Source organism: Heteronotia binoei, chromosome 21 (genome assembly GCF_032191835.1).
Source record: "Heteronotia binoei isolate CCM8104 ecotype False Entrance Well chromosome 21, APGP_CSIRO_Hbin_v1, whole genome shotgun sequence".
NCBI lineage: Eukaryota > Metazoa > Chordata > Lepidosauria > Squamata > Gekkonidae > Heteronotia > Heteronotia binoei.
This window is the reverse complement of record NC_083243.1, coordinates 195030892-195175070: the sequence shown is the minus strand read 5'-3', so window position 1 is coordinate 195175070 and position 144179 is coordinate 195030892.

The following is a 144179-nucleotide window of genomic DNA, read 5'->3' as shown; positions in this document are numbered from 1 at the left end:
AGCAGCAGGAAGCCAAGAAGAAGAAGCCATTGGGAAACTCCAATGACCTGTTGTGAAACGCACACCTCAACAGGTCCTGGACATCGCAGCACCACTTCAGGTAAGAATCACAGGAACTCTGTTTTTCCTCCCCGTTATGTTAGTTAACCCAGACAAAGTGCTTCATGCACATGCACGCCCTTATAGATTCTAGGTGCATCAGAGACTTACCCCAGATGTGGTGGAAGTGTTAGGCTTGGGAAAGAGGGAGCTCCTTGAGCTGCTCCAATTCGAGCAAATGGATGGAACCCATGAGACTAAGTTATGCACTGTGGGGGTGCATTGGGAGGAATGAGCTGACCATGAGCTTTACATCAAGTGTAGTGGCCATGCAATCTTCTTTAATGTTGAGTTTTGTAAATCCCATGTGACACTCGAAATGGGGCCCGGAACTCCCTCCTACCTTTGAGAGACTATGCTTCATGAGGGAAGAAATAGAAGCAATTCCCAGGAGACTTAAGACAGGTGTTCAAACAAAGGGAAGTGACTGAATTACCCCCTCATGGGCCAACCAACTGTGCTATCAAGCTCCAACCGGGGGAACTGCTACTCCAAGCCAAATTGCATTTGATGCGTAGGCAAGAGAGGGTGGAGCGCCAAAAGTTTATAGACCTCAACCTGAAGTGTGGGTTCATTCACCCTGCCAACTCCCCACATGCTGCCCCAGTTTTGTTCTGGAAAAAGAAAGATGGGGGACTGAGACTATGCACGGACTTTAGGGGCATTAACGTGGTCTCGATGTCGAATGCCTACCCAATCCTGCTTATAAAGGACCTCCTGGGAGTTGTGTCACAAGGCAATTTTTTCCCTAAGATGGACCTATGAGATGCTTATTTCCGTGTACGGATTCAGGAGGGGGATGAATGGAAAACAGCCTTTCATACACACCTTGGCTAATTTGAATATTTGGTCATGCAGTTTGGGCTTCAGGGAGCGCCCAGGGTGTTCATGAATTTCATTAATGAAATATTGAGGAAATTCTTGTACAAAGGGGTCATTGTTTACCTTGATGACATGTTAATTTATTCTGATGACATTGACTCGCATGTAAAACTAATGAGAGAAGTGTTTAAGGCACTGCACAAACACAAGCTCTTTGCTAAGCTCTCAAAATGTGAGTTCCACAAAACAGAACTAGACTTTCTGGGCTGCTGAGTGTTGGGGAAGGGTCTGGGGATGGACCCAGCAAAAGATGTATTAGATTGGGAACCACCCTGCATGAGACTGCAGCTCCAATCCTTCATCGGTTTTGCAGATTTCTACAGAATTTTTTTCAAAGACTTTGCCAGGTGGCCCTTCCCCTCCATGACTTGTTAAAAATGGAAGGGAAGGGTTCAGAGTACAGAAAGCCCTGTGCCAAACTCCATTGGATGGGACAGTGCCAACAGGCTTTTGACTGCCTTAAGTCATTCCAATGAAACAAAAAATATTGTGGTCCAATGTGACGCCAGCAATGTAGCCCGGGGCTGCTTCTTCAAGAGAGGGAGGATGGGCAACTTCACCCCTGTGCTTACCTTTCTTAGAAATTTGATGCAACCAAAAGGAACTGGTCAGTTTGGGACAAAGAGGCATCTGCCATTAAATTTGCTTTAACTACTTGATGCCACCTTCTAGAGGCAGCGCGAGTCCTATTTGAAATTTGGACTGATGACAAAAACTTGAAGGTGCTAAAAACCCTGCACAAACTGAGCACCAAACAAGAAAGGTGGGCAGGGTTCTTCTCTAAGTTACAATTCACTCTCAAGCATCTCCCTGAGGAAAAAACTTCTTAGCTGATGCGTCTTAGACCCATGCCAGTCCGGCTTTCGCCCGGGCCATGGGACGGAAACAGTCCTGGTCGCCCTCATGGATGACCTCCGACAACAACTGGATCGAGGCGGTTCGGCAGTACTGCTGCTGCTAGACCTATTGGCTGCGTTCGATATGGTCGACCATCGGCTGCTGACCCGCCGCCTCGCCGACGCAGGAATTCGGGGGCTAGCCTTGCAGTGGCTCTCCTCCTTTCTTGAAGGTCGGGGACAAAGGGTGGCAATTGGGGGGGGCTGTCTCAGAGGCACCCACTTCATTGTGGCGTGCCCCAGGGAGCAGTTCTCTCCCCGATGTTGTTTAACATCTTTATGCCCCCCCTTGCCCAGATCGTACGGAGGTATGGGTTGGGTTGTCATCAATATGCAGATGACACCCAACTCTATCTATTGATGGATGGCCGGGCTGGTGATGTCCCTATAAATCTGGACCGGGCATTACAAGCCGTGGCTGACTGGCTCAGGCTGAGCGGGCTGAAGTTGAATCCGGCGAAGACTGAGGTCCTTTGCGTGGGCCACGGTGGACCGGAAGGGGAGATTACCTTACCGGCTTTTGACGGTGCGCCACTGATACCAGTGCGCAAAGTCAAGAGCCTGGGAGTGCTACTGGAATCCTCTTTATCAATGGAGGCCCAGATAGCTGCCACTGCTAGAACCGCCTTCTTCCATCTTAAGAGGGCGAGGCAGTTGGCTCCCTTCTTGGAGCGCAGCGACCTAGCAACTGTGATCCACGCAACGGTCACTTCGAGACTAGACTACTGCAATGCCCTCTACATGGGGCTGCCCTTATATCGAACGCGGAAACTCCAGGTAGTCCAGAACGCGGCGGCCAGGCTGCTAGAGGGACTACCACGGTGGGAACACGTGCGGCCTGGGCTGCAGGATCTGCATTGGCTGCCGGTTGTGTACCGTGTTCGCTATAAAGTGCTGGTTATCACCTTTAAAGCCCTATATGGCCGAGGACCTGCCTACCTAAGGGACCGCCTCTCCCCATATGTTCCCCAGAGAGCACTGAGATCTAGCTCTCAGAACCTTCTAAGAGTCCCTGGGCCAAGAGAAGCTAGGTTGAAGGCTACTAGGGAGCAAGCCTTCTCTATAATGGCCCCGCGTTGGTGGAACCACCTTCCAGAGATGATACGAGCCCTGCGGGACCTGAATCAATACCGCAGGGCTTGCAAAACATTTCTTTTCCAGCTTGCCTTTGAAACAGAACCTGATTAACTTGACATGTGGCCACCTAGCCATCTTGTGGATATTACGACTTCAGTATTTTAGCACCTATTTTATATATTTTATCTATTTTATATAATTTATTTGTCATTGATTGTACTGAGATTGTTTGTATTGTTTTACTGAATCATGGGATTCCATGTCTGTGAGCCGCCCTGAGCCCGCCTTTGGCGGGGGAGGGCGGGGTATAAGAATAAAATTATTATTATTATTATTATTATTATTATTATTATTATTATTATTATTATTATTATTATTTGTCCTGCCTCTTGCAGCATGTGAGTAAGAGGGAGGAGATTATTGACACTATGTCCACGCCTGCCCAGTTGGGGGGAATATTTACCACTGGCAGCCAATCAGTGCAACCACCCAACACTCTGCCACCCCCTCCTTCCTCCTCTCTGGACTTCCTCCAAAGCATATGGGAAGAACTTGCAAAAGGGGAAGGTGGGGAATGGGGAACAGAGGAAGAATTAGAAAAATGAGAAGATAGATGTTTCTACAAAGCCAGCAAACTCTACATTCCCCCTGCCCTACATAAAGAAGTACTAATGTGTTCGCATGACAGCAAGCTGAGGGGGGGGGGGGGCACTTTGAATTTGTTAAAACTCTCAATTTCATAAAAAGACAGTTTTGGTGGCTGGGACTGCTTAAAGATGTTACCCAGTATATTTTGAGGTACCCTTAGAAATGGCACAAAGACCTTGGGAATGCTATGGACTTTATCACAGACCTCCCTCCCTCTAAAGGGAAAATGATAGTGTGGGTTATCATGGACACCTTTTCAAGGCAAGCTCATTTCATCCCATTTGCCCAACTTCCATCAGCCAAAAAATTACCTGAACTATTCCTTCCACATGTGGTCAGATTGCAGTCATTTTGGAGCAAGATAATTTCTGACAGAGACCATTGCCAAATTCTGGGGGGCACTCTGCAAACTTACAAACATTGAACAGGGGCTTAGCTTGGGTTATCACCCCCAAACCAATGACCAGAGAGAGAGGATTAATCAGGTGCTTGAGCAATTCCTGAGATGCTTCATGAACTTTCAACAGGACAATTGGGTCCACCTCCTCCCTTTTGTGGAGTATGCCTATAATAACAGTGTGCATGTCTCCAAACAAGCCAGTCCCTTTATGATTTTAAATGGTTACCAGAGGAAACCATTCCCCGAATTGCTGGGGGTGGGGGAGAACGTAGACTGTAAGGACTTTAATTCTTGGTGGATCCAATTCAGCTCTCGATGGGACTTAATCCAAATGCAACTGGAAAAAGCAAAAAGGACTTATAAGGAGCAATTTGACAAAAAGCACAGCAAATTGTGGGACTTTAAACAAGGAGACCAAGGAGACATATCCACCAAGCACCTACCAACTTCCCAATAATCTAGAAAATTGGGTTGGAAGTATTTGAGAACATTTAAAGTAAAATGTGTAATAAATAAAGTGACTGTTGAAGTAGTTTTGCCCAAATCTCTAAGACGCTGTCATAACGTTTTCTATTGCAGTTTGTTGAAAAGGGACCCCTGGAGACCTCCGGTAATGACTCCCCCACCTATTCTGATCAAGGGTCAGATTCACCATGAGATGGAGGACATCCTTGACTCCAAAAGTGGTCAGCTGTATTACCTGGTTAAAAGGGCTCATTTTCCTCTGAGAGAAAGTGAATGGGTGACATGACTGTGTCATGAATGCCAAAAGACTCATTAACCAATTTAACAAAAGGTATCTTTTAAATCCTGTGGGGGGCAGATGATGTGTTTTCAGGGGGGAGCAGCAGAATGTCAAGAGTGCCTCTTGCCATGATTTAAGTTACAGTATAATGAATGACTTCATGTAACCGCTCAGGGTCCTGCTTAGCTCCTTATCTATATGCTTTAGCCTGCTCCATCTGTTGTGCCTGTACCTTACGAAGTAACCATTTCACCCTTGGGAAAAGAGAACGCCATGGCACCAAGGCCAACTCATGTTATCTGACTCCCAGAGAATGTATACTTTCATTTCTCTCATATTGAGGGGATTAGAATGCTGGTTGGGGATGGAGGTGAATGTAATTGGTAGATTTTGGCGTTTTGCATTTGAATGTATAATGGATGGACTCAAAACCTATATCTAAAGGAACTGAGGCCTGAAGCCTCAATTTCATCAAGAAGTATCATGCATGCTGTACCTGTCTAATAACTTAATAAACTACCTTTCTACATCAATGAAAGAGTACTTATTGATGAAGACTGTGCAGAAGTTGACGCAGCTCACATCTTTAATGTAAATTAAATTAGGCTTTTATTGGAAATGGTAGACATAATCACAGCAAAGATGGACTTTGCCAAAACTGGTTACTACTGGTCAAGTCCCACCTTTACACTTGGATAAACAGTCATTAATTAAAAAGATGCACAGACTTGGGAGGTGATAATTTAAAGCCAGACACCTACTCATTCTTCCCTCCCCACAGTACATAAAGTCTTTAAAGCGAAAGTTTTCTTCAGGCAGTAAATAACAGGTGGTTATCGGCTCTCCCAGAAATATGCAGCTGAGGCAGAGCAGTTATTTCTGAAGTGTTACAAAGGACAGATAAGAAATTAGGAAAGCACCTACAAGCATTTAGCATGGGAACGAGGGTAGATGAAGAGGCCTTCATTAACATAGCAAATAACATGGCAAGACAGTTCTTGACACATGCAGTTGGACCTGACAGGACAGCACAGGATAGCCTGATCTCATCAACTCTTGGAATTTAAGCAGGGTCAACCCTAGCTAGTATTTGGATGGGAGACCTGCAAGCAATACGAGGGTCCTGACGAGGAGGCATGCAATGGCAAACCATCTCTGAATGTCTCTTGCCTTGAAAACCCTATGGGGTCACTATATGTCAGCTGTGACTTCATACGCTTCCCCTCAGAAATCTCCATGCAGTTGAGATCTGGTCCTCTGCTGTCATTCCTTCCCCAACACTTTTTTTTTATATTTGTCGTTGACTTTGAGTTAAAAAAAGGTCACGTCCCTTCAAGGATGACGGCACTTCTCCTACAATTAAACAGTTAAAACTTGATGACTTCTTTGAGCCGGTTGTGACGCAGAATAGATTTGCCTGTCTTAAAGTTGACCCAGATGCTTTTGATCATGGGGAAGTTGCAAGTATGAAATTAGTCCAATTAGCAGCTGGACCGTCACCTCCCAAAGACAAGAGTCAAGAGTTAATTACTATAAACCTAGAGGAAGATTTGCTAAAGGGGAAATCCCAACTACTCCATGAAAGTAAAGTAGAGCCAATAACATTGGGTCAGCAAACACTGTTAGTAGCACGAACTGTTCAAAATATATTTGGGTTACTAGAGACGATTCTAAAAACGTTTAATGCCCTACAAACAAAGATTGATAAGTTGTTGCCGACAATACCCATCACTGTAGGGAAAGAAAGGCCCCCCCCTGTAAAAAGAGAACTATCGATGAGCTGAAGTCAAGCTGTTGAGATACCAGAAACAAATGTCCAAAACCTGGTGCTTGATCCTAAAGGTGTGGTGATTTCTGCCAGTCTATATAGAGGCAAGCATATAGATTGGTCCATCAAATAGAAAGCAAAAAATCATCTTGCTTATCTTTTAAATTTACATTTTTCATCAATAGATATTTCTAAGGTTTGAAGATTGCCCAGTTCAATCCGTAGTGAATGGTTCCTCCTCTCTTTCTACTCCAAAAGAATCCCATCAGTATTATTCTCTTCTGCTGCATCTCTTACCAAATATGGCATTAGGTTGTAAAGGCATTTCAAGAATACAGCGGTACAAGAATTAACTCAGCTACCTCTAAAAGGCAAAACCCTTAGAACGGGTAGTACTTCAGCATCTCAGACCAAGGAGACAAGACTAATTTCCAAGCAACCACTAGAACAACAGTTTCCAACCAGGTTATTGGAGGCGTTTGCTGGATCTGTTGAAATTGTTGGAAACTGTTGTTCTAGTGGTTGCTTGGAAATTAGTCTTGTCTCCCAGATCAAGAGCAAAATTCAATAATACTTAGACTAGAACAAATGGTTTGCATTCTTAAAAACATGCAACAACCTCCTGTGAGTTCTTCATGCACCCATATGCCAGTGGATGATCTAATGGACTTTTCCAACAACTTAACTGAAAATAAAATTCCCATGGAGCTTACAGTTATTATAAAGAAAGAAGTGTGAAATCAAATCTTGTTATCTCCTCAGAGGATCCAATATTTAATGTAATACAAGATGACATACCATCCACAGCACCTGACAGCAGTGTGGGCGAAAATCGGCAGGACATGTCAACAAAATGATGACCAGCATACCACTGTACAAGTGCTCCCCAAAAAGATCTGAAAATTATTTCCTGGAACTTGGCTGGTTGGAATCGGAATATTACCCAAGATCCTACACTTTTCCACTATCACTATGATATTTTATTCCTCCAGGAAACTTGGACTGATAAAAAAACTTGAGATGGATGGATATGAAGCCTTTTGTCTTCTTGAAGCCTGTATTCTTGAAATAGTACCATCGACTACTTCTTGGTTAATACAGCTACCCTTCCACTAGTGAGAAACCTACAGATCCTTCCTACTTTTGCAAGTGACAACCATCCTTTATGTCTACATCTCACTTTTCCACTCCATGAGACTTATCTTAAAACCCTGCACATCCTACCAACCACACAAGTAGGTTGCCGTGTCAAGTTCCACAGCTGGAACAAAGATTGAGGAACTGTCTAGAAGGAGAGAATAGCTTGGAAACTTGGACTGATAAAAAAACTTGGGATGGATGGATATGTGGTGGACTTGTGAAAAGGCAAGACAAATTTGGCAAATGATTCAGAAAGAAATGGCAATAATTTTAGGCTATGACGTTCAGAGGTCTCCAGATATTTTTTTGTTGGGATTACAAATGGAAAATTTTCTGAAACATGACAGAACAATTGTGTGGTACCTGCTTTCAGCTGCAAGGACATTATATGCGCAGTTATGGAAGCAAAATAAAATACCAGAAAAATGGGATTGGATTTTGAAAGTTTTGTCTTGGAGTGAAATGGACAAACTTACAAGAATCTTAAAAGATTATGATTTGGAGAAATTTTAAAGTGAACGGAAGAAATATCAAAAATATGTGGAAAAATACTGGAAGGTAAAGCAACATTTAGTGATTTTTGACAGCGGTCGAAATCCTGTGGACTAATGGACTAAAAATACAAAGGAATAATTTTCTTTGGGTTTTTTCTTTTTCTTGTGTGATTTGTATTTTTTTTAATCTTCTTTGATAAGGGTTAAAAGATAAGAGTAAGGATGGACTATATGAATATATAGGGTTTGGTTTTTTCTTTAGTTTCTATTTTTTTATCTTGGTAATAAGGTTTTCAATATGAAGATGCTAGGATTAGAATTACCTTGTTTTTTTAGAAAATTTAGTAAACACCAGCGGGGGTCTTGAAAAGATGGGAGGGAAGGGGAAAAAATGTAAAGTATTGCTGTTAATTTCATATTAATTTTTAAGAGCATTATAATAATATATTGCAAAATAAAAATTGTTTTACACCAAAAAAGACTTCCTAACCCTAATAATAAAAGCAACAATTATTTAACCAATAATGAAGATGCTAGGATTAGAATTACCTTGTTTTTTTAGAAAATTTAGTAAACACCAGCGGGGGTCTTGAAAAGATGGGAGGGAAGGGGAAAAAATGTAAAGTATTGCTGTTAATTTCATATTAATTTTTAAGAGCATTATAATAATATATTGCAAAATAAAAATTGTTTTACACCAAAAAAGACTTCCTAACCCTAATAATAAAAGCAACAATTATTTAACCAATAATAACAACAACGATAATAACTCATATATTTCTTCATTGCAAATTAGCCAATCTCCTTAAGTAATTAAGTTTATCTTCCACCTGCTCATATTGCTGCACAGAAGTGGCAACCAGGTCATGTAGTGCCTCATAGATGGTGTCTTTGTTTAATTCAAGCATAAGATCTCTATCACCTAAAACCAGAATTCTTCTCAGGAATGTCAAAAATTATGGTTTTAAATTACTGCCTGTTCTGTGATAGTGAAGACTTCTTGCAAGGGATGATTGTCTGGGCATATGGGCCAAAATATCATTATTTAACTCTGACAACACATTTCCCATCACATTGCAGGGAGTAGCAGCTAGTGCTCCCGTGTCTTGCCTCCTTTTGCTTCTGGCAATGTTAGCTGCTGTTTTTTTGAGGACAAGAGTCATGACAATGTTCTGTTAGTTCCTGAACTATGTTGCCATCTTTTGTTTTTATAATTAAATGGCACTTTATAGAGTGATTTTGTCACATCTCCAAGTCACCACTCTAATGTGAAAAGAGAGATATTCAAACCCCAAATAAGTAATAACTTTATTGTTCTACTAGCTTCTTTAAAATTTCATTGTTTGCACTATGAGGAAAAAATTAAGCTATAAGGTAACCCGGGAACTGGAAATAAGGAAAAGTTCAAAGTTTAGGGCCTCTTTTCTTTAAAGCCCATCTTCCACTCACATACCTTGGCTTAAGTCAAGTAACTGTTCATTACAACTGGGAGAATATAATTTGGCACACGGGGATGTATTCTCATAAATGGAGATGAATGGTTATCCACAATTATAAATATCTATGGTGCTTTACATGGTATTTTCCCATGGGGGCTTTTTTCCATGTGGGCTTCTTTCTGTGTGGGCTTTTTCCCGTGTGGGCATTTTCCCATGTAGGACTTTTTCCTGTGAGCATTTATGACCGTGGGTTTTTTTAAGAAAAAAAATCCTGTGGACATTGCCAGAGCTCATAACTTCTTGACAATAATTATGTGTGAGACATAAATAAATAAGGTGCCATATTTTGTCTTCTTGCTACTCTCATTTCATATTGATGATAATGATGATGACAACAACAACAAATATCAAAAACTGTGGGAGGGGGGAGGACTGACTTTTCCTGAAAATTTTAAAACAAATTCATATGGTTGGAGATTAATTTTAAAGGGGAGACAGGCATTGGAGAGGAAAGTAATTTAACTCCCCCCCGCCCCCCCCCCCCCCACAATGCCTTTTCTTGTGAAAATTACCATTCCCAAGCTGGGGGGAAATGTATGTGCAGCTGTATCTTTATCCAGAGAGGGTAAAAGCAGCTTGGGGTGATGATTTTTGGTGGAATAAAGAGAAAGAGTTAAATAGCCATTTTGCACCAGTCTCCCTTTTAAATCTCAATCCTTATGGGTACATTCTGTTTAAAAAATGTTCAGGTATAATAATGGATTGACATAGAATGTGTAGTTTTGCCCTTATGAAGGTGCCTTCTGAGGATGAATATAGCATGAAATTTGGCCAGATGGAATCCTATATATAGAAAAGCCTAGCTGTATTGGCGATGACTCACCTACACTCCTTTTGGTTGAACTGAGTGTCACTCAAAGAGCAACCCCTCCCTCCAGCCCTAGGATAGACAAGGATTGGGCCACTGGGGAAGCTGATAGGCAGTGGCTGTTGCTAGACAACCAAGCTTGGCTCTGTCACTAAAAGGCAGCAGCAGGAGGCCCTTTTCAGGCCTATTTTGGCCTTTGAGGGAGAACTCATTGGGGCCAGTCCTGACTCTGGTTGTCAGCTCCACATTGGTGGAAAATTACTGGAGATTTTGTGGTGGAGTCTATGGAAGTAAAAGTTTGGGGAGGAGAGTTGGATATAATGCCATAAAGTCCACCTTCCAAAGCAGTAATTTTTGTCCAGGGGGAGAGAGATCTGTTGTCTGGAGTTCGGTTGTGATACCAGAAGATCTTCAGGCTCCACATGGAGGTGGACTACCATAGGCCTGGCAACACCATCTGGGTGACTTTATGCCACCTGACTGGCATGACTTAAATAGGCCTGACTGCTTGCTCCTGTTCAGCAACAGCCCCCATGACAGCCAGTTAGCACTTCACAGCGGGGTCTGCCAGACCTTGGTTTTTGCTGTGGAAGATGACAGGATGATTTTGAACCAGCCATAGACTTTCAGCCTAATGTACCTCACAGGTTGTTGTGCAGATCAAAAGAAAGAGAGGAGAATGATGTAAGACTGCTTTGGTCACCACTTCAGATAAAGACTGCACTTTTCCTAGGTAGAAGCTGCAGGGAGGGGGAGGAGATGGAAGGCTGATGGTTGGCTTAGAAGAAGACAGGGTTGCCAACTCCAGGTTGGGAAATTCCTGGAGATTTTTTGAGGATCAACCAGGTATTAACCAAGTAGACTCTTATAAAAACATAAGTAGAGTTTACTGTTTCAATACAGAAGTCAACCCTCTAGCCAGAGGGTTGCCAAGAATGAAGTCAGTGAGTACTAATAGCAATAATATAGTCAAACTACATGGGCAAACCCCTCCCATCTTTTCACACCAAGTTGTATATCAACTGGAGACAACACAGTCCATTCAGTTTGCACCTTCCAAGGCCGTTCACATAGCCCGAACCAAGGGAGAAACCGTCATTCCAGGTGCCAGGTCCTTGTTACTTTGACAACTAGATAAGCTATGAATTTCGTCACCAGATCTAAACCTTAAAATGCAAGAGCTCCTAAACCACAAAGCAAAGAGCATCATTCCGCCCCCCCCCCCCACACACACACACACTTTTCCCCAGGCATCAAAATCAGGCAGTTGGGATACATGAAAACATGCAGGAAAGAGAACAACCCATGACAGGACACAGTTTCCAGTCTCCAGATGAGGGCTGGAGATCACTCAGAATCACAACTGCTTTCCAGATGGTAGAGATCAGCTTCCCTAGAGAAAATGGCTGCTTTGCCAGGTGGCCTCTGTGTCATTATGCCCTGCTGAGGTTTCTTCCCTGCTGCTTTGGTCCCCAATGTGGAGAAAGACTTTAATTTCCCTAGGTTGAGGCTGCAGGGAGGAGATAGAAAGCCATGAGGTGCATACTCTGTGGTATACCATAGCACAACGAGGCCAGGCCAAAACAAAAAACAAAACAAAACCAGATCACACCACAAGCTCACACTGATGCTAAATGCTACAAGGCTGAATATGACAGGAAAAGGTGGCCACAATGCACTGCAAGCAAATGGAATGTGAGCTTCTGTGTCTGTGTGATCATCATCATGCCCCCCACCCACTCCCCATAATTATTCTTCCAATTATCTCCATTCTGGGCCTTTTTCAGGGCTTTGAGTCATCACAGACATGGAGACACATATTCACTCATGCCGGGGGTGGGGAGGGGTAGCCAGCATCTGTTTCAGCTGTGGGGTGGGTGGGAAGACAGCAAGGTTGGGGGGTGAGTGAATGTCATGGGTGGGGGGAGTGTTAATGGTGTGGGGTAGTTGAGAGGAAGAGGTGGTTGGGGAGACACCAAGGGTGGGAGGAAGTGAATGCCTTCACTTGGGGGGGGGAGACAATAAAGGTGGGGGGGCACTCACCCAGATCCTCTTTCTAGAGCCCATTGCATTTTTCTTCACAATGGCCTTATTCCTAGTCAAAAATATATGTGAAGTAGGGCTTCCGGTTTGAGCTAAAGACAGAGCTGCAGCCCTCTGAATAAGGGGGATTTTTTCCCCTTTGTTTTGAGCAGAAAAGACCCTCCTGGGGGTCCCTGCCCATTAATCTCAGAGATTAAGCAAAGATGACATCAAAATACCTTTAGTCATAGATTTCAGCTGAAATCAGGCAACTGAAGTTGCCTTTTTGAAGCCTTGAGATCCGACGCCTGAGAGGGAGCGTCTTCTATCATCTACAAAGGATAAAAAGCCATTAAATTGGCTTAAGCCTGTTGGAACTCAGACACTTTAAGGACTAATTTGTAACTGCAAGATAACAGAGAAGCCGAAGTGCAAGAGCATAACTGATAAGGTACCTTGATTTATATTTCTGCTCCGGAACTCTTTTAAACTAATCTGAATAACCTTGCAAATTGAAAACAGACTGAACTGAAGCGAAATAGAAGGAAGATAATAGCCTGCCAAATTTGAACTTTCTAAAACTAAAGACTTTAATAGAATTTGTAAAAGAAGGAAGTTGTTTTGAATACCTGTGGCTTATAACGTAGACTCCTTTGTTCATCGCCCCACATCTCCACATGCAAGCTTCAAAAACTGTGATACTTGACGGATGAGAACTGAGCAATTTGAACCAGGAAGTAAAAGCTACTGGCCAATGAAGTAAAGTCTACAAGGACGACATTTGAAACAGGAAGGAATTAAGACCAAGACCAAGAAGGACCTCTTTAGGAACTGTGTTTAACCATAGAGAAAGAACGATTGCCATTTTAAAAGGGAGGAAAACAGCCAAATTTGTTAAAAATCAATATCTCAGCCCAGGAAGCTAGGAGAAAAAAGAAATTAGTCTTATTTTAAACAGCATGTTCTAAACTATTGGACTTGGTGTTGAATCTTGCTTTGGAGACCTTTTAAGTTTTGGTGAGCTTTCTATGTCAGAAGGGAGAGTAACCCGTGCAAGGGCCCATTCTTTTGACATGCAAAGCCAATTTGATGCCTTAGAAGCCAAGATGATGAAAGGGGTGGATAAAATGTTAATAGCCCTCAAAAAAGAGATGAAAAAAGATATTGGAGATCTTAGAAAAGATATTGAGGGCTTTAAAGATGAACTGGGAATGGTCAAAAATAGAGTTAAAGGAGTTGAAGAGAAGGTGGATATACATGCTTCTACTCTGTTAAAACTCCAAGAGAGGGTCACAATCCATGATTGCAGATTGATGGAAACACAAGTGCGTCTGAGAGGATTACCCGAAAGAGAGGAAACTGATCTAATGGATTATATGGTGAAAATCATTGCTGAATACTTAGAGGAAGATCCTGAAAAATTTAGAAGTATGTTGGATAATGTCTACAGAGTCAACTCAGCATATGCAAAAGATAAAGGCCTACCAAGAGACATTGTTATAAAATTAAGGTCTAAAGACATAGCGGGAAAAATTTTAAATAAAGGCTTTCAAAAAGCTTGGACAATAGAAGGGAGCAAAGTTAAAATAATGAAAGAGTTACCAAGACAAGTGATTAATGACAGGAAAAAATATAAGAGGCTAAGAGAGAAGCTGCGGGCACAGGGCACAAGATACAGATGGATACTACCTGAAGGTCTTGGCTTTGAACAACATGGAAGAAGGATTACAATAAAGAATGAACAAGAGATGTACAGCTTTTTTAATGAGAATAAAGAATCTGCATCATAATGGAGTACAAGCTATTATCTTAGAATATAAATGGACTAAATTCACCACAAAAAAGAAAAGCAACATTTCATTGGATTAAAAAACAAAAATGTAATATAATTTGTCTACAGGAAGTTCATATACAACAAAAAGACTGTAAATTTTTGTGGAACAGAAATTTGGGACTGGAATTTTTTTCATTGGCAGAACAAAAGAAAAGAGGGGTAGTCTTTTATATTAAAGAACAATTAGAACCTAAATTGATATTTAAAGATAAAGAAGGAAGATATATTGCAGTAGAAGTGACGATAGAGGCAAAAAACCCATTGTTACTAGGATTATATGCGCCCAATGGAGCGAAAGACAAGTTTTTTAAAGACATTAATCGGCAGTTGGACGAAATGTCGTATGACCAGATTTTGATGATGGGCGATTTCAATGGGACGATACAAAATAATATTGACAGATCAAGCCAAAAGAAGAAAGACAAGGAAGGAAAATTACCAAATTCTTTTTTTGAATTGGTTAAACAAGTATATTTGGAGGATATTTGGAGAAAATTTAATCCTGAAGTAAGAGACTATACCTTCTTTTTAGCGAGACATAATTCTTTTTCCAGAATAGATATGTTATGGGGCTCCAAAAGTTTGGGCCTCATGACTAAAAAAGTAGAGATTCTACCAAAGGTTTGTGCAGATCATAATCCAATATGTTGGACTACAAAATTGCAAAGGAAAAAAAAAAGATGGAGAATTAATGAGGACCTATTGCAAGATAAAGACATTGTGACATTTTTAGAAAAGGAAACTGCAGCGTTCTTCCAAACAAATGAAACAGATGATGTGGAATTTCAAACAGTTTGAGATACTTACAAAGCAGTAATGAGAGGATTATTAATCACATTGAACAATAAAGACAAGAGGGCCAAAGAAAAACAGTTGCTAGCTTTACAAAATGAAATAAAGAAAAAAGAAGGGGTATTGGGAAAAAGTCCAGGAAAGAAGAAGTTAATAAAAGAAATCACAATATTACAAACCCAAGTAAGACATTTGCTGAATAAAGAATTAGAATGGAATTTAAAAAGTTTGAAACAGAAATTGTTTGAAGGTGCGAATAAACCTGGGAAGTATTTGGCCTGGCAATTGAAGAAAAAGAAAGAAAATAAAACCATTAATAAAATTATGGCAAATGGAAAAGAAATAGTAGATCAAGATGGAATTAAAAGAGAATTTTTTAAATATTATGCAAATTTATTTAAAGGTGTGAAAATTAGAAAAGAAAAAATGGAAGAGTATCTACAAAATATTCAAATAGCACCATTGACTGAATATATGAAAAAGATTTTAAATGACCCTATAGAAAAAGTTGAAATCGAAGCAGCAATAAAAGCAACGAAGGAAGGTAAGGCTCTTGGGCCAGATGGATTTACATCTAAATTTTATAAAATCCTTAAAGACGAGATAATACCCAAACTGCAGAAACTGTTGAACACGATAAGAGAAAAAGGGAAAATTCCAAATACTTGGAAAGAAGCTGTAATTTCATTGATTCCTAAAGAAGATAAAGATGTCACAAACGTAAAGAACTATAGACCAATTTCATTATTAAATAACGACTATAAGATTTATACAAGAATTCTGGCAGAAAGATTGAAACAATATCTGATAAATTTTATAAAAAAAGATCAAGCTGGATTTCTTCCCAAAAGGCAAATAAGAGACAATGTAAGAGCTGTTATGAGTGTTGTGGAATATTATGAGAAGCATCCAGAAAAAGAAGCGGCCTTATTTTTTGTAGATGCAGAAAAAGCCTTTGATAATTTGAATTGGGACTTTATGTTTGCAGTAATGGAAAAAATTAACTTAGGGGAACATTTTGTAAGAATGACAAAAGCAATATACACAGAACAACAAGCAAAATTGTGTGGAAATGCAGATCTCACAAAAGAATTGAAGGTAAGCAAAGGTACAAGACAAGGATGCCTGCTTTCACCATTGTTGTTTATAATGACTCTTGAAATTTTATTACAAGTACAAAACGACAAAGAAATAGAAGGATTAAAAATTAGAGGATTCTCTTATAAATATAAAGCATTTGCAGATGATATTGTGTTCATAATAGAGAATCTGATTCAAGTAACACCGTTGCTATTTGCCAAGATAAAAGAATATGGAGAGATAGCAGGACTATATATAAACAAAGAGAAGTCAAAAATTTTGTGTAAAAATATGCAATCAAATAGACAGAAAGAACTTCAGACCTTGACGAGATGTGAAGTTACTTCTAAAGTTAAGTATCTCGGCTTAGAAATAACTATGAAGAATATTGATCTGTTTAAAAATAATTATGAAAAGCTATGGTGTAAAAGGACAAAGATTTGATGAAATGGAACAGACTTAATTTGTCGTTGTTGGGCAGGATTGCTGCAATTAAGATGAATATTTTGCCAAGAATAATGTATTTGTTCCAAACTATCCCGATTGTGAAAGATAGCAAACAATTCAGTAAATGGCAAAGGAAGATCTCTGATTTTGTATGGGCCGGAAAGAAACCAAGGATCAAAATGAAGATTTTAACAGATGCTAAAGAGAGAGGAGGCTTTCAGCTCCCGGACTTAAGACTGTATCATGATGCAGTTTGCTTGACGTGGATTAAAGATTGGATAATGCTGTTAGATAAAAAAAACCTTTACGGTTAGAAGCTCATGGGAATAAATTCGGCTGGCACGTGTATTTGTATTATGGGGAAAATAAAATGAATGGTCTTTTTTCTCACCACTATATTAGAAACAGTTTACTAAATACTTGGATAAAATATAAGAAATATGGTGATGAGAGGAAGCCGCTCTGGATAGTGCCAGCAGAAGTAATAAAAATAACAGCTGAATCTGAGGAAGAAAGAGAGATGTCATATAATCAATTGCTAAAGATTCAAGGTGAGAAAGTTGAATTAAAGTCTGCAGAAGAGCTAAGTAATAAATATGACTGGTTTCAAATGCAACAAATAAAAAGTCTGATGGAAAAAGATATTAAGTCTGATGGAATTGGATGTGAGCAAACAGAACTGGAAAGGGTTCTGCTTGGAGACAATGAAAAATTAGTATCAAAAGTATATAAATTATTATTGAAATGGTCTACAGAAGAGGAAGTAGTAAAATCTCAAATGGTAAAATGGGCAATCAATGTGAATAGAGAAATTCAAATGGACACTTGGGAGTACCTTTGGAAGAACTCGATGAAGATATCAACATGTCAGAATATTAAGGAGAACTGTTTTAAAATGATGTATAGGTGGTATATGACTCCAAAGAAATTGGCAAAGATGAGTAAAAAGATGTCGGATAGATGTTGGAAATGTAAACATCATGAGGGTTCTTTTTTTCATATGTGGTGGACTTGTGAAAAAGCGAAAAAGTTTTGGTGGATGATACAACAAGAAATCTCTAAAATTTTGGGCTATGACTTTAAGAAAGTTACAGAGACTTTTCTGCTAGGATTACAAATAGAAAAATTTCCAAAAGAAGACAGGACTTTAATTTGGTATTTGCTCTCAGCTGCTAGGACATTGTATGCGCAGTTGTGGAAGCAAGAAAAAATAACAGAGAAATGGGACTGGATTGTGAAAGTTTTATCGTGGAGTGAGATGGATAAATTAACAAGAACTTTAAGAGACTGTGATTTAGATGTGTTTAAAAAGGAGTGGAAGAAATTTAAAAGATATATAGAGCAAGAGTGGAACATAAATAAACATTGGACAATTTTTTAACATGAATGAGAAGAAAAAGATAATGAACTTTGATTGGTTAGGGGTACCTTTACAATTGAATTTAAATATATAACTTCGGGGGAAGTCTAGTAACGGAGGGAGGGGGGATAGAAAATATCATATGGGTTAGAGATAGTAAGGATATAATTAAACATTGTATCCATATGTTATCAATAAATTGTTAAAACACAAAAATATATGTGAAGTAAACAGGGGTAGTTTTGTAGAAAACAAGTGGTGGAGCTCATCTAGGGATTGTTATGCAGCTGCATCTACTATTCAATGGACAAGGTGGGGAGGAGGAGGGGGAACCATCAGAAAGGTTCAGGAGTTTGTGCTCCTGTGAGTTCCTGCTGAATTCAAGGCCTGGAAGTAGCTAACAAAACATGGGATTATTCATCTCACATTGCAGCCTTTCACTGTAAAGCATCTGTGAATGGCTGAGTCATGATTATCCCTGGTAATTAACTAGGGCATTATCAGTCACTTATCACAGAACCCAGGACGGATAATTTAGAACCAGAATCAGAAGCCATATAAGGAGTGCAGTCAAGACAGAGGGAGGTTCCAGGTTGGAGGAGGGGTCTAAAACATAAGAACATAAGAGAAGTCCTGTTGGATCAGGCCAATGGCCCACCCAGTCTAGAAGATTAGCAGTGCAGTCTTAAACATGCATACTCAATGGCAATTACACCTTAATATGGATTGCACCTTAAGGCTGTAATACATAGACATATCCAAGCAGGTTAGAGCAGATAGATAGGCATCTAATACAGTTCACAGATTGCTCAGTGTTTTATAGACAGGAGAGGATCCTAAGAAAACCAAATTTAGAAGGGAGATGCCCTCACAGAATAATGGTGTCCTTCCGCAGGCCATTATCAGCTCTCCCAAGCTTGACATTTCCAAAAGACTCTGCAAAACAAAGGAGCAATGGGTAGAATCACACAGACTGCTACCAGATTGCTAGGGAGGAAAGCAGACTCAATTTCATTAGAAATTCAAGCTTTACAAAACTTTCCAAGTTATTCCAGGAGTAATCACCCTTTTCTATGCAACAATGCATGACTTCATTGCACATCTACATTAATTTAAATACAAATCTATTGTTTTCTTCCTGATCAGGTTCTTTTCACTGAAACATTTGGCTCGTGTGTGTGTGTGTGTGTGTGTTTGGTTCAGTTTGTGAATCTATTGCTTGCAGAATTATAGTGAGCCTAGAGACAGCATTAGATAAATAGTGCAGAAAAGTGGCACACCAATTCCCCAAGTAATTCTGACAGAAAGCCTTAATCCTGAGTATTATTATTCTTCTCCATGCATTGCTCTAAGAGGACACAAGATAAATAATTCCAAACTGGGCTACACTGGAAACTTCTGCCATGTGCATAAATTCACAGCTTAATATATCACAGTCAGTTTTGCACAGGATAATGCTTTGTGGTAAAACCAACAATATTTCATAATTATTTCATTTGTTCTGAAATTTAGATGCTATTTGATATCAATCCCATATTGTGGTTCATGGTGTAGTGTAGAGATGGGCACAAACTGGGAAATTTGTGGTTCGGTTTGGTTCATGGTAGACTCACAAACTGAACCACGAACAGTCATGAACTGAAAAGGCTTCATATGAACTGAACCAGTTTGTGAAGTTCATGTGTGGTAGAATGGCTCCCGAACATGCAAGAGATACAAAACTCACAGAGAATTTCTGGATGACTCTTCTCTACCTGCCCTCAAAGTTTAGTGACAATTGGATTTACTGAGTCCAAGTTAAGGCCCCCCAAAGAAGGTGCCCCCAGAAAAGTCCTTTTTGTGGAAATGACAGGTGCAGGTTCAAGAGAGTATAGAATGGATCCAGTGCAAATTAGACATCAAACTCACAGTGGGCCTATGGGTGATGATCTTCTACATGCCCTCCATATTATCTGCAGTTTGGATTTAAGGGGTCTGAGTTATGCCCTCCCCCCCCCCCAAAAGGTGCCCTATCCTCCATTTCCAATGGAGATAAAACCCAGCAAACATCCCTGAAACTCAAGGCCTGGGAGGGTATACAAATGTGAACCTTAATCCAAGGCACCCTCCAGCTAAGCCCCTATACTCAGCTGGAGCAGAGCGACTGGGTGCCTCAGAGCCCTGAGACCATCTCTGACCCAAGGCCTGGGAGGTTATATAAATGTGGGGCTTTGTCCAAGGCACCCTCCAGCTAAGCCCCTATGCTTGGTATGAGCAAAGAGAATGGGCAAATCAGAGCGCTGAGTCCACCTACCCAAACCCAGCAGCAGGGAGTAGAACACAAGCAAATCTACTCTGGTGTTAACAAGCTCCATGCCTCTTTCTCACCAGCCAACACAGGGAATGGTGGAAGGGGAGTTAACTGAATATATAGCATTCAGAATGGAACAGAATGGAACTCTGTGAATGGTGACTAGCAGTGCTCCTATTGGTGTTTCCAAGGCTGGATAATTCTGCCTCCCTTGTTGCCTTTGAGTCTTGTAAACCATTTAATTGATTGACACCAGTCTGTCTCCATTCATGAACCACCATGAACCACTACAAACACCACTAAATGTTTCAACCCACCAAAGTTCATCATAAACTTCAGTTTGTGAGCCAGGTTGTGCCCATCCCTAGTGTGGTGAATGGGATTCTTGGGCCTGAGAAACAAGAAGAATTTTCTTTGGATATCTTGTCAAGTAAACCTTGTCTACAATTTACTGTCTGATTTTCCCAGGATACATATTGAATCAACTCTCCAAAGCGATCCAAGAGAATAACTGAAAATGACAAGCGCCCAGGAGGATGTATTTATGTGGTCTTACCTTGTAATGCTGGGCCATTTCAGAAAACATTTGCACCTCTATGAAAGCCACTCCACTGGTTTGTTTCTGCTGAAGCCTCTAAATATGAATAACACCCAAACTATCATTTCTGCAGATTTATTGATTTATTAAGTTGTATTTATTGATCTCACATTATATATTCCCTAGATCACATTCAACATTTGTGTCAGTGAGCGAAAGAGAAAATCGAAGACTTTCTATGTTGGTCTTTTCCCCACAGGTAAGTAAGTAAACTCTGAGATCTCATTATATGTTTTTAAAACAGTGAAAACATTTTGAATTTGTTTTAAAAAAATGTGGTGATGGTGGCAGGCTGCTACGCTGCTGAACAGCAATTAAATTTTATCAGGAAGTTTCAAATGCGGCAGACAGCACACTTCAATGTAGTATGTGTGACCCTCTGACTAGCAGCTGAAAACAAACATATGTGCCAGCAGCTAAAAGGGGGGGGGGGGGCGGGGAGAATAGGAGACCAAAATAATATCATGTTCCTAAGTTTCAAATAGGTCCTTAGTGTCACTTCCAGAAAAATCCTGGGGATATAAATTGGGGACAACACAAGAGTGGTCCTATAAATCCCCCTTTTAATGGCAAGGTCATCAAATGGTAAATCGATAGAGTTTTTGCAGGACCACTTATCCAACCAGCAGCCCTCTGCTTATTTAGGTCAGACTGCAGTGTGTTATATAAAGAAAGTTTCCGGTGTACAGATATGCACAAAAATTGAAAAAACTCACCAAAATGCACAATACTTTTGTGTGATAACACAGTATCTTTTTAAGCATGAAAAAGCAGCATCATATATTTGTTTCTTTAAACCTAAAAGCTTCAATGTTCGTTCCACACATATAGCTTCTAAATATGTTCAAGCTCACCCTGCTAGTTGGTCACAGTACAGCTCCAAAACAGCAGGAAAGAAACAGTAAGTCCACAGGAAAGTAAAATGACAACTTTAAGAGAGAAGGAAAGTGCTCACCAAATCTAGAACTTGATGGTGGTTTAGAAGCTATATGCATGGAACGAACATTGAAGCTTTTAGGTTTAAAGAGACAGTACACCACAGAATTATGGAAGCCATTACACACGGACTTGTATAACTGCGTTAATTAATATTGTACTTAATAGCAGTGGCAGAAAGGAGGCAAGGTAGTAGTATGTTCATGGGGGAAATTGGGAGTTATGATGGGAAAGAACTTTCCTATGGGAAAGCCACAAAACCTATTTAGATTCAGTCTGTATACTGATATCAAGCACAAACTGGAATTTGTTAGAGATGAGTCTAGTTTATTGTCAAGCTCACATGATTGTCATTCTTCTCTTGGAGGAAAATCTTGCTTTTGACTTTTCCCTTCGCCCTGTGCTCTGCAGGGGCCACACACTGGCTCTTGGGAGAATGGTTATCCTGGCTGCCATGGCAACTCACCACCTCTATATTTTCATATATGTACTACAGAATGTTACAGCACTACAGCAGTTCTGTTATAATTTGAAATGAAAATTCATCAGTGGAAAGAGAAAGTAGAAATAGTTCTTTATACTGTCATCAGCAATACTGATTTGTTTTAAACAAAAAACCCCACTCTCTACGCTCTCTGGGGGCACAGCAGGGAAAAAATCCTGGGGGTAGCACTGGTGTAGGGCTGATAGTGGGAAATGGCTGCTGGTGTGGACTGGTACCTTTGCAGAGCAGGAAAATGTGCACCATTCTTTCAAGATGGTGAACTAATGTGCTTGGATAACTTTCTTTCCAGAAAGAGTGGAGTAAAGCAGGTGTCAAGCCCAACTATTTCGGTGTAAGATGGCTGAACAAATATCAAACCCAGGCTCTGGTTTTCCTCCATTATTTACAACCCATCTTCCACTCCTCCCTACCATCTGGCTAAGAATGCTTATGTAACTGTGAATGTCCTGCTGTATCTAAAGCTATACTCCCCAACATTCACAGGCTTGTTATCAGCTCACGGGTTAGTGATAGAATGCTTTTGTAGAATAAAGGAAAATTACGGCTGTACCCTTTGAACCTTAGATTTGAACAGAGTGCTTTTTTGAATGGTTTATGATACCCTGTATAGCATCTTGTAACCTCTGGTATCTCAGTCTTTCCAAGGACCATGTTCCTTGGGCACCTTTGAGTTCTTAAATAAACCAGTCTATTTGAAACAAAACAAAGGACTTCATTATTGAGAATATCAGGGCTTGACATTAGGATTTAGAAAGAGTGTACTGAAAACAGGGAAATACTGGTAACAGGGTGATCAAAGCATGATGTTGTGTTGCTGTCCCCCCCTCCAACAAACATAAAATAAACCCCATTCCCAAAAGGACAAACCAAGGCAAAGACAAAACTTTGTATAGACACAGCCCAAGACTGGCTTAGGAAGTCTTCAATTTAACTTTAAGTTGTTGTGATGTCTGTGTCAAGTCGACGGATTCAAGAATGAGTCAAAGTTGATACTAAGTTCCCATTTATTGATAACCGGTACTCTGGCGCAAGCCTTTAGCTTGCTAAGAATGAAACCAATACAGTGATACATGGGTTTTAAAGTACACTTCAAAACATTCCTACAGGGGGGGGGGTTTACAGGAGGAAACATTCACACACAACTACTAGATACTTCCTCAGACGATAGCTAGCAAATGCTCTTGAATTGTTATGCAAGGCTTCCTCCCACCTCAGGCCCTGAGAAGGCGCCGACTAGTTCCTTCACACCACTTATAAATCACAATAAGAAAAGGGGGGGAAGGGGAGCAACTAAGGTAGAACATTAGTAGCAGTGGATCCATTAAGATTTTAACAGGGCCTATTGCTTAGGCCATGATCCCCCAGTCTTAAAACTGTGGAGCTAGAACTGCCTAAAATGTTTAGTAAGATCCATCCTGTTTTTCATTGCAGTCTTCTTCGGAAGGACCCTGGGCCCACATTTTGGCACCCCCGCCCTCCAGAGCCACGTCCTATTCAAGTGGAGGGCCAGAGCCACCATGAGGTGCAAGAAATCCTGGACTCCAGGGTCCAGCGGGGGATCCTGTACTATCTGGTTCGCTGGAAGTATTTTCCCCCCAGCTGCGATGAGTGGGTAAAATCGGGACACCTACAAGCCCCTCAACTGTTGAAAAAGTTTTACCTACTGCACCCAGACAAACCCCGAGCGAGAGCTTAGGGGGGGCAGTATGTCAGATGTGTAACTTGCTGAAATTGAAATGTAGAATAGAATGCTTGACATGACTAACGCCATGATGTACCCTAGTATGAACTCTGCTTTACTAACCCTGAGAGTTGTAGCAAATGCCTTTCCTCCCCCCTCCAAGCACATTGTAACCGCAAGAGTGAAATCTCACCCCTATACAAAAAGCCAGCTGCAGCTTTGAAGTCCACATCCTCAAGGACTCTTCCTCTGGGAAAGAGATAACACCCTGAGAAAAGCTGGCTGTCTCTGGGGGTGTGAAAAAGACTGTATTGTTTCCTGCCTGTAGAAACCTAGAAAAGACTGGCCCCAACCTTGGGCCAGTATCAAACTCCATCTGCCTCCATACTGTATGTGTGTTCTCAATAAATGGATTAATTGTTAAAGCAACATGGTCCGACCTTGCTTGAAGTTCCACGTCTTGACAGTTATTAGTCGATCTTGACAGTCTGAATGTGGGCCCCTCAATAAACTAGCATTCATTTATTTCCCGGTAATATGGACTCTTTTGTAGTTACTGGAAAAGACACAAACTCCAGTTTGTTGAAGCACCCCCAAGTGGATATTGCAACAAATTGGATTTAAATCACAGGTTTTCCAAAGCAAGTTTCAGTCATGCTTTTCAAAAGCAGAGAGAATGGAAGGGGGATATAAGAGCCTAACATTTGTAACACTTAACCTGGCTTTTCCCATCATGGAGAAAAAACATCACTGATTTGTTAGTGACAATTGAATGCAGCTTTTAGTTCTTTAAGAGGGTCCTGTGGCGCAGAGTGGTAAAGCTGCAGTACTGCAGTCGGAGCCCTCTGCTCACGACCTGAGTTCGATCCCAGTGGAAGCTGGTTCAGATAGCCGGCTCCAGGTTGACTCAGCCTTCCACCCTTCTGAGGTCGGTAAAATGAGTATCCAGCTTGCTGGGGGGAAGTGTAGATGACTAGGGAAGGCAATGGCAAACCGCCCCGTTAAAAGTCTGCCATGAAAACATGAAATCAACGTCACCCCAGAGTCGAAAATGACTGGTGCTTGCACAGGGGACAACCTTTACCTTTTTTTTTAGTTCTTTAACATGTACCCTGTCAAACTTTTTCACGTGTCTGTGAGAACTTGGATAGTTTTTAAACATGAAAAACAGAATTGACAAGCATCTCAGTGATCCATAAGAGGGAAGTCTAATTTCAGGTTTCTTGGTATGACTGGGGCTGTGTAACCCCTACCTCCTTTCCTGGTATATAATAAATTCCAGAAAGAAAGTCTGAGCATTCTGTTTATAAAATTAGGGATTTTCTCCTTGTAGATTTTAGATTTTTGTGGTGCAGAATTCCCATGGCACTGGATGCTCCACCTTAGACATAATCATTATTTCTCATCACCTCTCCCATGGGTCATGTTGATTTGCACTTTATCCATGTCAAAAGCACTTCCTATAAATATTAATCAGAGCTCTTCCTCTCCTGTGCTGTTGGTGTCTCTTCAGTATTAAGGCAGAGTTTTGTAGTGTATCATGAATGCTGATGAAGGGGGGAAACATGCTTTGTACCTGCTATAGGGTTGTTGTTTTTTTGGACTCTGTAAGATGCCTGTCACTTCTATTGACGTGCTGAACATTCAGGATGTTGCAGCTGCTAAAAATTTCACATGATATGTTCAGGTTCAGCAAGATAGAAGTAGGAGTAAGTTAGGTGGTATGATTAAGTGAAATTCAGCAATATGAGATAGGTCTTGATTGATGTTTCGACCTCTTAATCTTAAAGGGTTGTGGATTTTTTTTTTGTGTGTGTGTGTGTGTATAGCAACTTAGGAACCTATAGTCAAGGTTGCTGCAAGATCAGTATACTTTTATAAACAGTTGCCTCTCTGACTAGAAGGAGATTCTTTTATCACATTCAGCTTCTTGCTACTCTGTGTTTGTTTTCCACTCTTTGCTTTCCCTTGTTGCTTTAGAGATATTAACCCTATTCATGTGCCTTTCCAAAATGGCCTCTCCACAATATATACACACTTGCAACTCAATTTTTGTGTAAGACTCAAAGTGCTGGGATTTAGAGGAGAACAGTGTAATGGCTTAAGGGTGTAAATATCAGATGAGATTAGACGTCTTCAATTCAGATCTCATCTACACCTTGAACCCATTGTGTCTTGCTTAGACAAACCATTATAATAGTGCCCTGTTTCCAAGGTGGCTATAAGCATCACTGAAATGATATCTGTAAATAAACTCCAAAAAAGTGTATAAATCATAGAATCATAGAGCTGGAAGGAACCTCCAGGGTCATCTAGTCCAACACCTTGCACAATACAGGAAATTCACAAATGCCACCCCCCCCCCTTTCCTGCTCTCCTTCCCGTGATCTGCCTAGTCAGCATTGCTGTCAGATGGCCATCTAGCCACTGTTTAAAAACCTCCAAAGAAATCTTAGTATCTGAGCAGTTTTGCTTCCATCATGATGGCACATCTTCTGTGAGGAGATCACATTTTCTCAGCTGTATTGTGCCACTGGCAAAACAGGATTCTTTTACAAAGTATGCACCAATTGTTTTTGAAAGTGCTGGGACAAATGTGTTCAAAGAAGTATTGTGGACAAATTTTGAAAAATATAAGAGTGAAAGACATTAGTTGGTTGTCTAAACCATAAACACCAGTGCTCATCATACCACTAGTAACAAACTATATAAGTTTTCCTTTCCTAATCACCAGATCATTTTGTAAATATGTGCATTCATTTCCCAACACCTTGTGCCTCCAAAGACAATAGTATAATGGATAACAAATAGTACCGTTTGTTAACAAACAAAGTAATGGAAGCTGTAAAATGTAAGAAGGATTCTTTTAAGCGGTGGAAAGTTAGTCCAAGTGAGGTTAATAAAAGGGAACAAAGGCTGTGGCAAATAAATGCAAATCTGTGACCAGGCAGGCAAAAAGGGACTATGAGGAGCATATTGCAAAAAACATAAGACCAACAATAAAAATTTCTTCAAATATAATAGAAGCAGGAAACCAGCCAGGGAGGCAGTGGGGCCCTTGGATGACCAAGGGGTAAAAGGATTACTGAAGAAGGATAGGGAAATGGCTGAGAAGCTGAATGCATTTTTTGCCTCCATCTTCACTGTGGAAGATGAGAAGTGTTTGCCCACTCCAGAACCACTGATTTCAGGAGGGATGTTGAAAGACCTGAGTCCAATTAAAGTGACAAGAGCAAAGATCCTACAACTGATAGACAATTTAAAAACTGATAAGTCACCAGGCCCGGATGGCATACATCCAAGAGTTCTGAAAGAACTCAAAGAGGAACTTGTGGATCTCCAGACAAAAATATGTAATCTTTCATTAAAATCTACCTCCATTCCTGAGGACTGGAATGTAGCTAATATAACTGGGTCTGATGCTTTTTAATATGTTCATTAATGATTTGGAGTTGGGAGTAAGCAGTAAAGTGGCTAAGTTTGTGGATGACACTAAATTGTTTAAGGTGGTGAGAACCAGAGAGGATTGTGAGGCACTCCAAAGGGATCTGTTGAGGCTGGGTATGTGGGTATGGCAAATAAGGTTCAACATGGCCAAGTGTCAAATAATGCACATTGGGGACAAAAATCCTAACTATAAATACAAGTTGATGGGGTGTGAAGTGGTGGAGACTGACCAAGAGAGAGATCTTGGGGTTGTGGTAGATAACTCAGTGAAAATGTTGAGACAGTGTGCAATAAAAAAGACCACTGCCATGCTGGAAATTATTAGGAAGGGAATTGAAAACAAATCAGCCAGTATCCTAATACACCTGTATATATCAATGGTGTGGCTTCATTTGGAACACTGTGTACAATTCTGGTCACCACACCTTAAAAAAGATATTATAGTATTGGGAAAAGTGCAGAAAAGGGCAACTTGAATGATTAATGGGTTGAAACACTTTCCCTATGAAGAAAGGTTAAAATGCTTGGGGCTCTTTAGCATGGAGAAATGTCAACTGAGGGGATGACATGATTGAGGTTTACAAGATTATGCATGGGATAGAGAAAGTAGAGAATTTTTTCTTTAAAAAGGTAGAGAAATAAGTACTTTTCTCCCTTTCTAACAAAACAAGAACTTGTGGACATTCAATGAAATTGCTGAGCAGTTGGGTTAGAACGGATAAAAGGACGTACTTATTCACCCCAAGTGTGATTAACACATGGAATTCACGGCCACAGAAGGTGGTGGCAGTTGCAAGCATAGACAGCTTCAAGAGGGGATTGGATAAACATATGGAGCAGAGGTCCATCAGTGTCTATTAGCCACAGTGCATTGTTGGGACTGTCTTGTCTGGGGCAGTGATGCTTTGTATTCTTGGTGCTTGAGGAGGGCAACAGTGGGAGGGCTTCTAGTGTCCTGGCCCCACTGATGGACCTCTGATGGCACCTGGTTTTTTTTGGCCACTGTGTGACACAGAGTGTTGGACTGGATGGGCCATTGGCCTGATCCAACATGGCTTCTTTTATGTTCTTATGATATTATTTTGTTCATATCTGTCTGTCCATCCAATGTACATATCTCAGCCTGGTACTATGATGTTTGAGTCCTCACTGGGGAGAGAAGCATGGTATAAATGGAATCTATCAATCAATCAAATAGTCCCTAGTAGAAGTGTGAAATGTATTTTTAAGGGTTTTTTTAAATGTGATACTTTTAAAGTAAGTTTGTTTATTCATGGCAAAAACAAGTATATTAATACAAATAACCAAGTTAAATTTGTTGGAATCCATAAAAAAAAGTGGGACTAGGTTGGGGGCAGGGGGGAGAGAGCAGAACAACAAGGCACAAATCCCACCCAAAACTAATTCTATGTAATAAATGACAATACACACAATGATGCTATATACTACACATATATTAATAAAGGACATGCAAAGAAATACTAACAATATATAATAAGCTAAAATTAAAAAATACAACTATATACATATTACCACAGCTGACAGGCAAGAAGTATATCCACTTCCAATCAATTCAATCCTTCATACAAGTTGCATAACATTGAAAAATATTACAATGAAACTTGAAGACAAGATGGTCTCAACAGAGTTTGATTATTAAAATAACCTGTTTTAGTATTATAAATCTTTTTCAAGAATGATATTGCTGGAAAATAGAAAGAAAAAAAGAACATACAGTAGCATTCAAGACACTCAGCATAAAAAGTCTGTATCTATACATTCAAAGTAAAATACTTACGGAGTAGAACAATTCACAATTTTGCAAATCCACAGTGAGCACAATGAAGAAAGGGAGTTCTCGAAGTATCGATAATAATACACAACATAATAGTAAGCAATCCAAAGGGCCAAGCAAAGTCAAGGAAATTATAGAACAGAGACAGCCACAAATGTAACATATTGCTGAAAAATGCTAAGTTCTTAGAGAGGCAGGTCACTTTTATAGGAAACAGGAGAGACCATTATTCTGGTTCAATTCCACTGGTTCCAGAGAATTAAAAAGGTAAATGAATCTAGCCTCTTCTTTTAAAAGAATGTTCTTGATATCCAAATAATTATAACAATGTGCTTTCACTTCATATAGGACTGCAAAGCTCAGATCTTATACAGAATAATGCATAGCTCGGTAACAGCCCTCACTTTGCGGAATGCCTTCCCCAAAAACATCAGGGCCCTGGGAGACCTGCCACAGGTCTGCAGGGCCTGTAAGACCAAACTTCTCAAACTCACCTTTAATGGTTAGGGGGAGGTGGCTATTACCTTCAGCATCGACAAGCTCACTGAATTAATATAACGGAAAACAGAAGCTTGCCATCTTGGATTTTTAATATATATGGAAATGTTTTTATAGATCTAATTTTAATATGTTTGCTAATGTTTTTAAACTGTTGTTAGTCGCCCTGAGCCTGTCAGGGGAGGGCGGGATATAAATCTGATAAATAAATAAAATAGCTCCAAAATGTAGAAAGTGGCAGATTGCTATGCTCTTAAAGGGGCAGGTTGCTTTTATAGGAACAGGAGAGATCATTATTCTGGTTCATTCCCACTGGTTCCAGAGAATTAAAAAGATGGATGAATCTAGCCTCTTTCTGAAAAAGAATTTTCTTGATATCTAAATAATTATAGCAATGTGCTTTCACTTAATATAGGACTGAAAACCTCAGATCTTCTACAGAATGATGCATAGCTCCAAAATGGTTAGAAAGTATAATCAATAACACTCATCCTAGACCCTGACCAATAGGTGAATTCTGCAGGGTGGTGACTAGGGAACAACCCATTTAAAATCTTAAGGTTTATTCTAGCCCAACTGATGGGCCTCTTGATGGCACCTGGTTTTTTTGGCCACTGTGTGTTGGGCTGGATGGGCCACTGGCCTGATCCAATATGGCTTCTTTTTGTTCTCTTACGTTCTTTGTTGTTAACTGTTTCAAAAGAAGCCCTGCATAGTTGGCATTTGTGTCTTTCTAAGACACCAGATTGATGGATCAATACTAATCTTATCGAGAAAGCAAAGGTCATCCAGGCCTCTATGAGCATTAAGGTCGCCCCCTATAACAACGTCAGCTGCTGGCAGAGCAGAAATCAAATGACCGGGGTATGAGTCCTGCTCCTTTGTGTCACCAAAAGGTAAATACATGTTTACAATTATACAATAAAAATTATACATCTCAAGCAAAAGGGCCATATTGTAGTAATCATATTGAGAAAGTCTTACATCCGATACCTGGAGCAAAGAAAAAATTAAAATGCAGAGCCCACTTTGGACTCTGCCATGCTCACCCGCCTCTGCTGGGAGGGCAAATACCTCCTTGAGGGACCATATTTTCTGTCAAATAATTATATCCAATTGGCAAAGGAAATAGATTGCACTAACGTCTCTTTGTCTGCAGTGCCATCCTCTTAATTTCCAGGATACCATTAACTATCATGGGCCTTATTAAAAGGCCCAAAATCTGATATCCTATCTTGTCATGGCATAGGGGAAATAAGGTCCAAAGCACCCTCTGGATCAGAAAAGATGCGACTGTATGGGGAGTCCCTTAGTCAATTTTATTTATCTTTATTAGTGGATGCCATTCTCTGGAGCCATTCTCTGACACTTTTTAAAATTTTATTTGTTGTTATCTATTTTATACATTAATATATCTATTTTTCAATATGGCCAAATCAATGGAGTCAAACCATGAAAAGACAAGCTGCCTTGAACCAAGAAAAAAGTCAAGAATATAAATGTTCTAATAAAAAAAATAATAATAAAAGATCATTTAAAAAACTGAAAAAATGTGCAAGGTTTGAATAAAGATCTGTTTCTTTAAAAAGTATTTATTTCTTTTTAAAAATCCAGAAAAAAAATGAGGGGAAAAATTCAAGATCCAGCGACTGAACAGATTTTTTAAAGGGGGGGGAGGTATATATGAAGTAGAGACAACAATATTGGATTTATATCCCGCCCTCCACTCCGAAGAGTCTCAGAGCAGCTCACAATCTCCTTTACCTTCCTCCCCCACAACAGACACCCTGTGAGGTGGGTGGGGCTGGAGAGGGCTCTCCCAGCTGCTGCCCTTTCAAGGACAACCTCTGCCAGAGCTATGGCTGACCCAAGGCCATGGTAGCAGGTGCAAGTGGAGGAGTGGGGAATCACACCCAGTTCTCCCAGATAAGAGTCCGCACACTTAACCACTACACCAAACTAGCTCTCTATAACAACAATGGTGGCAGAACTATACACAGATTTCTATAAAAGTTTTCCAAATGTCTAAAAATAAGCCCATATGCAATTGCTGTCTTTATGCTGTCACGTTCTGTACAGTGATCACCAATAAGCACTCCTTCTTCATTGAGTAAGGATGTTTATTAAGCAATTAAGTAGCTACAGCATATGCGATTACCTTTTGCTAAAACTGAGGCTGCAGGCCTCAGTTCCTTCAGTTATAGGTTCGGTTCCATCTGTTATGCATTCAAAATACAAAGCACCAAAAGTTACCAATGACATTCCCCTCCATCCCCCTACCAACATTCCAAGCCCCTTTCAAGAGAAACCAAGCATACATTCTCTGGGAGTCAGATAATGAGTTGGCCTTGGTTCCATCACACTTTCTTCTTCCCAAGGTCCTCAGTCAATTGATTTACTGGAGGTGGGCATTTATCTTTCCAGTGCTTTAATACATTTAACTGTAGTAATGGCATGGATGGTCCATTTTAGTTGATCATAGGCTATCTATCAAGAGACAGTTTAAACTATGCCAGGCCCAGCAGCAATGACTTGCTATCACCCAATGACTTACTATCACCCAGCTTGCATGACTCACTCAGGTCTGGCTGCTTGCTACTGTTCAGCAGCAACAGAAAATGAAAAAAGGGGGAAATAAACATAACCCAAACCAAATTGATTTAAGAAACATAAATGTTTAGACCCAATAATACTGTTAGTCAAATTAAAAATTAATAAATATACAAAAATACATTTATTTATTTTACAGTAGATAAAAAACAGATATTGGTCCACACAATAGTCTCAGCTATCATTGGTGATGCACAATGACATCCAAAGTGATAACAATTGACGCTGTGTGTTTTGGCCCAATAGGCCTTTCTCAGTGGTCAAACTAATAATATGGCTCTTGACATAACATCCATATGTCATATTTATTATTTATTAATAAATTAATATTTATACTATTTTAATTAATTTTATTTATTATTTATCATTTATTTATTAATTTAAAATATTTATAATATTTATTAATTAATATTTATTAATTTATTATTTATTTATACTGACCAAGATAAAGTTATTCTGATAATTATTACTTGTGACCAGAGGCCATCCTATTTATCAGAAACAGAATTCACAGCCATGACCAGTTATTCTTATTCCTAAAGCAATGATTCAGTGGTGTACCTTTGTTGTTTGAGCAGAAAAATTCAGTAAAACCAGGTGCCAATAGTGGTGTCACTATTGATAAAAGATAAAAGGTTGGTTTGTTAGTGGGTGGAAAAGACATAAAAAAGGAGGGAAGTGTGAAGATATGGGAGAGGGGGGGGGGGATAGAGGAAATAGTGGGAGGAAGGGTATACCGGGGAAATAAGGTGCCCCCAGCAAATTGTTGTGTGTTCCCCACTGCTAAGCTGGGCCTCACTGTTGGCACAGAACTAAGCCATTGTTTTCCCAGCTACAAGGAACCAGGAGTAAGGCAAGATGGAAAACTGAAAACAGGTGAGCAGATAAAGGGAGGCTTGTTGATACAGCCCAAAGTTGCATTTACCTTTTTAGTTACCATATCACACTGCTGACTCATGCTCAGTGTATGGTCCATCAAAACCCCTGGATCCTTTTCGCACACACTACTGCCAAGTCTCCCCCATCCTATAATTATGCATTAAATTATTCCTACCTAAATGCAGAACTTTACATTTATCTCCGTGGAAATTCATTTTATTGGTTTTAGCCTAGTTTTCTAGCCTGTCAAGATCATCCTGTATCCTGACTCTGTCTTCCATATTTAACAACCTTGAGGTCCCTTCAGCTCTATAATTCTATGATTCTTCCTTTTTTTTCCTATTCTGAAAGCCGTTATAGCCTTACCCCTTTTCCTGCTCTCTTTCCCACCCATCTTTTATCCAAATCATTTATAAAGATATTTAACAAAACATGTCCCAGGACTGATCCTTGAGGCAATCCAAACCACATTTTACCAACTTGTCAGGAAGAATATTATGTGGAACCTCATCAAAAACCTTACAGAAATAGAGATAAGCTATATCTACAGTATTCCCCTGATCCAGTATGGTAGTAATTTTCTCAAAAAAAGAGATAATGATAGTCTGACATGACTTGTTCTTGAGAAAGCTATATTGGTTCTTAGTAATCACAGCTGCCCTTTCTAAATGCTGAAGAAGTAACTGATTATTTGTTCTAAAACTTTTCCAGGTATAGACAGGCCCAGCGCTGAGGTTTCCAGCACCCCAGGCCAAAATTTGCCCCCCGCCCCCTCCTTCCCCCACATAAACTTTCCTTACCCCCTCCCTCTCTCCCGGCACTGCAGTGGTGGGGGAGGTGAGGCAAGCGGGCCCAGCACTGGCTCCCAGGACCAAGGAGGGAGGGAGGGCGGCGGTGGGGGTGTGTGGTGGGTTGGAGGCGAGGCAAGCAGAGCACTGTGAAGGGAGGGAGGGAGGAGGGCAGTGGAGGGTGGAAGGCGAGGCAAGTGGAGCATGGTCCAGGGTGCTGGCTCCCACTGGGGCACCTCCCCCCCGCCGCCCTCCTCCCTCTCTCCAGCACCACAGAGAGAGGGAGGAGGGCGGCAGGGGGGAGGCACCCCAGTGGGAGCCAGCACCCTGGGCCATCGCCTAGTTTGCCAACTTCCACACGCCGGCCCTGGATATAGAGATCAAGTTGACAGGCTAGTAGTTACCTGGATCTTCCTTTTCCCCCTTCTTGAAGATGGGGACAATGTTTGCCTGACACCTTATCTGTTCTCCAAGAATATTCTCAAAAATAATGGCCAGAGTACAGATATAATGGCCAGATGGGAGTACAGAAGGAGTTATAACTCAGTCATCTTTGGTTAGATGTTCAAGGGTGTCAATGGTATCATGGAACATGCACCCATTACTCAAGCTGCTCGATATGTTTTTAATTAATTGGCTTGTATTTGTCCACACGATCTCTCCCTTGCTGCTCAGAAGAGGATTCTCTGCAGTTTTTGAGGGCATATGAATTTCAGCTTCTATCAATGTCTCCGTATTTCCCTTAAGTTCAGGTTGGACTTCTGTGATGGAGGTTAAGTCAATCAGTGAAGAGAAAGAATTATGGCAGGACATATCTGGGCTGTTTCCACAAAAGCTTCTTTTTGTAACATCTAGTTTATCTACAGTCATCACTTGTTCAGATCTGGGAGGGTTGGTGAGAGAGTTCAGAACCGCTTGATTCAGAGATCTGATATCCATGGGGATTTCGTTATTTGGAGAGGATATCTTCAGGGGTGAGCTCTTGTTCTGTTGAGCTTTGTGCACTATACCTTTGGGCGCCAAGGGTTCAACTACTGAGTTAACAAATACCTGGGTAGGGAAAATCCCTTGGTCTTCTAGAATTTTTTTTTTTTTTACTCAACAGTAGTTTTGGGATTTTTGGACTATTGAATGTAAGTAGAACTTTTTGGGATCGCTGATGGTTGTCCAGATGTTCTACTGCCTTTAAATCCACCATGTCAATGCGATGGCCAAATAGCTCTCTCAGATGCCTTTCGGCCAAAATAATCTTGTCCCAGGAATAATAAACCCCTTTATGTCTGCAAACAGTCACACAAACTTGGTGTGCTTGCCAAGTTGGTTGCTATGAGTCTCTTAACTTGGTTTTGTATTGATGATCTGGCAGACTACAGGGACTTGAAGATGTCAAATCCTAGCATATATTGGGAAACAGTTGGCATTGGGCTGTAGCTGTCAGCTTGTATGCCTTGAAGTTTGCTTTATTATTTGAAATGTTTATTTACTTCTAACCTATGATTCCTTGCGTGACTAACACCAGTGCCATAAGAGAATGTGGAAGGTGGACGGGGGGGCAACTGAAGTGCTAAAGGTCTTTGAAGTGCAAAACATCTATCTGGTTCCCAGGCGCCTGCTAGAGCCAGGCAAGGCCACAGCAGGGGAGGAGAGACAGGCTGTGCATGGGGGAGATAACAACCATGTGAACCGGTTACTTTTAGTGGAAGGGCCCCAGCTTTATTATGAGAAAGTGATTTAAAACCACTATGCTTTGATGTGCATCCATAAATGCCTATGCTTGTACCCATTTCGTTATTAGTATCAATGAACCTGTGTAGAGAATAGCATTGCTGTAATCAATAAATGGAAACTTTGTTTTTGAAACAAAGCTAAGCCTATTCCTTCTTGAAACTTCAATGCACCTTCGCTGACAGTAGCAACAAGTTTGTTGTTTGAGATTGATTTTAGCACATCACAGCCACTGGGGTTTCCCCTATTGTTGCATAGATTAGTCAGCAGTCTGATATTGTCCTCTATTTTGAGATGTAAGGATTGAAGACTCTTGCATATAAAATTCATTGAGTCCACAACTAGGAGAAGTAAATCCCCTGTGATGTCAGCAGACATATTAGTAGCGTTCTTGGATTGAACCGGAGTTGTAACCTCTGTTGGATTGTTTGAGTCTGTTGCTGTATCCTCCAGAGGAGTGCCAGGAGACAGGTCAGCTGACATATCAGAGATATTTGCCAGTAATTGGAAACTATTCGAAGTAGGAATTTGAGAAGTGGATTGTGACTCCAGATGGATTGATGAAAAAAAGTCCCCAATCCTTAATTGTTTTGACACAGGGGGTAAAACCTCCTCTGTGTCTCTCCCTCGTTTAAAGGACCTCATATTCACTGTTGCTGAAGGGAGAGCTTGAAAAACAGCTGAGGAAAAACAGTGATAGCCTATTTCAGTTCGTTTAGTTTCTAAACAGATAAGGCTACCCTATGGCAATAGTCCAACCTCCAGGTCTAAGAAAGCTGAAGACACCAGCCAATTATCCAGTTAGGCAGGAAGAGGCTTGTTTGGCAGTAAGACAAATTCCTTAGGTACTCAGCTCTCAGTTAGGAAAGTTGCAAAAAAACTTTGAAATTGGGCACATAGTTGTATAAGGTATTGTCACATCCAGAGGTCGTTTTGTAGAAAAATAGGTGGTGAAGCTCATCCAAGGATTGTTATGCAGCTGCACATACTAGTCAATGGACAAGAAGGTGGAACTCTCAGAAGGAGGAGGTGGAACTCTCAGAAAGCTCTCCTGTGAGCTCCCACTGAATCCTGTGAGCTCCCACTGGTCACATCAGCCTAGAAATCCTCTTCCCCTCCAACTCAGCAGGCACAGTATGATAAAATCTGGGACCAATTTGTCATGCAGAAGATCTCAACTGTAGCAGATCCAAAGCTGAGTGCCAAAATATTTCTTTTAAGCACAGAAGAGCAATAAGTGATTGTTCTCTCACCAACCAATTCACAGGTGAGTTTGCAGGACACAGATGATGTTGACAAGAATAGAGGCATGATAATAAGATTTCAAGAGGGGTAAATCAAGTCCACCAAAGGGTGTGGGTCTGTGCATCATCCAGCAATTCAAGTGAGGTTTCTTGAAGGCCCATATGAATGAAGATAAAGTGCTTTCCCATTTGTTGATGGTGACTTCTAAAATGAAGATACAAAGTGCTCAAGCCATGAACAATAACCTAGGAAAGATTTTTTAAAAGAAAAAATATTAGATGAATGTGATCATGAAGAGACAGCTGAAGTGAGTTCCATACCTTAAGTTTTGCCTTAGTATCAGAATGTATCATATCAAAGTTGCATTTTTTTTAGGTCTTTAGTGTTGAAAAGAATAGCAAGGCAGCCCAGTCATCTTGCTGGTAGCTGGTGTAACAACACAGGTATTGTTCCAGCGTGGCATTGGTGTGTTCGGTCTGCCCATCTGTTTGGGGATGGTACGCTGAGGACAAATGCACCTGAGTGCCTAAGCTGGAGTGCAGAGCTTGCCAGAATCGGGAGGTGAACTGGGGGCCTCAGTCTGAGATCAAGTGTGCCGGGAGCCTGTGCAGGCAAAAGACATGCTGGAGGAAGAGCTGGACTGTTTCAGGAGCCGTGGGCAGCTTGGGACATGGAACAAAGTGAGCCATCTTGGTGAAGAGGTCCATCATCACCAGGATGTAAGTGTGCTCCTTGGACCTGGGGAGCTCAGTGATAAAGTCCAGGAAGATAGTGTCCAAGGGTCCTGCAGGTGTGGGTAGGGGATGCAAAAGCCCTGGGCCGGTACATCCTTGGCCCACCAGCAGACCTCACAGGAACCAACATAACAGGCCACGTCAGCACGGACGCAAGGCCACCAGAACTCCCGCGTCAGTAGGTGCAGGGTCTTGTGTTGGCCAAAGTGCCCTGCAGGAGAGGAATTGTGGGTCAGGCGGAGCACGTCGACCCGGAAGGGCCCTGGAGGCACGTATAGGCACCCATGGTGCAGGAGGAGAGCTTGGCGGGTAGAGAGGTCCCTGGCTGGTCCATCTTGCACTTCCAGGAGGCATTCCTGAGCCCAGGGGTCTTGGGCCTGGCTTGCCTGGATGTCTGCAGCCAAGGTCGAGCAAGTTGTGGTGGCAGCGAAGACCAAAGGTGCAAGGATGAGCTCAGTTGGAGTCTCCTCTGTTAGAGGCACAGTGTATTCCAGTTTTCAGGAGAGGGTGTCCACTTTATGGTTCTGGTTCTGCGGGATGTAGATGATCCGGAAGTCAAACCAGGAAAAGAAGAGGGACCACCGGATCTGACACTGGGTGAGGCGTCGAGCAGTCTGTAGATGCTCCAGGTTCCGGTGGTCAGTCAGGACCTGGACAGGGTGGCGGGCCCCTTCAAGGTGATGCCTCCAAACCTTGAAGGTGGTCCTGATGGCCAGGAGCTCCCGCTCCCAGATGGTGTAGTTGCGCTCTGCAGGCATCAGCTGCCGCGAGTAGTATGCACAGGGTTGTAGCGGCTGGGAGGGGTCCTTCCGCTGTGATAGCACTGCGCCGAGGGCCATGCTGGAGGCATCGGTCTCTACTGTGAAGGGCAGCTACAGGTATGGGTAATGCAGGAGTGGCTTGGTGGTGAAGCAGGTTTTCAGGGTGGTGAAGGCATGGTCTGCCTCTGGAGTCCAGTGAAATGGCTCTTTGGGCCGGATTAGCCGGGTCAGAGGTGTGGTTACATTGGCATAGGCAGGGATGAACTGGTGGTAATAATTGGAAAAGCCAAGGAATCGCTGTACGTCTTTCCAGTTCCACGGCGACTGCCAGGTCAGGAGGACCGCCTTTACTTTGTTCAGGTCCATCTGAGTCCCATGGGGTGAGACGATGTGGCCAAGGAACTCGACTGCTGTTAAATCGAAGGCACACTTCTCTAACTTGAGCCACCTTGGTGGGAAGGGTGGGATACAAATCATAAATAAACTAAAACTAAACTAAACTAACTTGGCATAGAGACCATTATCACACAGGAGTTGCAGGACCTGGTGGACATGCCCTGTGTGCTGGGCGAGGATTTGGGAATAAATTAAAATGTCATCTAAATAAATGATCACAAAGTGGTCGAGCAGGTCGCAGAAGATGTTGTTCATCAGCCTTTGGAAGTCAGCGGGGGCATTAGTCAGGCCGAAGGGCATCACAAGATACTTGTACTGGCCATAGCGGGTTCTGAAAGCCATCTTCCATTCATTTCCTGCACAGATCTGCACCAAGTTGTATGCGTCCCGAAGGTCCAGCTTGGTATAGACCTGGGCCCTCTTAAGGCGATCCAGTAGTTCCGGGATCAGTGGCAAAGGGTAGCGGTCCCAGACAGTGATTTTGTTCAGGGTCCAGTAGTTATTGCAGGGCCAGAACTCGCTGCCTTTCTTCTTGACAAAGAGAACAGGGGCGCAAGGCAGAGACATGGATGGCCGGATGAAACCCCATTCCAGGTTTTTGGCAAGGAAGTCCCACAGTACTGCTAGCTTTGGTTCGGACATGGGGTAGAGCTGCCCCATAGGCAGGGGTGCCCCTGTTACCAAATTGACAGTGCAGTCATAAAGCCGATACAGGGGGAGCTGGTCGGCCCCCTTTTCCTCAAAGACATCGGCAAAGTCTGTGTAGGCCGGGGGAAGTAGAGGTCCAGCAGCCGGGGTGGTGGCAGCCAGGGTGGCCGACTGGGCCTGGTGAGGACAAGGGTCCTTGAAGCTCAGCTTTCCTTGTGCCCAGTCCACAAGGAGGTTGTGCTTTACGAGCCAGGAGAGTCCCAGATGAGGGGAAAGCGGGGCATGCGAGCAACATCGAATTGTACTTGCTCGTGATGGTGTTGGATCTGGAGAGTGACCAGGTGGGTCTCCTGGATCACTGGACAAGAGCGGAGGAGGCACCCGTCGATGGCTGTGACCAGGGTCAGGGTGTCTTTGTCCTGCACCAGGATCTGGTGTTGCTTCACAAAGGCCACGTTGACGAAGTAGCGGGCAGCCCCGGAGTTGACCATGACGTAGACAAACAGCCAGCGCACATCCAATAAGCCGAGTATGACCGGTACGAGGAACGAGCCCTGGCCGGTAACGTAGGATTCAGGGGACCCGGCTAGGTGCCCCAGGTCAGGGGGTCCACTCAGACTTGGGGCTGGTCTTTTACCGGTGGCGGTGGCACTGTACTGGGCGGGGCAGCCGGAGGAGAAGTGCCCCGCCCCTCCACAGTACAGGCGCCATGCTTTTTCCTCGGGGTGAGCCGCGGCCGTGCAGCCCCAAATTGCATGGGCTCAGGGTCGTCAGTCTCGGGACTGGTGTGCTTTGGAGTTGTCACCGTCACTAGGTGGTGGGGCAGCTGAGAGGGAGCACTGCATTGCGCTTGGCGGCGGCTTTCCAGGCAGCCATCAATGTGGAGACACAGGCCTTGCAGTGTGGCCAGTTGGTCTACTAGTGCCAGCTCATCAAGGACTTTGTCAGCCAGCCCCTCGGTATACTGGTCCATGAGGGCAACCTCATTCCAGGCCAGGACATGGGCCAGAAGCTTGAACTCGGTGGAGTACTGGGAAACCGAGTCCCTACCCTGCTTCAGGGTCTGGATCTTCTGATTGGCAGTGGCTGCTTGCTGGGGGTTAGCAAAGGCTAGCGCCATATGATCCAGAAAGCCCTGGTAGTCAGTCAGCAAGGACGATGGGGCTAGATGCAAGGGGGTAGTCCATTTATCTGCCTGCCCCTTTAAGAGGCTGACAATGAAGCATATGTTGGTCTTGTCATTGGGGAAGTCTCTGGCACGTAATTCAATATACAGTTTGTGCCAGGAATGCAGGAAACTCCTCCACCTTCCCAGCGAACTTCTCTGGGGAAAGCACCGGCCACTTGGGTGAGACAGCAACAGTGGCTTGCTGCTGCTGTTGCAGGTGAGTCACCATTTGAGTGAGGTGCTGTACCTGAGTGAGCAAGGCTGCTAGCTGCCCAGAGCCTCTGCTTGCCTCCTCATCCATCTTGTGGAGTGAGTGTGTGGGTGAAAGCAATCTGTCACGTTCTCAGAGTGCAGGCAGGCAGGCAGGAGTCCAAAGCCAGTCCAAGGTCAAAGTCCAGGAAGTCAAACAGGAGCCAAGTCACCAATGCAGAATTACAAACCAGAATCAGAAGTCAATGTCTAAAAGCCAAAAGGTCAGGGTGCCAAGGAAATCAAGCAGGTCAGGATAAGGAATCAGGAAGGAGCGTGGATGTAAGCTCGTTGGGGTGGCTCAGGACCGGCTCACTTGTGAACAGCCACTTCAATTTATCAAACGCCGACTGGCAGTTTGATGTCCAAATTAACCAGGCTCCCAGTCGCTTGGCTTCCGGGCCCTTTCCCTTCGTCTTTAACAACTCAGTTAAGGGGAGCATGATTTGTGTGAACCCCGGTATGAACGTCCTATAGAAATTTGCAAACCCGAGGAACGATTGGAGTTGTCTACGTGTCCTCGGGGGAGCCCAATCTAATACGGCTTGCACTTTTGCCGGGTCCATTGCCAGTCCCCTAGCGGACACTCGGAAACCCAAGTAATCCAGCTCTATTTTGTGAAATTCGCATTTGGACAGCTTAGCATACAATTTATGACTCAACAGGGTGCTTAACACTTCCCGCACCAATTTCACGTGAGATCGTTGTCTTGCGAGTAAATAATGCTGTCATCCAGGTACACCACCACTCCCTTAAACAAAAACTTTCTTAACACATTGTTTATAAAACTCATGAACACCCCGGGGGCCCCTTGCAGTCCAAAGGGTATCACCAGGTATTCAAACTGCCCCAGTGGTGAGTTGAACGCTGTTTTCCACTCATCCCCCTACTTGATGCGCACCCAGAAATACGCATCTCTCAGATCCAACTTTGTAAAAATTTTCCCCTCTGACACAGTACTCAATAAGTCTTTAATGAGGGGAATGGGGTAGGCATTGGAGGTTGAAATCGCATTTATCCCGTGAAAATCCATGCAAAGTCTAAGCGAGCCGTCCTTCTTTTTCCGGAACAGGACCGGAGCTGCGTGGCGGGGGCGTGGCTGGCCTAATAAACCCCTGTTTTAAGTTCTTGTCCAGAAATTTGCGCAGCTCCGCCTTCTCCGCCTATCCCATCGGGTACAGTTTGGCTTTTGGGAGCGATTCCCCCAGTATGAACTCGATAGCTCAGTCCGTGTCCCTATGGGTCGGCAGCTCATTGGCGCCCTGCTCGCTGAACACCCCCATCAAGTCCCGGTATGCCCGGGGGATTTCCGGGACTTCTTCCAATGTCAGGCACACCCTCTCAGTGGAGGGCGGAGGGCAAGGCCCCCACTCCAAGTTCCATAGGTGATCCTTGCACAGCGGGTCTCTGAACCTTATGGTCTGCCTCCCCCACCAAACGTCCGGTTCGTGCTGGGCCAGCCACCCCACCCCCAACACTACTGGGTAAGAGCAGGAGGGGGCAATTACAAAAGATTCCTGCTCCCAATGTTCCTCGATCCCCATTGGCAGAAATTGAGTCTCTGAAGCACAGGGCTCCCCCCGCATCAATGACCCGTCCATCTGCTCTAACTGTATGGGGCAGGGGAGGGGGGTGGTAGTCTACTATCTTAGGCATTATTAATTCCCTGTTGCACCCCGAGTCAATTAACGCCCTCACTTGCAAGAACCTCTTGAGTTTGGGGTTCAACAGTCTCACTGGTACAAAGCATAGTGATCCAGTCACTCTCACCCTCACTGGTGCCGGCTCCTCTGTGACCTGCTGGTGGGCACCCTTCAGAGCAGGTTGTTCTCGTTTCCCAACGGCTCCTCCATCCAGACCAGCTCGCCCAGCTCGTCACTCAGGAACGGTTCCTCTTCCGTCTCTTCGATGGCCACCACTTTGCCTTTCGCCGCTTCCTTAGGGCGGCCGGGAGCCTTCTTCTAAACGGGAGTGCTCTGCTTCGGGGCACTTGGTGGTGCTCGCGGCGGGTTCGTGCAGCTGCTTGCCAGGTGCCCTGGGTCTCCACACCGAAAGCACTTGCGGGTCCCGCTTGGTTTACCCCCACTGGCCGGCTTCTTCACCTCTGCTTTCGGGGTTGCTTTCGGGTCCCGTCCCCCTTTTCCACTCTGTTGCTGGCATTGCAGGGTGACACGTTTCATATTGGTCTCAACCTCACCCGCTAGCTGGATCCAACCGACCAACATGGTAGGTCGGGCTTGGGTGAGGACCCAATCCAATATGCCCACATTCAGTCCCCAGGTGAAATGCTTGATCTTCATCAGCTCACTCCACCCTCGCACCTTGGCTGCATTGGCTCGGAAGTCCGCAGCATACTCCCGGATCGACTTCTGTCCCTGTTGCCTGTCGCGTAGGGCCGCCAGGGCCCGGGTCTCCTGGAGGGGGTCTTTGTACTGGGCCAACAGAGCTTGGAGGAACGTTCCTCCATAGTCCAGTTCCAGGATCATGGCTTCGTACAGGCTTACGTACCACCTTTTGGCCACCCCTTTCAGTTTCGACCCCAGGTAATCCACTCGGCTGAACTCATCCAGGAAGTTATTCCCCCAATAATGCATATAGCTGTTTGCCTGGATTGTAATGTATTCAACCTCGTCCGGGTCCCCATCGAAGGTAGCGTCGAGCTCCCTTCCTCTCCCTTTGTTGCGAGGAGCAGGAGAGGGGCCCACCGTCCGGGGTGCTGCGGGTGGCGCTGGGGCTACGGCTGGTGCTGCTGGCATGGGAATCGCTGGTGCTGGAGGCTGCCGGATGGGGGGGGGTTGAATAATCCTTCTGGCAGCCCTAGAGAGCGAGAGATCTCTCGGGTGATCTCTCCGGCCACGCGGTTGGTCATGGCCTGCATCTCCGTCTTCAGGCCCTTGACCACGCTCTCCACTTCCTTGCGGACCATGGTTCGAAACTCCCTGGCTGTTTCGTCCTCCTCGTCCTTTGGGGCCGTTGCCCCCAGTTCTCTCTCGTCTGGTTGTGGGCACTCCGCCATGATAGTGTCGATCTCCCCTGGTTCCATGGGCCCCGAATTGGGCCCTTCTGCATTCGCCATTCACACCCTTCACATGTGTTGGGTTAGGATGGCTTCGCATCTAGCCGGGGCCTCATCCATGGTGCTGGTGGAGGTCTGGGGCTGCCTCTGCCTCAGGGTGATGAGCAGCTGCTGGAACTGTGGAGGAGATGCCGCTATTCTCCGGGCTTCCAGGACGTGCCAGGGAATGGACAGCCCTTCTTCGGCATTAGGAAGCTCACCGCCTTCTGGTATCTTTTCAGCCATTTCGCTGCAGAGCGGCCAGGGTGGTTAAGCTTCAAAGTTGATTCTTAGCAAAATGTCGTCAACGGATTCAATAATGAGTCAAAGTTGATACTAAGTCTTCATTTATTGATAACCGATACTCTGGCGCAAACCTCTAGCTTGCTAAGAATGAAACCAGTACATTGATACATGGGTTTTAAGATACACTTCAAAAACATTCCTAGGGGGGGGGCGGTTTACAGGAGGAAACATTCACACACAACTACTAGATACATTCTGAGGCGATAGGTAGCAAATGCCCTTGAATAGTTATGCAAGGCTTCCTCCCACCTCAGGCCCTGAGAAGGCGCCGACTAGTTCCTTCACACCACTTATAAATCACAATAAGAAAAAGGGAGGAAGGGAAGCAACTAAGGTGGAACATTAGCAGCAGTGGATCCATTGTGATTTTACCAGGGCCTATTACTTAGGCCATGACCCCCAGTCTTAAGTCGTTATTAGTCGATCTTGACAACAGGTTACTACTACTGCAATACATCCTGTTAACCTCTTATGTAGTATACTTTTATCAAATCTAATACATCTTATATACATAGACTTATTTATTATTATCTCCCCAATTATAAAGATTGTAGAAAATTTATTTCATACCTAATTTTTCATGTACTACTTAACCAATCATATAGTGGTTGCCAGGTCTTTTTGTTTTCTTGTATATTGCCATCTTTTAGCTTAAAAGTATGTAAATTTCTGCAGTTTCTAGGAGTTTTTGAATAAATTCTTCTTGCTTAGGCACTTGTGATTTCCACCATATTGCATACACTATCCTTGCTGCTGCTACTGCGTGAATCAAAAACTTGAATGTTGGTTTCGGTAACAAGTTCTGACAAATATTTGAAAGATACATTTCTGGTTTATGCTGTAGATTGATCTTTAAGATCTTTTCAAGACAATTATGTATCTGTTTCCATACACTTTTGCTAAGTCACAATACCACTACATATGGCAAAACGATCCTTTCATTTTCTGACATTTCCAACATTTATTAGACACATTTGAGTAGATCTTCGTAAGTCTGTCTGGTGTAATATAAAAACATCTTATATAAATTTTCTTTGAAAGTGACTGATCTCGTAATCTTTAATGATTTTTCCATGGTTTTTCCCAAGTATCTAGTTCAATATTGTATCAAATATTTTGCGTCCATTTGACCATATTCTCTTTCACTACTCCATCTTGCACCTTCATTGTCAATAGAAAATTGTATATTTTTAATTTTCATCTGTTCCTGTTATACTTTTATCAGATTTCATTGTCTTGTTTTGGAAAGCCAATCCCTTTATCCTTCATGTATCTAGATTTTATTTGTAGCTTTGTCCACCAATCTAATTTTGTTTCTTCATCTATTTTTAAATTATCTACATCTTCCAGTAGTTTTTCATACGTAAGCATTTCTTCAAAAATTAACAATTTCGGTTGTGTTATTGCTTCTAATGAAGCTAACCATCTTGGGATCTTTCTATATATTTGAGGCTTTATCCAATTCCATGTTCTGTAAATAGATTTTCTAATTTCATGTATATTAAATACCTTCTTCATGGCTGCATTTTGGTACCACAAATATGAATGCCACCCACTTAGTAAGTTCAACACTTCTAAAATTAATAGTCTCTTATTCTTCAGAATAATCCATTCTTTTGCCCAAAACAATAAGCATGATTTATAATAAGTCTGCCAATTCAGCAACGCAAATACTCCCTTTTGTTTAAAATCTTGTAATGCTTTCAATTTGATTCTCGGTTTCTTATTCTGCCAAATAAATACTGAGATCAATTTATTTAGCTGTTGAAAGAAAAAATTTGGTAAGGCCACTGGAGTAATTTGAAATAAAAACAATATTCTCAGTAAAATATTCATTTTGATTGTTGCAATTCTTCCCATTAATGATAATCTGTAATTTTGCCATTTATCAAGGTCTAACTTCTGTCATAATTATCTATCTTCAATGTTTTGGCTCTCGCTGTTATGTAGATTCCCAAATATTTAAGCTTTTTCTCATATCCATATCTTGATTTTTCTTCCAACTCCTTAATCTGATTTTGTGTAATATTCTTTGCTAAAACCCTAGTTTTCTTACAGTTCACTTTCAAACCCACCACTCTCCAAATTCCTTTAGTCTTCCATTAAGTTTTTCAATTGATGTTAGTAGTTCGTCCAATATAAATACCAAATCATCGGCAAACACTTGTAGTTTATAGGCGTCTCCTCTGATTTTTATTCCTTTTATTTTTTGTCTGTACTGACTCATTTAAATATTCTAACAACAAAATAAAAAGGAGTGGCGAAAGTGGACAGCCTTGTCTTGTTCCTTTTTCAATCTTAATTTGTTCTGTCAATGCCCCATTAACATTTATTCTAGCTTTTTGTTTTGTATAGATAGCACTCACCCATTTTTCAAATTGTTTTCCTCAATCAATGTTTTCCAGGCATTTCAACATAAATTTCCAGTTCGCATTGTCAAAAGCCTTTTCTGCATCTAAAAATATAAATAATAATAAATACAACTGGAACCGGTGTGAAGATAAACAATATAAGATAACCACTGGAAGCAATGAAACTTTCATACAAAGCGTGTAAATATGCATATTTAGTGAGATTAAACAAAAACAGAACTAAGGAACACTGAACATTCTTGAAATCTTCCGCACAAAGTCTCTCAACAATCACAAAGAATGAAAGCCTCTTCAAATAGGACTTAGTGAAGACGTGGGTGAAGTCTTTAATTTCTTAGTGTTCCACTTGTGATGGTGTGGAGAGAATAAGGAACCACTTTTAAAAGGACTCCTCACGGTTTCAATACTTAGTTTTTCCTCAGCCTCTTTCTCCCAACGTTACATGAAGCACAGCTCTACTCTTTACAACATGGATCCATGCATGCTCCAATGCATTTATTATAATACTCCAATGCATTTATTATCATTCTCACGTTATTTCTCATCTGTCTTTTCAGTAAAAATCCGATTGATTCTCATTTATTATGTTTAATAAAACTTTCTTAAGTCTCATAGACAAAAAGGCGGCAAATATTTTATAGTCCACATTTGAAAATGATATGGGTCTGCAATTCCTAACTTCCGTTGGATCTGTTCCTTCCTTATGTATTAAAGATGTTGCTTCCTTCCATGATGATGGTATTTCCAATGTGCACTCTATACCTTCTAATAGTTGTTTGTATGGAAGCAACAATACATCTTCAAAGCTTTTATAAAATTCTGTTGGTATTCCATCTGGACCCGGTGTCTTGCCATTTTTCTGTAATTTTATTGTATCTATAATCTCCTGAACAGTTATTGGATTATTCAGCATTATTTATTGTTCCTTTGAAAATCTCTTACTTTTGACTTGATTAATATATTCTTCTTGTAATGTCTCTAACTTCTCGTTTTTATATAGATTTTCATAAAAACTTATAATTTCCTCCATTTGTCTACTATTGTGTTGTTCTATGTTATTCTCATCCTTAAGTCTTGTTATCAATTTCTTTTTCTCTTTCTTTAGTTTATATGCCAACCATCTACTCACTTTATTTGCATTCTCAAAAAAAGATTGGTTTGCCCATTTCAGCTTCCTCTCCAATTCCTCCATAAGCAGCACATTAATCTGATGTTGTATTGCTTGTATTTTTCTTAGTCTCTACCTCTAAGTTTTCCTTTATTTTATTTTCTTGTATATTTAATTTTTCTATCAGCATTTTATGTTTTAGTTCTTTTTTTTTTATGAGTAATGAATTGCAATTCTCCTAAAGAATGCCTTAAAAGTATTCCAAATTACTTGAATTGGTGTGTTTTCTTTCAAATTAAGTTCAAAAAATTATTTGATTTCCTTCTTAGCTTCTATCAAAAACGCCTCTTCTTTTAGTATTTGTAAGTTCAGAGACCATCTGAATGTTTTATTGTAGCTTCTTAAATTCACTTGAAGTAGGTTATGATCAGCAAATTTTCTTGGTAAGATCTCTGCTCCTTCCATTTCTTTGGCCAATGAAGTAGAAAGCCAGCACATATCAATCCTAGACCAGGAACTTCTGAGTAGTAAGGGGGAAAAAATTGTCTTTATATTCCTCATACTCCAGCTGTCTACTAAATTTAGTTCCTCCACCAGTTTTAGAAAGGTTTTTGGAAGTTGGTTATTTCCCTTCAGTTTTTTCTTTGTTTTTTCTGATTTTCTGTCCATGTCCCTGTCTAATAGAGCATTAAAGTCCCCAATGATACAATGTTCTTGATGTTCAAATTCTATTATTTTATCATGCAAGATTTTATAAAACTTCTCTTGTTCATTTGGTGCATAAATATTTACTAGCAAAATTTTCTTTTCATTATGTTTGACTTCTATTATTCTTCTTCTTCCATCATCTGAACCAAAGAGGATATCCGATTCTATTCGCTCTGTAACATACATTGCTACACCTCTTTTTTTTCTTTTCATCAGCAGCCATATATAATTTTCCCAATTTTTTATTTTGTAAGTATATGGTATCTTTCCTGGTAATATGTCTTTCTTGCAGGTAAATTATATCTGCTTTTAATTTCTTGAGTTGCAGGGCAAATTTCTTTCTTTTCTTGGGGGCATTTAGTCCATTTACATTAACAGAAATCAGTTTTGGTTCATTCTTCCCCATTATTTCTCTTGTACTTTACTACCTTGTATTTCCAGTCACTCTTTTTGTGTTTGTTGTCTTGTTTTTACTTTGTCATCTCTGCCTGGTTTTGGGTCCTTTTTTCTTTCTCCATGCTTCTCTTTATATTCCTCTTCCTCCTCCTCAGACTCTCTTGTCTGTTGTTCTTTTCCAGCATATCTGTCTAGGAAATCTTGTGCTTTAAATACTGAAGTAATGTTAAATCTCTTATCGTGATACACAAAAAATACACCTTCTAGCATCAGCCATCAGAATTAAATTTCATTTTTTCTTAGCCAAGCTGTCAAGTTTTTATATTCATTTCTTCTCTGTCTCATACTCCATGGGACTTCTTTTAAAGTTTTTATTTTTTATTTCCAAATTAGTTCTTTCCCACTTGTGCTCCTTAACACTATATCTCGAATAGTAGCTTCTGTAAACTTTACATGTATCTCTCTACATAACGTGTTTCCTGGTATAAAAGGAGGCTAGTCTCCGAGCCCAATCTATATCTCATTCAATCTCTTCAGCTGGGGCCTCCATTACTTGTGCCAGAAATTCACTTACTTCCTCAGTTAATACTTCTCCCCTTTCTTCTGGCATGTTCTGGAATCTTAAAATATATGTTGCCTTTTCCATCTCTAATTTTAAAGTCATTTCATCTACTTCTCTGTGTTTACTTCCCCACTCTTGAACCTTAGTAGTCATGGTTACCATTTTCCCTCCATTTCTGCTACCTTGGTGTCCACCCTATGTATCTGTTGGCTATGTGCCAGCAGTTGTTTTTGGAACTCATCCATTTTCTCATTAGTTTTTAAAACGTCTTTCTTGAGTTCTTTTTTTAATCTCTTCCATTGAGTCTCGATTTCATTTAAAGCCTGCCATCATCCTATTTTGTAATTTCTCGAAGGCATCTTGATTGATGGTTGCAGATATTGATTTACCTACACTCCAGGCGATACCCCTTGCCCTGGCTTTTTACTTTTTGTATGCATTTTAAATTAAGCTTTTCTTTTTTGCTTACTCAGTTCAAATTTACTTATCTTTACCTCTATAACATATCTGACCAGAACACTTATTTTAAAATATTTCCACAAAGATCCTTACATTTACAGATTTATCACTTTATAAACTTGCCACTTCAAATCTTTATGCCACCTTCAACAGAGAAAGCAATACACTGTGCCACCTTAAATAAACCTACATGTCCCAGCCACCGAGTTTCACTTCCTCCCCCTCCGCAGCCATTCACCCTCAAAGCAATTAAATCACTATTTATTTTTCCTTGTTTTTCTTCCTTTGATAAGGCCTTTCTTACTCTTTCTCTTTAACCTCCTCACCCATAAATTTCAAATATCTTCTTCTAGTTAATCAGTCCACCTAAATCTGTAAATTAGAGTCTTAACACAAAGTTCTCTTACATCACGGCTCCTCTTCTGGCTTCTTGTTCTCCACTCCTTTAAATCGCCATTTTAAAAAAACAGTTACGCAGCAAGTAATAATCCACAGTTCAAGTGTCTATTTAACCCTTTTTTTTCAGGACGGGAGATACCACTCTTCTGCTCAGAATCCCTCCTGACCCCTTTCATCAGCTTCACTTTAATAGCTTTTTATAACCCAGATTTTACAAGGAAGGAACAGCCACAGATTTCTGCTAAGAACCTTCCCTCCTCCTTTTCTCATAAATCAGCTCCTGCTTCATCTTCAGCTGAGCTGCCTGCTATAAAACTGTCAAGGTTTATGGAGTCTTTAGTTTATGGCTCCCAATTTATAGCCTCTCAGTATTGTTATCTCTCTCAGCTGCTTCTCAGACTCAGCTCATCTTCTCTCAGCAATACAAATACAAGTCAGATACGTACTCTCCCTCCTGCAGATAACTCAATAATGTGCTTTTTTGTTTTCCATTTAAATCTCTTTTCATAAGTCATGAATGTATAAGAGATGCTTACAGATTTCAGTCTGTTGCTCTCCACTCCGCCAGGGATGCCAAGGACATAGCTGTCCCAACAATAACTCTGCCCCAACAATAACTCTGCCAACTCTCTTAGCTGCAGAGTGTCTTCCTGACACTCTTTTAGGGGTGTTCAGCAATGTGAACCCCCTCTTGGGCTTACAATCAGATTGTTAACCAAGAGCCCTCAGCTAATCACTCTGTCTTACTGTGCCATCTTTTCCAGTCTCCTAGAGATAATGACTATTAAGAATTCTTTCCAGGAAGTGGGTAGTATACAATTTTGTAAAACATTGTAGGTGACTAATAAAGTTCCACTAAAACTGTACGAAACATTTATAGAATTCTGCCGGCAGACCATCCAAACCTAGAGATTTGTTCGTCTTTAAGTTTTTAATAAAGACATAGATTTTGAAGACCAAAGATGTTTACCCCACCCTTCTCTCTGAAACAGAGTCTCAGAGTGGCTCACAATCTCCTTTATCCTCTTTCCCCATAATAGACACCCTGTGAAGTGTGTGGGGCTGAGAGAGAGCTCTCTCAGAAACTGCCCTTTTAAAAACACCTCTTCAAGAGCTAAGGCTGATCCAAGGCCATTCCAGCAGCTGCAAGTGGAGGAGTGGGAAATCAAACTCAGTTCTCCCAGATATGAGACCGTGCACTTAACCACTATGCCAAATTGATACGTTGAAGCTCTTTCAGTGTGATAGGAGTGTCCAAAAATTCTCTGTGTGCTGATGAAATGCTCTTAACAAAGTCATTAGCGGACAGATATGTCTTGATGTCAATCAAGTCTGGATTGGTAGAATGATAAATGATCATAAAATTTTGCAAATAAGGAGCTAATGTCTTTAGAGGAGAATTCTAAAACTCCATCAGAATGATTGATGGAATGGAAAAGGAAAGGAAAGGTCCCCTGTGCAAGCACCAGTCGTTTCCGACTCTGGGGTGACGTTTCTTTCACGTTTTCACAGCAGACTTTTTACAGGGTGGTTTGCCATTGCCTTCACCAGTCTTTTACGATGGAATGAACTGTGTCCAAATGCTTCTTGTCCTTAACCTGAAAAGCAAATAGTTCAATGTTTTTTCCCAGATCTTTGCCAATGATGCTATTTTAAGAATAGAAAGTCTTTCTGGATCTGAGAAGTTTCCAGAGTATCCAAGATTTTTCATTCAGCCAATAGTTTGAAGCAGATCCTTTTACTCCCTGTAAATGTATGAGTTTTCTCAAAGGCTGCAAGATGAGATAGTGTTTCTGCTCTCACTTTATCTTTTTCCTTCCATAGGTGTGAAGTCAACAAAATTATTGTGCCTTGAAACACCATCTTCATTGTATCCCAAATTACCGGAAGGGCAACATTGGGAGAGTAATTTTCTTTGATGAAGTTAACCAAGTCTCAGTTGTCATTTTGGTTCTTACTGCCTCATTTAATAAAATCAGAGTCCATGCACCATTTTGTTTGTTTGTTGGGCACTGAGGAGAAATTCAGACAGCAATCAAGCTACGTATGATCTGTAACATGATGAGGACCAGTGTTAGCCGAGAGTAGTCTACAGAGCATAGAATCTGACACTAAAATATAGCCAATCCTTGTAAAAGTGTTATGTCTACTGGAGAAGTTCATGTAGTATCGGTCAGAGGTGAAGCTCATGTAGATGATATTTAGTGAAAAGTTTAGATAGTTTAGTTCGTTTAGGAGCAGACTGAGTAAGTTAAGGATTCTGAAATGATCTGTCTATTTTCCCATTAGCAACAAAGTTAAAAGCACCTCCAATTATAAGTTCACCAGTTTGAAAACATTGTAGCTGTGCAAAAACTTCATCTAAAAAGGTATTTGGTTCTTATTTGGTGTGTAAATTGAAGCAAACGTGAATTGCTTACCTTCAATAGTCCCTTTAAGAAATAAGTAATGACCTTGTGGATGTCCCTTTAAAAAATAAGTAATGACCTTCCAGTTAATTTCCACAAACAGAATAACCACACCTCTTGCCTGAGAGGAGCCTGGTGCCTGGAATTGTAGTGGATACATTAAGAATTTTAAAACTGGGCAGTTGGAAGAACAGAGGTGGGATTCCTTCATCAACAGAATGTGTGGATGAATACATTTTACATATTGTAATACTCTCCCCCCTCTTAATCAAGTTGTTTAGGCCCCTGATATTAACAAAACATATTGACATAGAGCCAGACATGGCTAGAAAGTAATTATATATAATGAAGAATGTGGTAATGAATAAGAGGAAGTGAGAGAATGATAAAGAGAAGGCCAAAGAAGACCCACTACTGAGTGCAAGATAAAATAAGTAAAATGACTAAATTATTGGAAAATAAAGGATAATGAAAAATTAATAATAAATATTAAAATAATAACAAAATAAATAAGGGATAAATAGAATTAATGTTATTATCAGTATATGCCCAAACTGATTTCCAGCTTACCAAATAGCCAATGGGACAAGTAAATATAACACCTGAGCACCTGATTACCTCAATGTCTAGTCTCTGGGATAGGCAAAAATTGAAAAAAATAATTATATAATTGGGTGCAATAAATATTGACCATAGGAAGAAGGTGCTACAAGTGAACCAGTAATTAATTATTGAGATAAAATGCAGTACTAATCAATCAGAATATGCAATCAGCACAATGAGTCAATAGTGGAAAAAGTAAACAATAAATATTAATCTGTTCCCAATCAACTTCAATGAATTAATGTAGACTAATAATAAAACTCTTTGTAATTACAAATTAATTAAATAATATTTTACCCACCCACTATCACACTCCAAAATTTAATTATAACCAGTACAGATTATAATCTATAATTATATTATATACTTAGAATCAGTAAACCTTGCCTAAAACTTTTAAAAGGACTGAGAACCTCCTATCCTCCCCCCCCCCACCACACACACACAATAATAGCATTAACCAAACTAGTAACATTATATAAAAATACAATGAGTACATGGGCATGTGAATTGTAGGTCTATAACTGCAGTTACAATAATATTTATATGTATATATGAAATTCTTGGTCTGGAATGATGAGAGGTGGTATTTGTTTCAATTGGGGAATCAGCCAAACAGGAAGAGAGTTTGGAAAGCTTTTCTGTTGAAGTCGGAGACAAAAGTCTGCGTTTCACAGAACAGTTATTGTGATCTTGTATGTCAGAGATACACAGGGCTTGCAATAAATCATAACCAGTGTTCTCATCAGAAGCAAGTAAAGCAGTACCCTGATGAATGACTTGAAGTTTTCCTGAGGGGAACCATTTATACTGTACATTTGCGGCTTGCAAGTAGGAAGTTTATGAATATCAGTGACTTCCTTCTTTTGAGTGCTTCTTGGGGGAGATCTGGGAATACCTATATAGGATGATCTTGAAATAAAAGGTGTCCTTCAACCATGGCTTTCTCCAGTAATCTCTTTCTTGTCCTCCAGTCAGTAAACTCTACTAGTAGACCCCTAGGACATTTCCAATTTCTGTTAATCCTAGGGCCAATACAACAGGCACATGAAATAACCACCAGCATACTTGGTTCCAGATTTAATAAAGTGGCTAACCACTTTGCCAAAAAGCATATTAAATCCTTATATTCCTCTGCCCCTCCAGCAGGCCCCGAAATCTGAGGTTCATTTGTTTGGCATGTGATCAATATTAAGATTCTTTGATTGGGAGTCAGAAATCCATAAATCTTTAATCTCTTCTCTCAGGTTTAAACCCATAGAGAGGGCAGACTCTGCTGTTTGGGAGGTGTTAAAAAGGTAGTGCTGAATAGCCTCTAACTGATCTCTTACCAGTTCTAGTATTTTCGACATTTGTGCCAGAAAACGTTCCTCGATTCTTTCAAATAGAGCTGTAATTTCTTGTGAGAGACAGGTACTGTGTCCGTCATTTTCTTGCTGTCAGCAATAATAGATTTAGATTGAGCCTGAGGATCACACAGGGAAAAAAGAGATTTGGACCCAACTTTTGCAAAGTGTTTGAAGCACAATTGTTTTTGCCCACAGTTATTAATAAAATCAAGTATTTTGGTGATGACTAAAAGCAAAATTGTGTTAGAGGGAGAAGGAGCAGAAGATTCAGACAACCACCATATTTCTTGGTGTAGCCATGCCCCCCCCCCCCTTCTCCTTAGGTTTTTCAGGCTATTGGATCCTATCCAGCATAACTTTAAGTTTGTCAAAATTTGTTTTGTTGAAGTCCAGCTGATATATCAGACTATATACAGCTTTCCCCTTCCACAAGACTGTAAATTCCAGAATCACATAGTCACTACTACCCAGAATGCCCATTACTTTCACCTCATAAACCAGTTCTTCCCTGTTGGTGAGAATCAAGTCTAAGATAGCAGATTCCCTTGTTTCCCCCTCCACTTTCTGGAAAATGAAGTTGTCAGCATGACAAGTCAGGAATTTATTTGACCTTTCATTTTTAGCAGAGTTGAACTTCCAACAGATATCCAGGTAACCGAAGTCTCCTATGGCCACTATGTTCTGTCTCTCTGAGAATTTTGTAAGCTGTCCTAGGAGTGTCTCATCCTCTGCGCGGCATGTTGGTTCATAGCAGACCACCAGCATAATATCACTATTATTTCTCACTCCTTTTATTTTTACCCAGAGACTCTCAACTGAACTTCCACATTCAGATTCACATATTACAAGGAGAGCTTTTTTTGTAGCAGGAACCCCTTTGCATATTAGGCCACACACCCCTGATGTAGCCAATCCTCCAAGAACTTGCAAGGTTCTTAGTGCAGGGCCTACTGTAAACTCCAAGAGGATTGGCTACATCAGGGGGTGTATGGCCTAATATGCAAAGGAGTTCCTGATACAAAAAAAAAAGCCTGCTCACAAGTACATACCTCCTTTACATATAATGTGACTCCTTCACCCTTCCTTATTTGTCTGTCCCTTTTAAATATCTTGTACCCATCAATCCTAATATTCCAACTGTGAGTGTCATCCCAGCAAGTTTCACTAATGCTTATTAGGTCATAGTTCCCTTCCTATATTAGGACTTCCAGTTCCTCCTGGTAATTTTCCATATTCTGCATAAGTGTAGAGACATTGGAATCCATGTTTTATGTGCACTGAGTTTTTCATTTCTGTACTTACTTGCATTTTAATGTTACTTAGCATACATCCCACTCCCTGCAAAACTTTAGCATTCTTTCCAGTTTTCAGCATCATACTAGGCTTTGAATTTTTGTCTGACTCCCCCCATAGGATTTAATTTAAAGCCTTCTTTATTAGGTTTGCAGTAGTCTTACCAAACACATTTTTCCTACCCTCATGAGGTGCAAACCATCTCTTGATAGAAGAGCCTCATCTGTAAAGAATAAGCCAATTTAAAGAAGTTGGTCTAAACATTTTGTATCTGTTTTTGTTTGCAATGCTGGAAGAGGCAGGTTGCAATTACTGAGAGGCTGGGAATTGTTGTCATCACTAACACCAGGTCTTCTTTATCATTATGTTCTGCGAGGACTGAAGAAATTTGATCTGTTCTATTTTGTGATTCCGGTAGAATACATGGACTAACATGATTTTCATTGGGGTTTAAATGTTTTTTGGATTAATTTCTGTGGACTGTTTTTGTGAAGAGGTTTTCCTTTTTTCACATTGTTTCTATGTAATGTTTGTGACTTTTCTAATGGTAGATGAATTATAAAATAGTTATTTAGCACACAATAAGTTTAGTTGTATTAAGCTTTATTATAAAGATTTCAGACCAAGTGGTTTCACATAGTTTAAAACATCTAAGCTGAATATTCTGTCTTCTGCTTCAGGAACCTCCTGGTCAGACTTCCCACTAGTGTCAGGCTATGTTTCATTGAAGTTACCTTTGCTTTCTAAACTTATTAATTACTGACTACTAACATGAATGCTTAATAAATTCCTATGCTACTAACCCAGGTGCCCTGCATAGCAGAGGGGGGTGGTGAGAATGGATGTTACCAAAGTTCCAAAGGCTAGCGAGGCCTTTGAAGTGCAGAGTGCTCAGCTAACCTTCTTGGCACCTCCTGTGCAGAGCAAGGACATCACCAGGAGGGGGATGTAACCATCAACTGTAAAAGATAAGCGGGCATGTGAAAGTGTTACTTGCAGGGACGAACTGTAGTTTTATTATGGGAAATAGTTTAAAGCCCAAATCCTTTGAAGTGTACTCATAAATGCCAATGGTTCAAGCTATCTGTTATCAGTTCCAATGAATCCATGCTAAGAGTAACATTGCAGTTATCAATAAATGCAACTTAGTTTTTTAACAAAGACAAGTCTGATCACTTTGGAACTTCAATGAACCCTTTGCTGACATTTTGGAACTGAACCCCATGAGGGCTTATCAGCGCGAGTTACTTTGTAGCGGATGGCTGCAAAAGCACCCGACGACCAAGAGCCTTCAGAGCCTATTGATATACTCGAACCCCGGAAACCGCAACGAGTGAGGCAAGAGCCGGGAAGGAGGGTGAAAACCCACAAACTGGATGCCACCTTCGACGGGAGATTGGAGAGGGTAGAGTACTTCATCATCCAGGCCAACAGCTACATGCACTACTGGGGGAACTCCTTCCCCGATGAACGCAGCCGGTTGGACTCTCTGGGGTCGAAGATGCACGGGGAAGCCCAGCGGTGGTACGTGAGCCTGCACAAGAACCGAGGGCCTGAAGTGGCTACCATGGCGGGCTTCCTGCAAGCCCTGCTCTCCCAATTCGAAGACCCGCTGCAGGAGACCCGGGCCATTGCCGCCCCGCAAAACCTCCGACAGGGGGGCAAGTCGATTCGAGAGTACATGACTGAATTCTGGACCCACTGCGCCAAAATACGGGGGTGGAACGAGGCGATGAAGATCCTAGCATATCGGCAGGGGCTAAACGCCGGGCTACTGGATCGGGCCCTGGGGCAGGCTCGGCCGGCAACTCTGGTTGGGTGGATCCAGCTGGCGGGGGAAGTCGAAACCAACATGAAGACAGTGGCCCTCCAGCGCCAGCAACACCAGGGGGGTGAAACGAGCCACAAGTTGAAGGCCACCCCGAAGGCAGAGGCGAGAAAAGCCCCGGGGGGGCGCTGTCAGAACCTTCCCCCCCACCCGTAAGTGCTACCAATGTGGCGACCCAAACCACCTAGCAGCCAACTGCCCCGAGAGAACACAAACTGCCACACCCGCCCAAAAGGGGGTGCCATCGGGTCCCAAAAAGCCGACCAAGCCGAAGGAATCGGGTCGGAGCAGCACCGCCCTATCGATGGTGCTTGACGAGGATTCTATAATGCTGGAAGAGCTGGGGGAAGACCCGTGAGAGACCGAACCAGCGGGAAACGGGGACAACCTGCACTAACGGGTGCCCGGCGGCAGGTTGTGGAGAAAGCGGCACCACTGAGGGTGAGAATATCGGGGGAATTGATGTTTGTCCCATTGACTTTGTTAAATGTGAAACTGAAGAGATTTGTGCATGCAAGGGCCCTCATAGACTCGGGGTGCACCAGGGAAATTATCACCCCTAGGCTAGTGGAAATGCTAGAGATAAGTAAGGAGCCACTGCCCCGACCCATCCAATTTGAACAGATGGATGGTACGAGAATGAAGGGGGAACTGTGCGTAGAGCAAACTCAGGAGGTCCCCATGGGCGTAGAGGATCACTGGGACTGGAAGTGTTTGTGATCGCCCCCTCCTCCTCATTTGATATAGTCTTGGGTGTGGGGTGGCTAGCTAGGCACCAGCCAGACATCCAGTGGGGGGAGCACACGATTGACTTCCTCGATAGACGGTGCACCTCCCACCTCTGGAGGGAACTGTGGGGGCCCAAACTGCCACCCAAGAACAAGAAGCTGTGCGTTATGATAGAGGAAATTAAGACCATTCCCCCGGAGTACCGGGACCTGAAGGGGGCGTTCAGTGAAACCGAAGCCAATGCACTACCCCCTCACTGGAACACAGACTGCGCCATAGAGCTCATCCCAGGCCAGTCCCTACGCAAAGCTAAGCTCTACTCGATGGGGTGGGCAGAGAAAGCAGAGCTGTGGAAATTCTTAGATAAGAACTTGCGCCGAGGCTTTATTCACCCAGCCATGGCCCTGCATGCAGCCCGGTACTGTTCCACAAGAAGAAGGACGGAAGCCTTAGACGTTGCACTGACTTTCGCGGGATTGATGGGATCTCCATGTTGAATGCCTACTCCATCCCCTTGATCAAAGACTTGCTAAGCGCAGTGTTGGAGGGGTCCATATTCACCAAACTTGATCTGCGCGATGCATACTTCCGAGTGAGAATCAAGAAAGGGGACGAGTGGAAAACGGCGTTTAATACGCTGATGGGGCAGTTCGAGTACCTGGTGATGCCGTTCGGGCTGCAGGGGGCCCCTGGGGTCTTCATAAACTTTATCAATGATGTGCTTAGAAAATAGCTGTACCGGGGGATGGTGGTGTACCTGGATGACATCATTATTTACTCCAAGGACCTCCCCTCCCATGTAAAACTAGTGAGAGAAGTCCTGACTACTCTGTACCAAAACAAACTCTATGCTAAGTTGTCCAAGTGCGAGTTCCACAAGGAGGAACTGGACTACCTGGGGTTCAGGGTGTTGGGCAAGGGGCTGGCCATGGACCCAGCAAAGATCCAGGCGGTGCTGGATTGGGAACCCCCGAGAACACGTAGACAACTCCAATCCTTTCTCGGGTTCACAAATTTCTATAGGTCGTTCATACAGGGGTTCGCCAAAGTGGCCCTACCCCTAACCGACCTCCTACAGACCAAGGGGAAGGGACCCGAAGCAAAAAAACCGGGGGCCAAACTGAAATGGACTAAAGCGTGCCAAGAGGCATTTGACACACTTAAACGTTTGTTCACCAGTGAACCGGTGCTGGTGCATCCCAATGAGCTCAAGCCCTTCGTGGTCCAGTGTGACGCCTCCGACACGGCGGTGGGGGCAATATTGATGCAAAGGGACGAGGGGGGCCAACTGAGACCATGCGCCTATATCTCCCGAAAATTCTCAAACGAGCAAAGATATTGGTCAGTGTGGGACAAGGAAGCATACGCAGTGACTTTTGCCCTTAAAACATGGAGGTTTTGGTTAGAGGGAGCCAGGGTACCATTTGAAATCTGGACAGATCACAAAAACTTAGAGGCACTCACTGGGTGCTGCAAATTGACCGGGAAGCAAATCCGGTGGGCGGGATTCTTTGCCAAATTCAATTTCACACTGCGTCACATCCCTGGCTCCAAAAACTTTTTGGCAGACGCCCTCTCTCGACTGCTGCAGCACGAGAGTGAACGGGAGGAGGTCATAGACTCCCTAATACCCCACGAAGCTGTGGCCAGGGTGGTGCAAACCCGGTCCAAGACTGCCTCCCAAAAGAACGACCCCTGGGGGAGAAATAAACTGATAGTGGAAGGAGAGAAAGAGGGGAAGGACCGGCCAGAGGGCTTGATAAAAGGGGAAGGAGGGTTTTGGTACCATGAGGGGAAACTCTACGTCCCAAAGTCCCTAAGGGTGGAGGTGCTGCAGCACTGCCACACTAACAAGCTGGCCGGGCTTTATTGTTAGCTTTATTGTCCACCAAAAATTCATTCATGCCTTGGGTGTCCACTATTGTTTTTCTCAGTCTATTATACTCAAAGCTGAGACCTTCAGGTAAAATCCATCTATAACTTATGCCCTTCTCTCTTAGTTTGTCAGTCAGTTTCTTGAATTGCTTTCTGTCACTGATGACCTTTCTTGGCAATTTCATCATGATTCTCACTCTGCTTTCCTCCACAGCCATTGGGCTACTAAACTGCTTAGTTAAGATCCTTCCCACTACATCCCTTGTAGTAAATTTCACTACCACGTCCCTGGGTAGCTTGCGCTTTCTGGCAAATTCTGAGTTGACCCTATATATATAGTCACACATACGTTCCACCTCAACTAGGTCTTCTTCCAGAAATTCAGCCAAAATTGTAGCCATATACATCTTCAAATCCTCTTGGTCAGCCTCTGGCACTCCCCTTAGACGAATCATATTCTCCATCAACTTACAGTCTTGCAATATTGCTTTATCCTGCAATTTCTTGATAGTAGGATCTTGGTATTTTATTTTAACTTCAATCTCTTCAGGTTTTTGTGCTGTTGCTTGAGACTCTTTTGTAAGTTCCGCAATAGCCTTCTTAAATTCTTTCTTTACTTCTTCAGCACTAGAGTTGATTTCCTTGGTTATTTCTTTAGTTGATTTCTTTTCACTGCCCGTTATTAATCCCTTCATTACCTTTAATAATCTTGTTTTCATAGCGTCCAATTGTTCTTGGACTTGTTTAGACATTTTCCCTTCTCCCACTGAGGCTGCTCTTAAATGTGTAACTCTAGATCCCAGCTTCTGATCAGACATATGGACATATGAAGCTGCCTTCTACTGAATCAGACCCTTGGTCCATCAAAGTCAGTATTGTCTTCTCAGACTGGCAGCGGCTCTCCAGGGTCTCAAGCCGAGGTTTTCACACCTATTTGCCTGGACCTTTCTTTGGAGATGCCAGGGATTGAACCTGGGACCTTCTGCTTCCCAAGCAGATGCTCTACCACTGAGCCACCGTCCCTCCCCTTTACTGTCTGCCCATTGCTTATAATGGGATCTTAGTTGGTCTCACCAATTCACAATCCAATGGTTGCATTCAATAGATTGGATCCTGCCCTTTCCAGCAAGGCCAAAATCGCCATCCTAGCTCCAGATATTATTTTTTAAATAGCGCTAATAGTTTTAGCGCTATTTTTTAGTTTTAAATTGATAAGTAAATTATGGTTTTATATGTTTTATTGAATTGATTGTTTTTAGGATGTTGTGAGCCGCCCTGAGTCCGCTTGCGGAGAGGGCGGGATATAAATGTAAAGTAATAAAATAAATAAATAAAGTTCTTAAATTCCCCAAAATGGTGGCCGCGATGTTTTCAAGCCTCTGTTTTAAAAAGTTTTCCTTTTTCTCCTAGGGCTTAGTCTTTATTTCCACATATATTCCTTCATAGTTTTCCTTTAAAGTAGTTTGCTTTTCTTGTAGGTGCATTTCTGTGCTTTTATTTAAATCATAAGGTGTTCCTATCACCTTACAAAATCTTCCTTGCTGCGCTAACAAATAGTCTAGGGCCATCCGATGTTGTAGCTGGGTCTGACTTAATTCTTCTATCTCAGTTTGCAATTCTCTGATGACCTTCCCTGTTGCATTAACATAATGCAAAACTTGCAGAAGAAATTTCTTTATTTCTTTGTAAGAACTTGATTAATCTGTTTGTATTTCTTTGCTGAATTACTATTTGCAATAATTTCTTTGTTTCCCCATGTCCTTTTCCCTTTCCCTAAAACTTGAGTAAAACTTGTTAAATGAAAAAAACCTAATTAAGATATCTGCATCGTGCGGACTACACATGCTTGTTTATTTGAGAACTGTGTAAGCTTCAACAGACAGACAAATGGAGAAGTAGCACTGAAATAGCTGCAGTCCAGTTAGCCGGGCTGCCATGGACTACCTATAGGGGGACTGAGGTGAAGTTTAAATGCACCTATGGATCTACAGTGGGACGGAGTCTCACTGTATATAACCAGGTCTGGGTCTGTGGGTTTCTCATGCTTGTACATAGTTGAAATCACTTTAGTAAATGATGTTGATCACTACTTTGGGAGTCCTTGTTCTTTCCACTGAACCCAGTATTTAACAAGTTGCATTGAGTCATCAGGCAAAGTGAGTCCTTTTGGGGGGTTGTCCGTCCGTCCGTCCTTCCCTCCCCTTCCCTCCCCTTCCCTCCCCTCCCTCCCTCCCTTCCTGGCTTAAGGGATCTTTTTTTTGAGTGGTGAGTGTATCTCCTCTCCCCACTTTTCTCTGACTCACAGAATCCAAAATAACACCAGCTGAGCTCCCTCCCTCTCTTCTTTTTTCTTCTCCTGGTTTTTTTAAATGACTCTACTCCTAATCATCCCCCCATGTAATGGTCACTGCATTATTCTCCATTCAAGCAAAGGTAGTGCCTCACTTGTAAGAGGCTTTTGGCAGGAGTAGGAGAAGGGTCATGTAAAATTGTTGCTGCTGCTCTGGCCAACAGACTTGGAAAGAAAAAGGCACCCAGTGGGTGGACAGGCCAGCCAAAAGCATAATCAATATCTGATTGATGGAGACCCATGGTGACTCAGGAGCACATCCAGAAGGAAGCAAAGTTTGCAGCCAGGAGAAAGGGGGAGTGTGGAAGTAGGGGAGTGTGGAGAAAAGGTGGAGGATGGATTTGAGGGAGGACAGGCATTGGGAATGGAGGAGGGGAGAAAAGAAAGTGATGGGTGAGGGGAAAGGAGCAGCAGCCACATGTGAGGGCACCCAGGACACTAGGGCAGGAAGGAGGGAAGGGGAAGGCAGGCTGGGAGTTGGTGAGAAGATGCATGGAAGGTAGTAACTCCATGCTAGGCTCTCCTCTCCTCTCCCCCCAAAACAAATGCACATAGCCCTGCCCCCTTCCCTTCTCCAAAGGGTAAGCAAGCTTCTATTACTTTGTTTGTTAACCATGCAGGCCTTTTCTAATACCTGTTTGTACCTTCCCTAACTTGTGGTATATATTTTATCTGAGCTTCTAGGATTCTAGTTTTAAATAGCCTCCAAGCTTCCCCAAGGGTTTTGACTGTATTTACCTTTCCTTTCAGTTTCCTCTTCACATGCCTCCTCATCTCAGAGAATTTACCCCTTAAACGTGGTTGTGCCGGTCTTTTGGGGCAACTCTCTATTTATACAAATGGTGAAATCAATAACGTTACGGTCACTGCTCCCAAGCGGTACAATCACTTTTACATCTCTCACCAAGTCTTGGGCATTACTTAGGACCAAATCCACAATCGCCCCACCCTGGTAGGTTCTGTTACCATCTGTTACTATCTGCTCCATAGCACAGTCATTGAGAGCATCTAGAAACTCAATCTCTTTCTCTCGACCTGAACACATATTGGCCCAATCAATCTGCGGGTAGTTAAAATTACCTATTACGACACAGTTTTTACGCTTTGATGCTATCTTTAATCCTTCCATCATATTATAATCATCCCCTATCTTTTGATTTGGTGGGCAATAACAAACTCCCATAGTTAAATTTCCTTTTGGACCCTCTATTTCAACCCAAAGCATTTCTAGAAGAGAATCTAATTGTTTGACCTCAGTCTTACTGGACTGTATACCCTCTCTGACATACAGAGCCACCTCACCTCCAACCCTTCCCTCCATATCCTTCCGATATAACTTATATCCAGGTATCACCGTGTCCCACTGATTCTCCTTATTCCACCAAGTTTCTGAAATTCCCACAATGTCTATGTTTTCCCTCAACACTAAACATTTCAACTCACCAATTTTACTTTGAACACATCTAGCATTTGTATACAAACATTTATAATTTCCCAGACAAGTTAGGCCCGTAGCCTTCCTCCTGCCGCCTTGAGACTTTGGCAGATACTCCATACTGTTTGTCACCATCTCAGTGGACAACTCTGATCCATTACCCAGTAGAAAAGTAACAGCTAACCCTTCATCTCTTTGAGATGAGTTCTCCCGAACCAGAGACATTTCATCTCCTGTCGACTTTCCCCCAAGATTTAGTTTAAAAACTTCTCTGCCACCTTTTTGATTTTAAGTGCCAGCAGCCTGGTTCCATCTGGGGACAAGTGGAGACCGTCTCTTTTGTACAGCTCCTGCTTGTTCCAGAAAGCATCCCAGTGCCTAATGAACTTAAACCCTTCCTCCCTACACCATTGTCTCATCCACACATTGAGATTTTTAATTTGTGCTTGTCTTTCCAGCCTGCGGAACAGGTAGCACTTCTGAGAAGGCTACCTTGGAGGTCCTGGCCTTAAGTCTCCCGCCTAGCAGCCTAAATTTTCCCTCTAGGACCTCAAGACTGCATTTCCCCACATCATTGGTGCAAACATGCACCACGACCACTGGCTCCTCCCCAACACTGTCTATCAACCTATCTACTACACGCATAATGTCCGCTACCTTCGCACCAGGCAGGCAAGTCACCATACAGTCAGTACGCGGTTTTGCCACCCACCTATCTACTTGCCTAAGGATCGAATCACCAACCACCAAGACCCCCTTCTCTCCCTGACCAGGGATGGTTCCTTGGTGTGAAAGGATTCCCGCTCACCAACTGAAGAAGAGGTCCCTTCTGAGGGTGCATTCCCCTTATCCTCAGCACGGTGCCATGTTCCCTCTCGACCCTCATGCTCCCTGGCAGCAACGGGGCTGCCACATTCAGAGTGGGGCTCATCTAATACATCCCCAAGAATCTTCCTCGAGTGCCTAACTGACTGTCTCTGCTTCTCCAGGTCAGCCACCTTGGCCTCAAGGGTACAAACTCATTCCCTGAGGACCAGGAGCTCCTTGCATTGAGAACACACCCAAGACTTCTGTCCTGTGGGCAGATAGTCATACATCTCTCATGGCAAGAAAAAATAGACCTTATAAGATCTTTTACCCTTCCCAAATGCATCTTCCTCTTTAGGTCTTTACCACTCGAGATCCCAAGGCAAACACTCCTTCAATGTCAAAAAATGCTTTTACAATTTTGGGGGGACACTAAACTTCCTAGAATAATCCAAGTGGGCAGCCGTGTTGGTCTGAAGTAGTTGAACAAAGCAGGAGTCAAGTTGCACCTTTAAGGCCAACCAAGTTTTATTTAGAATGTAAGCTTTCGTGTGCTCTCTAAGCACACTTCATCAGACGAGGGGATCCCCTCATCTGATGAAGTGTGCTTGAGAGCACATGAAAGCTTATGTTCTAAATAAAACTTGGTTGGTCTTAAAGGTGCAACTTGAATCTTAGAATAAGCTATCCTACATTACATAAACTTTCTCAAGACGGTGGTTATGGCTTCCCCGATTTAGTACTCTACCATGATGCCACACATTTGGCTTCTCTAGTTAATCTACTGATCCATAACTCACCCCCTGACTGGTCAACAATAGAAGGGACTTACCAAACTACCTCTTAGAAACATTATATGGAACCCTCCCAAGCTTAGATCAGATTCCACCTCATCTAATACATTTCTACTTAATGTTTTGAAAATCTGGGACAGACACAGGAAAAAATCGTACTTGACATATCTCCTCTAGACTCATTTATTGACCAGCACTCATTTATGCCAGCACACAATAATCCAAACTTCAACATATGGCAGAATCATAATTTGTTTCACCTTACAGATATCTCAAAGAATGGTAGACTTCATGAAAAAACAACTTTGGAACACAAAGGCAAATTCAAAATTCAGTGTTTCCAATATCTCCAGCTAAATCATCTGTTCTCATCCCCTAGCCTTAGAAATAGATTATCTCAAAACTCTTTTTAAAAAATCTAACCTAATAAGCAGAAACTTAATCTCGATTCTGTACAAAGTTATTTTACAAGCATCTGACACTACTATGCCAAGTTATACAAAACTTTGTGTCAAGAATGAGATTTCAAAATAACCAGTCCTTGGTTTTTGAAACAAAGTTAGGTTTATTGATAATCCATGTGGCTCGTTCGAGCTGAAGATTGGAACTGGTACTTTGTAACCCTAGAGTACATGCTTTAAAATGGCACATCAAAGGTTCTATAAACAATTCTACATTCATGTGTAAAATTCACACTCTGGGTTCCTTATCTATATTGCGGCTAGCGCATCCTGGGTTCAGGCATGGCTGGGCCTGGGAACAAGTCCCAGGAGGTCTTATCTTCAAAGAGGACATTCCTGCATTTGTTAGTAAAAGCAAAAGAAGAAAGGTGGGGGCTGCTACTTTGATGTGCTCACATTTTTAACTTTGGGATAGTAACAACTCTACAATCTGAATTCTATAATATAAAGGTAACAATTCTAAGATCTGGCTTCTTTAATATATGTTGAATACACAATGTTTGACAGACTGCCCCCCTTAAGCTCTTGCTCGGGGTTTGTCTGGGTGCAGTAGGTGAAATCTTTTGAGGAGGAGTGGGGCTCGGAGGTTAGATGCTTTCACCCATTCATCACAACTAGGAGGGAAATACTTCCAGCGCACTAAGAAGTATAACACCCCTCTTTTCTCTCTTGCATCCAATATCTCTTGCACCTCATGAAGATTCTGACCCTTCACTTGAATAGGTTTGGGCTCCGGCGGGCGGGGATGCCAACTCGTTGCCCCCGGATCTCGCCAAAGAAGGCTGCAATGGAAAACAGGGTGAATTTTACTAAACAGTTTTGGTAATTCTAGTTCCACTGTCACTTTGTTTATCACCCTCTTTATTTTAAAGGGCCCCAGATATTTGTAAGCAAGTTTCCTGGAGGTTTGTGGCAATGGCAAATTCTTTGTAGATAGAAACACAGTCTCTCCTACTTTAAAGTCCCATTCTGGGGTGTGCTTTTTGTCATAATGTGCTTTATAGTCCCATTTGGTTGCATCCAGGTTTTCTTGAATCACAGTCCACCCCTTTCCCAGCGTCTCCCACCATTGCTGACAAGAGGAGGGGTTTTTGGTCCCATTGTCCTCAGGCAACAGGGGGAATGGTTTCCCCTCGTAGCCATTCACAATTTAAAACGGTGAAGCTTTGGTTGAGCTATGGAGGCTATTATTGTATCCATATTCTGCAAACGGCAGCAGCTCCACCCAATTGCACCGTAAATACTGTTCTAGAAGCACGTTCATGCATTCCGTCTGCCCGTCCATCTGTGGGTGATAGGCGGAGCTCAACCCCTGTTCCATGCCCATTAGTTTGCAGAACTCCCACCAGAAGTTGGCAACAAACTGCGGGCCGCGGTCACTAATGACCTTATCAGGGAAGGAGTGGACTCTAACAATGTGTTGGAAAAATAGGTACGCCAGCTTCTTTGCAGTGGGCAGGCTTTTGCACGGAATGAAATGTGCTTGCTTAGAAAAAGTGTCCACTATTACTAGTATTACAGTCCTGCCCTGAGAAGCCGGTAACTCCACTATAAACTCCATAGACACTACAGACCATGGCCGCTCTGCAGTCTGAGTGGGTTGAAGGAGCCCAGGGGGTTTCCCACCTCGCTTTTTTGCCATTATACACACGGGGCAAGTAGTTACAAATTCTGAAATATCTTTCTTCATTTGAGGCCACCAGAATTGCCTATTGACCAGATGCATCGTCTTTATGTAACCAAAGTGGCCAGACAGTTTATTGCAATGACAGTGTTATAATGTCTCCTGCCTCAGTGCTTTTGGAACATATAATTTCCCATCGTGATACCAAAAGCCTCCAGTCCCTTTAGTTAATCCTTCTGGCCTCCCCTCGCCTTCTCGTTCTGCTTCTTCTATTAGTCTATTACCACCCCCCCACCCCCCCACGGCTCTGGCGCTCCCCTTTTATTTCCTGACTGGGTAGTCACAGTGCCAGCCACCGCACTAGGGGGAATGATGGAGTCCACCATTTCTTCCCTCTGACTCTTCTGCTGGGGCAGCCTGAATAGCACATCGGCTAATAAATTTTTTGCCCCAGGAATGTGTTTTAGGGTGAAGTCAAACTTTGCAAAGAATCCTGCCCACCGGATCTGCTTTTCGGTTAGTTTCCGCTGACCAGTCAGAGCTTCTAAGTTCTTATGATCGGTCCAGATCTCAAATGGCACCCTCGCCCCCTCTAGCCAGGACCGCCATGTTTTCAATGCAAAAGTTACTGCAAACGCCTCCTTGTCCCACACCGACCAGTTGCGCTGCTCTGGTGAAAATTTTTTAGAGATGTAAGTGCATGGCCACAGCCTCCCTTCCGAGTCTCTTTGCATTAGTATGGCTCCTACGGCCACTTCTGAGGCGTCGCATTGGACCACGAAAGGCTTAAGTTCATCGGGATGACTTAATACTGGTTTGCTTGTAAACAATCGTTTAAGTTTCTTGAAGGCTTTTTGGCAGACGAGAGTCCATGCTAGCTTTGCTTCCGGCTTCTTTGCCTTCGGCCTCTTCCCTTTAGTTTTAAGCAAGTCCGTTAGGGGCAACATCACCTGTGCGAACCCCTGAATGAAGGTTCTGTAAAAATTTGAGAACCTGAGAAAGGATTGTAGCTGTCTACATGTCCTCGGGGGGGACCAATGTAATACCGCCTGTATTTTATTTTTATTTATTTTATTTTTTTTGAAAATTAAACATTTATTGAGGTTCAAGCAAAAACAATACAAACAAAAAACCAAAAAACCAAAGACACCACCAAAAAGTAACATTACAAGAAAGGAAAAAAGAAAGACATATATCCCCTACCCACCCATCTTCCACCACCACCTGTGAAAGGAGCTTTAGGAGCATGTAGGGAAATTAAGTCTACTGTCTCATATCATATCCCATACCTTTCGCCCATATATACACTGGTTCCCAAGTTTTTATACATTCTTGCCAGTTTCCATCTCTCAACCTTATGGTTAAAACATCCATTTCGGCAGACTCCAGTAATTTAAACAAAAATTCTTCCTTACACGGGATTTGGGGGGATTTCCAATATTTTGCAAAGAGAATTCTGGCTGTTGTAATCATATATATTACCAGTTTTTTCTCACCCTGTGTTAAGTTTTCTCTACATACACTCAACAAATACAGTTCGGGTGAGTGTTTCAACCTTTTCTTTAATACCTTTTGGATCCATATACTTATTTGTATCCAAAATTTTCTTGCAATCTCACAGTTCCACCAAATGTGGTAGAGTGTCCCTCTAGCTTTTTTACATTTCCAACATTTATCGTTATAGGTTGGGTTCATTCTGGCTAATCTCGCTGGAGTCAGGTACCACCTATACATAATTTTATATAGGTTTTCTTTGAAGACTACCGATTTAGTCAATTTGATATTGTATTTCCAAATCTTTTCCCATTCTTCCAATTCAATCGAATAGCCAAAGTCCTGTAACCACTTTATCCAGCTCTCTTTAACCGTTTCCGACTGCATTTCCATCTCCAATAACCAACTATAGATTTTTGAAATAAGATTTTTGGGTTCATGTATCATTGTGTCAAATTCATTTACTTTGGCATCTTTAGGAAAGCCCACGCTTTTGTCAGATTGGTATATTGACTTAATTTGGCATCTGACCCACCAGTCCGGGATTATATTTGCTTCCAGATTTAGATTATTTTTAGTATCTAACAGGGTTGAATAGTTTTGAGGATTTTCCCAATCATATAAGTTAGGGTGGGTAGTTGCTTCCACTGGTGAGACCCACAATGGAGTATATGTATAAATTTTCTTTTTAATCTCAAACCAAATCTTATAAATTGCTTTTCGAACTTCATGTGCCTGGAAATTGGTGTTTTTTGGGGAGGTCTGATACCAAATGTATGTATGCCAGCCTTTAGTCAGTCCTGCCCCCTCTAAAACTAGTAATCTTTTGTTTTCTAACAGACACCAATCTCTGGCCCAGGTTAAGCAAGAGGCTTTATAATATAAATACCAGTTTGGTAAGGCCATACCCCCTCTTAGTTTGCTCTCTTGGAGAATTTTTAACTTAATCCTTGGCTTCTTGTTTTGCCATATAAAAGTCAAGATCATTTTATTAAGTTTTTGAAAAAACGAGTTGGGTAGTTGGACTGGGATCATCTGGAATAGGAATAGGATTCTGGGCAGAATGTTCATCTTTATTGTGGCTACTCTTCCCAAAAGGGAAATTTGCAAGTCCCGCCATTTCTCCAAATCTGTTTCAATTTCCTTTAAAATCTTCTCGTAGTTGTCACGATAGAGAGATTTCACATCATTTGTTAAATAAATTCCCAGATATCTAATTTTCTTCTCTTTTTTAAAGCCCGATTTATCTTCTAATTGTTTAATTTGTTCTTTAGTCATATTTTTAGTTAGAAATTTGGTTTTCTGTATATTAACTTTGAATCCAGAAACTTCTCCAAACTGTTGCAAATTCATTTTCAGTTTATCAATCGAAGAGATAGGATCCTCCAGAAAAAACAGCAGGTCGTCTGCAAATGCTTGAATCTTAAATTCTTCGTTCTTTACCTTCAGGCCTCTAATTTCAGTATCCTCTCTTATTTTTTGAATCAAAAATTCTATTGTTGTTACAAAAAGGAGAGGGGAGAGAGGACACCCTTGTCTGGTCCCCTGTTCTATTTCCACAAATCCAGAATTGTTTCCATTTATATTAATTCTTGCATTTTGCTTAGTGTATATAGCCTCAATCAGCTTCTTAAAATTCTTGCCACAACCAACAGCTTCCAATACTTTGCTCATGAAATTCCAGTTCACATTATCGAACGCTTTTCCAGCATCCAATGAAATTCCTGCAAATTGTTTGTCCGGATGATCTTTATAGTATTCTAAGATGTTCAAAAAATATCTTAAGTTCTGCCGCATCATTCTTCCCGGTATGAAACCCGTTTGATCTTCTTGCACTATATTGGTTACTACTTTCTTGAATCTATTTGTCAGTATCGTTGCGAAAATTTTGTAGTCTGCATTTAGGAGAGAAATTGGTCTATAATTCTTGATTTCCTTAGACTCTGTTCCTTCTTTATGAATTAATGTAATCAACGCCTCTCTCCAGGATGTTGGAATTATTGCTGACTCCTGAATTTTCTCCAGCAATTTTTTATAGGGAATTAAAAGTATATCTTCAAAAGTTTTATATACTTCCACCGGAAGACCGTCCAGACCGGGCGTTTTGTTGGATTTCTGCTGCTTAATTGCTTCAATTATCTCATGGATTGTGATAGAACTATCCAATGAATCCTGTTGTTCTTTCGTAATTTGTTTCACATTAATGCTTTGAATATATTCATCTTGCCGTTGTTCTTCAATTTCCTGTTTTTTGTATAGATTTTGATAAAAACTTTTGACTATTTGTTCCATTTGGTCTTCTTTTGTAGTCTCTTCACCTTCTTGATTTATGAGTGATCTTATGATTTTTTTTCCCTTTCCTTTTTGAGTTTGTATGCTAACCATCTGCTTGTTTTATTTGCATTTTCAAAAAGGTTTTGCTTGGTCCATTTCATTTTCCTTTCCAGTTCTTCTGTTAGCCATAGATTAATTCTGTGTTGCGTAGCTTGTATTTTTGCTTTTATCTCTTTCGTATTTTTAAGTTTCTGTTGTCTCTCTTGCTCTTTTAGATCTTTCACTAGTTCATTAAATAATTTCATCCGTTCCCGATTTCTTTTTGCCGTAAAGCTAATAGCCATACCCCTAAAAAAGGCCTTGAAAGTATCCCAAATATTCTGGATGCTGGTATCTTCTTCCACATTACGCTGAAAAAATTCTTTTATTTCTTTTTTCGCCCCTTCCAAAAATGCTGTCTCTTTTAAAATTTGGGTATTCAAAGTCCAGCGACTATTCCTTGATGGGCAATGTATCATCACTTGCAATGGATTATGGTCGGCAAATGTTTTCGGGAGAATGTTGGCTTGATTAACTTGCGGAATCAGGCCTATCATCATCCAACACATGTCGATTCTGGACCAGCACCTGTGAGCTTGTGAAAAGTGTGTAAAATCTTCTGTTTGTGGGTTCTTAACCCTCCAGATATCAATAAGACTTAACTCCTCTACCATCTTGAGAAAAGCCTTTGGCAAGACACTACGTGATGGATTTTTCTTTAACTTTTCAAATTTTTTATCTTTTTGAGCATCAAATACCGCATTAAAATCTCCTATAATGCAACAAGCTTCCGTTTGTAGTTCCACTAATTTCTCATGTACATTTTTATAGAAATTTTCTTGCTTGTCGTTCGGTGCATATATGTTTACAAGCAATATCTTTTTTTTGTTAATTGTTGTTTCTATTATCAGGATCCTTCCCATTTCATCTTTATAAATCAGTTTGGAGTCTATATTATGATGAACATATATGGCTACTCCTCTCCTCTTCCCTTCATCACACGAACAATATAACTGTCCCAATCTTTTATTTTGTAGAAACTTCCTATCACTTTCCTTTATATGCGTTTCCTGAAGGCAAATTATTTGGGCTTTAGTTTTCTGAAGTAGTAAAAAGGTTTTCCTTCTCTTCTTTGGTTCATTTAAACCGTTCACATTTACCGATACAATCTGTAGTCACATCTTTTTATTCATCCTAATATCGTTTTACTTCCTTCTGTTGCTCTTTGGTCTCTTTTAGTAAATTGTCTTGTTCTGACTCCTTCTCTTCTGAACTTGCAGGTATCCTCTACTTCCTTTCCACACAGGTCTGTTTCTTCCTCTTGATCTTCCCCTATATCAGAACTCTGGTTACTTGAAGCTACAAAACTGCCCCAGAAGTCTTCCATTTTCCCCAGGGTAGTAATGTTATACCTCTTGGCCTGGTACGTAAAAAAGATTCCTTCTGGCACCAGCCATCTAAATTGAATTGACTGCTTCAATAGCCAGCTGGTCAACTTCTTATATCCTTGTCTTCTTTGGCGAATTGTCCAGGGAACATCTTTCAAGACTTTGATATTAATATTTTGCCAGGATAAGCCTTCATCTCTTGCCTTTTTTTGAATCTTTTCACAGATCGCTATTCGAACAAACCTTACTAAAACTTCCCTTGGCAGGTTATGTCTTCTGGAATAGGAGGAAGATATTCTCCTTACCCAGTCAATCTCACTCTTTCCTCCCTCCAATAATTTCTCTTCCTCTGTATTTAGTATCTCCAGAATTTTATCCTCTAAGTTCTCTCCCCTAGCTTCTGGGATATTCTGGAACCTTAATACATATACCGCCTTTTCCATTTCTAATTTCGCTACTTTGTCTTCCAACTCCACTAATTCATTTTGATTCTCTCGCACCGTCACTGTGGTGGCTTTATTTTGATCTTCCAGTCTTTCCACTTTAGCAACCAAACTATGCACTTGCTGTGTGTTTGCTAATAGTTGTTTTTGAAAATCATCCATTTTGTCATTTGTTTTTTTAATCTCCCCCATCAGATCCATTTTCATCGCTTCCAGGGCTTCTTGGCTTTGCTTAAAGCTTGCCACCATTATCGCTTGCAATTTCTCTATAGCTTCCTGATTATCTGTTGGTGGTAAAGTTCTTTGACCTCCTGGTGAGGTGCCCTGGCCCACTTTTTTGATTTTGGCCTCCATCTGTCTTTCTTTTTTCTCTTTATCTCCCATGCCCTTAATCTTTCTGGTCACTAAAACAACGTAAAGTAACTTTCTCCTGGCTTTAAATTGCTTCTATTTCAATTATTACTCACAGCACAAAGCAATTACTTCAGCATATTAGTATATATTGGCCATTCAGAAATTATGAGCCACTTTAACTGCTACTAATAATTACTTAAGTCAAACCCCCACCATTTCATTTTGTTGTGTCTCCCCCAAAATCAATAAATCAATTTCATTGGTAAATCAATTCCACATTTCATCAATACCTAAACAAATAATAAATTGTAAATCAGTATCTCTTCCCCCAACCTTTCTTCACATTAACAATTCATTATTTGGCATTAATATAATATTCAAAATTCATCAAACACAACTCACAATTCAGTATGATCATTACAGCTAAGATCCACTGTTAATTTAAGGTTCAGTCTTGTTAGTTTTACTTTATTTTCTTTCTTCTTTCTTCTTATTGGCTTCTTATCTTCTTCTTCCTTTCTTCTGTCTTCTTTCTCCCCTTTTATTCAACCGCTTACAGTCTGTCCCAGAAGAATTTCTATATATAGTCTTAGTCTCTGTCTCTGTTTCTCTGGTTCTTATATCCTTTTATTTCTCACCCTTTCTTCAAGGGAGGGACAGCCGCAGAGTTCCCTGCTAAAAACTGCCTCTCCCTCTCTTGATTAAGCCTTGGTTCTATCTCTCCTTCTCTTTCTCTCCTTCTCTCCTTCTCTTTCTCTTTCGGTCTTATTGGCCGTTCTTCACTTTCCAGACACCTTCTAAATTCCCGTCACTAGTCTTTTACTCTTAGCCCGCTCTCAGCCACCGCTCTCTCTTTCACTCACCACTCTGCGCCATCTTCCGCCATGCTGCCTCGCTCCAGACCATACACCAGGCTATTACTCCCCGACTCTCCGTTCACCACATCTGTTCAATAAACCCGTTGCCGTTTCTCCGCTTCACCGCTTCGCCGCCCGCTTTCGTTTCGCCTCCCCGTCAACTCACCCCGACGCCCCGGCACCTTTTCCAAACTCTGCTGTGGCCGTCTCCGCTTGACTCAGGGCCGCCGATGCCTCGGATTCCAGTGGTTGTCTAATCTGCTCAGCCGATGCTATTCAGCCGCCACTGCCGCTCTCGCCCGGTCAAACTTCTTGTACGGCACCTTCCGCCTCTCCGTTGCCGCGCCGCGCCGCCAGCCACTTCTGATCCGTCTTTCGCTTCCCCGCTTCTCCGCCGGACGGTACTTTTTATATTCTTCAATAGCCTCTCTTCTTGATATTTCGTTTATGTTAACAATTAGCAATTTTCAAATTTAGTCTTAGCTTAGGGCAGTTCGTCTGAGTTCGGTTGCCCCCTCCGCTCCTATTCCGGAGGCCTGGTTATTGCGCTACGCGTTGGAGAGCTCCAGGCGAGGGACAGGCTGGGGTAGAAGGGACGCCTCCGCGTTCCTCCTAAACCCCCAACCAGCTCCCCCAAGCTTCGATGCGTCTTTCAGACGCTTCTTAAGAGACCCCCTGCGAAGAGGGACCTCTCTGGAGTGCTCCAAATCACAGTGCACGCCGGAGCTCAGCGATGCCCTGTGTCTCACCACGCCATCTTTCTGGAAGTCAATACCGCCTGTATTTTAGCAGGGTCCATGGCGAGCCCCTTCCCGGAAACTCTAAACCCTAGATAGTCAAGTTTGGTTTGATGGAACTCACACTTGGATAGCTTTGCAAACAACTTGTGCTCATACAAGGTGGATAGCACCCTCCTCACTAGCAGTACGTGGGAAGCCAGGTCCTTGGAATAAATAATGATGTCATTCAGATACACCACTACCCTCTTATACAAGTATTCTCTCAGAACCTCATTGATAAAGTTCATAAACACTCCTGGGGCCCCCTGTAATCCAAAAGGCATCACCAGATACTTGAACTGCCCCATTGGAATGTTGAAGGCTGTCTTCCACTCGTCCCTCTCTTTGATCCGCACTCTAAAGTACGCATCCCTTAGGTCTAGTTTTGTGAAAATGGATCCCTCGGACACCGTACTCAGTAGATCTTTAATCAAGGGGATGGGATATGCATTGGACATCGAGATCCCATTTATCCCACGAAAATCAGTGCAAAGCCTAAGGCTCCCATCCTTCTTTTTCCGGAAAAGCACCGGTGTGACATGCGGGGCAGTGGCCGGTCAGATAAAGCCTCTTTTGAGGTTTTTGTCTATGAACTTCCATAGTTCTGCCTTCTCAGCCCACCCCATGTAGTATAGTTTGGCTTTAAGCAATTCCTGCCCAGGGATTAGTTTGATTGCGCAATCGGTGCTTCGATGTGGGGGAAGCTCATTCGCCTCCTCCTCACTGAATACTCTGCACAAGTCTCTGTATTCTCTGGGGATGGAATGAATCTCTTCCACTGACACACACATCTTTTCGTTCCTGGGGGGGGTATTAGGCCCCCAGGCCCCCAACCAGTGATGGTGTCTGCACCTTCTTTTGGTGAAATCTATCGTTTGATCCCCCCATTGTATGTCCGGTTGGTGCTTAGCTAGCCACCCAACCCCTAACACCACGTCACAGGAGGAGGAGGGGGCGATCACGAACATTTCTATGTCCCAGTGGTCCTCTATCCCTACTGGTACTCCCTGAGCCTCTTCTACAAAAGGCTCCCCCCTCATTACGGACCCGTCCATATGCTCGAATTGGATCGGGTGGGGCAGGGGCTTCCGCACCAGTCCTAAAGCATCCACTAATTTTGGGGTGATAATCTCCCTCGTTCATCCAGAGTCGATTAGGGCTCGGGCATGGATAAAGTGTTTAAGCTTTTGGTTCAACAATGTCAATGGTACAAAAAAATAAGGATCCAGTCACTCTCACCCACAATGGTGCCGTTAGATCCACGACCTGCCTCCCGGCACCTCTCAGTGCAGGTCGCTCTCGTCCAAGGACCTAAGAAAGACAGCTTCCCCTCAGCATTGGCAAAGTCTTTGGAACTCAAAAAAATTTACATCTTTTAATATAACACTAAGAACGCAGTTTTTTAAAACTGTCGCAAGGTGGTATTTAATACCCCAAAAGTCTTTCCATATGCATATTTTCCCCTCCCCCATGCTGGAAAGGATGTAATATGCCAGGAACCTACCTCCACTGCTGGTGGGCCTGTCCCCAGGTCTATAAATTTTGGTCCCTCATTCAAACTTTTATAGATTGAATGATACTGTTTATCCAAATCCCTCTCCAGCCAAAATCCTTTCTTTTAAATATGTGGGCAATGCTTCCACACAAAACTTCCAAAACAAAACTCCTAGAATACATCGGTGCAGCTGCCAGACTCCTTATAGATTCTTCTTGGAAAACATTCAAACCTTTAACAATATCAAATTGGCTCCTCATACTGCAAGAATTCTGCACCCTTGACAAACTATCTGACTCTATTACCTCCAACTCTGCTAACCCCAATTCTTGCTTTGTGACTACCTGGTTTTCCTTTCTAGAATGCTTGGCACAACATGACAAATATTTAACTTTTATTGAGACTGTTCATATGATTTATTGAATGCTCGGTACTAGTAATTTTTTTCAGTCAGAATGAATATCTCCAGGCCTCAGATACAGTGGGAGCTCACAGGAGCACAGCTCCTGAACCTTTCTGAGAGTTCTACCTCCTCCTTCTGAGAGTTACACCTCCTTGTCCATTGAATAGTATGTGCAGTTGCAGAACAAGCCCTGGATGAGCTCCACCACCTATTGTTCTACAAAATGACCACTGAATATCTCCAACTATAATCCAATTTTAACAATATTGTGCTTTCTTTTCTTCTTTTGTGCAAATGCCAATTTGTTTAAATGTTTATTTTGACAGAACTCTGTATCACAAAAGCTTTAATAAAGCCTTGGCATTAAAAATACAGTCAGTTTATCAAAAATCAAAATATAGCGTGCGAGTAAATGGATTTGATTCTGGAAGCATTCCTCTGTCAAAAGGAACTGAACTGCTTTTCCCCCTGTCATTAGCAATTGCCATAAAGACTAATAATGTTAATTGAGGTTTATTAATAAATGGACAAATACATGCCGTCAATATGTTTGCTGATGATGTTGCAATATTAACTGTAAACCCTAAAGAAGCTTTACCAGAATTAATGAGATAAATCCATAAATATGGAAAAATAGCAGGACTGTTATTAACCATAAGAAATCTGGAGTGGTATATTTTATTTATTTATTTGTTTGTTTGTTTGTTTGTTTCGATTTATATCCCGCCCTACCCCACCGGGCGGCTATATATATATAAATATTAAACCAAAAACACAATATGAAATTCAATAAGGTATTCCAATATTTCATAAATCATTTAAATATATGGGTGAAATTATTTTAAAGAATTTAAATAAATTTCAACCGTTAAATTTTAATCCAATAATCCAACAAATAAGAAAAGATGTTAAAACATGGTCCCATATGCCTTTGACAGAATCAGTGCTATAAAAATGGCGGCATTACTGAAATTAAATTATTTCTTTCAAGCACTTCCCTTCATAATTGAATCAAACGATTTGGCAAAATATACTCATGAACTTTATCGAGGTAAAAGACCACAACTTACAAAGACTTTGAGACAAAAGAGATTGGATAAAGGGAGATGGGGAGAACCCAGTATAAGTAAATACTATGAGGCAGACCATTTGAGAGCATTGGTTTAATACTTGCAGGGAATCTCCAATAAGCCATGTGTTGGTATGAAAGCAAATGAGAAACATTTAGAATTAATTGGAAAAAATTGTTTTTGGAGGGGAAAAAGCAAGAGACTTAAAATGGGTTGAGAACCCTTCTTCATAGAATCATAGAGTTGGAAGGGACCTCCAGGGTCATCTAGTCCGACCCCCTGCACATTGCAGGAAACTCACAAATCACGTAGGAACATGTTGAGTTTAATTTGCCAGTGGCTACTTTTATAAATGTTTTTAGTACAATGAAGTTCCATAGATTATAATGTAATTATTTCATTATGAAGTGGTACAAATATAAAAATTTCTACCTTTAGTGTTTCAAATGGAATAGCATATAATTAATTTTAAAAGAACAGTAAACAATTTTGGCTCCTAGTTGCTGGGGCATTTAAGGACCCTCCATTTGTTCTATATCAGCTCAGACTTGGACAGATCATTTTTTAAAGATCTTCTTTCATTCTTCCATCACTGTTTCTGAGTACCAAGAAAACCCTGTCAGAGCTACTTGAATTACCTCCAGTTAGTCTATGTGAAATTAAAGCTTTAATAAATAAACTAAAAACTGGGAAGGCCCCGGACCCAGATGGACTCCCTCCAGAATTATTTAAAGACTATCCATACTGGTGCCCCCGAATGGCCACCCTTTTCACTATAATAGACAACACAGGGATTTTGCCTGATTCATGGATGAATGCTGTCTGTCCCAGTTTTCAAAAAAGATGATCCCAGTTGCCCAGGAAATTATTGCCCAATTAGTTTATTCTCAGCAGTTGGTAAGCTCTATGCTAGACATCTGTTATCCAAACTTACAGCCTGGATGTCAGATCAAATTTTTTGGGAGCTGAACTGAAATCAACATTAAACCATTGTATAACCCTTGCCCACTTGGCAGGGAAATACAGTGGTGTTGGGGGGGGGGGGGCATTTACTGCCTTTTTAGACTTAAAAGGGTCTTTTGACGATTCCTAAGGAACCTTTTGTGGGATAAGAATAGATGGAATAAGAATGATGGGAATAGAAAAATGGCTACTATTTCTTATATGAAAATTATGTTCTTCCACCAGTTGCCAAATTAGACACGGAAACCAGATCTGTTAACATCTAAGATCCTCATAAATCACAGATTTAAGCAAGGTTGAATCTTTGCTTCCTATTTAGTCAATCTATTTTTGAATGACCTAGACACTATTTTCGCACAGTTGATGGCAACTTTCCTAAACAGGGCTCTCAAACGGTCCCCTTATTATTGGATGCAGATGATGCAATTGTACTATCCCACACTCAAAAAGGTCATAAGCACCTCTATTCACTTTTACATCTTATTGCGAGATCAACCTACTATCTGAAAAATAAACATTTCTGGTGTTTTCAAGGTCTTGGAGGTGCCTAAATTGGTACTTTAATGGAAACTCAAAAGAACAAGTTAAAATTTTTAAATACTTGGGCATCCTCTTCCAGTATTATAACAACTGGACAGCTCATAGGAATCAAGCATTAAAATTGGCAAAAGTAGTTTGTCCATAATTTTTTGTGTGAAACGTAACCAATTTGGGAGGGATGGTGGCTCAGTGGTAGAGCATCTGCTTGGGAAGCAGAAGGTCCCAGGTTCAATCCCCGGCATCTCCAACTAAAAAAGGGTCCAGGCAAATAGGTGTGAAAAGCCTCAGCTTGAGACCCTGGAGAGCCACTGTCAGTCTGAGAAGACAAGACTGACTTTGATGGACCAAAGGTCTGATTCAGTAGAAGGCAGCTTCATATGTTCATAGTGTCCCCAAGCTGTGAAAGTTATGCTAAAGTTGTGTCCCAATTACTTTATAGTACCCTATTGGATCAGTTTGTTTAATTCACACATTGAGCAGAGCTAGACCATATTTTTGCAATGTATCCTTGGGGTCCCAAACTGTGTACATTACAGGGCCATGGGCCTGGAGACAGGACAGGGTGTTCTGTTGGCTAGAGCTGAAATTTTGTTTCCGCTTCCATTACAGGGCAGGGCCTAGTAATTACATCTCCCTGATGCTGTCAGATTCATTTTCATCTAACTGGTTCAATTTAATCTTGAGGATAACATAGTCAATTGTTAGAGCTTGCACTGGAGCTGACATCCATACTCTCTATCTTTTTTTAACATCTTGGAGCAGAATAGTTGCCACACCCTGATTGTTTACCTCATCAGTGCCTGTCAGATGGTTAGCCAGAGAAGCATAACTATTAGAAGTGTGTATGGAGAAAGCAGGGGGGATCCATATGAAGAGAAATAATCATCAATTTTTGTCTGCTTCCTTGCTGGTAAGGATGAGGAATCCTCTCCACCCCTAGTCCTTTTAGGGCCACCCATAAGAGGTTCGGAATAAGTCTTTCTCCTGTTTTCCTAACTTTATTCCCTTAGGAATATACTTAGTTCTCTGAACCACCAGTTCACAGCTGCAGTTCTCAAGAGAGGTAGAGATTAAAAAAATCTTTTGCACCAAGAAAGAGTTGCTGTCTTAATTAGCTAGCTATTGAAGACAATGCAGGAGAGGGTCAGAGGTGCCGGGTTAAATAAAGTGAAAATAAATAAGGACTCCTGAAGGAAAACAAAACAGTTCGGTCTAAAAAACCAGTCTCAAGTGGGACTGCTTTCTAAAAGTTAAAAGTCATTCGTAGGATTAAAAAAAACCCTTAAAACCGCGGAGCTCCAAAACAGTTTCTGGCGACAGCAGCCTCCCGGAAGTCCCCTCCATAGTCAATTGGTAAACATCTGGACTCTCTTTTTATGGTAGATGAAATTCAAGTATTTTAAATCCCTGAAACAGAGACTCCTTGACACTGAGAAATCCTCTAGTCTCTTGCAGGTAAAACTTGTTCCCCTCTGCAGTTTACTATGACATCAAGACAGGGGCTTTCAGCTGCCTATTTCACACAGCTTACAGCCCCACAACTATGTCACGCTTTTGTGCTCATGTGATTTAATGTCTGCCCATTAGTGGTTCTCTATGGGAGATTTATGAATTTGCCTTGCCACAAAAGAAACTGCCCATGAGATAGTTGTTGTTCAGTTGCATAGTTGAGTCCGACTCTTTGCAACTCCATGGACCACATCGCACCAGGCCCTTCTATCTTCCACTGTCCTCCTAGGTTCACTCAGATTCATGTTAGTTGCATCAATAACACTGTCTAACCATCCCATCCTTTGCCATCCCTTTCTTCCTTTACCTTCAATCTTTCCCAGCATCAAGGTCTTTCAATTTAATTTAATTTTTCAGTTCATACTCCACCCTATCCCGCTAGCGGGCTCAGGGTGACTTACAACATTAAAACAACAGCTAAAACAACATTAAAATGAATCACTTCAAAACATCATCACCACAAAAATGTCAATCAGATTTGAGAGCAGTAGTCAGTACAACAAACCACTCAACATTGTGTAGGCTGGAAGCTTTCAACTCAGCTTGTGCACCTTGATGGTAGGGTCAGTGGTGTAGGGAGGGGGGGCGGGTCGCCCCAGGTCTGGAGGGTCTGGGGGGCCCCTTGGCAATGCCAAGGGGCCCCTCAGAAGCCGGCTGCCTGGTGTCCCCGCCGCCGCCACTCACGTTGCTACCGAGATGATCTGTGACTCCTCTCTCCCTGTGAACCAATCGAAACATTAGTCCCCTGCACACACACACACACACAAACCGTATGCTCGTATTCTCCCTTTCCCTCTCCCAACCCGGTAGTGAAGGAAACCTCCCGGAGGTGTGACTTTAAACCAAACAGATCGCGCTTCTAGCCCTCCTTCCCCCCCCCTCTCGCCCGCTTCATTAGAAGCCTATTACATGGCTGAGCTTTAGCAGGGGCAACCGAGTGGGGGGCAGGGCACGCCGCCCAGTAGGAAGGGTCAGGCTACCCTTCCCACCAGCTCTTTGAATCTCTTTGATTCATGCCTACCCGGCAGTGACAGGGTCAATTCCCCCTTCACCCCGGATGGGAAAAATGGGGGAAGAGGAAGCCAAAGAGAGGCTGGAATGGAGTTAGAGGGAAGGGAGGGTCAGCTTTCCCTAGCCACATCAAATGTTCTGGACGGAAGGAAGTCCTGGCCATTGCAAAAAAGGAAGATTGTTTCCCTTTCAAAAAGAACCCAGTACTAGGTCCATTTTTCCCACCAAAGCCAAAGAGTTTTCCCTACTAGAAAAGACTGCACCATTTTGGTCTTTTCAGTTTAGATGTGTGAGTGAGAGAGTGAGTGATAGAGAGAGTGAGAGAGACAGATAGATAGATAATGGGACATTGTGTAATGCACTGGAGCGCCACGTTCATGCTGGCGATCATAGGCAAGGAGAGGAGCTGGGCGCCGCCGCCGCCTAGCGCCGGAGGCAGCCGGGGCCGAGGCGGGCGGCTGCCGGGGCCATGCTGCGCCGGTCCAACAGGGGGGCTCTCTCCGCCCACCTGTGAGCCCAAGGGCCTCCCTGCCCTTCCCTGCGCGCCACGAGGAGGCACCGCCAGTTGCTAGGGCGAGCTGGTCCTTGCCTCCGGCGAGGCAGCCCGGGGAGCGCGCTGCTGCGCTCCACGCGGCACGCAAGGGGCCTGCGCTGCTGCCGGCCGCCAAGGTCATAGAGCGGGAGCCGGGGCGGGGGTGGCCGTGGCGCCGGTGCCTCCCGACCGGCACAGCCAGCCGGTAGATCTGCCATTGCGCAAGTCTGCCGGGATTTTGGTCTGGAACCTTCATCATTGCAGGTTTTTAAAACATATATATGATATGTTGGCTCTTTTGCACACATTGCGTGGCTCTTAAAGCCCCCCCCCCATCGGCCAGCTCGGAGAACACATTTAAAGTTGAAGTTGCTTTCTTTCCACCTCCACCTCCATCACTTCCTGTTTCCAGCAGGGCTCCCTCGCAAGTGGTGGCCATCCTGCGGAAGTGACATCACCGGAAGTGACATCATATCCTGTTTCTGGCGGCATGCACACACATAGGGGGGCCCACATAAATCTTGGGCCCCAGGCCCCCAAAGCCCTAGCTACGCCCCTGGGTAGGGTGCTGGATGCTGGGGGAGTGATGGCTTCATAGGACGCCCGTGGATCAAGTAAAAGTCTGGGGGAAGAGCTCCATCTTACAGGCCCTGCAGAACTTGGATAGGTCCCACAGGGCCCAGATCTTCAGCAGGAGCTCATTCCACCAGGTATGAGCCCGGACCAAAAAGGCCCTGGCCCTTGTCGAAGCCAGATGGACGTCCTTAAGCCCAGGGATCACAAGAAGATGTGTAGCTTACCACATTGCCTGGGGGAGCTCATATGGAGAGAGGCGGTCCTGAAGATATGCAGGCCCCAGGCCATAAAGGACCCCAAAGGTAAGAACCCACACCTTGAAATGAATCCGGTACTTGATGGGTAGCCAGTGCAGTTCACGCAGCACCAGACGCATCCACACCAGGATAGGTCTTGGTGCCAACAACCAGGCTGCTGTGTTCTGTAGCCGCTGGAGTTTCCGGAGCAAGACCAAGGGTAGCCCCACATAGAGAGAGTTACAATAATACAATCTGGAGGTGACTGTTGCATGAATCACTGTGGCTAGATCATGGGAGGTGAGGTAGGGGACCAGCTGCCGGGCCCACCTCAGATGGAAAAGGCAGCCCTTGCAGTGGTGGCACCCTGGGCCTCCATAGATAAAGAGGCATCCAGGAGTACCCCCAAGCTCTTCACCTCTGTCAATGGGACTAATTGAGTTCCATCGAAGGGCGGGAGCCTGATCCCACTTCCTGCCCCCCTGACCCAGACACAGGATTTCCATCTTTGATGGATTTAACTTCAGTTGTCTCTGATAAAACCAACCAGCTATGGATTGTAAAGCCTCACCCAGTTCATCAGGGGCAGAGTCCAGGCGGCCATCCATAAGCAGATAGAGCTGGGTGTCATCAGCATATTGCTGACAACCCAGCCCATATCTCTGGACCATCTGGGTGAGGGGGCGCATATAGATATTAAATAATAATAAATTTATTCTTATATCCCGCCCTCCCCTGCCAAAGGCAGGCTCAGGACGGCTCACAGGACATGGTGTTTACCATGATTACAATAAAATACAATCATTCCTATAAAAACAATTTAAAATATAAAATATAGTTGAATTACAGTCATAAATTAAGTTAAAAGTTAAATAAAACAATTAAACATTGTAAGTTATTATTTAAGGTGCTACAATTCAGGATATGTATAGGATGGCTAGATGTCAATTAACCGGGTTCCATCTTAAAAGCGAGCTGAAAGAGGGCGGTTTTGCAAGCCCTGCGGAACTGATTCACCTCCTCTGGTAGTTGATTCTACCATTGGGGAGCCATTGTTGAGAAGGCTTACTCCCTCGTTGTTTTCAATCTAGCCTCCCTTGGCCCAGGGATTTTTAGAAGATTTTGGGAACTAGACCTCAGTGCTTTCTGGAGGACATATGGAGAGATGCGGTCCCTAAGGTAGGCAGGTCCTCGGCCATATAGGGCTTTAAAGGTAATAACCAGCACCTTATAACGAACTCAGTACACAATTGGCAGGCAGTGCAGCTCCCGTAGCCTAGGCCGCACGTGTTCCCACTGAGGTAATCCCACTAACAGCCTGGCTGCCGTGTTCTGCACTAACTGCAGTTTCCGTGTTCGGTATAAGGGCAGCCCCATGTAGAGGGCGTTACAGTAGTCCAGCCTCAAGGTGACCGTTGCATGGATCGCAGTTGCCAGGTCGCTACGTTTCAGGAAGGGGGCCAACTGCCTCGCCCTCCTAAGGTGGAAAAAAGCGGATTTAGCAGCGGCAGCTATCTGGGCCTCCATTGTCAAGGAAGGCTCCAGTAGCACTCCCAAACTCTTGACTCTGCGCACTGGTATCAATGACGCACCATCAAAGGTTGGTAGGGAGATCTCCCCTCCTAGCCCGCCGTGACCCACGCAAAGGACCTCAGTCTTCGCTGGATTCAGCTTTAGCCCACTCAGCCTGAGCCAACCCACCATGGCTTGCAGCGCCTGGTCCAGATTTATAGGGACATTGTCAGTCCGGCCATCCATCAATAGATAGAGCTGGGTGTCATCAGCGTACTGGTGGCAACCCAGCCCATACTCCCGGGCAATCTGGGCAAGGGGGTGCATATAGATGTTAAAAAACATCAGGGAGAGAACTGCCCCCTGAGGCACCCCATAATTAAGTTGGTGTCTCTGGGACAGCTCTCCTCCAATTGCCACCCTTTGTCCCCGACCTTCAAGGAAGGAGGAGAGCCACTGTAAGGCTAGCCCCCGAATTCCTGCGTCGGCAAGGCGGCAGGTCAGCAGCCGATGGTCGACCATATCGAATGCAGCTGATAGGTCTAACAGCAGCAATACCGCCGAGCCGCCTTGATCCAGATGTCGCCGGAGGTCATCCATGAGGGCGACCAAGACTGTCTCCGTCCCATGTCCTAAGCGGAAGCCGGACTGGCACGGATCTAAGGTGGAAGCGTCATCCAGAAAATCCTGTAACTGCAACGCCACAGCCCTCTCAATAATTTTGCCCAAAAAGGGCAAGTTTGAGACCGGCCGGTAATGAGCCAATTTGGCCGGGTCTGATGTAGCCTTTTTCAGGAGAGGGTGGACCACTGCCTCCTTCAGGGGTGTTGGAAAAGAGCCCTCTGAAAGAGATCTATTTATGATGTCCCGTATAGGACATCTTAGCTCCTCATGGCAAGCCTTAATTAGCCAGGAGGGGCATGGGTCCAGATCACAAGTTGTTGGGCGTGCAGTGACAAGGATTCTGTCGACTTCCTCCAAGCTGAGTGGGTCAAAGCAGTCCAAGATCAAACCAGAAGACACGCATTGGGCCTCGAGTTCACTTACTGTATCTAAGTTGTCAGGGCAGTGGAGTGACTGGATCTTGTCTGCAAAAAATTTCGCGAAAGCCTCGCAGCCTATCTCCAATTCCTTAATGTTTGGATTGCTCTGTGGCAATGTAGTAAAATTCTGCATTATCCTAAACAATTGTGCCGGGCGCGAATTTGCAGACGCAATCTTAGCCACAAAGTATTTTTTTTGCGGTCTTGACTGCCATCTCATAGGACTTCATAAACTTCCTAGATGTTCTAGTCGCTTTGTCACGGGTACGCCGCTATTGCCTCTCTAGCCATCTGAGACCTTGTTTCAGCTGGCGTAACTCTGGGGTATACCACGGGGCCAGCCTAATCCGAGGTTGTAGAGGGCATCGAGGTGCAATCTCATCAATGGCCCTAGAGAGCTGGCTATTCCAGGTCTCAACCAGGCCATTGAGAGAGTCGCCAGAGGGCCAGGAATCCTACAGAGCCATTTGGAACCATTCCGGGTCCATCTGGCTCCGTGGGCGAGCCATAATAGGCTCGTCACCTAAACAGGTTTGGGGTGGCATATCTACACGAGCCTTGAGGGCGAGGTGGTCCGACCATGGCACCACTTTAGCGGTTATATCGTCCACCGTGACCACAGCTGCAAAGATCAGGTCTAACATGTGCCCGGCCTGGTGAGTGGGGGTTGTAACAAATTGAGAGAGTCCTAGAGTCGCCATGGAAGACACTAGGTCCGTCGCCTGACTGGAGGTCGGGTCGTCAGCATGGACGTTGAAGTCACCCAGGATTACCAACCTTGGGTGTTCCAGTGCCCAGCCTGTTGCCGCCTCAAGCAGGGACGGTAAGGCGCTAGCCGGTGCGTTAGGTGTACGGTACACCAGCCAGATTGCCAACCCCTCTCCAGCCTCCCACGCCAGACCGGCACATTCAATACCCTCGATCCTTGGGGCTGGGAGCGCCCTAAAGGAGTAAGCCTCTTGTATAAATAATGCCACTCCTCCCCCCCCACCCGCTAGTCCGCGATTGGTGGAAGACTGAATAGCCCGGGGGAGCTGTTTGTGAGAGGGCTACTGTATCTCCCTCTCGAATCCAGGTTTCAGTCATGCAAGCCAGGTCCATGTCCTGTTCAAGTAGAAATTCTCGAAGGACTGAGGTCTTATTATTAATGGACCTGGCGTTGCATAACACCAATGACGGAGGTGAGTTATTCAACCTGACCCTACTACCTGTCACCCTTGGGATGGAACACAGATTGGAGGAAGATCGAGCACTATCTTGTCTCAGTCTTCCTCCCTTATAACATCTGTTCCCACCGCCGTACCTCCCCCTCCCCAGGAGCACTGAAATCCCTGGGCCAGCCATTCCCTGTTGGTAGCAACCACTATATTAGCCACCATCAAGCACTACTATCAAAATTACCCCCTTAACCACTCCGCCCTACTAGGTCCCAGTATTCAAATTAACCCAATAAAACCCAACCCTTAATTTCCCTTGTATATTAATTGGCAAAAATTTAAATCAAATAGCAATAATTAACTATAATCCCACCCTATTAATCATCCTTAAATTAATTAGCTAAAGAATTTTTTTAAATGATCCAAATCCAATATATACAGTAGACTAATCAAAATGAGTTAATTAGTAGAATTTTTTTTAAACTAGTAGTTCACGAGTAGGTGGAGGTAGGATGTTGTTTGAGTGCAATATAAGTTCTTCTAATTAAGGCAAGTACAGGTACCAGTAGGGTAGGGTACTGGGAGTGGCGTATTGCAGGCAGAATATTAAAGGTAGTAAAGTGCAAGGTGCAAAGTCAAACTAAGACACCAGCATCGGGGGGGGGGGGGGGATGCCGTACCAAATGTGCCAGATGTAACACTGAGAGCAGTAGTCCCCAGGTGCAGGATCCAGCAACTAGGGTCCTGTCCGATATCTTCCACATAGCCTGGCGAGCCCATGGAGGGCAAAGACCCCCCTCGTGCTCCCCCGCCATGAAGAAAAACTCCACTGCTCTATTTGTGGAGACGGTTGGTTAATTCAGGGCCCCTGCTCCGCCCGTGCACCCGGCTGCTATGGTCGTCTGCATAGGCTCCTCTCCTCAGTATCGGCTTCCCAACATTGTCTGCCATCGCTGCCAGACTCCCCCCGACAGCACGCCCCTCCTGGTGCTCCTCTTGCCCTACTCGCCGCGCCCGCCGAGTAAACGTCTCCGCCCCCACTCAGGGAGCGACGTCGGCTCCGCTCCTCGTCCGGCCGTTTGCACTGCCGCCTCGGCTGCCTCATACTCTACACCCCCGTCTCGGCCACTTCCGCAGCAGGCCCCGCTCACAATTTGGCGATGGGCACTAATGCCTAACTATTGCTTGGTTGCTTCTGGCAAACACACAGAGACACCTGTGGCTCTCAGGATAGTTTTCACTCAGGAGTCAGACACAAGATACCATTTCAGTGCTGGAGAGGCAGGCAAGAATGTAGGTCTGATTCTCTACTCCAGTTGGATACATGTGTCCTTCTGCTCCTGGGGAAAGGATCGCCCCCTGTGGGACTCCACATTCAAGTGGGTGCTGCTGGGACAATTCCCCCCCGAGAGCCACCCTCTGTCCCCGACCATGAAGAAAGGAGGTTAGCCACTGTAAAGCTAATCCCCGGATCCCTGTGTTGGCAAAGCGGTGGGCCAATGCTTCATGGTCGACCATATCAAATGCTGCTGACAGATCTAAGAGTATCAGCAGCACTGATCCACCCCGATCCAAATTCCTCCAGAGATCATCCGCTTCTCATTTGGTGGACAAAGTATTTGAGCTTCAGTTTCAGTATCTGATCTTCCAGATAACAGTCAGGTTGATTTCCTTTAGGATTGACTCATTTGATCTCCTTGCCATCCACGGGACTCTCAAGAGTCTTCTCCAGCACCACAGTTTGAAAGCATCTATTCTTCGGTGCTTGGCCTTTCTTATGGTCCAACTCTCACAGTCATACATTACTACTGGGAATACCATTGCTTTGACTATACGGACTTTTGTTGGCAGTGTGATGTCTGTACTTTTTATTATGCTGTCTAGGTTTGTCATAGCTTTCCTCCCAAGGAGTGGACGTCTTTCAATTTCATGGCAGCAGTCACTGTCTACAGTGATCTTTGATCCCAAGAATGTGAAGTCTGTCACTACATCCATGTCTTCCACTTCTCTTTACTAAGGAGTCATGGGGTGGGATGCCATGATCTTAGTTTTTTTGATGTTGAGTTTCAAACCAACTTTTTGCTCTCCTCTTTCACCCTCAGCAAGAGAATTTTTAAGTTCTTTTCACTTTCTGCCATTAGAGTGGTATCATCTCCTCATATCTATTTATTGGAGGATGCTGATGTCCTGAATCCCTTCCAGTCCGGCTTCTGCCCTGCCCATGGGATGGAGACTGTGTTGGTCACCTTGGTGGATGATCTCTGGAGGCACCTGGATTGAGGCGGTTCAGCGCTGCTGATCCTTCTTGATCTGTCAGCAGAGTTTGATATGGTCAACCATGAAATGTCGGCCCACTGTCTCGCCGATGCAGGAATACGGGGGCTGGCCCCACAATGGCTGTTCTCCAAGGTCAGGAACAGAGAGTGGCACTTGGGGGTGAACTATCTCAGCGGCATCCATTACAATGTGTGCCACAGGGAGCAATTCTTTCCCTGATGTTATTCAACATCTATATGCACCCCCTTGCCCAGAGGTATGGGCTGGGGTGTCATCAATATGCAGATGACACCCAGCTCTATCTGCTGATGGGTGGCCGCCCAAATTCGACCCCAGAGGAACTGGACAGGGCATTGCAAGCTGTGACTGGTTGGTTGCAACAGAGCCGGCTGAAATTGAATCCATCAAAGATGGAGGTCCTGTGCCTAGATTACAGGGGGCTAGGATCAGAGATCAGGCTCCCATCCTTTGATGGGGCTCAATTGAAGCCCACATCGAGGGTGAAGAGCTTGGGGTTATTCCTGTATGCGTCTCTGACTACGGAGGCCCAGGTTACCACTACTGCCAGATCGGCCTTTTTCCATCTGAGTGTCAGGCGGGGGTTCATTGAAGCTCACAAGTAAGCAGACTTGGTGTTTTGAAACAAAGTTGCGTTTATTGGATACTTTAGAGTTACTCCAGCTTGGTAGGCATTGGAACGGATGGAAATCAGTTCAAATCATTGGTATTTAACATTCTACATCAAAGCAATTGCTTCTACCCCTCATTTCCCAAAACAAAAGGCTGCTTTTGCATGTCAGAGTTTTCCCAACGTTCCCCCTTATCTTTTCAGTTGGTGGTTACATTTCCCGGAGGCAATGTCCTTGCTGCCTCTGAGGAGGAGGTGAGAATCTGGCACATACTTTCTACTTCAAAGAGACCTTGGCAACCTTTGATATTCCTGGGAAGCTACTCTCTACTTTTCCCCCCTCCCTCTTTACTACCCCGGCCCCTGTGTTAGTGAGCGTTTCTAGGCATTGATCACTATGGTTAGTAAACAGCATTTAGCAATATTGTAAATGAACAGAGCCTGACACTGAGGTGAGTCAGACAGTTGGTCCCATATCTCACCCCCCACAACTTGGCCACAGTGACCCATGCGATGGTCACTTCCAGGCTAGATTATTGTAACTCTCTCTACATGGAGCTGCCCTTGACCCTCCTCTGGAAACTCCAGCTGGTGCAGAATGCTGCTACATGGATGCTGACCTCGTCGCCTATATGGGCATGGATCCATTCTGTGCTACATGAACTGCACTGGCTACCCAGTTCAAGGTGTTGGTACTTACATTTGAAGCCTTATATGGCCAGGGGCCAGCATACCTATGGGACTGCCTCTCCCTGTATGACCCCCACCCATGACAAATGCCTAGTTTGCCTGCCTGCCTCTCTCCCCTCCACCACCTTCCCTCGCCTCCCTTTCTGCCCGACCCCCCTCGATCGTCACCACTGCTGCACTTTTCCTTCCCTTCCTGTCTGACCCCCATCACCGCCGCCACTGCACTTTTCCTTCCCTCCCTTTCTGCCTGACCACACACACCCCATCGCCATTGCACTTTTCCTTCCTTTCTCTTCCTTTCTTCTCAAACCCCCCCCCCCCAATCGCCACTGCTCCGGCACCTTCCCTTCTCTCTCTTTCTGCCAACCCCCCCATCGCTGCTGCCGCCCCTTTCCTTCCCTCCCTTTCTTCCTGACCCCCTCATTGCCCTGGCACCTTCCCTTCCCTCTCTTTCTGTCCAACCACCCCCCACCACCACCACCTTTGGCCATGCCGCAGCTTTCCATCCCTCAGGGCCAGCCCTAACCCATCTGGCGTATCCCCACAGCTGCTGCCTACTTGTGAGTAGCCCCACACCTACTTGCAAGGAGGCGGCAGTGGCAGGGCTACTCGTGAGCAGGTGGCAAGCTCAGTGACTCAGGGCGGGGGCGGAGCTCTGCTGCCTAGGGCGCCAGAAGGGCTAGGGCCAGCCCTGCATCTAAAGAAGAAAAGTACATTTTGTACCCTGCTTTTCTCTGTGTTAAGGAATCTCAAGGTGACTTATAATCACATTCCCTTCCCCTCCCACACAATCACCCTGTGAGACAGATGGGGCTGAGAGAGTTCTGAGAGAACTGTGACTGATCCAAGATCATCCAGCAGGCTATTAGAAGAACAGACTGGTGATGTTTCTGGCTCAGTCCTCCAAGACTACAAACACCACAGAGCAAGCTAGATAGCTAGGACGATATCAGTCTCCTTCCTGTCTGCTCTGCTTCCACTAACCCTCTCTAACCAGTAGAATGTAATCTCAGGGAACTTCCTTCTTCCTTGTTCTCCTCCTCTTCCTTCTTCCCTGCGTGCATCAGGAGGAACAGCATGGTGTTTCTTCTCCTGATCTGAACTAAGCAGATGGCCTACTATCAATCCAAAGCCATCCATAGTTAGTTAGAATCGGTAGCCGCTCTTTCTCTCCACTGCACTTATATGTTATGTTTCTCTAAATAAATCCACCAGTATTGGTTTCTTAACTTTAAAGCAAAGGCTCTCGGTGTAATTTGTGAGATAGTGTGGTAACCATTAGACTTGGCCATGTTGCTATCCTGAAGCTCAGAAGGAGCACTCTGTTAAGTGGAAGTAAGGATGGCTGCCTGACCAGTCCAGCCATCCTAAACCAGACCCAACACAGCCTTCGTGTGGAGGGAGGGATGCCAGCCTTCCAGCGGAACCTGGGCATCCCCCAGAATTACAACTCATCTCCAGAATACAGAGATCAGTTCCCCTGGAGAAAACGACTGCTCCCTAGGCTCCACCCCCAAATCTCCAGGTATTTCCCAACCTGGCTCTGGTAACCCTACACTCCCATCCCCTGTTGGTGGCCGGGGGGGGGGGGCTAGCAACTCTATGTGGAGAAGTGGGGAATCAAACCCAGTTTTCCAAATCAGAGTCCATCACTCTTAACCACTTTACCTGCTGGCTCTCCTGTGCAGGAAATTCAAATCACAGCTACTTCCCCCCTCCCCCCACTGACTTCTGCTCTATGTCCAGATGAAGGCAAAACACCATCAGGATCCCTAGGTCCATTGGGCCAGAATGAAAATTCCTTCCTGACTCCCCCCCCCCCCAAAAAAAGGCAATTGGCATTACCCTGGACCAGGATAGCCAAGCAGTGGCTCATCCCTTCCTGTCCTCCCTCTCACAATCTCCCTAAATACAGTGAGTCATAGAATAATCAGATGGCAATCTGTTCTTTCCTTAACTCCGAAGAAGGTGAGCTCGCCACCTCCCAAGGAAGCCTATTCAATTGAGGAACCACCCTGTCAGGAAGTTCTTCCTAACGTTTAGTTGAAAACTCTTCCGATTTAATTTCAACCTGTTGGTTCTTCATAATACTTTTTTCCACCTTGGGGAAGCATTGCCTCAGGCACCAACATTTGTGGATCCTTCAAAGCAATCTGTTCCCTGTCCCTGTGAAATATAGAAATCTCTTCTCCTACCAGCCCAGCATTCTTCCCTTACATGCCTCATTCTTTTCAAAGGTCCATGAGTGAAAGCAGCATTTAGTGGATTCCAGACCATTGTTTGGATGTTTTACAAGAAGACATTGCCCTTGCAGTACTTCCTGGAAACTGGGGTGATGAATGACAATAAGAGCGGAGAAGAGACAACTATAATAATGGGAGAAAAATACAGCACCATCTGAAACAGACACATTGCATTAATGACATTTTGCAAATGGATTTCAAGGCTGTCTGAAAAGCAACATTCCCATCCTATATTAAAAAAGAAATGGACAGAAATGGATACAAATTGGGCAAAGGTCACAGTGTGAAAAGGACCCTAGACATGGATTGGAAATTTAAGTCCACAGCCCTAGTCCAAAGAGTGCTATTTCCTGAGTCATGCTGACATAACACTTATGTTATTGATGTAGTTCCCCGTCCGCCCCCTCTTTGTAATGTTCTCTGGCCTAATCACTTTCTTAAATTCCACAAACACAATCTTCATGCTGCAATCAATTATTTAACAGAAAATGATGCATCGAGGTAGAAACTAAATACCATTTAATATGCTTCAAGAATTCTAATTAAGAGCGATCACTTCCCTGCTAATGAAAACTTTAACTTTCCTCTGGTTTGCAAGGCTTATTTGAATGCAGATCAGCCAAGATCCGTTGACTTGACTGGGCATGATTTTGTCATTTTAATAGGATCCTTCTTCCTATTTTGTAGGCAGGTTTGTCCTTGTCCTGTATTTGTTTTTTATTTTCCCTCTGCTTTAGCAAATTACTCCCTTTCCTAGGTTGTTTGTTCAGTGTCAGGAAGGTTATTAAACAAACTGAGCACAATCCCTAAACTCATCAACTAGAAGTGACAGTTGAGATCAGGAACAATTCAATATTTAAGAAGTTACTTTTCAAACTGATCTGACAATTTAGCAGGTCCGGGTGCCTGCATGTGTGGTTGCCTAATAAACTGAAACACTCCAAGCTGGTCCAAATGTCACAAAGAATAAGAGGAGAGGGTGTCTGAGTCACTGATGCATCTTCTTTCCTCGCTTCTGTTACAGCATTTGAATAATATCATTCAGGAAACATGGATCTCACGGTAATGTGTAATCAGACTACCTTTGCTCAGCACAAGCGAACAGAAATACAAGTCACTCAACTTGATTTTGTTTCTTCTGAGCTAACTCTTCCAGCTGCTTCACACAGGTTGCATTTTTATATGCACCCCAGACATTCTATGTTTGCTTCTAAAGACATGTGGCCTTCAGGTTGCCACCTGCTGCCTAGTTACCAATATGGAATCAACCAGAAGACATGCCTTTTTCATTATGGCTCCCACTCTGTGGAAAAGGCTCCCTGAGAGCATCTTTGTTGGAGATCTTCAAGAGGCAGTGAAAGCCTTGCTTCTTCACCAGGGCTCTTGATGGGGGTATGAACAGTACATTTGGTGTCCATGTCTTTTATTCTACATTTGGTTTTAATATGTAATATTTTAACTTTTTTTTTTACAAGCCACATGGAGCCAAGAGGTGAGGTGGGGTGTAAATATTTTAATAAATAAGTAAATGAACAAATGAAATGCAATAAACATGTTTGTAAACATGTTGATCATAAAAGTGTTCTGATCAGGAAGCCATCATCAAACATCATTAAAAAGAATATGAAGTGATCTGGGAGGTCCCCAGTTCAAATCTAATTTCTAGGTGGCCTTAAGTGCACCTCAGACTCATTTGACCTCAGACCCAATCCCCAGGTCCAGAGGGGGATCCCCTGGTTTTACAGGCTTCCCCCCTCCCCCAGCCAGCTGGCCAGCAGGGGAAGCTCCACCCCCACAGCCATTATGCACCTCCAGGAACGATTCCCATAGGGAATGATGGGGAATTGATCTGCAAGTATCGGGGGCTCTGGGGAGGCTGTTTTATGAGGTAGAGGTGCCAAATTTTCAGTATAGCATCTAGTGCCTCTCCCCAAAATACCTCCCAAGTTTCAAAAGGATTGGACCAGGGAGTCCAATTCTATGAGCCCCAAAATAAGGTGCCCCTATCCTTCATTATTTTCTATGGAAGGAAGGCATTTTAAAGGGTGTGTGGTCCCTTTAAATGTGATGTCCAGAACTCCCTTTGGAGTTCAATTATGCTTGTCACACCCTTGCTCCTGGCTCCGCCCCCAATGTCTCCTGGCTCCACCTCCAAAGTCTCCTGGCTCCACCCCCAAAGTCCCCAGATATTTCTTGAATTGGACTTGGCAACCCTAGACTCATTCCATTCCCACAACCATAATATGGAAATAATAATACTCACCTACTTCGTATGGTTGCAAAGATTGCAACAATGTAATGTATGAGAAGCATTTTGAGCAGTGAAAGGGCTCTATTATGTTAAGTATCACTGTTGCTATGGATAGCAAATAATAAGCAAACTGGCCTTGAAGACTGATGTTTGCCTCTTTCCCTGCACTCATGCAACCAAAAGATAGCGAGGGAGCTGTGAAAGAGCAGCTGCCCCAAGCAGTACTTCTGCCACTGTCTTTAATTTCTCCTGTGCCCCACCATCCAGTCGTACTTGTGCACAGTTAGATAAACGCTACAAAGGGGCGGGGGGGGGGGGGGGAGAATCAAAGTGAAAATGACTCTGCCTGTCAGCTGTGCTCCTCAGTTTTCTTCCCATTGAGGAATTCATTTGCAGTTCAACAGACCTTTTTTTTTTTAAGTATTTTTAATTGGGAGATAGACTTAATTGGGACAATAGGCCAACCACTAACATGCTATGATTAAAAGGATTTTCCCAGCCTGGTTAAACAAATAGCAATCTAAAGATGAAAGGGAGGTGGGTTTGAGGAAAATTGTTGAAGGGCAATGGAAATAAGCATCATTTAAGGAGAACAGAAATTACTTTCCAAAATGGACTCTGAGGGATAGTCCACATATTATATATATAATATTATATATATAATATATAATATTATATTATATATATATATATATATATATATATATATATATATATATATATATATATATATATATATATATATATATATATATATATTTTTTTTTTAAAGGATAAAAACAGTGTGCTTTCAAAGCATGAAGCAGAATCGTTTCCATGGCTAAAAATGACATCGGGCAGTTAATCTTTTACAGTATTCCTGTGCACAAAAGAGATGACTAGTGGGAGCATCTCAAAAGATAACAGAACCAATACTCTGAATAAAAGAGCTTTTCAGATTGGGGAACGGGGAGAGGAATTAAACCTGCCCCCCTCCTACAGCTTCTTTTTCGCACAAGATTACTTAGTTGGTGCTTCATTCATGGAGCATCATGTCATTTGGCCCTAAACCTGGCTCCTTAGATCTCAGCTAGCACAATACAGAGTCTCTTACCTTGGACGCCAGACTTCCCTTTAAAACTCATAGTGCTGCAGGAAGGGCAGCCACAGCATCTCTTGTCCATCCCCTCTCCCCATCATCCACACAACAGGTGAGCAGTACTCTGTCTAAGCTGCGGAATCATGTGAGAAAAATTCCACTTTGTGAGCTACTGGCATTAAAGTTGTGAGCTACTGCATAAATTATTTTGTTCTGGAGCTATCTTTCCTGAGCTAAGACAAAAATGTGTGAGCTGGAGGCTAAAAAACTGTGAGCAAGCTTACACTAACTCAGCTTAGAGGGAACACTGCAGATGAGAGGAAGGCTGTTGAGGGGAATGGGGTGGGGGAAAACAGATTGGAAGAACTGCGGGGGGGGGAGGGTTCTTCTGCAACATCAGAGGATTTTTTTTTAAGTGTATCCAGAATCTGGAGAAAAGATTGCAATCCTAACTGGTGCTTCAGTCTTTCAAGGCAGTGTGATGTTTTGGTTGCAGCTAAGATATCTTTTTATTTCTCTCTTTGGATGCAGCCTGAGGCAATTCTCCGATGCTCAGTTGCATTCTGCTGAACCTAAAATGTTCACAAGGGGAAGGGAGCCACTTGGATTGGCCACTTTGAATGCCAGCTTCTGTGTACATTTCTGGTCACTCAAAAGGCATTGGCCAATGCATAACACCAGGCCTCGGATTCAGCAGGAGCTCACAGGAGTGCAGCTCCTGATCCTTTTTGAGAGTTCCACCTCCTCCTTCCCACCTTGTCCATTGAATAGTAGGTGTAGCTGCATAACAATCCCTGGATGAGCTCCGCCACCTATTTTTCTACAAAATGACCCCTGCATAACAGCATCATAAAGCACTGAGATATAACATGAAAAGTGAAGGAGTGAGGAAATTCTCTGGTAAATTTTAAATGAAATAGAAGAAGAAGAAGATATTGGATTTCTATCCTGCCCTCCACTCCGAAGAGTCTCAGAGCGGCTCACAATCTCCTTTCTCTTCCTCCCCCACAACAGACACCCTGTGAGGTGGGTGGGGCTGGAGAGGGCTCTCACAGCAGCTGCCTTTTCAAGGACAACCTCTGCCAGAGCTATGGTGGACCCAAGGCCATGCTAGCAGGTGCAAGTGGAGGAGTGGGGAATCAAACCCGGTTCTCCCAGATAAGAATCCGCACACTTAACCATTACACCAAACTGGCTCTCCACACCAAACTGGCACCAAATAGGAAAGTATTCTGTGTTCTATATATGTACAAAGATAGAAAATCAAGATGCTTTCCAGCTAGGGGGCAGACATGCCTCCCCTCATTATAGTCGAGGAAGAACTTTACTTGTTTGTCTGTTAATTTTGTCATGTGCCCTAATTCCTTAATCACACTTGCTCCTTCAATTACTGCATTTCAATAGGCACACCCTCCCCCCTTTATTTGCAGAGATGATTCAAATTTTACATCCTTTCCAAAGACAAAGGGCATTCAGATGAAACGGAAAAATGGGGACTGTCTAAGAATTTTAAAAAGGCATTGGATTAATTCTCTGCCTGAAGCAAAACTGAGAATTCATCTCCTAATAAGTTGTTTCAAGCGGTCTGGATTTCTTTTTAGACTAACAGTACTGCCTGAACAATATTTTATGCCTGTGCTACACTATAATAGGATAGACAGACAATTCAGATGTCAAGACAGGATTTTGCTGTCAAAGCAATTTGTCTTAGATAATAGAAAGATGGACAATACTTTGAAAGACTATAAAAAGGAAATAATTCTTTGAATGAACATTTGCTTTATTATTTTTTTCATGTGGCACCTGTGGCAAAAAAAAATCATTACTTTTTATTTAAAATGTACTGATTATGGCATGATCTCATCTTATTCATGTTAGTTGTTTATTTACCACATTCAGATGCTGCCTTTTTGCCAGTTTTCAGGCAGTGGAGTTTGCACTGTATAGTAATAACTTGCAGTGTAACAGGTATGATACAAAAAGGGGGTGAGGGGGGAGAAAGTGAATTTAGGTACTAACCCCCTTCTAATGTTACATAACAAAGTGAGCGATTATAAACAGGTTGACTCAGAATCTGTAAGGTTTTGCCCAGAATCTGTAACAAGATTTCTTGAGTAAATGCAGAAGAAGCTTTTAATGAAGAATCACGTACCAAACATTTATAGCATGTATACGCAAGTCTACTTGTCTTGCCATAATGACAATAAGTGAAAGGTACAGTCAAATACAGGTTACAGTTTAACAGCTTGTACTTTCTTCAGCCTAAATGTCTCCTGCCCCAAAGTCTTTGAATTAGTTCGCAGACCCTGGTGTTGCTTTTCTCCAAGGTGGCATTCCAGCTTTGTAGACATCTTCCATTGGTACCTATCTTCTATTAACAGGGAGACAAGATTAGGCCTTAGCTTTCCACAATGATCTACCCTCTACTCTGGCCCAACCGTGGTGGCAATTCTGAGGATTTTCATTCTTTAAATGTGGCTTGCACAGGATTGGGTCACACTGTCTCTGCCGTGCCATTGGCTGATTCTACTCTCTGTGCCCACCGCCAGCCCCATCAGACAATAACTCCAGCATAAGCCCTTTTACCTTCGAGGGAGAGAGTTCTCTGCTGACAGGGGACTTATCGATCAGCATGGCCTCTCCTCAGGGCCCGGCCTGTTGTAGGAAGTCCAGGACAGTCCATCTAAGAGCAGGCAAGGAGGTGCGAGGGTGTAAAACAGGAAAAATTTGTGGTGCCTGCCCCCCCCCCCCAGACCATCCCCCAGCTACGGGCCTGTGCTCATGAGAAAACAGTAGGGTTCCTTCTCTTCAACTGAGGCAAAAAGAATGATCATTCACAGCAGGGAGGGGCCCTTTCCACCTGCCAATACTCTTCACTCTTTCTATTCCAATTAGGCTACAGTGGACTTATATGACAGAATGGACTCTGAGGGAGAGGCCTTTCCTCCTGGGGAACCACTGTTGCCAATCTCTAGGTGAGGTGAAGATACACAATAGGCTACATAGAGGAATGAAGTTGCAACCAAAGAAATCAAAACCACTCCGTGAAAAATATATCTACAAAATGTGATTCATGCAAGAAAAAAAGTGCCATTCAACAACCTCATCATTTTACATACTGCAAGTGCATATTTATATATATTTATATATATACATCAGTCCAAATCATAAATAAATCCAAAACATGAATCCAAAAAGAGCTGCAACGGACAGCTAGCAATGTAAAGCCCATTTTGGACCACCAGGTCCTTCCTCCAGGGAGTGTCTTGCAGAACTTGTGGTATATGTGCAGAGAATTTCACAATGTTCTGAAAAGTGTATCCATTAAACATTACAAAAATACAATCATTACAAATTTATCAGTTTACACTATTAAAAATAACAAAGTATCAGGGTACAAAATGCAGGCTCACCAGATCTTTCACAAATTTATGCACAAAATTGGAATGGTGCTGCCTCCATCTGGTCAGCAAGTTAATTGCATTCAAAGAGGGAAAATTTTCCCAGTGTATATACCAGTTCACAGGTGTGACCAATTAACAGGTGCAAGCAGTTAACGGTTAAGATATATACAAAGTAATTTTTTTTATAGTGAAAACAGTTTTTTTAACCCAGAAAACAAGAAAGATCAAATTCATGATTGAAACCTAAAGGCTCTACAGTACCAAACCTGTAAATTAGCTTTGCCTCTTGTCTCAACAGAACTTTCTTAGCATCTTGTCTATTTAAAGGATGTGCATTCCATTTATATACTACCATAAATCTTAAGTCTTCAGGTTTATGCCCTGAGGTTTGAAAAGGTTCAGCCAGAGGAACATCTTCGATGTAATGTTTAATTCTCAAGGCGTGTTCAAGGATCCTGACCTTTATTGGCCATACAGAGTACCCAAAATAAACCAGGTTGCAAGAGCACCAAATTGCATAGCAGCATTTTTTTTTTGTTTGACAGTTTGCAAAGAAATTAAAATGTATAGTGCCACCTGTGCCATAAGAAAATTCTTTGGCCTTTTTAGCATATGAGCAGGCCTGGCATTTATGGCAACGAAAAAACCCTTTCAAAGTGTTACTGGGCATATTCCTGGGTAGGCTATCAGCCCTCACCAGTTTATCTCTAAGATTTTCAGCCTTTTTGTAAGATATTAAAGGTTCTGCTGGCACCCTGGTATATTTTCAGTTAGATGCCAGTGACGTGTGACAATCTGCTTAATTCTGAATGTCCTATTGTTGTAATTCAAACTCAGTACCAGTCTAGACATTACAGGCCTCTGCTTTTGAACATATGAACATATGAAGCTGCCTTATACTGAATCAGACCTCGGTCCATCCAAGTCAGTATTGTCTTCTCAGACTGACAGCAGCTCTCCAGGGTCTCAAGCTGAGGTTTTTCACACCTATTTGCCTGGACCCTTTTTAGTTGGAGATGCCGGGGATTGAACCTGGGACCTTCTGCTTCCCAAGCAGATGATCTACCACTGAGCCACCGTCCCTCCCCAAGTAAGTGTTTCCTACTCACAGCTGTGGCTCTGTGCCTGCTGCTAAACATAATTTCCTTTGGATAGCCCCTTTTAAGAAAACATTTATCCATTTCATCAGCTTCCCTTACAAAATCCTTAATGTCTGTATAGTTCCGTCTAATGTTTAGATATTGGCCATATGGCAAATTGGTCTTAAGAGAACGTGGATGTGCCGATGGAAATTCTAAATAACTATTTCTAGACATCTTTTTCTTGTAGGGTTTAAAGGAGATAGTATTCTGACAAGATTTAAAGAGAATAGTGTGTAAAAAGGGCACTGTAAAGGGATCTGTATGGCTAGAAAACCTAATGTTGGGATGCACATTGTTCATCCATACCAGGAAATCTGGGACTGACTCGTGTGCTGCAAAGGTCACAAGTACGTCATCTATAAAGCAATGATAAGAGATTAATGAATCAAAAAAAGGGTTGGCTTCAATATTTAGAATATACCTTTCCTCTAAATCTGCCATAAAGACGTTAGCCAGGGACACAATGCTGTAATTCAAACTCAGTACCAGTCTAGACATTACAGGCCTCTGCTTTTCTTCAAGGAAGTGTTTCCTACTCACAGCTGCAGCTCTCTGCCTGCTGCTAAACACCATTTCCTTTGGATAGCCCCTTTTAAAAGCTGCCCTTGTACCTGAAGTAATTGTATTCTAGTATCAGTATCACAAATGTCCATAAGAAAAAAAGTTGGAATAGTTTGATCTGTCCTCTTATGTAAATACTGTTCAACCACTGAGCTAACATCAGCATGTGGAATATTACTGTAGAGTCATTCCACATCCATAATTATAAGTACAGATCATTCTGGAACATAAAGACCTTCAAGTTTGCAAATTAGGTCCTTTGTGCCCTTAATATATGAGGGACATAACCCTACAAAGGGGAGAAGCTGTTGGTCAAGAAATTTTGCTAAGGGCTCAAGAAGTTAATTGCAGCCTGATACAATGGGGTGTCCCAGTGGAGGGTACACATCCTTATGGATTTTAGGAAGAGAGTAAAAAATAGGTACTCTCAGGTACTCATTCTGCAAAAGCTTATAGAGATTATTATCAATTAAATTAGTGCTGACTGCATCCATTAAAGTGGTTGAAATAATGCTTCTTATTTTTTCAGTAGAGTCTCCTGGAAGCAAACAATAGTACTTATTATCACTAAGCTGTTTTATATTCTCCCTATCATAATCTTCAATATTCAGTACCACTACTGCCCCACCTTTGTTGCCTGGCTTAATGGTCAGAGAGGAGTCATCTGCTAGATTTTTAATGGCCTCAGTTTCACTGAAATTTAAATTATGATGTTGCCTCAAATATTCAGATTCCATAGCTTTAAGGTCCTTGAGAACCAACTGTTCAAAAACTATTACATTAGAAGATATTGGAAGAAGATGATATTGGATTTATATCCCGCCCTCCACTCCGAAGAGTCTCAGAGCGACTCACAATCTCCTTAACCTTCCTCCCCCACAACAGACACCCTGTGATGTGGGTGGGGCTGGAGAGGGCTCTCACAGCAGCTGCCCTTTCAAGCACAACTCCTGTCAGAACTGGAAGAACTCCAAATGAGGCCCAAGACTTGTTGCAAAGTATAGGCGTTTATTGGGAACTACAGAGCTGAAGGTACAGAATAACACTGATATCGAAAGTTAGCATTGGATACACTTTATGCGGTTCTGGTGACAACAATAAAACAATCTTTCACATGGCAAGAGACAACGGTCTGTTTCCCAGGGTCTGTTATCAGTAAGGGAGGATGGAGTCCTGCTGAGAGAGCCGGATCGGCTCGGCTTCAAAGAGCCACCTGCAGATGTTGACCAGAGGCTCTCTGTCACCCTTCAGTGATCACAGTTTGTTTAAAATGCACAGAGATGTTTGTTAGTTGCTGGAGCAAGGTTGCATGGGTTAGTATTTGGTTACAATATGGAGTCACATAGGCTAACAGCACATAGGAAAGTTACCAGTTCTGACATACTGCCCCCCCCTAAGCTCCCGCCCTGGGTTTGTGTGGGTACAGTAGGCGGAATTTCTTAAGCAATTGTGGTGCAGACACATCGCTAGCTTTAACCCATTCGTCACAACTCGGAGGGAAGTACTTTCAGCGGATTAAGTAGTACAGGACCCCCCATTGGACCTTTGAGTCTAGAATCTCCTGGACCTCATGGTGGCTCTGGCCCTTCACTCGCGTAGGAGGTGGCTCGGGAGGGCGAGGGTGCCAGGATGTAGCCCCAGGATCTTTGCGAAGAAGGCTGCAATGAAAAACAGGGTGGATCTTACTCAACAACTTCGGTAGTTCTAACTCCACCGTCACGCTGTTAATCACTCGTTTTATTGTAAAGGGACCCAAGTATTTGTAGGCCAGCTTGCGGCAAGCTTGCGGCAGGGGGAGGTTCTTGGTTGACAGAAAGACCTTCTCCCCTTCCTTAAACTCCCACTGGAGGGAGTGCTTTTTGTCAAACTGCCGCTTGTATTCTTCCTTGGCCCTTTCCAGGTTTTCTTGGATCACTTCCCACCCTTTCCGAACCCCTTCCCACCATTGTTGACAGGATGTTTGTTTGGGCTCCCCTGCAGGTAGGTGAAGGTGGGGGAACGGCTTGCCCTCATAGCCATTTACTATCTGGAAGTTTTTGTGGAGCTATGTAGACTGTTGTTATACCCATACTCAGCAAAAGCTAGTAGCTCCACCCAGTTTGACTGTTGGAAGTTGACGTAGCACCTGAGATATTGTTCAAGAAGCCCGTTCACCCTCTCCGTCTGTCCGTCCATCTGCGGGTGGTAGGCTGAGCTAAGTCCCTGCTCTATCCCCGTGATCTTGCAAAACTCTCGCCAGAAGTTGGCAAGGAATTGTGGCCCGTGGTCGCTAATGACCTTATCAGGGAACGAGTGGAGGCGTACCACGTGACTGAAAAATAGATGGGCTAATTTCTTGGCGGTGGGGAGTTGTTTGCACGGAATGAAGTGCGCTTGTTTGGAAAAAGTATCTACCACCACTAGTATCACCGTTTTCCCTTGAGAGGGGGGGAGTTCGACTATAAAGTCCATCAAAACCACCGCCCATGGTCGGGTCGCAGTTGGTACGGGGACTAAGTGGCCTGGCTGTTTTCCCCCCCGTCGTTTGGCCATGACACACGTCGGACAGGAGCTTACAAACTCCGACACGTCTTTTTTCATCTGGGGCCACCAAAATTGTCTGGTGATCAGGTTTAGCGTCTTTACGTAGCCAAAGTGCCCCGCTAGGCGGCCTGAGTGGCATTGCTCTAGCACCTCCTTTCGTAGGCTCTTGGGCACATAGATTTTCCCGTTGTGGTACCAGAGCCCCCCTTCTCCCTTCTCCACTCCTTCGGGCCGTTCCCCTCCCTCTGCCTCCGTCTTGGCCACGAAGCGTTCCTTTTCTTTTGGTTCCGGGACCCCTGTGGTTTTCCCCGATCTGGTGGTTACCCCCTCCCCCGCCACTTGCGTGGGTGGGATGAGGGAGCCTATTACTTCCTCTCTTTGACTGTCATGTTGGGGCATGTGAGAGAGCGCGTCGGCCAGAAAATTCTTGGTACCGGGGATGTGCTTCAGCACAAAGTCGAACTTGGCGAAAAATCCCGCCCATCTTATTTGTTTGGCCGTTAGTTTGCGCCGCCCGGTTAGTGCCTCTAGGTTTTTGTGATCCGTCCAGATTTCAAACGAGACTTGGGCTCCCTCTAGCCACGACCGCCAGGTTTTGAGGGCGTACGTGACCGCAAAAGCCTCTTTATCCCACACTGACCAGTTCCTCTGTTCATTGGAGAACTTGTGGGAAATATACGCACATGGCCGGAACCCCCCCTCGTCGTCCCGTTGCATCAATATTGCCCCCACCGCGATGTCGGAGGCGTCGCATTGCACCACGAACGGTTTTTTAGCTCATTGGGGTGGGCCAGTACTGGTTCACTCGTGAACAGCCTTTTCAGCTCGTCAAAGGTGCGCTGGCACTCGGGGGACCAAGAGAGGCGCGCCCCGGGTTTTTTCGCCTCTTCCCCTTTCCTTTTGGTTTTGAGGAGTTCAGTGAGGGGTAACATGACCTGGGCAAACCCTTTGATGAACCCACAGTAAAAATTTGCGAACCCGAGGAAAGATTGTAGCTGCCGTCGGGTTCGGGGCAGTTCCCAATCTAGAACGGCTTGTATTTTCGCGGGGTCCATCGCTAATCCCTCCCCCGACACTCTGAACCCCAGGTAGCCTAGTTCCGACTTCGGAAATTCACATTTCGTCCGTTTAGCATACAATTTGTTCTGATACAGAGTAGTTAACACTTTTCTGACCAGTGGCACATGTGACTCAATGTCTTTCGAGTAAATAATGATGTCATCCAGGTAGACCACCACCCCCTTGTACAAGTATTCTCGGAGCACTTCATTGATAAAATTCATGAACACCCCCGGCGCGCCTTGCAGCCCGAACGGCATCACCAAGTATTCGAATTGTCCCATCGGCGTATTAAACGCCATCTTCCACTCGTCCCCCTCCTTAATCCGGACGCGGAAGTACGCATCACGGAGGTCGAGTTTTGTGAACACTTTACCCTCTGCTACTGTACTTAGTAAGTCTTTTATCAGCGGGATCGGGTATGCATTGGGCATTGAAATCCCGTTTATCCCGCGAAAATCTGTGCAAAGTCTCAGACTTCCATCCTTCTTCTTGCGGAATAACACGGGGGCTGCATGGGGGGCCGTGGCCAGCCGGATAAAACCCCGCTTCAAGTTTTTGTCTATGAACTTTTTTAGCTCCGCCTTCTCCGCCCAGCCCATCGAGTAAAGTTTAGCTTTCGGTAGTTCCTGCCCGGGTATTAGCTCGATGGCGCAATCGGTGGGGCGGTGGGGGGGTAGTTCATCCGCTTCCTGCTCACTAAAAGCCTTTTTTAGGTCCCGGTATTCCTTAGGGATCGATCTTACTTCCTCTATGGTTAGGCACAGCCGCTCGTTTTACGGCGGGGCTTTGGGCCCCCACTCCCCCCGCCAATGATGGTGCTCGCACCGCCAGTCCAGGAAGCGCACGATCTGGGCTTCCCACTGTATGTCTGGTTGGTGCCTTGCTAACCAGCCCGCCCCTACTACCAGGTCGAATGAGGAGGAGGGGGCAACTACGAACACCTCTATCCCCCAGTGGTCCTCAGTCCCAACCGGCACCGCCTGGGTCTCCTCGGTGCACGGCTCCCCCTTCATCACTGACCCGTCCATTTGCTCGAACTGGATCGGGCGGGGCAGGGGGGACTTGGTTAGCCCGAGGGCTTCTACTAGGTGGGGGGACATGATGTCTCTAGTACACCACGAGTCAATTAGGGCCCGGGTGTGCATAAAGCGCTTTAGGCGGGGGTTCAATAAAGTCACAGCCATAAACATGAGTTCCCCGGTAATTCTCACCGTCATTGGTGCCGGCGCTTCTTGGACCTGCTTTGCGGCACCTATTAAAGCAGGTTGCTGTCGTTTCCCGTCAACTCGGGGTCCCACGACTCCTCACTCGACTCGCCGATGGTTATAGTTTCCTCGTCAATCGCCACGGATGCGGCGACGGCGCCCCGACTGGGCACCTTGGCGCGGGCCCCTCCTTTCTTCGGGGTGCCCGTGAACGGCTTTGGCGGCGGGGTGGCCGGCGGCGCCTTTGCGGGGCAATTTGCAGCAAGGTGCCCCGGGTCTCCACACCTGAAGCATCGCCGGCCGCCCCCGGTTGGTGTGGAGATCGCCAGCGGCTTCTTCGCCTCGGACTTGGGTGCGGCGGGGGTTGCTTTTCCACCCCTCTTCCCCAGTTGCTGCTGCCGACGCATCCCGACATGTTGCAGGTTCATCTCCACCTCGCCCGCTAGCTGGATCCACCCCACTAGGATGTCGGGTCTTCCCTGGTGGTAGCACCGGTCTAGTATGTTCGCGTTCAGCTCGTTCTTGAACGCTGAGCACTTCATCAGCTCACTCCAGCCCCTCACCGCCGTGCAGTGGGCCATGAACTCAGTGGCGTACTCTCGGGTTGTGCGGTTCCCCTGCTCGATTCGCTGGAGGGCTTCAGTGGCCTTCTCCTCCCGTAGGGGATCCCCGTACTGCCGCAGCATCGCCTGGAGGAGTTCCGCCACCGTGGCTAGTTCGGGTTTCCGCCCGGTGTACAGCCCCACGTACCATTTCCTCGCGGCCCCTTTTAGTCGGGACGTGATGTGGTCTACCCGGCTGGCTTCCGTCGGGTAACCGGCCCCCCCAGTGCGTAAAGAAGCTGTTGCACTGGATGGTGAAGTATTCCACTTCATCCCCGTCCCCGTCGAACATGATCTGCAATTCGTGCGGTCTCCCGCCGTCCCCTCCTCCTGGGGTTACAGGAGGGGCTGGTGGTGGCCCTGGCGGCGGCAGTTGGGGCGGGATTGGGGCCGCTGGTGCGGCTGGGGCCGCCAGCGCGGCCGGTGCTGCTGGCGCGGCTGGGGCCGCCGGGGCGGCCGGGGCGGCTGGGGCCTGGGGCGTGGGTGGCCTGACCAGGCCCCCCTCCTCCGTCGGGGGGTGCCGTGGGTTGCCCTTACGCCCCATCAACTGGCGCTGCAGGGGCCCCCGCAACGGGCAGCCCCGGCGGTACAGGACCCCGGCCGGGTGGCCCAGCTGGCCCTACCGGCACGGCTCCCTGTAGGGCGCGGATCTGGTCGCGGAGCGCGTCCAGCTGCAGTTGCATCTCTTCGGCCATCATGATGTGGGTCTCATGGACCTGGTCATGTATCTCTCTCACCCACTGGAATAGTTCGTTGCGGAGCGCTTGCGCGGGGTCCCCGGTCCCGGGGTCTCGGCCCTCGTCTCCGTCGGCGTCCCAGTCGTCTCCACCCGCTCCGGTGGCGAGCACCTGGTATCTCTCATCCGCCGCGTCCATTAGCTTGGTGGACTTTCGCAGGCTCCAACTCCGCGAGGGGAAGATGTCCGTCGAGAAGTGAGCCGGGTCACAGATCTTGCGTCTCACCGCGTTCACTCCGGGCTCCAACGGTCTGTCTTCTATAGAGGTAGGGGGCTCTCCGTTGTCTGGAGCCTTTGCTGCCGTCCAGCCAGGTTGCCAGTTCGGATAAGTCCCAGAACAAAGGGATCAGTGTTATAATGTCAGAACCGGAAGAACTCCAAACGAGGCCCAAGACTTGTTGCAAAGTATAGGCGTTTATTGGGAACTACAGAGCTGAAGGTACAGAATAACACTGATATCGAAAGTTAGCATTGGATACACTTTATGCGGTTCTGGTGACAACAATAAAACAATCTTTCACACGGCAAGAGACAACGGTCTGTTTCCCAGGGTCTGTTATCAGTAAGGGAGGATGGAGTCCTGCTGAGAGAGCCGGATCGGATCGGCTTCAAAGAGCCACCTGCAGATGTTGACCAGAGGCTCTCTGTCACCCTTCAGTGATCACAGTTTGTTTGAAATGCACAGAGATGTTTGTTAGTTGCTGGAACAAGGTTGCATGGGTTAGTATTTGGTTACAATATGGAGTCACATAGGCTAACAGCACATAGGAAAGTTACCAGTTCTGACAACTCCTACCAGAACTATGGCTGACCCAAGGCCATGCTAGCAGGTGCAAGTGGAGGAGTGGTGAATCAAACCCGGATCTCCCAGATAAAAGTCCGCACACTTAACCACTACACCAAACTGGCTCTCCATTAGGTTTTGTGTGAGGAGGAATAAAGGTATATTTGGTCTTAATGCCTTTCCCTCAATTTGTGTTTCATCTTTAAAAAAAGGAATGTAGCTTGATCTGTCTAAAAAAATTATACAAATCAACTCTTGTGTCAGATTCATTATAAGTTGGAATAGGAACAAAACTGAGACCCTTCTCTAAAACATTAAGTTGTATGGGGGTCAAAGTTACACTAGAAAGATCAACAACTAAGTTTTTGTCTGGTTCCAGCATTTGTGTGGCCAAAAACAATATGATGGCTCATTTCTAGGTGAAGCATTATTTCTCCTTGTCTGAGTTTTATTTTTACCTGGAAAAAACTTAGGTTTAAACCTCATTTTATTTCCCTGATTGCTAGAATCATCTGAATCAGATCCGTCTGTATCTGAACTAGGATAAGTTGAGTCATCTCATCACACATGCTTCCTCCTTTTGTTACCACTTTTTGAGTTCCAAATATACACATTATTAGAGGTATAATCCTTGGCATCCCTATCAAATTTCTTTAATTTGATGTCTTTAATTTTTTGTTCTAAATCCTTCACTGATTTTTTCAATTCCCCAATTTTTTGGTCAAAATCTCTGTCACTCATATCCTTCTGAATTTTGGCCTGTAGAACCTCAGTCTTCTCATCAATCTGATTTCCACAGTCAAGAGCATTAAATTCTGAGAACATTTGTTCATTATTGCCATCCATTTGCTACAAAATTCCTCATTCTCCACAAAAGCCTTGGGAGGTTTCTGCACCTGCAAGCCTCACGGTATACGTTCTGTCCTGACATAATCTGTTAAAGTTACTGCCTGCAAATACAATTTAATTTTCTTTTGTCTCAAATCAAACAAAGTACCCCAGTCTGACTGGATGTCCAGTTGGTCACTGAAAAGAGATGGGTAATTAGCAGTAATCCTTGCTTTATCATCATTAGAATAAGCCAAAAAATTACTGTTATTAGCAGCCATAATTCCAACAAGGTGAAGATACACAATAGGCTACACAGAGGAATGAAATTGCAACCAAATAATGGCACTTTTTTTTCTTGTATGAATCACATTTTGTAAATAATATTTTTCACAGAGTGGTTTTGATTTATTTGGTTGCAGTCTCCAGGTGAGGGCTGGCGATCACTCAGAGTTACAAGTGCTCTCCAGATGGCAGAGATCAGCTCCTCTTGAAGGAGGGCACCACCTTTAGTGGTACCTTTCCACGTTGGTCAGAAATTCCTAAGCCCTCTGAGGGAGGCCATTCCTTCTGGAGAACCACTGTTGCCAATCTCCAAGTGAGGGCTGTAGAAGCTGACTGGGTGATTTTGAACCAGCCTAATCTGCCTCATGGGGTTGTTGTTCTTCAGATCAAAAGGGGGAGAGGAGAGGGGAATACTGTAAGCTGATGTAATGGCTGATGATTCCTCCCTATTAAACAGTCTCTCAGAGATAGACTGTTGGTCTGAAAGGTCTCACTACAGGTCTCTGAGGCAGAACTCATTGGGTCCAGTACTGACTACAGCTGCCAGTTCCAGGTTGGTGAGAAATTTCTGGAGATTCTGTGGTGGACTTTGAGGAGAGCATAGGAGTTAGGGCTTCAGTGGGGTCTGCCGAACGCAGGTCCTTGCTGTGGAAGCTGACTCACTGATTTCAGACCAGTCACAAACTTCCAGCCTAACCTGCCTCACAGGGTTGTTGTTCAGATCACATTGGAGAGAGAATGATGTAAACTGTTTTGTTTCCTCCCAACACTGTGAAGAATGACTAATTTTCCTATACAGAGGTTGCAGGGAAGGCAAAGCTGATGGAAAGCTGAAGTCAGAGGGGCAGATGAAGGGAAGAAGATAGGGTTGCCAACTCCAGTTTAGAAAATTCCTGGATATATAAGGGGCTGGGCCTGGAGAGGCAGGGTTTGAGGAGGGGTGGGACCTCAGAGAGGTACAATGCCATAGACTCCAAACCAACAATTTCCTCCTGGGAACCACTGTTGCCAATCTCCAGGTGAAGGCTGGAGATCACTCAGAATTACAACTGCTCGCCAGATGCCAGAGATCAGCTCACCTGGATAATTAAGGGGTGGGGTTTGAGGAAGGGTGGGACCTCAGACAGGTACAATGCCATTTCCTCCAAGGAAACCACTGGAGATCACTCAGATTTACAACTGCTCTCTAGAGAGCAGAGATAAGCTCCCCTTGAAGTGGGGGGAAGTTAATGCCTTCACTTGGGTGGGTGGGAAGACAGCAAGGGTGGCGGGCACTTGCCTAGAGCCTCCTTCTAGAGCCCATTGTATTTTTTTGCACAACGGGCCTTACTCCTAGTTTTACCTAAATCCATAAAAGAATATAATGAATATATAGGAAGGTTAATAAATATTGATATTATAATACATAGATTAATACAGGTATTATAATACAATAAACCGAAGTGCCAACTTTGCTGCCACATTCACCCAGACAACATAATCACTGGACCTAACAGCATTAACTACACCGTCTCAGGCTCATTCACTTGTTCATCCTCCAACATTATATATGCCATTAAATGCCAACAATGCCCTTCAGGTCTCTACACAGGGCAAACAGGACAAACCCTACGCCAAAGGATAAATGGACACAAATCTGACATCAGGAATTACAGAACTGAGAAACCTGTGGGGGAACACTTTAACCTTCCAAGCATTCAATGGGTGACCTCAAAGTAGCTGTTTTACTGCAAAGGAACTTCAAGAACAGAATGGAGAGAGAAATTGCTGAATTACAAATTATTACGCAACTTGGAACAAACACCTCCCCAGGACTGAACAGGGATATTGGTTTTTTATCTCATTACAGATGCTAAACCCACTCCCAGTGAATATAGCTATACACCCACAGTATTCCAATGTATTTCTCTTTTATAATAGTGTATCAGAATAATGCTTTCGTATTGACATACTCAAACAAGGGATATTGGCTGTTTATCTCATTACATATACTAAACCCATCTTCCACTATATTTTAATGTATTTTTTTTCCTAATGGCAAACTAGAATGATGTATATATTTTATGTTACGTGTTATAAGAACATAAGAGAAGCCATGTTGGATCAGGTCAATGGCCCACCCAGTCCAACACTCTGTGTCACAAAGTGGTCAAATATATATATATTATATATATATATATATATATATATATATATATATATATATATATATATATATATATATATACGCACACGCACACACTGTGGCTAATAGCTGCTGATGGACCTCTGCTCCATATTTTTATCTAACCCCTTCTTGAAGGTGGCTATGCTTGTAGCTGCCACCACCTCCTGTGGCAGTGAATTCCACATGTTAATCACCTTTTGGGTGAAGTACTTCCTTTTATCCATTTTAACCTGACTGCCCAGCAATTTAATTGAATGCCCATAAGTTCTTGTATTTTGAGAAAGGGAGAAAAGTACTTCTTTCTCTACTTTCTCCATCTCATGCATAATCTTGTAAACCTCTATCATGTCACCCCGCAGTCGATGTTTCTCCAACCTAAAGAGCCCCAAGCATTTTAACCTTTCTTTATAGGGAAAATTTGGGCACCACAATTTAAAAAGGATATAGACAAGCTGGAGTGGGTCCAGAGGAGGGCAACAAGGATTGTGAGGGGTCTGGAGACTGAATCCTATGAGGAAAGGTTGAAGGAGCTGGGGATGTTTAGTCTGGAGAAGAGGCAATTAGAGGCGATATGATCACCATCTTCAAGTACTTGACGGGCTATCATCTAGAGAATGGTGTGGAATTATTTTCTGTGGCCCAGGAAGGTAGGACCAGAACCAGTGGGTTGAAATTAAATCAAAAGAGTTTCCGGCTCAACATTAGGAAGAACTTCCTGTCCGTTAGAGCGATTCCTCAGTGGAACAGGCTTTCTCGGGAGGTGGTGGGCTCTCCTTCCTTGGAGGTTTTTAAACAGAGGCTAGATGGCTATCTGACAACAATGAAGATCTTGTGAATTTAGGGGGAGGTGTTTGTGAGTTTCCTGCATTGTGCAGAGGGTTGGACTAGATGACCCTAGAGATCCCTTCCAACTCTATGATTCTATGATTCTTTGAAAGTGTTTCAAACCTTTAATCATTCTAGTTGCCCTTTTCTGGACTTTTTCCAGTGCTATAATATCCTTTTTGAGGTGTGGTGAACAGAATTGATTTATACAGGGGCCTTATGATACTGGCTGATTTTGTTTTCAATTCCCTTTCTAATAATTCCCAGCATGGCGTTGGCCTTTTTTATTGCAATTGCACATTGTCTTGACGTTTTCAGTGAGTTATCTACCACAACCCCAAGATCTCTCTCTTGGTCAGTCTCTGCCAGTTCACAATCCATCAACTTGTATTTGTAGCTGGGATTCTTGGCCCTAATGTGCATTACTTTGCACTTGGTGTCAGCGCAGGGTTCATCGAATCTTCAAGATAATAGAACTCTTTCTTTTGAAATAAGTTTCTTTTTATTGAGTATACAATGTTACTACTGAAGAAGGTCTTTGAGAGTGATAACATACATTGAAAAGGCACTAGCATATATGGGGGCACATCAAAGACAGGGGCCTCTAAATCATTCTTAAAACAAAGTTATTTTCACTTTCTAAGGTGCTTGATTCACACGCTGGCTATCTCCCTTCCTGGGCCATCCATCCTCCCCCTTTCGGCCGATGTCCTTGCAGCGGCTGGGAAGCGGCGGCGCCTCCCTCTGGTCTTCCCGCCATTTATGGCCTCTGGCGCCCTGCTCTTCCTTCCCCCCCATTTGGCATACCTAGCATTCTATCAAAGGGCCCTAGGGTTAGTTCTAAGCAAATAAACAGTACAGGCAATGTGGTTAGGATCAATAGGATGCAATTGAACACAAGCTGACATACTGCCCCCCCTAAGCTCTTGCTCGGGGTTTGTCTGGGTGCAGTAGGTAAAATTGCTTAAGCAGTTGAGGGGCATTGAGATCCGAGGCTTTCACCCACTCATCGCAGCTGGGTGGAAAGTAGCGCCAGCGCACCAAGTACTGCAAACCCCCCCCCCCCGGTGCACTCTAGAGTCGAGGATCTCCTTCACTTTGTGGTGTTTCTGGCCCCGCACCAGAATAGGCTCCGGCTCGGGGCCCCGGGGATGCCACCTCGACCCACCCGGATCTCGACGGATAAGACTGCAATGGAAAACAGGGTATATTTTACTGAACAGTTTAGGCAGGTCCAACTCCACCGTCACTTTATTGATCACCCGCTTGATTTTAAACGGTCCCAAGAACCGATAGGCGAGCTTCCAGGAGGTCTGTGGGAGCGGGAGATTTTTGGTTGATAGAAATACAGTCTCTCCGACTTTGAAGTCCCACCCCGGGCTGTGCTTTTTGTCGAATTGGGCGTTGTAGTCCCTTTTTGCCTCTTCCAAGTTCTCCTGGATGACTTTCCAGGAGCTCTCTAACGATTTCCACCACTGTTGGCACTCGGGTGAAATCATAGGGCTGTTGCCCCCGGGGAGAGTTGGGAAGGGCTTCCCTTCATAACCATGCACGGCTTGGAAAGGGGAGACTTTGATGGACCCGTGCAGGCTGTTGTTGTAACTGTATTCCGCAAAAGGCAGTAGTTCTACCCAGTTAGACTGTTGAAAGTTCACATAGCATCTCAAATACTGCTCTAGGAGCCCGTTCACCCTCTCGCTTTGACCGTCCGTTTGCGGGTGGTAGGCGGAGCTCAGTCCCTGCTCCATTCCGATCAACCGGCAGAACTCCCGCCAAAAGTTGGCAACGAACTGAGGCCCGCGGTCGCTAATGACCTTATCTGGGAATGAGTGGATCCGGGCCATGTGAATGAAAAACAGACGAGCCAGCTCCTTGGCGTTGGGGAGTTTTCTGCAGGGAATGAAATGGGCTTGTATGGAGAACGTATCTACCACTACCAGGATCACAGTTCTCCCTTGGGAGGGGGGTAGCTCCACTATTAAGTCCATGGACACCACCGACCAGGGTCGTTCGGCTGAGGGGAGGGGTTGGAGTAGTCCGGGCACATTCCCCCCCCTTCTCTTGGCCATTAGGCAAGTGGGGCAGGTTTGCACAAACTCCGATATATCCTTCTTCATTTGGGGCCACCAAAATTGTCTATGCACCATGTGGAGGGTTTTCACGTAACCAAAATGCCCCGCCAGTTTGTTAGTGTGGCAATGCTGGAGCACCTCCACTCGGAGTGATTTTGGGACGTAAAGTTTCCCCTCGTGGAACCAGAAACCCCCCTCCCCTTTCTCCACTCCCTCAGGCCGGTCCTTCCCTTCTGCCTCCGCCTCGGAGATGAGTTTGCTTCCCCCCCAGTGGCTCTTAGGGGGGCCCCTCGCTTGCGCGCGTGTCTGCACGGCTCCCGCCACGGCTTTTGGAGGGATGAGGGAGTCTATGACCTCCTCCCGCTCGCTTTCATGCTGCGGGAGCCTAGATAGGGCGTCTGCCAAAAAGTTCTTAGAGCCGGGAATGTGGCGGAGGGTGAAGTCGAATTTTGCAAAGAACCCCGCCCATCAGATCAGCTTGCCGGTCAGTTTCCTGCATCCCGTAAGGGCCTCTAGGTACTTATGGTCGGTCCAAATCTCGAAGGGGACCCTAGCCCCTTCTAGCCATGATCGCCACGTTTTTAAAGCGAGGGTGACAGCGTAGGCTTCCTTGTCCCACACCGACCAATTTCTCTGCTCGCTCGAAAATTTTTTGGATATGTAAGCACATGGTCTTAAACAGCCCCCTTCATCTTTCTGCATGAGTATTGCTCCTACGGCCGTGTCGGAGGCGTCACACTGGACCACGAAGGGCTTGAGCTCGTTTGGGTGCACTAGCACAGGCTCGCTTGTGAAGAGGCGCTTTAGAGTGTCGAACGCCTCTTGGCACTGGCTAGTCCAATTTAGCTTAGCCCCCGTTTTTTTCGCCTCGGGCCCCCTCCCCTTTGTCTGTAACAAGTTGGTTAGGGGTAGGGCCACCTTGGCGAACCCCTGGATGAACGTTCTATAAAAGTTAGCGAACCCGAGGAAAGATTGGAGCTGTCTACGTGTCCTCGTGGGTTCCCACTCCAACACCGCTTGGATTTTTGTGGGGTCCATGGCTAAACCCTTCCCCGAGACCCGGAAGCCCAAGTAGTCTAGTTCCTCCTTGTGGAACTCGCATTTGGATAGCTTGGCATACAGTTTATTCTCATGTAGGGTGGTTAGTACCTCCCGGACCAATTTCACGTGAGATGGCATGTCCTTTGAATAAATAATGATGTGAAAGGGGTGGCAGGGCTGTGGCCTTAGCCTACCCTTCATTTATAGACCCCCACCGATCAGCTGATGGGCGGGGGTCTTTAAATGAGAAGGGGAGGCAGATTGGCCTTCTTTCGCCTAGCCACCTAGCAAGGAGGTGGCAGAAATAGCCCCAGTTTCCCCCCCTTAAAGACCCCCATGGGGGCAGTAATGGGCTATGGGTTGGGGGGCAGCCTGGGGTGGCAAAAACTCCAGAGATGCCCCCCCAACGGTCCATGGAAAAAGTGTTTTCCACAAAACTGATCCTTGGTGCCAAAAATGTTGGGAGCCACTGTGTTATGATACTGGGAAAACGAAAGTATTTAGGCCCTTTAACACTATCTCTCAAGTTCATCACTATTGAAAGAGCTCTCTCAGCCCCACCTACCTTACACATTGTCTGCTGTGGGGAGGGGAAGGAGATTGTAAGCCACTCTGAGACTTCAGGTGAAGGGTAGGGTATAAATCCAATCTCCTCCTACTTCCTTCCTATATTAACACCATAAGCAATGTAAAAATGTATTGCCAAATCAGACCAATGGTGTTGTGTTATGTTTTAATAGATATTTTGCAAATTGTTTCACTGCTGTGGTATAGAAGAGGAAGAATTGGATTTGTATCCTGCTCTCCACTCAATCTCAGAGAGGCTCACAATCTCCCTTACCTTCCTCCCCCACAACAAACAACCTGTGAGGTAGGTGGGGCTGAGAGGGCTCTCACAGAAGCTGCCCTTTCAAGGACAACTCTTTGATAGCTATGGCTGACCTAAGTGCCAGGTGATGGAGACTCAAGGCAGTATTCATTGAAACAATGTATACTTTATTCGAAACTCATAGCTGGATACAAAAGTTGAGACTAATACCTGGGAATGGGTGTCTCTTAGTCTTATGGAATCTACATCAAAGCTAATCTAAACAAAACCACTATTCTCAAAACAACAGGGAGTGAAGGTGCAAACTTTCAAACGAGAGCTTCCGCTTATCTCTTTGCCTCTGGGGAGATGCTGGCCGACCACGGTATCTACTAACGGTCACATTCCTTTGCTCCTTTTACAATCTAAACAAAGTTAACATTTCAAACGTCCTCTCTTTGATATGCATGCTAGCTACAGTATAACAAAAGGCTGTGGGTTAGTATGGAGAGTCCATTTGGTTAGTATTTTATAATTTCAGCATGATAGAGTTACAGAGCCTGACATACTGCCCCCCCCCCCCCAAGCTCGCGCTCGGGGTTTGTCTGGGTGCAGTAGGTAAAATCTTTTTAGAAGAAGAGGTGCCCTTAGATCTGTTGACTTAACCCATTCGTTGCCAACTTCTGGAGGGAGGAAAGTACTTCCATCGAACCAGGAAGTGCAATATCCCCCGCTTTAGCTTGGCATCTAGTATCTCTTGCACTTCATGATGACTCTGACCCCTCACTGGAATAGGGGAGGGCATCGTAGGGCGTGGATGCCAAGACGTAGCTCCAGGATCCTTTTTTCAGAAGACTGCAATGGAAAACAGGGTGAATTTTACTAAACATTTTAGGTAGTTCTAGTTCAACAGTCACTGCATTTATTACTCTTTTGATTTTGAAAGGTCCTAAGTATTTGTATGCCAGTTTTCTGGACGATTGTGGCAAAGGTAGGTTTTTGGTTGAGAGGAACACAGTATCCCCTACTTTGAAGTTCCATTCAGGCGAGTGTTTTTTTGTCGAATTGTGCCTTGTAATCCTTTTTGGCCACTTCCAGGTTTTCTTGGATTATTTCCCACCCTTTGGTTAGAGTTTCCCACCATTGACGACACTAAGTGGGGGAACTGGTAATGTTGGTGACTGGCAGATTGGGGAAGGGTTTCCCTTCATATCCATTTACAATCTGAAAGGGAGTGGTTTTTGTTGAGCTATGCAAAAGGCATTCTCTGCAAAAGGCAATAGTTCCACCCAATTGTCTTGTTGGTGATTAATGAAGCACCTTAGATATTGTTCGAGAAGAGAGTTCACACATTCCGTCTGTCCGTCTGTTTGCGGGTGGTAGGCAGAACTCAGTCCCTGTTCAATCCCTGTTAGTTTATAAAACTCCCTCCAGAAGTTGGCAACGAACTGTGGGCCGCTGTCACTAATGACCTTGTCCGGGAATGAGTGTAGTTTCACAATGTGTTGGAAAAATAGGCGTGCTAGTTTTTTAGCAGTGGGGAGTTGTTTGCAAAGGATGAAGTGGGCTTGTTTTGAAAACCACTAGAATCACTGTCCGTCCTTGCGATGCAGGCAGTTCGACTGTAAAGTCCATGGACACCACCGACCAAGGTCATCCCGCTGTGGGAGTGGGGCAAAGTAAACCGGATGTTTTCCCTCCCCTCCTTTTGGCCATTAGGCAGGTTGGACAAGACGCTACAAATTCTGAAATATCTTTTTTCATTTGGGGCCACCAGAATTGTCTACTTACTAGGTGCAGCGTTTTTACATAACCAAAATGCCCGGCTAATTTGCTGCTGTGGCAGTGCTGCAGCACTTCCTGGCGGAGGCTTTTGGGGACGTACAATTTCCCTTCATGATACCAAAATCCTCCTTCCCCCTTTACTAGCCCTTCCGGCCATTCCTCCCCTTCTTGTTCTGCTTCTGTGATTAGTTTATTCCCCCCCCCCCACGGTTCTGGTTTCCCGGTCTTTTTCCCTGACCGAGTGGTCATGCCTCCTGCTATAGCTGAAGGCGGGATGAGGGAGTCTATGGTTTCCTCCCACTGGCTTTTGTGTTGTGGCAACCGAGAGAGGGCGTCGGCTAAAAAGTTTTTTGAGCCGGGGATGTGTCGTAATGTGAAATCAAATTTGGCGAAGAACCCCGCCCACCTAATCTGTTTGGCGGTTAATTTTCGGTGCCCGGTAAGCGCCTCTAAATTTTTGTGATCTGTCCATATTTCAAATGGCACCCTGGCCCCTTCCAGCCAGGACCGCCATGTTTTTAAGGCGAACGTTACTGCAAAGGCTTCTTTGTCCCAGACTGACCAATTACATTGTTCATTGGAAAATTTCTTGGATATATAGCCGCAGGGTTTTAATCTGCCCTCGGGGTCTTTCTGCATCAGTATGGCTCCGACGGCTACATCGGAGGCGTCACATTGCACCATGAAAGGTTTCAGTTCATTGGGGTGCGCTAGAATGGGTTCACTGGTGAACAGTTGTTTTAATTTCTCAAATGCCTTCTGACATTCGGGGAACCATACTAATCTCGAACTTGGTTTTTTCACCTCGGGTCCCCGCCCCTTAGTCTTTAGCGAGTCGGTTAGCGGTAGCATCACTTTGGCAAAGCCCTCTATGAACCCACGGTAAAAATTTGTGAATCCGATGAAAGATTGGAGCTGTCTACGTGTTCTCGGGGGTTCCCAGTCCAACACTGCTTGGATTTTCACTGGGTCCATGGCTAAGCCTTTTCCCGATACCCTGAAGCCCAAGTAATCTAGTTCCTTTTGGTGAAATTCACATTTCGACAATTTAGCATAGAGTTTGTGCTCTAGCAGGGTGTTGAGCACTTTCCTCACCAACTTTATGTGGGAGGGTAGATCTTTCGAATAGATAATGATGTCATCCAGGTACACCACCACCCCTTTGTACAGGTTCTCTCTCAGTACTTCGTTGATGAAATTCATAAACATTCCGGGGGCCCCCTGTAACCCAAACGGCATCACTAAGTACTCAAATTGTCCCAAGGGGGTGTTGAACGCTGTCTTCCATTCATCCCCTTCTTTAATTCTGACTCGGAAGTAAGCGTCCCTCAGATCTAATTTTGTAAAGATGCAGCCTTCCGATACTGTGCTTAACAAATTTTTAATCAGGGGGATGGGGTAGGCGTTTGAAATGGATATGGCATTTATCCCATGAAAATCTGTGCAAAGTCTAAGCCCCCCATCCTTCTTCTTTCTGAACAGTACTGGGGCCGCGTGCGGCACTGTGGCTGGCCGGATGAACCCCCGTTTAAATTTTTGTCCAAGAACTTTCTCAATTCAGCCTTCTCTGCCCATCCCATTGAATATAGTTTCGCTTTGGGTAATTCTTGCCCCGGTATGAGTTCAATAGCATAGTCTGTGCTTCTGTGTGAGGGGAGTTCGTCCGCCTCTTCCTCATTAAACATTTTAAGTGAGTCCCGATACTCTTGTGGGATGGATCGTACTTCCTCTATGGTTAGGCATAGTCTCTCATTTTGGGGGGGAGGCGAGGGGCCCCGACCAGTGGTGATGGGTGCATTTTTTGCTGTCAAAGTCTATGGTTTGCTCGGCCCACTGGATGTTTGGTTGATGTCTCGCCAGCCATCCTACCCCACTACTACATTGAAGTATGAGGAGGGGGCAATTACAAACACTTCCATGTCCCAGTGTTCTTTAATCCCTACTGGGAAAAATTGGGTTTCTTCTACACATGGCTCCCCCTTCATTACTGCCCCGTCCATCTACTCGAATTGTAGCGGGTGGGGTAGGGGTGTTCCGGCTAACTCTAGCGCTTCTACTAACCTCAGGGTGATGATCTCCCTAGTGCACCCCGAGTCGATTAGTGCTCGGATGTGCATGAAACGTTTGGAATTGGGATTTAATAAAGTCAAAGGGACTAGAAATAGTTCTCCGGATATTCTCACCCGCAGTGGTGCTGGTGTGTCGTCGACCTGCCTATCGGCACCGCTTAGGGCAGGTTATGCTCGTTTCCCAACAGCTCCGTCTCGTCTCCAGACTCGTTCCCCCTGGTAAAATCCTCATCAAGCACCGCCGACAATGCGGTGTTGCCCCGACTGGGCTCCTCTGGTCTTCCTGGTGTCTTCTTTGCCTTGGGGCCCACAGTCTTCGGTGCAGAGGGGGGGGCTCGAGGTTTCTCAGGGCATTCCCTGACTAGGTGCCCGGGGTTGCCACATCGATAGCATTGTGGCGGATCCCTTTGCAGAGCTACTCAAGGGGGGTAGGTTTTTTGGGCTCAGTGTTTGCCCCTGACCGAGCCTCATGTCCCCCTCTCGCTGGTGCTGCAGAGCCACCCAATCCATGTTGGTTTCCACTTCGCCTGCTAGTTGGACCCACCTCACCAGTGTAGTTGGCTGTGCCTGGTGGAGGGCCCGATCCAGGAGAGTGGATCTGAGGCCACTCTGGTAGGCCTCGATCTTCATCACTTCGTTCCATCCTCTCACCCAGGCACAGTGGGTCTGGAACTCTGCCGTGTATTCTCTCACTGAGCGGGATGCTTGCTTCAGGTCTTTCAGCATGTTGAAGGCCCGAGCCTCTCAGAGAGGATCTTTGTACTGACGCAGCATGGCTTGTAAGAAGGCGTGCACACTCCCCAGTTCCGGACCTCTCGACTCGTATAGACTCACGTACCATCTCCGGGCCGCTCCCGTGAGTTTCGATCCTAGGTAGTCCACTCGGCTCGGCTCATCAGGGAAGGTGTTCCCCCAGTAATGCATATAGCTGGTCGCCTGGATGGTGAAGTATTCCATTTCTTCTGGGTCCCCATCGAACTTGAGATCGAGTTCACGGGGTTTTCCTGGCTCTCGAGGTGCTAGACCTCCGGGAGAGGGTGCCAGTGGCACCAGTGCTCCTCCACTGCCGCCTCCGCCGGGGTTCACTAGAGGTGGTGGCACGGGCAGTCCCGATCCCTGGGGTTGCCGGAGTTCCATCTCCCACAGGGACTGCATGCAATCGATCTCCCTATTTCCCGGGCGATTGCCTGGGTATTACTCTGGATCTCGCTTCGGAGTCCCTCGCCAGCGCTTTCATCTCGGTTTTTACTTTCCCCAAGATTTTCTCTTCCAAGCGGGCGGCTTCATCTTCTTTCCCCGGGCCCCGGGCCCCCGACCCCGTCCTCCGAGTCAGGCAGGCTCATATGTGATGCTTCAAACTCTTCTCCTGGCTCTCCCACAGGTGGCCTGGTGAGGAGGGTCTCGTGTCGAGCCGGGGCTGCGTCCATCAGTGCGGTAGAGGTCCTTGGCTTCCACTGCTGCGGGCTGATGAACAGGGTTTGGATGTAGGAAGGGGATTCGATTCCCGTGGCGTGCCTATGTCCAAGGATGTGCCACGGGGGAGTTTTTGGTTCCCCTGGAGGTTCTCCGTTATCCGGAACTTTTTCAGCCATTCGACTTCAAAGTGGCCGGTTCAGATAAACCCCTTTTCAAGGATTAGTCTCAAAATGTCAGGCGATGGAGACTCAAAACAGTATTCATTGAAACAATGTATACTTTATTGGAAACTCATAGCTGGATACAAAAGTTGAGACTAATACCTGGGAATGGGTGTCTCTCAGTCTTATGGAATCTACATCAAAGCTAATCTAAACAAAACCACTATTCTCAAAACAACAGGGAGTGAAGGTGCAAACTTTCACATGAGAGCTTCCGCTTATCTCTTTGCCTCTGGGAAGATGCTGGCCGACCGTGGTATCTACTAATGGTCACATTCCTTTGCTCCTTTTACAACCTAAACAAAGTTAACATTTCAAACATCCTCTCTTTGATATGCATGCTAGCTACAGTATAACAAAAGGCTGTGGGTTAGTATGGAGAGTCCATTTGGTTAGTATTTTATAATTTCAGCATGATAGAGTTACAGAGCCTGACACTAAGGCCATTCCAGCAGCTGCGAGGAGTAGGGAATCAAACCTGGTTCCCCCAGATAAGAGTCAGCACACTTAACCACTACACCAAACTGGCTCTCTTTAGAAGTGTGCTTCATTAGGGAGACAGTAAATCAGTTACTGGGCAGACTAGAGCCCTCTATACTGAAGGAGATGGCAGAGTGGGGAAAATAATAGAAAAATGGAGGAGAAAGTTCAACAGGAGCTGTGTAAGAGAGACAGAAGAATAAAATCTGATGTTAAAAATCCTGCCTTGTTTGTCTCATTGTTTGCATTAAACTACAAAAAGTGTTCGATCTTGTGGAGAAACGCCATCTTGATTAATGTTGGTGCTTGGTTGGAGGGGAACATGAAACTACTAGGCAGGCTGGGCGGCCTAGCCTTCCATTCACTCCACCCCCTCCCTTCCAAAGTTAAACCAGCAACTCTAGGGGGAAAGCCTCCTAGAGGGGCAGGAAGTTCTTTTGTTTTATTTAGTTGAGTTAGGCAGGAAAAAGCCATTCCGCAGCTGGTGCTGAAGGAGAAAGGTTGGTAGCCTGGGCTCCTGCCTGTGGGGGTGGCCCCAAGGCAGTCATTCACAAGGTAGGGCCAGTTTACACCAGGGATGAGCAGATGCGTTTAAATCCACCTTTATTTGTCTTCTTGTTGCTGATCAGGTGCTGTGCTAAACTTTTACATGTAACTGTTCTTGTTTTTGTTTTTTTTTATTTTCTTTCTCTTCTTATTAAACATTTTTTTTCTGTTTTGAATGCTGGCAGTCAAACTCTGTACCACATAGATCCCGACCGCTTAGACCACGCTGCTTTATGAAGGGGGCCCCGGGGAAGGCATGCAGTTGGATAAGGTGCCAATCCTCCAGGGGTTCCCCGAAGAAGTGCTCTGGTCTCTGTGATACCCAAGTACAGGGTGGCAGAGGACCTTGAGGCCTGGCCTCATAGCTGGAGAAGGGGATTGGGAGTCCTGTTCCTCTCAATCTGAACCCCTAGACTGAGCAGGTGGTGGCAGCGAGCCCAAGTGGCTGGAGGAGAAATAGCTCCCTCCAGGAGTTGGCAACTCAATAGGGAGTTGACGGGATCGGGTCTGAAGGCAGAATCGGGCCGGTTCTGTCACAGATCTAGTTTGGCATCCAGTTTCACAAAGTGGCCAAACAAATGCTTCCAAAACAGTATACAGGCAGAGTACAGAGATCAAGGCCTCCTTCTTGTCCTCATATTGCCTTTGAACATGGAAGCGCAATTCATTCATTGTGACCAACAGCCACTGATGGTTTTATCCTCAATCATCTGTCTAAACCTCTGTTAACCATACCGTATTAGTGACCATCATGTCATCCTGTGACAGAGAATTCTTTAAGTTAATGAGAAGGTACTTCCTTTTGTTTGATGGAAGTAATGCTAGAGTTGACTAACTACTAAATGTAATCTAGAAGCCTGGTTTTTTTGTTTGTTTCATTTTTGCAATTAGTCTGTTTTGTTGCTCCTCTCAGAGCAAAAATATCTTGACTAAAGAGAATTAGTATGTCAGGAGAAAGGCCTTCTCCCTGTCATGTCAGTTTTCAACGTGCAGGTAGTTTTTGTCATTCAGGAGAATATTCAGGTCTGCAGTCACCAACCTACTATTCTGAACGAGCACAATACGAGGAATTGGAATCTTGGCATTTTTCCAAATGTAAATCTTGGTTTTTTAAGCAAAGAGCTAATCAACATGTTCAGAAAACCCAAGATACGCCCTCCTTTTCAGAACAGCAGGATTCCACACACAAAAGCATGAAATACGTTTTGTTCAGACCCCGTTGAAGAAATGGGGGGGAATGTATCTGTCTTTGTGCTCGGAAAAGGGGAAAAATCTAAAGTTTTATAGCTTCTATTGCTTTCTGTCAACAGGGATTTTATTTGAAAAAGTGAACTAAGCACTGTACATTATGTTATACATTTTCTATATTTACTTTTTGGAATGAAGTAGTATGTATTCATGTCAGGGTTTTCTTAAATGAGTCTGCCTTTGGGACTAGAGCTTTTTTTTTGTTTTGTTCAGGGCTTTTTTCTGTTTATGTAGCAGGACTAGTTCTCCATGACTTTATGAGTTAGTCTCCTGAACTCTTAAGGAATGGCTTGAAGGAATCTGGTGAACTGATTCTGTCATAAGGGGTTTGTATATTATTCAGAGCTCATTAGAGGAAAAAAAGGGGGGAATCTAAATGCATTTTGACATTTGTATTTCGAATGTTATCTATCAAACATGACAGGAAGAGAGTTGCCATGCCTATCTAACATACCAGTAGCAATATGTAACAAATACATGATCTCTAGGTTGAAAGTCAAATGTATAATGTTTTGCAAGTAGACAGACAGACAATGAACCTTGGGCTACATACAGACATTACAATAAATCATTGTTTATAAACCAGGGATTGATCAAGTCCAGTGGTATATAATTTTAAACTCTGGATTTATTCCCATAACATAATACATGTGAAGTTACTCCCTGTTTGAGGGTAGCCATGCTGAGTCTCTGACCCAGCCCCTGCAAATCCAAACTTCACAACAGTTCTGATCACACTGATCACTGAAATATGTGAATACAGACAGACCAGCAAGCTAGAACTGGCTGATTTGTTACCCTCATTTATACTAACTGCGGTTTGTTGTGATGTATGAATTTGTGAACCCCAGTTTGTGAGTAGCATTGCCCCTTGCAACTACACAACATTCTAAGAAAAATGCTCTTCCTACTGGGAGGTAGAGAAGAAACTAAAAGAAGGCAGACTCGTGTTTAAGTACTAACTGGTATTTGTTACTTCCATCTGATTTTGTTTCAGAAATCCTGATTTATCATGTAATTTTGAAGAAAAGTCAGTGGCAGAGCCAATAGTTTTTTTTAAATATGCCACTTGGCAAGTCCGCATTAGAAATATGGGCAGAGAGATCCAAAGGTGTCCTAGGAGACTGTCCTCTCTGTATGCCATGCATTGAGGACATGGAGACCAGAACAGCTGCACATATGTCTTGTGGTGTAGCATCAGTTGTGGTAGGACAACCTGCATTTTTTGGGACCTGCTCATGAAGAAGGACTGATGCAGGCATAAGGCAAGGTGTTAACAATCACAAACATCCTGCCTTGTTAGTTGGTGTAAATTAACACATTACATAACTCACAGATTGCTAAACCCCAGGGGTTTTTTTGTAACAGGAACTCCTTTGCATATTATGCTACACCCCCCTGATGTAGCCAATCCTTCAAGAACTTAGAGGGCTCTTCTTACAGTTTTTAAAATTTTTATCGATTTAGACTACAATAAAGAAGCATTGCAGAAAATACATAAAAAGAAGGGAAAAGAGAGAAAAGGAAACTTTAGAGAGTGAGAGAAAAAGAAACAGAAGCCAGTACAAATGTATCAGTTGCAATTCCACCTCCCAATATACTACTCAAAACTTCCTACCTACAAGTATAAAAACTCCTTAAGTATTACATCCTTTATTCTCCAACTAGTGTAAAATAAAAAAAATTCTTATAATAAACTAGTAAAGCAATATAAGACCAAACAATTCTTCTTAACCACAAATTTAATATAACCAGTTCATAAGAAAAATTTTCCTTATAGGGCTGTCTCAACATTAGATTTCCTGATTTAACTTAAACCTATAATAGGCACAGATTAGTTTATTGATTTAGCAAAATCCTGATTAAAAGGAACAAACAAAAAATTATTTCTTTATTCATAACAAATTACATAAGATACATCAAATACAACTGTCTATCTCCATCTAAACCATTCTCCTGCTAACCTATTAATAGCAAATCTACCATATTACCAAAACTATCAAGTTCTGCAGCCTTTATACTGTCTGGCTTTTCACCCTTGGTACTATTTTCACATCATTAGAAGCAGCCTCCCTAAATATGCAAACTGTGAGTAAATCTACTATCTAGAAAGTTATACTAATAAACCTCATTAACATCATTTCTTCAAGATCTCTCTTAATCTTTTGAATTTTAACCTCTGTTCATTAATATTAGTTACATGTTCGCTTATTCAGCAGGAAGAGAGAAAGGAGAAAAAACAAAGGAAGAAAAACCGAAAGGGAAACCCCAAATTCCAAAGTCTTTCTTCCCAAAAACTTAAAAAAAAAAACTTTTAAGTTCCTTTGCTTTCTACAGCCGAGTTGTATCTGAGGCAGTCTCTTTGTCCACACCTTATCTTTTAAGTAACACCTTTCACTTCTTAGTCAGTTCTTTATTCAGCCATTCACCAAAGGAGAAGCAGAAAAATCAAATACTTTTTTACAGATAAATTTCCAAATCCAGATGCGTTGCTCAAAGTGCAGCTTTACTCTTCTCAGCATGTCCCCTCAACCACAGGAAGAAGAATTCATCACCATTTTCCCTTCTCCGCTCGAGTGCTTTTAAAAATGCGTCTTAAGAGACCATCTTCTTTCGCCTTTGTTTGTTTTGCATAACAATTTCCCCTTCTGTTTTCACTGCCATTGATTCACTCCCCTTAATGTTGAACCCGCCGTTTCATTAGTTATCTGATCTTCTTTGCTCAAATCATTAGCAGTGAGCATAAAGTAATCTCTAAGGAGCTGCGTAAGTGAAATCAAATCTTCCTTTAAAGATCTGAGATTTGAGCAAATATCTTTTCCATGTGCCATTTCATTAGAAAATGCCATACTCAGCTTATACATTCAAAAGTCAGTCTCTCAAGTCAGATTATATTTCACTTCCCTCCTGTTGAAGGTATTCTTTCAGTTAAATTCAGATAAAAGAGACAGAGTTCTTTTTCTTTTTTTTGTATATCTCCTTTGTGTTCAAATCATATTGCAAATTCTTGATAATCTCTGTAATATATATCCAATTAAAGTCTGGGTCAATTTTAGTAATTATATTCAGTCCAATTCAAAAGGCTAAGACTGCTCCAGTCGGTCCGAGGCCGCTTGGACTCCTTCGTGAGCTGGTCTTTTGTAGTTATGCAAAGTGACCCATCAGGGGGTAGATCCTCTCCCTGCTTTTGCGCTCCAGGTGTGCAAAGGCAGGGAGAAAGCCCTCACAGCCCACACCTCTCAGGAGACTCCTGAGAGACGCAGGGAGACTCAGAGGAGCAGTCACTGGGTAGCTGCCTCACTGAGTCATGTGGGAGCACCCAATTTGGCACCCCCAGTCTGCGGGTGCCCTAGGCAACCACCTAGTTTGCCTTGTGGCAGGGATGGCCCTGATCATTAGTTGTAAACAGGACTGCCCATTTACATCAGAGGTATTTGGCACAATTTCTGATGCTTCAGTAGCTCTAAATTAGACCTGCTTCAAGGTGATCTGCTAGATGGCCTTTCAGAGAGCACATAATATTGTTATTTCTGAGTCTAATGCTTCATTTTAATAACATACAGCAGTTCCTATTACTACATTAAAATTAAAATGAATTATATTGGATACAATTTGGAATGCAATGCATCTGCACTGCCAACACTATAGCAAGGCCCTATCCAGTCCAGATTGCTGTGTATATCATATTAGCCACATTGATTTGTACACAGAGAATGCAAAAAGTGATGACACATTATAATACATTATTATTAAAAAAAAACCAATGGAAATATAACGTAATGCAAATAAATGCAATTTGTTCTCAGCGGCATTCATAACTGGATTCTGGGGTGAATGAGGAAGGGGCTGAATGGAAAATAAACAAAATCTATTTCAAATTTATTTTAAATCATGCATGGAGTTCTGATAGGTTTGTGCTTCAGATTATTGTAACATTTGTACAATGGACTATTACAGTGCTTCGGTAAACAGAAGCACTAGAACTCCTTAATTGTACACCTAGCCTCTAATCTGCAGATCATGCCTATGAAGGTACAAAGGTGGCATGATAAAGAGGGCTGATGGCATGGATTTTAGAATAGGATTAATAGTATGTGTTGGCATGAGCCTTGAGACTCTGATTCCATAACTCAGTGGTGCCATTTCATTCTATTTTTGAAATATTTAGGAACATTTATAATTTCATGGGAAATCAAGTTGGAAGGCATATTTGGTTGGACTAGTTTTATCATGCTGTCAGAACTCAAGAACTTCAAACGGATCCCATACTTAGTTACAAAGCTAGGATTTTATTGAAGAGAACTAGGTGCTGGAAAAGGCAAGATAACAGTAATGGCGAGAGCCAGCATCAGCTCGATTTTATACACGTAAAGCAAACATCTCACAAAGCCACAATTCACATTGTAGGGCGCAGCTGTCTTCTCACCATCACTATCAGTAGAGAGGATGCCTCCCTACTCCGAAGGCCATGCTGTTCGGCTTCCAAGGGTCCCAGTGTGAGAATGTGCAGAGACAAGACATAACTCATTCTACAGCCCCAAATATTTTGGATACCAGTGGGGCAAGGTTAATTACTATTCAGGCACTCTGGGTTAAGCAAAGGTTACAACATGGAGTCAGTTTGGTTCAGTAACAATACAGCTCTAAGCCACAATGAAACTACCATACAGCATTGGTCACATTATAGAGGACCAGCAGCAAAGATACAAGTTCTGACATACTGCCCCCCCTAAGCGCCCCCTCCCGCGGGGCCGGCCTTGGGCTTGTGCGGGTACAGTAGGTGAAACTTTTTCAGCAGTTGCGGAGCCACTACGTTCTGAGACTCGACCCACTCGTCACAGCTCGGGGGGAAGTGTTTCCACCTGATCAAATAATACAGTTTCCCCCGTTTGACTCTGGAGTCCAGGATCTCCTGGACTTCATGGTGACTCTGACCCCTCACTGTCGTCGGAGGGGGCGGTGGGGCCCTGGGATGGAAGGACGTAGCACCAGGGTCTTTCCGAAGCAAGCTGCAATGAAAAACAGGATGGATCTTACTTAGAGATTTGGGTAGTTCGAGTTCCACCGTTACTTTATTTATCACCCTTTTGATTTTGAAAGGTCCGAGGAACTTCAGTGCAAGTTTGCGGCAGGATTGGGGAAGGGGGAGGTTTTTTGTCGACAGGAAAACTGTATCCCCCACCTTTAGATCCCACTCTGGGGAGTGTTTTTTGTCAAACTGTTTTTTGTAGGCTTTTTTCGCTTCCTCCAGGTTTTCCTGAATTCCCTTCCAGCCTTCACGAAGTCCCTCCCACCACTGTTGGCATGATGTTGGTTGGGATGGGCTGGCTGGGAGGGCGAGCGTGGGGAACGGCTTGCCCTCGTAGCCATTGATGATCTGAAAAGGGGAGGTTTTGGTTGAGCTATGGAGGCTATTGTTGTAGCCGTATTCTGCAAAAGGGAGGAGATCTACCCAGTTGGACTGTTGGAAATTAATGAAACAGCGGAGGTATTGTTCTAGAAGGCCATTAACCCTCTCCGTCTGTCCGTCCGACTGGGGGTGGTAGGCAGAACTCAGTCCCTGCTCAATGCCAGCCAGTTTGCAGAACTCCCGCCAGAAGTTGGCAACGAACTGCGTTCCGCGGTCACTAATGACCTTGTCTGGGAATGAGTGTAGGCGTACAATGTGAGTGAAAAAGAGCTGGGCAAGTTTTTTGGCTGTAGGTAACTGTTTGCAAGGAATGAAGTGAGCCTGCTTTGAAAAGGTGTCGACTACGACCAAGATGACTGTTTTGCCCTGTGAAGGCGGGAGCTCGACAATGAAATCCATGGAGACCACCGACCAAGGTCGGGTGGCGGTAGGGAGGGGAACTAGGTGGCCCGGAGGTTTGCCCCCCCTTCGTTTTGCCATGAGGCAAGTGGGACATGACAGTACAAATTCTGAAACATCCTTTTTCATTTTCGGCCACCAAAATTGGCGGGTGAGCAAGTTGAGTGTTTTGACATAGCCAAAGTGGCCGGCCAAGCGACTCGAGTGGCAGCGGTCCAAAACCTCCTTCCTGAGGGGATCGGGCACATAGATTTTTTCATTGTGCAACCAGAGCCCGTTCTCGGCTTTGACCAAGTTGGGGGGGCGGTCAGTTTGTTGTTTGTACTCTGCGAGGAACCGAGCAAGTAATTCTAAGTCCGGAGGGTTGGTTTGTTTACCGGAGCGGGTGGTGACCCCCCCCGCGATGGCGGAGGGGGAAATTAGTGAGTCCACCACCTCCTCCCTGAGACTGTCGTGTTGGGGCATGCGGGAAAGGGCGTCCGCTAAAAAGTTCTTTGAGCCTGGGATGTGTTTCAACACAAAATCAAACTTAGCAAAGAAGCCTGCCCACCGGATCTGTTTTGCAGTCATTTTGCGACGCCCAGTGAGGGCTTCCAGGTTTTTGTGATCGGTCCAGATTTCGAAGGGGACTCTCGCTCCTTCAAGCCAGGAGCGCCAGGTTTTTAAGGCAAACATGACCGCAAAAGCCTCTTTGTCCCAGACCGACCAGTTCCTTTGTTCATTGGAAAATTTCCTGGAAATATAGGCACATGGTCGGAGCACCCCATTTTCTCCCCTCTGCATTAATATGGCTCCTACAGCGGCGTCGGAGGCGTCGCATTGGACCACGAAGGGCTTTAGTTCGTCAGGATGAGCTAGCACGGGTTCGGAGGTGAAGAGGCGTTTTAGCTCAGTGAAAGCTTTTTGACAGTCAGGCGTCCACGTTAGGCGTGCGCCGGGTTTTTTAGCCTCGTCCCCCTTCCCTTTAGTTTTGAGGAGCTCTGTGAGAGGGAGCATGACCGTGGCGAACCCCTTTATGAAGTCGCGGTAAAAGTTAGCGAACCCGATAAAACTTTGTAACTGCTTGCGGGTTCGAGGGGGTTCCCAGTCTAGCACCGCTTGGACCTTTGCGGGGTCCATGGACAATCCCTCCCCCGACACCCGGAAGCCCAAGTAATCTAGTTCGGTCTTGTGGAATTCACATTTCGACAATTTGGCATACAGTTTGTGTTTACAAAGGGTGCTTAACACTTTTCTGACCAAAGGCACATGAGACTTTAGATCTTGTGAATAGATAATGATGTCATCAAGGTACACCACCACCCCCTTAAACAGGAAGTCCCGCAGCACTTCATTTATAAAGTTCATAAAAACACCCGGGGCTCCCTGTAGCCCAAACGGCATGACAAGGTACTCAAATTGTCCCAGTGGGGTGTTGAAGGCTGTCTTCCACTCGTCCCCCTCTTTGATGCGGACGCGGAAGTATGCGTCTCGGAGGTCGAGTTTGGTAAATATTTTCCCCTTGGCTACGGTGTTTAATAAGTCCTTTATCAACGGGATCGGGTAGGCGTTGGACATGGAAATCCCGTTTATCGCACGAAAATCTGTGCAAAGCCTAAGAGACCCGTCCTTTTTCTTTCGGAATAGGACGGGGGCGGCATGGGGAGCGGTGGCGGGTCGAATAAAGCCACGCTTTAGATTCTTGTCCAAAAACTTTCGGAGTTCAGCCTTCTCCGCCCAACCCATGGAGTACAGTTTCGCTTTGGGAAGCTGCTGCCCAGGGATTAGCTCAATGGCACAGTCTGTAGGGCGGTGGGGCGGTAGCTCATCCGCTTCCTTCTCGCTAAATGCCAGCTTTAAGTCCCGGTACTCCTTGGGGATGGAGGCGACTTCCTCGAGTGTGAGGCACGCCCGCATGTTTTGGGGGGGAGCGTGCGGCCCCCACTCGGGGCGCCAGTGGTGATGCTCGCACCTCCAATCCGGGAACCGGACGATCTGTTCCTCCCACCTTATGTCGGGTTGGTGGCGGGCGAGCCAAGCTGAGCCTACTACCACGTCGAAAGAGCAGGAGGGGGCGATTACAAAAGTCTCAATTCCCCAGTGCTCCTCGGTCCCTACCGGGACCGCCTGAGTCTCTAAAGTACATGGTTCCCCTCTCATGGGCCCCCCGTCCATTTGCTGGAACTGCATCGGTTGTGGCAGGGGCGAGGTGGCTAATCCCAGCGCCTCAACTAGGCGTGGGGTGATCAAGTCCCTGTTACACCCTGAGTCGATTAGCGCTCGGGCGTGCATGAATCTCTTAAGGTTCGGGTTAAGGAGGGTGACGGCCATAAAAAGTAAACCCCCAGTTGCTCTCACCGTGAGGAGTGCCGGCTGTTGTTGGACCTGCTTTGCGGCACCCATTAAAGCAGGTCGCTGTCGTTTCCCGCCGACTCGGTATCGTCCGACTCCTCGGTCGATTCTTCGACTGCCGCCAAGCTGGTGGTAAAATCCTCGTCAGTCGCCAAGGAGGTGGCGACGGAGCCCCGACTGGGCTCCTTCGATCGGCTGCTCTTCTTCTTCTTCGGGCCCGGGGTGGTTGGCCGCGCCGTGGGTGGTGTGGAACCCGCTTTCCCAGGGCAGTTAGCAGCAAGATGATTTGGGTCCCCGCATTGGAAGCACTTGCGGGCGGGAGACGGGGTGGAGGTCGTCGGAGCCTTCTTCCCTTCGGACTTAGTCGGGGTGTGTTTGGTTCCCTTCCTCGCTAGTTGCTGTCTCCTCATCCCCACGTGTTGGAGGTTGGTCTCCACCTCCCCGGCCAGTTGGATCCAGCCGACCAACGTGTCGGGCCTTCCCTGACTGTAGCAGCGGTCGAGGATGCTCGGATTCAACCCATTGATGAACGCGGTGTATTTCATGACCTCGTTCCATCCCCTCGCTGCCGCACAGTACCCCAGGAATTCGGTGGCGTACTCGCGGGTGGAGCGGTTGCCCTGTTCGATGCGTTGAAGGGCAGCGACCGCCTTCTCCTCCCGTAAGGGATCTCCATACTGGCGGAGCATCGCGTGCAGGAACCCTGCCACGGTAGCTAATTCGGGCTTTCTCCCCATGAAAAGCCCCACATACCACTTGCGGGCCGCCCCTCTCAGTCGAGACGCGATGTGATACACTCGGCTGGCCTCGGTAGGGTAGTCGGCGCCCCAGTGGGTGAAAAACGTGTCGCACTGAATAGTAAAATATTCCACGTCCTCCGGATTCCCATCGAACGTAATCTTCAACTCTCTTCCCCGTCCCTCGGCCCCCCCTGGCGCTCGCGGCGCCCCAGGCGGCGGTGCTGGGCCCGGTAGCGCCGGCGGGATCGGAATGGGTGGTGCCGGCAGCGCCGGGGCGGCCGGGGCCCCTGGTGCGGGTGGCGCCGGCGGTGCCGGGGCGGCCGGAGCCGGCGGAGCCGGAGGTGCCGGGGCCGCTGGGGCCGCTGGGGCCGGCGGCGCCGGGGCAGCTGGAGCCTGCGGGGCGGGAGCCGGCGGGGCGACAGGCGGTTGCCCCAGGGGCAACACTCCATACGGTATCCCCAGGACCGCTGTTTGCAAGGTGCGGAGCTGGTCGTGGATAGCGCCCAGGTTCTGCTGCATCTCCTCGGCCATCGTCACGCGGGAACGGTGCACGTCGCCGTGGATTTCCCGCACCCAATCGAATAATTCGTTGCGGAGGGTCCGGATTGGGTCTTCCCCCCCTCGGGGCTCCGTGCCCTCCGCCTGGCCCTCGTCGTCGTCTCCTGCCCCTCCTTCGCCCAACATGCTTCGGTACCGCTGCTCCGCGGCGTCGATTGCTGCCGTGGACTTCCGCGGGCTCCAGGTTCGCGGGGCCGGGAAGGCGGCGTCGACCGAGAAGGGCGCTGGAACCTTAATTTTGCGTCGGACCCCCGTCACGTTTGGGTCGAGCGGCGGGTCCTCCGATGGGGTGGTGGGCTCTCCGTCGTCTGGTACTTTTGCCGCCATCGAGCCAAGCCTCCAGTACAGATAAGCCACGAACAATGGGATTACTGTTATAATGTCAGAACTCAAGAACTTCAAACGGATCCCATACTTAGTTACAAAGCTAGGATTTTATTGAAGAGAACTAGGTGCTGGAAAAGGCAAGATAACAGTAATGGCGAGAGCCAGCATCAGCTCGATTTTATACACGTAAAGCAAACATCTCACAAAGCCACAATTCACATTGTAGGGCGCAGCTGTCTTCTCACCATCACTATCAGTAGAGAGGATGCCTCCCTACTCCGAAGGCCATGCTGTTCGGCTTCCAAGGGTCCCAGTGTGAGAATGTGCAGAGACAAGACATAACTCATTCTACAGCCCCAAATATTTTGGATACCAGTGGGGCAAGGTTAATTACTATTCAGGCACTCTGGGTTAAGCAAAGGTTACAACATGGAGTCAGTTTGGTTCAGTAACAATACAGCTCTAAGCCACAATGAAACTACCATACAGCATTGGTCACATTATAGAGGACCAGCAGCAAAGATACAAGTTCTGACACATGCATATTAGAGGGTTACCAAAATCTCAGAGGCATGGAGGTTATGAAGAGTGCTTTCTTGGTTTCTCCTTAACCTCCCCCCCCCCCCAAAAAAAAGTAATAACACAAACTTGGACAGCATTCTTAACAGATATGATTGCCACATCCCCAGCCTAGCACTCCAAATCCTGAAATCTATGGGCAGTCCCTGATCATGTCATTTGGCACAATCTAGTGATTTCACGGGGTGGGACCAAGTAATTCCCATTGACTAGCAATGCAAATGATAGTACCTCTCTGCATCACTACAGTACCTCTCTGCATCACTACACTACAACACGTTGTAATATCCTACAAACTATACCAGCCACAGAGCTAACAGACCTTGGTCCTCCAAGATACTACACAGACCAGTGTTATGGAGGACCCTAAAACAATCAATTATCAATGGAATTTTACCATGCTTAACACTATGGTCTGAACCCATCTTTGGATTTGACTGCCTGTTTATAGCAACCTCATATACTATGTCAGTTAAACTCATTTTCTCTCTTTAAAGAAAAAATGTATTCTGTCAGCTGCTGGCATTTAAGAATCTGGCTGGGCATGTCTCACTTGAGAACCGCTAATGCCTGTTTGGAGTAATTGACTAACTGTGCGCATACTGTGATAGAGCATTGGGTAAGCTGATCTTTTGGGTGTGTTCTGCAGCGGTTTCTGTAAAGGGCTGGAGCACTTTCCCTATGAAGAAAGGTTGAAACGCTTGGGGCTCTTTAGCTTGGAGAAACATCGACTGTGGTGTGACAAGATAGAGATTTACAAGATTATGCATGGGATGGAGAAGGTAGAGAAAGAAGTACTTTTCTCCCTTTCTCACAATACAAGAACTCGTGGTCATTGATGAAATTCCTGAGCAGTCGGGTTAGAATGGATAAAAGGAGGTACTTCTTTACCCAAAGGGTGATTAACATGTGGATTTCACTGAGTGTTGGACTGGATGTGCCATTGGCCTGATCCAACATGTCTTCTCTTATGTTCTTATCCAGTTTAGCTCTTATGGCATACATAGGCAAGTCTTCTTTGTTGTGCCTCTGATAATTAATTATTATATTAAAAACAAGTTCCTCTTCTGAAAGACACATGGCTGAGGAGAGGTAAGATTTAATCAGTTTGCTCACATAGCTTCATATGTCAACTGCTAGCTCAATTAGGTTTTGCAAGGAAGTACAGGATGCACTTTCCCACATCTGTAATTTCCTCTCATTTAGGATGCACTGAGGCTAATCAACACTCTAATCAACTGGATGTTAGATCATAATCAACTGCACAGTCTCCTTTTCATGGCGCATATACACTAGCTCTGTAATATGCATGCTTACTGCCTTTCATGTATAGTACAAATAGATAAATGCAAATGCATTTTGCTGAGCTGAAAGACCAGCAGTGCAGTTCTAAACAGTCATAGCTTTCTAAGATCACTGACAAGACAGACATAGAAGGTAAAAGTTTAGGATTATATAGTACGAATTACTGAAAGTGGTTTTGTCCTGTTTGGTATATAGCAGACAGTCAGACTGACGAAGAGTGCTGTAAGTGGCTTGTAACATTTATTTAATTTGGTAACGTACCCTTTAAAATTTTCAACAAGTAATAATAACTGTTTGCAAGCCTTGAATTCAGCAGGAGCCCACAGGAGCACAGTTCCTGAACCTTTCTGAGGGTTCCCCCTCCTCCTCCCCACCTACATATCTTGTCCATTGAATAGTAGGTGCAGTTGCATAACAATCCCTGGATGAGCTCCACCACCTAATTTTCTACAAAATGACCCCTGGCTGTTTGTATCCTACAAATATTCCACTGGTGAAAAGAGATCTTCCCCCAATATTCATTTCTCCAGAAGCTTTCTGTGATCTGTGAAAGACATTGGCAGGAGTTGAGGGATGCTCACATACAAAAACATTGGGCAGGGGGCTGCAGCAAAGAAGAATATTTTATTAAAACACTAGTAATAAGGCCGTTGTGAAGAAAATACAATGGGCTCTAGAAAGTGGCTCTGGGTGAGCACCCCCCCCCCTTGCTGTCTTCCACCCACCCAAGTGAAGGCACGCACTTCCCCCTACACCTGAAGGGGAGCTGATGTCTGTCATCTGGAGAGCAGTTGTAATTCTGAATGATCTCCAGCCTTTGCCTGGAGATTGGCAACAGTGGGTCTCTGGGAGGAAATGGCATTGTATCTGTTTGAGGTCTCATCCCTCCTCATCCCTTAAATCAAATAATACAACACTCCACGTTTTACTTTAGCATCTAAAATTTCTTATACTTCATGATGATTCTGATTCCCAATCTGGATAGGTTGTGGAGCTGGCTGTCGAGAGTGCCAAGGAGTACCACCCGGCTCTTTTCGCGAAAGACTGCAATGAAACAGGGTGTATTTTACTAAACATCTTGGGCAACTCCAGTTCTACCGTCACTTTATTGATTACCCTCTTGATCTTAAAAGGACCCAGAAATCTATAAGCCAGCTTCTTGGAAGTCTGATTCAGTGGAAGGTTTTTTGTTGACTCAAACACAGAATCCCCCACTTGGAAATCCCAAACGGGCACATGGGATTTATCATATTGTTTTTTATAAGCTTCCTTGGCCAGTTCTCTTGGATTCCCTTCCAACTATTCTCCAATTTGCCCCACCATTGCTCGAAAGAGGTGGGGTCCCAGGCTCGGTCTCCCCCGGCAACAAGGGGACAGGCTTGCCTTCATACCCATTTACAATCTGAAACGGGGAAGCTTTGGTTGAGCTATGCACACTGTTGTTGTAACCATACTCGGCAAATGGCAAGAGGTCCACCCAATTAGACTGTTGGTGGTTCACATAACACCGTAAATACTGTTCTAAAAGAGCGTTCACCCATTCCATCTGTCCATTCATCTGTGGATGGTAAGCTGAGCTCAACCCCTGTTCTATACCCATCAGTTTGCAAAACTCCCACCAGAAGTTGGCAATGAACTGTGGGCCCCTGTCACTAATGATCTTATCGGGGAAGGAGTGGAGTTTCACAATATGGTGGAAAAACAAATAAGCTAGTCTCTTAGCGGTTGGCAGTTGTGCACAAGGAATGAAGTGCGCCTGTTTGGAAAAGGTGTCCACTACTACCAGAATTACGTTCTTCCCTTGCAATGCTGGTAGTTCGACTATGAAATCCATTGACACTACAGACCAAGGACATGTAGCTGTTTCTAAAGGTTTCAGTAATCCAGGGGGCTTTCCTCCCCTTTTAGCCATTAAGCAAATAGGGCAAGAAGCCACGAATTCAGAAACGTCCTTTTTCATGGATGGCCACCAGAACTGCCTTTTAATCAGATGCAGTGTCTTCACATACCTAAAGTGCCCGACTAGCTTGTTGGAATGGCAAAATTGCAGAACCTCTGAGAGAAGGCTCTTAGGAACATGAAGTTTGCCATCTTTATACCAGAACCCATCCTCCCCCTTTTGCACTTCACCCGGTCGGTTTTCCCCTTCCTTTTTGGTCTCGGTGGCCAGTTGTCCCCCCCCCCCACTTCTCCGTTTGCAGATTCCACCTTGTTTGCAGATTCCACCAGAACCCATCCTCCCCCTTTTGCACTTCACCCGGTCGGTTTTCCCCTTCCTTTTTGGTCTCGGTGGCCAGTTGTCCCCCCCCCCCCCCACTTCTCCGTTTGCAGATTCCACCTTGTTTTGGATCGGGTGGTTACCATGGCAGCTACTTGAGAGGGGGAGATCAAGGAGTCCACTACCTCCTCTTTTTGGCTATTGTGCTGAGGGAGGAGTGAGAGGGCGTCTGCCAAGAAATTTTTTGTCCCCGGGATGTGCCTTAGTACAAAATCGAATTTGGAAAAGAACCCCGCTCACCTAATTTGCTTTTCATTGAGTTTACAACGGCCGGTGAGCACCTCTAAAGTTTTGTGATCGGTCCAAATTTCAAATGGCAGTTTGGCACCTTCCAGCCATGACCTCCATGTTTTTAAGGCATAAGTCACAGCAAAAGCCTCTTTATCCCACACCAATCAATTTCTCTGCTCCTGGGAAAACTTTTTGGAAATATAGGCACAGGGCTTTAGCCTTCCCTCCTCATCTCTTTGCATGAGGATGGCTCCGACAGCGACGTCAGAAGGGTCACATTGCACAATGAAAGGCTTCAATTAATTGGGGTGGCTTAAGACTGGCTCACTTGTGAACAGTCTTTTGAGCCTATTGAACGCTTCCTGACATTTCGGCGTCCAATTCAGCTTCGCTCCCATTTTTTTGGAGTCTGGACAATTCTCCTTTGTTTTCAGTAACTCCGTGAGGGGCAACATTATTTGAGCGAACCCTGGTATGAAGGTTCAGTAAAAATTTGCAAACCCGAGGAACAATTGGAGCTGTCTACGTGTCCTCGGGGGAGCCCAATCTAGTACCGCTTGAACCTTACTTGGGTCCATAGCTAACCCCTGCCCTGATACTCTGAAACCAGATAGTCGAATTCAGTCTTGTGGAACTCACATTTTGACAATTTAGCATACAACTTATGCTTTAGCAGTGTAGTGAGGACCTCCCTCACTAGTTTCACATTTGATTGGAGGTCTTGTGAATAGATAATTATGTCATCCATATACATCACTTTGTATTACCTTTAAAGCCCTATATGGCCTTTAAAGCCCTATATGTCATCCATATACATCACTTTGTTATTACTTTTAAAGCCCTATATGGCCGAGGACCTGCCTACCTGAAGGACCGTCTCTCCCCGTATGAGCCCCAGAGAGCACTGAGGTCAGTAGGAAAAAACAGACTGACTACCCCTGGGCCAAGAGAAGTTAAACTACAGAACACCCGCTCACGGGCCTTCTCGGCTGCGGCCCCATATCTCTGGAACCAACTCCCAGAGGAGATGCGGGCCCTGCGGAACCTTGATCAGTTCCGCAGGGCCTGCAAGACCACTCTTTTTAAATTAGCTTTTATGAACAGCTGAAGTACAATTTTACAACAAAGAAAATCTGCCATTAGCACTAACTAGAATAGCGTCAATGATAATGTTTAGTTTGTTTTAATTAATGTTCTACTGGTTATTAAGGTTAAATTAATGCTTAATTTAATGTTCTTAATGTAATTGTTTTATTAATGCACCATTGGTTACTATGTTGTTTATTAATGTTTTATTTATTAATGTACCATTGGTCATTGTGTTGTTAGCCGCCCTGAGCCTGCTTCGGCGGGGGAGGGCGGGGTACAAATAAAATTTATTATTATTATTATTATTATTATTATTATTATTATTATTATTATTATTACCACCCCCTTAAACAAATATTCTCTCAGCACTTCATTGATAAAGTTCATGAACAATCCCGGCGCTCCTTGTAACCCAAATGGCATCACTAGGTACTCAAATTGTCCCATTGGTGTATTGAACGCCGTTTTTCATTCATCCCTCTCTTTGATGCGCACCCTGAAGTACGCATCCCTCAAGTCCAGCTTAGTAAAGATCTTCCCCTCCGACACAGTGCTAAGTTCTTGATGAGGGGTATTGGATAAGCATTGGAGGTGGAAATCCCATTAATCCCCCGAAAATCAGTACAAAGTCTGAGCGAGACGTCCTTCTTTTTCCTAAATCTAATTCATTGGTCCTTTCAAAATAAAACAGGTGATCAACAAAGTGACAATAGAACTGGAATTACCTAAAATGTTTAGTAAAATCCACCCTGTTTTTCATTGCAGTCTACTCTGTCAAGATCCTGGAGCTACGTCTTGGCACCCTTGACCACAAACTCCACAACCTATCCAGATTGGGGGTCAGAGTCACCATGAAGTCAGAGATTCTAGATGCTAAGCTAAAATGGGGGTTGTTGTATTTTTTAATTAGATGGAAGCATTTCTTAGCCAGTCACGAAAGCTCCAATGTACAGGCAAAAGAATTAATAAAGAAATTGTATAAACTTCACCCTTCAAAGCCCAGAGCAAGATCTTAGGGGGGCAGTATGTCAAGCATGCTATTTCTGATTTACCATATTCACCATTCCCCCCTCTCTTCCCTGTTTTCTTTCCTCTGAACATAGAGGCTCTTCTTCAAAAAAAACCCTTTTTCCTACCTAGTAATTCTCAAGGATTTAGAATATGCAAGTAACCTTGTCATTGTAAAGCAAATGCCTCTCTCCTGAGTTCCCATCCACATGCCTTATCAACAAGCCAGGAATGTGTGGGAACTAGGAGATGTAGTGACAAAATGGATAGTTGATAGCACCCTTTGAACCCTATATGCAATTCACATCTGTATGTTATGCTTTTGAAGTTATCTACAATTTTGTTTTTGAAGTAACCTTTAAGATTCTATGCTGTGTGAAACTCTGTATCACTTCCTTGGAGCAAGTACTGGATTATCAATAAAGCAAGTCTTTGATTTAAACAAAAGCTTGATTATTCGAAATACCGATTCTTGACAGAGCCTGTGCAACTCTTTGAAGTTTCTTATTAATCCTTGGAGACTTTTTTGAGAAGTTTATCATCTCTTTTGAACATGGTTTTTCTTAGGCTTTCAACCATACTGTGTTCCTCCCTATTGGTTTGCTCACCTGGAGATTGGCAACAATGGTTCTCCAGGCAGAAATAGCTAATTTTGAGAATGGATTCTATGCCATGGTACCTGTCTTTTCTCAAATCCCATCCTTTCTCAAATTCACCCTCTCCAGGTCCCACACACCAAATCTCCAGGAATTTCCCAACCTAAAGTTAGCAACTGCTAATTCACATTGGCTGTCATAGAGGGACTGGAGCAAGCAGCCAGGCCTAGTTAAGTCATGCCAGCCAGGTGACATCAAGTCACCCAGAGGGTGTTGCTAGGCCTAGGGTAGCCAACCTCCAGGTGGAGCCTGAAGATCTCCTGGGATTAGAACTGAATTCCAGACAACAGGTTTCTCTCTCCATCCTGGAGAAAATAACCGCTTTGGAGGGTGAACTGTATGCTATTCTATTCACCTGAGGCCTCTTCCTTTACTGAGAAAAGCAGTCAGACTTGCCTAGCAACAGCCTCTGCCTAGCACTTCCCAGGGGGAAATAAGTGGGGCCTTGCCTCCCTGGCTATTTTTGTGTCCTTTGAAGGCTGTGTGTGCTGGGAGGCCTTTTGTGAGGCCACAGTAGCTCTGCAGCCCTTTCTGAGGCTGGTTGACAGAGAGGACACAGAGAAGAGTTGGCTGTCTCTGAGGTAAGACTGTTAACATTCCTGGGTCTGAGTAGGCAGGGGTAGAGGAACATGTCTCTCACAGTTTACTGTTTGCTTCACTGTTTGCTTTGCAGCAGCATTGTTGGTGGTGGCGGGGGGGAGAGGACTGTCCCAGACTTCTTACAACTGGCTCTGAGGAGAGACAGTAGTAATCAGTAAGGCTCCAGGAGAAACTCTCAGCAGAGAAATGTCTCGCTCAAAGGTCAGTGGCTTTCTGATGGGGTTCTAACCTGCCAGGGCTGGTAGTAGGCGGGTCACAGTAAGGTTACCCAATGACAGGGGGGAGTGGTGATAGACAGAGTTCAAGGCCACTCCTTTGATAGCCATAACTTCCAATAAAAATTGAGGATTGAGCCAACACATTGAGCTTTTATTGTATCTATGATACCCTGCTTTTCCTAATGTACAAGATGGATTACAGTAATAGTTAAAAAACAAAGGTTTAAAAAAAGTATGCTATAACTTCTATAGATATGGACTAAGTGGAATAGATTTCTTCCAACAGCCATTTACTGTGCAATCCTAAAGAGAACCACACCTTTTAAAGTCCATTGCATTAGCTCTTCTTCAGGGTTGCTCTGTAAGTCTTGAAGATCAATTTACATTCTATTTACCATACATTTTTTTCTATTCGTGTGAATTTATGGAAATGTGAAATGAGAAAAACAAAGGACACTACATGAATAAATACAAATTTAAAGACTATTTCTACTCAGTTGCTTATATTCAATTGCTGACAAACTGCTGTATGGTTTTCAAGGTATTTTCATAAATGACACTAATGGCTACTTGACTCATTATATCTTGTAGAAGTGCACAGAAAAATAAATGCAAATGTGCCAGTAAAACTGTAACACGTGCAAGCTTCTGTCTTATGCTTCTGACCACAAGTGTCATGGGGATGCCAGGCAGATTAACCACAGTGTCAATCACATATTTCGAGAGATGTGAGATAGTAAACAAGCCAAGGTTTCATGCTGTATTCCCTATGGAGTAAAGTTGCCAGCCTCCCAGGGGCACCTGGAGTTCCCCTGGAATTTATGAATTATTTCCAGACTACAGAGATCAGTTCTCCTAGAGAAATTAGCTGCTTAGGAGGATGGACTCTAGCATTATGGTCGAGGGCCTGCCTATCTATGGCACCATCTTTCTCCATATGTTCCCCAGAGAGCACTGCATTCAGGAACACAAAACCTACTATCTATCCCCAGACTAGGGTTGCCAATCCCCAGGAGGAGGCAGGGGATCCCCCGGTTTGGAGACCCTCCCCCCGCTTCAGGGTCATCAGAAAGTGGGGGGAGGGGAGGGGAGGGAAATGTCTGCTGGGAACTCTGTTATTCCCTATGGAGATTTATTCCCATAGAAAATCATGGATAATTGATCTGCAGATATCCAGGGCTCTGGGGGGGGCTGTTTTTTGGGGTAGAGGAACCAAATTTTCAGTATAGCATCTAGTGCCTCTCCCCAAAATACCCCCCCAAGTTTCAAAAAGATTGGACCACGGGGTCCAATTCTGTGAGCCCCAAAAGAAGGTGCCCATATCCTTCATTATTTCCTATGGAAGGAAGACATTGAAAAGGTGTGCTGTCCCTTTAAATGTGATGACCAGAACTCCCTTTGGAGTTCAATTATGCTTGTCACAGCCTTGATCTTGGCTCCACTCCTAATGTCTCCTGGCTCCACCCCCAAAGTCCCCAGATATTTCTTGAATTGGACTTGGCAACCTTACCCCAGACCAAGGGAGGCCAGACTGTGTTCCACACAGGCTAGGCCTTCTTAGTGGCAGCACCAGAAATGTGGAATGCCCTCCCAGAAGCCATAAAGGCCCTGTGGGACCTCTCTCAATTTCGCAGGGCCTGCAAAACTGAACTATTTTGACAGGCCTTCAACACCTAGACCGGGAGAGGACTGTCACCCTATACTGCTGAGGAACTACGATCATCATAGGACCACTGTCAGAAGAAAGAAAGATCCTGCCTATATTGAAGTTAAACAGCACAATGGAATGTATTTTGTTATTTTATTGCTTTAAATTGAATTGCAAATATTTTTAATTGACTGTTAGCCACCCTGAGTCTGCTTACAGAGAGGGCAGGATAGAAGACTAAAGTAATAAAATAATAAATAAATAATATTCCACTGAGGTTCTTCC